Here is a 144,179-nt window from a genome sequence, read left to right as displayed (position 1 = left end):
GTCAATCCATTTTAGCCTTTTTTTCTTATCAAGAGATTGTCTGCCATCTTTTTAGACATTTTCATCCAATCTCTCGAAGGGGCATATCATTCCCATCTCAGGGCAACTTTGTATCAGTTCATATTATCTTCTTTGAAACAACGCGACAAGCTGCATTGTCTCAAAGAGGGGCAAAATGTAGACACCTAAAATTGTCATGTCTAATTAAATAAATATCTTTATTTATTTAATTATTTTAATCCTAATTCTTCTATTAATTAAATAAATCTTTATTTATTTAATTAATTCATTTATCCTCTTCTAGCCTTATTTCTCATTTAAATAAATATTTTTATTTATTTAAATTACCCTTTTTCTAAGTTAAATAAATACTTTTATTTATTTAATTGATCCCACTTCCTCTATTAATTAAATAAATCTTTATTTATTTAATTAATTCATTAACCTTTTCTACCCATGACACATGTCATTCATCTCTTAATCCTACACTACCTACCCCTTTCATTATTTTATTATTTTCTTTACCTACCCTCTAATCATAGCCGATCATTTATATTTTACACCTCTCAATCTTATCCCTCCATTTCATATAGTGTCTTCTATATAAGGAGATGTTTCCTTCATTATCAAACCCTGGACATATACATTTTGTAGTCACATAAATCTCTCCACTTAATTAAATGAGTATTTAATATTTATTTGATTATTTAACCATCAATTAATAATTAATTAAATTAATAAATTTAATTAATTCATCTTAACCCTCTTCTCCTATTAATTAAATAAATTATTCAATTTATTTGATTTAATTCACTTAACCAAATTCAAACCATTAATTAAATAAATAAATCATATTTATTTAATTAAATATTCTCTCACATTTAAATAAATTAATATTTATTTAAATTCCCCCAAAATCCCACCTCTCACATTTAAATAAATTAACATTTATTTAAATCACCTTTATCCTCCACCCACTTGTATTTTCCTACAAATGCAAGTTGCACAACTATTTTAAATAAATCATTTATTTAAATCACCTTTATCCTCTACCCACTTGTATTTTCCTACAAATGCAAGTTGCACAACTATTTTAAATAAATCATTTATTTAAATCACTTTTATCCTCCACCCATTTGCATTTTCCTACAAATGCAAGTTGCGCAACTATTTTAAATAAATTATTTATTTAAAATCCTATTTATCCTCACCCACTTGAAACCTTTAATGGTTTCCCTTAAAGTCTTCAAACTTAATGGCTTCCTTCTAGAGTCTTCTCAAACCTTTAATGGTTTCCCTTAAAGTTTTCAAAACTTAATGGCTTTAAAGTCTTCAAACTTGATGGCTTCCTTCTATAGTCTTCTGAAGCCTTTAATAGTTTCCCTTAAAGTTTTCAAACTTAATGGCTTCCCTTAAAGTCTTCTTAAGACTTTAATGGTTTTCCTCAAAGTCTTCAAGCATTTTAATGATTTATCTTTTTTTTTCTCATTTAAATAAATTCATATTTATTTGAATATTTATCCAAATGCAAATTACACCATTTAATTGAAATAAATGATTTTATTTTACTTGAAAATACCAAAATTTCTCCCACTTGCATTTTCCTACAAAATCCACTTGCATGCCTAAACCCCTTCTAGATTCTTTTAAACCCTTCCTAATTAACCTAATCCATCCCCTAAATATTGTCACATTCCTAAGCAAATTGAAGTCACTTCTCAAAGACTCCAAAGACTTTGAAAAGCAATTAATGCTTTGTGTGTTCAACAAATTAACCTCTAAAGTCTTCCAAACCACTTATGGCTCTTACATGACCATTAATGGTTAATTCCACTTGCACCCATACTTAAGGACTTTGACCCCTAACTTAACCCTCATGTAACCCATGTGTCTCTTCAAAGCATTTATTTCTTTGACTAGGGTAACCATCATGTCCCCTCAAGCATTTAATGCTCCTTATCACTCCTCTCAAGCCTCCTCATGGTGACACTTGTCAACATGGGATTGGGTTGAAAGTCTCACATGGATTGAATATCTTTCAATCCTAACCCTTGTTAAGATTACTCAATCTTAACCCTTCATTTCCCCATTTCTTCTATAAATAGAACCCTTCTCCTCAAGCAAAAAAGGAAGCATTTAGAGTATTGTTGTTATACTGGCATTAGCATAGAGCTTTCTCATAGCATCACTATCTACACTTGCATAGCATTTGCTTATCATATTCAACTATCTTGAATCTCCATACGGCATCCATGGCTAGTGCTAAAAGCTGAGAGCTACACTCATTTGGGACTTGGAGAGGAGAGAAACAAGGGAGGAGCAACTATGAGCATCTTGATTAACTATTTTATTCTATGTTTATATGCTTTCTATTTCATGCTTAATATCTCTCTTGATATGCCTGTTTAGGATAATCTTTTGTTGCTAACACTAACGTTTGTTTCTTGTGCTCTTATGTGTATTGCCATCAAACAGATTTTCTAATCCTTTTTGCAGAGCATCACATTCTAATCAAGCATCCTCGCATTTGAACTTTCATATGCGATCCTACTTGCAACCACATTTATGTTCTTTGTTGAGCTCTTGTGCACATATAAAATCTGAGAGCAAATATATCAAGCAAGATCAATGGAGATAAGAAGAATGGAGATCCAAACCCTATTGGACATGTGATGGTATAATCTTTGTGATTTCATTTGATTTGCATTGTCTTAGGTAATCTTCATATGTTATGGTGGATCTTTGTTGTTGTTAGGCTAGGGTTTTGTGGTTGAATTCATTTAGTCTTTCAATATTGTTGTATCCATTTTCACCATATACACTTGGCATTCCTTCTACTAGTGTATTTCTAGAAACTGCCCCTTACACACACCTTTATGGTTGTCCTTCTCACCCTTTCCTATCTACAGTGTGTTGTATTTTTTTTCTATATGATTGTATGTATTGTGCTTTATTTTGTACATGATGTTTTTTTAATTGGTTTATAATTTTGCTAATGTATTTTTTTTTAATATTTGTGTCTTGTGCAAGATATTTATGTTTTAATGAGTTGGTTTTGTAAGTCTCATTTTTGGGGCCATATTCACTTTATTTGAATACTTCATTCTCTACATATCCTTTTGTATATTTCATAATTATTGCATAAATACTTTAGCATGCACCCACTAAATTTTGGGTGGAGGGGACGTAATGTAAAAAATTACACACCCTTCTAATTTCGCATTATATCTTATGCTCACTTTGATGTGTTAACGAAATTATCCTAAATTCAAGATATTGACACCCTTTCTTTATATTCATTTGGTCCTTTTATTAGCATTTTAAACATTTCCCAAGTCTATTTTTTTTGGAATAGGAGTTCACCACCTAGACCTTCGCATGAAGCACTAGTGTCCCATTAAATTTTGTGATTCCAATGGTCATTCAAGTATTTCTTTCTCTTTGTCATCACTAGCACTTTAGAAGCTAACAATTTTGAGCGTTGTATAAGTAGATATTTGACCCTTTCTATTGTTTCCATTTTTAAAAAGGAATCTTTGTTCCTTCTACAAGTTTTATCTTTAGATTTTCTTCAAGCTTCTCTCAAAAAAGAATTGGCACTCATTATTATCATTCTATGAGGCTTTGGATCAATCTATATTGCATTTGATTACCATTGCACTACTAAAAACATTCCTAGAGTTGTGATAATAGTTTTGTATGAGCTAAAAATCTTCTTCTTAGTATCTTCAAGCTCCCAAGGCTTTCTTGGAGGAAGATAATCGACTTGAACCTGGTGACGTCTTTTCAATATTTTGCACTCAATTCTTGTCTTATCGACATCTTATCAATCATATAGTTTATAACTTTGACACATTTATCAATTTATTTTTCGTATTTTTCCTATTATTATCTCACATTTTTGTTTGCTATATATGCAAGCTATTTTTCTAGATGAAACTATGTTTTTTAATATTTTGGTCTTATGAGACAACATTTTTTTGTGTAAATATCCCTACATTATATTGGTGTTTAAGACAATGACTCTAAAATTTCTACTCCAAATTGTCTATTATCAATATTGCTCATTTTTGTGAATAGAAAAAGTAATCTCATTTTCTTTGTTCTTGATTATTTTCACCAATCTATTTCTTAAAAGCATTTAATTTGGTTTCATTACTATAATTTTTATTTTAGAACTCAAATGTTAAAAAAGGTTTTCATATTTTGAAAAATAAATTAAATCAAATATAAACGCTTTGTTGATAAACATTAACGTAATTGACTAAAATCAATGTCAAAGAAAGCTAGACTTACTTTGGTAGAATCAAATTTCATCTCTTTCAATATATTATTTAGAAAATACCTATATATCTATTGTTGCATAAGACTTATTTTGAAAATTTTAAAAACTTGAAATATATGGGAAAGAGAAACACCAAGGACATTTTGGAGATCTTTTTCTTTTGTGCTTAAACTCGTCTTGCTCTCTTTTAGAAAGATCTTATATTTTGAAAGGAAGTGTCTTTGGAGTTGCTTAGACTTGGATAAGCTTGGACATAAAACCAAGCATTATCTAGTCAAAGTCTATTCAAAATACAAGGAAAATTTGTAAGATATTTATTTATTTTTGTTATTACAAGTATTATTATTAAAATTTAGATTTCATTATAAGGGGAAAAAATATCCTAAATTCAAATTCCATAAATCTTGTAAGTTCGAAACTATTCTTTTCATGTTATATTTATATTCAAAATTGAAAATCTAAATAAATAATGTCATATTCATGTTTTTTGGAAATGAAGAACAACAAAGCAGGAAAGGTCTATAGCCCAACAAAGAACAAAGAATTAACCATTCCTATCCTCCCCAACTAATTTCTCTAACAAATAAGATAAATCTACCCACATATATCCCCTTTCTACAATATTCTAACCTTGCATTCCATCGGATGCCCATTTCACCAAGCAATCTAATACTCTATTCCATTATCTAGGAGTATGACAAAAAATAACCAATTCTAAAGACCTACTCAACCATAAAATATGTCGAATAACATAGCTAAATGCCAATTAGCATCATCGAAATGCTTCTCATTCAGCATATGCACAACCACTTGTGAATTAGATTCACAAATAATCTATTTCTAACCAAGAATACCTCTCCAATGCAACAAGATAGTGAGAGCTTCCATAAGATTATTCATATTTATTATTTAAAAATGAGACAAATAAATTGATAAGGATTGATTTCTAATGATTTTTTATGAAAAAAAAACATTGCCAATAACCTAAAAGCCACCCATGTAGAAAAAAGACCACCATTTGTATCCCAATAAGTAACTAATTTTTTGTGAAGATATATATCATCCAAATAGATGAATAAATAATATGTAGAAAATTACAATGGAGCATTTGAAAAAAGTCTGGTGTACAAAAGCTTTAAATATTAATAGCCTGAAAACAAACACTGCATGCAACAAGGGCCTATAGCTCAGTGGTAGAGCATTTGACTGCAGATCAAGAGGTCTCCGGTTCGAACCCGGATGGGCCCTGTGTATTATTTGTTTTGCTGAGTTGCTGAATAATTTATTTGACATGTCCAATAAATATCATTATTGTTTCAACTATTAGTTTTGGACTTTACAATAAAAATTATTGCTGTTTCAATTATTAGTTTGGACTTGACAATAAATATCATTACTGTTTCAATTATCAGTTTTGGACTTTACAAACTGCTAAATGGTCCTCTTATTTTTTGGTTATATAAACAAATCCCTTCATCAATCCAAGTATAATTTGAAAGATTCACTGATGACATTTTTAAACATCCCAGATCTCTCTTTTTACCTGTTGTAATTAATTTGCAATGAATAATATATCATTAAGATTTATTGCTGTAATTTTATATTTTAATGAGTTTTAAATGTATTATTTATGTTTATAAAATGATGGTTTTTGGGAATTGAGTTCATGAAGATTGATTCAAAATTAACATAATTAAATCTTAACTAAATATCATATAATTTAAACCACCTAAAATGTTAATCTATAACATGAAAATTCTATTCTTTCTTACAAGGATTAATTCTATAATAAAAGCTAGCAATATTTTCAGATCATTTATCTGAAACTTGTTATAGTAAATACAATGATTTATTTCTTTACTTTAGAAAATATTTAAAATCTAACTCTCAAATAGCTTACATAATAAATTTTATATATCATATAAAAAAATTTATGATGAATTTTATTTAATTTTCATAAAATATTCAATAGATAGTTTGACCATTTCTTCATGGAAATTCTTTATAATGAATCTTACTTAGAAGATTAAATAGATCTTTGACCATAAGATTAAAGTTAAATTTATGAATATTATTAATATTCATTCAATGCCTAAATACATGAACACATTTTTATTTTTTTCCCCTATTTATCTTTGATCATAATATTAAAGTTAAATTTATGAATATTATTAATATTCATTCAATGCCACCACCTCAATACATATTAACTCAAGATAGTTTAAAATAATCATATCTTTCCTAAATATATGAACACATTTTTATTTTTTTCCTTCTATTTTTTTTTTGATCGGTAAAAGGAGAGCATAGATTTATATTGATTTGAATTAATTACAGTAGCTTCTTGACTGAGAGACATAGCATAAAAAAACCTATTCTCAGCGATCCCAACAAAACATGGTTTCCAAAACAGACACGAAACCATTATTCTTATGATTTATCCGCTTTTTTAACAAAACCATCAAAATTATGCACTTTAAATAAAATGGAACTAAAACGTTTTAAAACGTTTATATGGCAGATTCCCAACTGCCTAGAAAACAAAGAGTTTAAACATAATAAGAAACCAAAATAAACTATATACGATTTTGGGTTAAGTATCTAGGAGGAAAATTTTCACAGCGACGAAAAGAAAGCCTAGCTTGCACTGGGAGGATCAGGTTGGGGCAGATCAATTCTTGCTCTTCCTCGGCCTCTGCCTGTTGGACGACCCTGGCCATGACCAGCGACCCGACGGCCTCTGCTTGAACCACCCCTACGACTCTATTCAACTTGGGGCTCTACGTCTGCAGCTTTCATAGACAAAATTCCATTAAGCCTTGCAAATTGGAAGAGGTCCTCCTCTTTTCCCTGAACCTCCGGATTTTCTCCTAAAAACCGCCATTTGAGATAGCTCAAACCAACTCCAACAAGAGATAGCTCAAACCAACTCCAACAAAGACTCTGTGTCTGTCCAAATCTTTCCCGTCCAAATCTTTCCCTTTCAAATCCAGTAGGAAAGGGTACTATTTGATGAGCTCTTGAAGAGAATCCGGTCGCTTGGCCGAGGTGCCCCAGAGTCGTGGAGGGCCTTATTCAATATTTCTTGGAATTCCTGAAGAGATGTAGGTTGTGTCTCGCGAGTACTCTTCCCTGTTCAGATGGGCGCTACCCAAAATCATCTTTACTGCAAGCAGAACTAGAGGGTCCGCATGGATGAGGAGACGCTTCAGTCTCAATTTTTCCGCGTGGATGAGGAGACGCTTCAGTCTCAATTTTTTCCCCCTATTTGAAACCCTCTATTATGAGCAAATAACAAATGTAACACAATGTTGCCCTCCTAATGACCCCCTATGCACTTATTATTGTAGATTTTATTGTAGATGGGAAATCTATATTTTGCATACCCAATTCCCTCTACCTATGATAACTTTTTTTGGTACTAAATCATAGATTTTAGTGAATATCATCATATGAGCAAATGAAAGATTATCAAGATCAATGATTACACAAGAACAATAGTCATAACTACTAGATTATCAAGATCAATGATTACACAAAGAACAATAGTCATAACTACTATATCATAGATTTTAGTGAATATTATCAAATGAACAAATCAAAGATCAATGGTTACACAAAGAACAATAGTCATAACTTTTTTATAATATTAAATCATAGATTTTAGTAAATATCATCATATGAACAAATCAAAGATTATCAAGATTAATGATTACACAAAGAATCATAGTCATAGATTTTAGTGAATATTATTATATGAACAAATGAAAGATTATCAAGATCAATGATTACACAAAGAACAATAGTCAGAGATAACTTTTTACTATCCAATATCTATATTATCTTCAATAGAATTGCAGTATTCATATTATACACATAGATAGTAGTAGTAATATGTATAACCATTAATAAATGAAACTATAATTCAAACTTTTGTTCTTTCAATGAACCAGGTAGAAAGAATTCCATATCTTGTACTGTAATACTTAATGTCACCCTGTAAATATTAATAGAACAGGAAAATATAAGCTGGTCTACATTTACACAACAAAACCATCTCTTCCTTCACAATATATAGTCTATTAGAATGTATAAAAGAGCCAATTGAAAACCAGGTTAACATTCATAACAGATGTACCCACAGTTAAAGAGGCACCTACAGATATCCCCTGCTATCAACCATGAAACTCTTGTAGATCACATAACTTGGATACTCAACCTTACTAATATCTACTCTCAACCTAACATCCAGAAAAAAATGTATCTCAAAACATATATACTCAAAATTGCTTATACTATACAGAGAGGTGAGAGAACACAGCAGCATTCAGATGTGTTACATGGTACAGAAAGTTTATGTTTGTGATGCTCTTAAAGTTGAGAGGGGAGACCCTGCTTTGAGTATCATGTCAATCTCTTTGGCTTCCACCACCCACCCTTTTCCATTCTTTTTCCAATGGTCAGCCAGGGGATCTATTTTCTCAGGCCCTTCAATCCCAACTCTGCTCTCTGCTTTCTCCAGTGTAGAAATCTTGTATTTTTCATCTCTTTTCAATATAAGCTCCTCCTTTATCTGACCCCAATTCTCACCTTGAGGTGACATCATTAAGGCAGGGACTCCCAAGGGTAGTCTGTCACCTAAAAATCAAAAAATGAAAAAAATTGCACTAAATTTTTCTAATGTGACAGACTTCATTTGAACAATCTAAAAGCCCACAAAACCTTTTTGTTTTTAAAGTTTTGTACATACCTCTGTCAAACTGCCATGTGCACCAAAATTTTCCATAGCTCTTTGCAAGTTTCTTCAGCTCTGGTTTCTGAATTAGCTCAGGTACCCCAGGATTAACCCACAAGCCTGATTTAATCTGTATATCACATTCCCAATCTCACCATCAATACTGAAACCACACACAATAAATAAAAGTAGGAATCTATTGTGGGTACTTCATTAGGCTTCTCTACCTCATGAAAATGGGAATGCCAAAGTTGCTTCTCCTCATTAGGCAGTGCCTCAAACAGCCTATCTGATACAATATATTCTACACCTGAAACCACAAGAAAAATAGATGCATCATAGATTTTTATCATTGAATCAAAATGGGCATCCATGATTGATTACAATTTAATCAATCTGATAGATTGATTAGATTTTTTTATTCACAGTGTTTTAAGGCATCCATGTTTTAATTTTACAATAATGGGCATTACCAAAAATCTATGAAAAATAATAATGATAATCTAAAATTGTGTAAAAAATAATTTTCCATTACACAGCCTACCAATGAGACGTGCATCACTGGACTCTGCATCATAGACAGCACATTGGAGAAAATCTTCATTGAGCCTTGTAACATAATGGTGTGTTTCAATCTGTCTGCTCATGTCATGGGAATATATTGCCCAACTGCACACATGCTACCACAAAATAAAAACTGTGTTTAAGTTAAGAATCCATAAGATTCTTCATTTGTCAGAAACAAATTATGATTAATACTTACATATCTTTCAACATCAATGAATAGATTTTCAAAAAAACAAATATATATACATATATACCTGCTGAAACTGCTTGATAGGAGCCATGGTCTGAAGCATTTTGGCACCCTTCTCAATAAGACTGGACCCCATGCTAAGAGGCTTCCCTGGAACATCCTCCTTTGTTGATGGCATATGACCATAAGGAGGCCTATCACTTGATGTCATTTTTCTCTGTTTTAAACTCTGTATAGACTTTATTACTTGCTATAAAACTTGAAATTGAGTATATTGGAAAAAATAAAGATGTCAAGCCAGATTGATCTGCAATAGACTGAGAAAAACCCCACTGAATTAAGCTCGCAGTGAATTCATATCTCTAATGGACTGGAATAGATCCCAATGAATTCTGTTATCCCTATCGATTTTCATTGAGTGTTATTGTAGGTGGAGTCTTAGCAAAAGGACAACTGTAAAACTGATGGCATGCAGTTAACACTTGGCTGGCCGCTATGCCACTCGAGCTCCAAATTGTAAATTAGATCTTTATCTTAAATACTGTAAGAGAGATAATGATTCCAATCTTTTATTTGTTTTCTTTGTTAACTCGATGAATTAGGACCTTTTCATACATTTGTACTTGTGTTTTCTGTATAGAAACGTAGCTGATGAACACACACATCTCCATGCATTTTAAGGGTTTGATATGCAGTTACTAAATATTGGACACGGTTATTTTATTTTATTTTATTTTTGTACACGGTTATTTTATTTTATTTAATTTTTGTATTGAGGTTTTATTTTATTTCAACTTCACGCTGTATATCATCGACAATCGGGAAACGGAAATCAGGGACATTTGTTGGCGTCTAATTCGTCATCGTCACATTTGTTCTCTAATCCGTTGTTTCCATTATGTCAGGGTATGCATACTATCAGTATATGACATGATTTCTTATGATGTGTTTAGCATTTAGCATGTCATTTTGTATGGAGAATAGCTTGAGCCCTAAATATTGCTCTAGATGGCATATGCACATTAAATCATAACCTAATGTTTCCATTATGTCAGGGTATGCATACTATTATATGACATGATGTCTTATGATGTGTTTATCATTTAGCATGTCATTTTGTTGGGATTTATTGATTATACAAGTATGATCTCTACACACCCTTCAATTTTCTTAATGTCACTCCAAATCATGCAAATAAAACATAACATAGTTCAATAGACTTCCTAAAAATAATGTCACAAATTGTAGCATTATCCACATCATTGTACCAAATTAACCATGATGAACCTATAATGGTGTAAAATTAGGGTTTCATCAATTAAGATAATAAGACCACTAATCTTACTTAAGAAACCAATACATTGATAGGGGTGAATCCAATAGATCTAGTCACAATCCAAATAGGAAAGGGTTGAAATTATGATTAGATTCGTTGGTTTTTAGTTTGCGCCCTCTTTCTAGTTGAATTTGGATGTGAATTGTGAAATTAGGGTAAGACAAGGGATAATTGAAGTAAATTGATGAAAACATAATGTTGTGGATATCCAAGAGAGCCACGGATAGGGATCTAGGCAAAAGAAGAGATTTGGAACTTGTTCGAAAAAGTTTGGGTTGATGTTTTAGGACCAATTAGTAGAGATTTGTCTTCGTCCTCCGATTTTCGATCTGTCAAAAGTTGAACTTGTTTGTCGTCATCAACTCTATCAAAATCTTTAAGTACAGTTCCTAAGTCAATTCACTATACATGGAAAGAGAGAACAAAGGATTGTAGATAGGTGTTTGCCTTAGGTCAAACCTCGATTTGAGAATTAGCCTTGAATTGAATAATGTAAATATTGAAGTAAATGCTAGGAGATATACCTCATATTTGCAATGGTTGATAGAAAGATTGATGATGTAATTCTCTTTGAATGTAATCACAAATGTTGGATGTAATGGAATGAAAAACACATGAACATGAAAAACCTAATCAAACACACATGCTTGCATGAAGATTGATGTAACTTTGCTCCATAATGCTTGAAGGATAAAATGTTGCCTTGAATTTTTTTAAATTCTTGATGATGAATGCTTGACGGATGCACGAATATTATGGATAGGAGTGAATGTTTGACAGATGTCTTTATATGATGATGAATGCTTGACGAATGTCTTTATATAAGGTTCCCTAGGTAAATTACCAATTAGGGTGACCTCCAACAATCAAGTGTGGCCACGGGGACCAAAATCCATCGAGGAGGAGTGTTTGTCCATATTCAAATTGGGTCATGTTTAAGGGGGACTAGGGCATTTTGGGGCGCCTTGGTCTAGGACCAAGGCACTCCATGCCCTTTTCCTCCAAAAAGAGGACCAACAAATAGGAAATGGGAGAAGGGAAACTCAAGATGGGGCTCACTTAGGGTGTGAACAGGTGACATCAAGGTTGGAGTAAAGAGGGCCAAAACAAACCTAGGGGGAATGGAGACAGGACACACTAAAGTAGGAGCACAAACATGAGGTGTAAATTGTACTGATTATAATTTATGACACTAAAATTAGCCCCCACTTTAATAGGAGTAAGAGATTTAATGGGAGTATGAGCCTATGCAAATACTCGTGGTAAAGTAGAAAGGTGAGAGAGAGGAGCAACTAGGAGCAAGATTATAAGGAGATAAGACATCACTAATTTGAGAAACCAAGCCCCCAATCTTAGGATCTTAAATCACACAATCACATGCAAAGACACACAAAACAAGACAAAGACAAAAATCAAAACAAAGACATAAGACACACAACACAAAGGGGGTTAATACTACAAACAAAAAAGGCTCCAAGTCAACTAGTTGAAGAGACCTCAATAATCAAATGTCTCAACTACTAATATCATTCTTGAAATGCTATCACAATAACACAAGTGGTCACATAAAAAGAGAAAGAGCATGCATCAAGTGATGAACCATGATCTACAAATAGCAAAGGTATGAGATCATGGGGAGAAGAAAAGAGAGAACATGGACGTAATAGACTAGCAAGTTGCGCTATGCTAGGTGATCCATGAAAACAAGAGCAAGAGAGGAGCAAGCTATGTTATGTTGGGTGACCCACGAGAACATGAATACTCACGGGATAATGTAAGTTATGTTATGTTGAGTGATTCATGTAAAGAAGGAGAGTGAGATTAGTCTAGGAAGCTATGTTATGCTAGTTCTACTCATCTTGAAAATGGAAGAGCTGAAAGGTCTAGCAAGTTGTGTTATTCTAGTCAACTCACTTTCTATATATGTTGTTGTTTGGTTTCAAGGGTTAAGCATCGTGTCTAAGAGTTAGGTCTGGTTTCGAGTGTGCAACAACCTGTATAAGATGTATGTAATAAAAACAAATATGTTTGGTTTCAGGAACATCTCATATAAGAGTTAGGTCTGGCATCAAGAATGTACACCCCATATAAGACATATAAAAAGGTTGTGTCTGGTTTCGGGAATGAAGCATCTTGTATAAGAGTTAGGTCTATTTTTGAGAATGTACACTTTGTATAAGAAATGTAAAATCAAAAAATACAGTACAAAGAGGGAAATATGTATGCCCCCTCCCCCCCTAATATGTCAAGATATAGGTATGTCAATGTCTTAAGGAAGCTAGAAACAAGGATATAGACCTTCAACACCAACTAGATATCCTTTAGGCAACAATGTGTACATAAATCCAAGCTAAAGAGGCATGACTCTTATAAGCAAGGAAAATATGGTTGTAAAAGACATATAATAAAAACAAATATGTCTGGTTTCATTAACATCTCGTAAAAGTGTTAGGTCTGGTATCGAGAATGTATACCCCATATAAGACATATAAAAAGGATGTGTCTAGTTTCTAGAATGAAACATCTCGTATAAGAGTTAGATCTAGTTTCGAGAATGTACACCTTGTATAAGAAATGCAAAATCAAAAAATATAGTACAAAGAGGGAAATATGTATGTTCCCCCCCCCCCCCCCCCCCGCCTCCTTAATATGTCAACATAGAGGTATGTTGATGTCTTAAGGAAGCTAGAAACAAGGATATAGACCTCAACACCAACTAGATATCCTTTAGGCAACAATGTTTACATAAATCCAAGCTAAAGAGGCGTGACTCTTATAAGCAAGAAAAATATAGTTGTAAAAGACATATCTTGTAACAAGTGTAAAGGGAATCTTTTGGAGGAGAAGGTGGAAGAGATCTTTGCTCAAAGACATCTACCTCCAAGAAGAGATTTTGAACAAAATTAACATCATTGACCAAAAGAATGAAAAGAGAACAAGAATTCATGTCTTCCTCCTATTACTAGGTAAAAGTGATTCTTGATGAAGGATAACACACTTTTGACCCAAAGTGAGGGGTTTGCTTATAATAGACATGCGTTGCCAAGTGAATAAGAGGTTGTACACAAGGATACACACCTCTTGCATAAGAGAGAATCCTTGAGAAATAAAACAACTTCACACAAGGAACTACATTGTATCATAAGCAAACACCACTCAACAAAGGAAAAGTAGAACCTTAGAAAGGATAGGAGAAATCAATTCCCCTCAAGCATAAGGACAAAGAGAAGGATTACACAACCTCCAAAGATATATTATACATAAAAGATGTGGCACATAAAGAAAATAAAAGGTCCTAAGCAAGGAACGTGCATGTACTCACATGAAGGAAGATTCAATGCAAGAAAATTCATCAAGATGTGCAAAATACAACTCAAAAGAGGAGGCAATTTTCAAAAGGAGAGAGGATTGAATATACCATCCTTACCCCCTAAGCAAGGAGGCAAGGAAGAATTATGTTGCTGTCGAAGTATGATTTGAAAATTAAGATGTATCACTACTCATGACAAAGAGCCCCCAATAAGGTTAAACTACTAGTTCCATAGGGTAAGGAGCAACATGATAAGGTGCATGGAGTTCTAAGGCACTACCTCTTCACCAAGAAAAACTACAAGATCAGTTGTAAGAGCTATGAGAAACCAATCATATTGGTTTTGAACAAATTCCTTAAAAGCTTTACAATTTCCAAGAGAATAAGATTAACAATGATGAACAAGACAATACTCATCACCTTCTTTGTTGTTATTGCTATATCTTATGAAAGGAAAAACAACATTCTTATCATAATTCAATCTCCAAAAGATTCTTGTAGTTAATTTGTCTTGATTGTCAATAGGGGTAGGTCTTGTCTCTTGAGATGTAGGACAAGATGTGCTAGAAGGACAGGGATTGTTTTCAATTATTTTGAGAGTTCTATTATCAATGAGTCCTTGTATTTCATTTTGAAAATCATAACATCCATTTGTATGATGATCATTAGTTTTATGATATGTTCATAAAGGATTATTTGAGGAAGAAGCACATTTAGATGGACAATAGAGTATTTTTTGCAAAATACACCTTAAGCCTTTGAACTTTAAGGAGATGATCCATACGTGAATGATGAGGATGTCCTATACCTTATGTACTGGCTTGTGAAGGAGGTTTTATAGGGACTTTAATTCCTTATTCATATTTTCCATGTTATTGTCCACTATAACCTTGTTTTGAAATTATATTATAACCACTCCTATAAGAATTTTTCAATTGTGAGGAAGAAGGACTATTATCATAGATTTATTTAAAATTTATAGTGTAAGGGCACTTAGAAGAATCAAAGGGATAAGTATATGATGAAGGGATATCCCTTGTGGGGAAATTTTCTTCTATCATCATGCATCTCTTTTTTGATGGGTTGGGAAGGAGGGTCCTTATCATCTAAAGCTTCATTTTTGCTTAATATTATGTGAGGAGAAACATCATGAATAAAATGCATAACATCACCTTACCTACAAATATGTTGATGATTATGATAAGCTCCAGGAGAATAAGGAGGATCTAGAGAGATTCATATACCAACATTTTTATCTTTTCCCCCCTTGGACTAGAGTATGTGTATGAGAAGAAGATGGTGTCATGTTTCTCTTCAACGCTTTCTCTCCACTAGAGAGTGTTGGCCAAAGACATTGTTTCGATGATGCTCTGATGGAGATTGATGGTGTTTGATGCATGAGATTACTAAGAGGTTGTCATTGATGGCAACTCAGCCTAGTAATCCTATCTAATATATGGAGATTGGGATTACCGGAAGTCTTCAGTAAGTTTGGTTATTCATGAAGCATAAGTTTGGTCGGTGGAACACAGTGTATAGGTCCGGTAATCATTATTCATTTCTAGTGATGCAATTTTGGTTGCGGTGATTGGATTAGTTGATTGGATGTGTGAGGTATCTTATCAGGCAATTCTAGCCTCTAGTGTTGATTCTAGAACAAGTTTCTTGGTCCAATATCTGGTATTGAAGGAAGAACAAAGTTATCATTATTTTTTATGGTGTAGCCTGTGGTCTAGATTCCTTGAGGTGATTCTAGTGGATATTGATGAGTTCGAGGTAATTGGGCCAACCTATGGGAAGCATGTGATCATATGCTTTAGGTCTGGAATAAGGATTTGTAGAAGGATTGAGCTGACATGAGACTATACATTTCATATTTTGCAGTTTTGTGAAGCCGACTTGATGAAGATCTATTTTGGTGGTGTGGATAGATAAGACCAACTTGAATGATGATTTTGAGGGAGTGAGAGTATGCAAAATTGTTTTGGAAGTGATTCAGCGTAGTTTCACGTGCACATCTTAATTTTTTATGATCTGGTACATGGTAGCAGAGCAAAACAGAGTAGTTTTTCAGAGCAACGACAGCAGATCATTCTTGAGCCTAACTGAAACAGATTCCTAGCATTTGTAGATGCTATACTCTAGTTCAGACATTGTGTTTGCTTCTATATCTCATTTGTAGGACAGTGAGTCCTCCGGGGTTGCAACCCTGTTTTGTAATTGAGTAGTGAGCTCTACGCAGTGTGGCTAAATGCAAGTGCATTCCACTTTTGTAAAATTGTTTTACTAGTGGCCATAGTATAATAATATTGTTGGTACTCAATCCCACCATGGTTTTTCCCTTTCCGGGTTTCCACGTACAAATTTTAGTGTTATGGTTGTGTGGTTATTTGCTTTGTGTTTCTGCATTATAGTTTATGTTCTTTGCATCTGGTGATTAAAGAATCAGTTTTATAAATTTGTAAATTCCAAAACATTGATTCACCCCCCCCCCCTCTCAGTGTTCATTGATTTCAACAATTGGTATCAGAGCCTTGTGCCTCGGAAGAAGCCTAACAGCTAGAGGAAGATCTGGAATATTTAATCAATGGACTTCGGTTTGTAGAGACAACTTAGTGTGGTACTTAAAGATCTTGATGCAGCAATGAAGGAAAAGAGTAGCCTAAAAAAGAAATCTGAATGCAGCCGAAGACTTCATTAAGACATTGAAGGATCAATTGAACGCTTCTAAAGAAAAGAGAAAGGAGCTGATAGATAAGATGAATGAGAAAGAAGAACAAAGTGTTGACAATCAAGTCTTAAAAGATAAGACTGATGAATGTGAGAAGTTGGTCAGGAAGAATGCATTTTTGAAGAATGAGATCCAATCTATTGTCATGAAGTTGACTAAGGAGATTGAAGACCGAAAGAAGAATGAAAAAACCCTGACTCAATCATTGAAGGACAGATCTGATGAATGTTGCAAATTGACATATGAGAATAATCAGTTGAAGCTTGAATTGGTGCAAACAAAGAATGATGGGCAAGAACTTGAAAGGCAGATCATAATTCTCAAAGATGAGTTGACTACTGCTAATGAGTACAAAGAAAAATTCAAAACTAGTTCAACCTGGTTAGATGAGATGCTGGAAAGTCAGAGACATGCAAAAGACATGTGAGGACTTGGATTTGAGAAAGGAGAATCCTCTGGTTCTAGTCAAAGCAATCATTAGCAAAAGAACAAGAAACCTCCGGTAAGACAACTTAATGCCTATAAATTCAATGGTAAATGTTTTGTTTGTGGTAAAATTGGTCATATGGAAAATCAATGCAGAAGTAGATGAATAATGGGATGATGAATAATATGAACAATGGTCCTACCTTTACTGGTCAATGTTTCATATGCAACAACTTTGGTCATAAGTCAAATATGTGCAGAAGAGTGATAAATAATTTTCCAAACAAGATATGATGTGCTTGTGGGATGTTTGGACATATATCTAACCAATGTAGGATGAGACCAAATCAAATGAACTTCAGGCCTATGCAAAGGAATGTTATTTGTCATGCATGCAACAAACTAGGTCATATTGTAAGATATTGCAAAATCAACAATGGTTCGTTGAACAAGAACAATCAAGATAAGAAAGGCAAAACAAAGGTAGATGAAATCAGAGATCAACATAAGAATATGTGGGTAAAAAAAGAAGATTCAAATGTGCAAAATGGCTCCACACCTAAATTTGGTGTTGGAACCTCATCCGATAACTAGGGTATTTTTGCCTTAGGGGGTAGATTATCATGTAGATCTTTAGAAACCCCCCCCCCCCTTGCAGAGATCTGTAACCGATCAAGGATGGTTGCAGATCAAAGAGATTAGTTATGCAGTTGATAACCGGTAGATTTATGGCGGTCTGATAATCCGGTGAACAAAATGATGAAAAACGGTGTAGCCAAAAGCCTTTAAGGTTGAGCATTTATTACAACTCAAAATGAGGTTAAAAAGGGAATTTCAGTCATTCATTTATCACATTGCGAATGAAGAGTAAGAGCAAAAGAGTAGGCGAACAAGTTTGAGTTGTGATAATCGATCTAGAAGCGATCATTCAGAGATTTCTAGCATCTCGTTGAGATCAAAAGAGGTATTTATCCATTTGCGAGCAATCTTTTCATACCCTAAATTTGACATGGCATTTGTATCTGGTGTTGCGACTCCTTTGGTGGTGGAAATTTTTGAGAGAGCAAAACCTATATTCAAGAGGCATCCATTTAAATCTATTGAAGATGATCTGGAAGGAGCATTTTCTTTAGTCCCATATGGTGTGCTTCATAACGAGGATATTAGGGCTTATATCCACTATAGCATCGAAGAATTGGGCAATGTCGATATGCTTTCATTCTACAACAAGCATCTGTCAGATACTGTGTGAAATCTGAAGCCTGAATTCAAGGCACTTCAGGATAAGGGTTTTGTACAACTTATTCATTTTTTGGTGCTCGATGAAGAAGAATGGGTCTGTTACATTCTAAGAAGAGTTCACAATGAATTCATGTGGTTGGATCAACCTTATAAGATCACCAAGCAAGCCATTGAAGCAGTTACCTATTTAAAAGCAACCAGTTAAGTCCCCGGATTAAGGAAAATATAGAATACAACGCTGACAAAGATTACCAAATATTAGTTTGACAACCGATCAATGACTATCAATGATATTATTGAGAACGATGTTAGATTTGCCTCAATGGTGATTGGATACAAGGTATATCAATCGAGCAGGCTGAATTCTATCTCTGGCACGGCCATATTTGTAGCCTATGAAATGTTAAAGGAAGACAAAAGGTATGATCTTTGTACAGTACTTCTCAATGATTTAATGAGAAACTTGAAGAAGATAAAGCAAGATATATGAAACATGTCTTCAAGTTTGGATCTCTAATTGTCTGTTTAGCACTCTATTTCATGAATGAGATCCTTGGAATTGGAAACTCCAATGGGCTTATGATAAACTGTTGGCTATGCAAATCAAGGAAGGATTGTTGGGTTTGGGTGACAATGTTATGCGAAAATCGGCTTTATGGGGCTATTTTAAAACTTTTCAAGCCACTATGAAAAGAAGAGAGAGAATTCTTGTAGTACCCCTACTAGTTTGAACTCATTAGACACATATTTTGTTATTGGTTGTTTTTTAGTGGATACATTACCATGACATATTATTCAGATTTTTATGACATTATGCTTTATTTGGAGATGAGATGTATAATTTATTTGCAATATTTTAGTACTTGTGATTTATGGCATTTTATGTATTATTGCTATGTACTGACATTTTACTTTATTTATGCAATGTGGAATTATATGTTGTGTGTTTGCGAGTGTATTGGATGCAAGGGGACGATTTTCCTTCACTCATTTCGGTGAGACATGGAATGTCGCGATTCTCCTTCATCGGTGTGTTTGTCGTGTTTTTCTATATTATATATATATGCATGTGTGGTTCGGTGATGCAAGATATTGCAGGTACAAGTACCAGGTAGGTACGGGGTATCGTCTCCACCTGGCTTCACAGGTCTGAGTGTGCCTTATATTTTTCGATGGAAGTGGAGGAGATAGTAGTTGACCCTATTTTTACTCAGTTACACTCGTATGAGTGTCGTCAGTTAGTCATTTTATCAATTAGTTCGGTCTTCGTATTTTGTCATTTTATCTTTTATGGGTAATTGCTTGAGATTTGTTTAATTTGAATGTTTTAGTGGATTTAATTAATTAATTAATTAAGTTTATGAAATTATCTCGTTATTGTATTGTTTATGCATTGAGATTATAAATTTAGTTAATTAAAGAAATTATTAAATTAAGCTGCATGGTATTAAAAATATATTTTTATTTTTAAAAAAATAAATTAGATTAATTATATTTATTATTTTCTAAAGTTATAATTAAATAAATGAATAAAAGGATTAATTAGAATTTAAATATTGTTTTAATTCTTTATTTAGAAAAGGAATTAATTGGAATTAAATTATTGTATTAATTCTTTATTTAGAAAATTAATTAATGTGCATGAGAAAAGTAAAGAAAGAATAATGTTTTTTAATTATTGCATGTGATAAATTTAGAAAATAAAATAAATAAATTATTATTATTCTAAATTTAGGTTTTTTGTGAAAAAGCTATTGAACCTAGAATTTTAGTTTAAATAGGGGTTAGGTCTTTATTTTAGAAACACAGACAGGAACACACAGGAACAGGTCAAGAATTTAGGTGTAGAAAATTTATTGGAAGTTATTGAAGGGATTAGGGCTCTTCTACAAAATTCTTCCAGGAAAGCTATACCAGGTTGGATGAATTCTTAGTTTTGTGTTTTATTAAAAATATTTCTATTTTTCTCTGCTTGATGTGTGTGTAAAATAATTGTCAAATCCAAAACTCTCTTCTAGTGAATTCAAGTTGTGTTTGAAAAATTCATGCCTGATGTGTATTTCTTGTTTGTGGAAAGAATGTAATTTTGTGAAAATTAGAAAAATTGTTATAGAAAATTTGTTGGATTTTAGGATGCATGGAAAATTTGCAAGATTTGTGTAAAAAGGGTATTTACCTGAGAAATGGTTTTAATTACCTTAAGGAAATAAATTTAATTATACATTAAATTTATTTAGGTTAATTAAATTTATTTTTTTTTAAATGAAGAAGGATTGAAATTTTGTTAAAATGGAATCATGGGAAAAATATTGTTTTTTGTTATTATTGTTGCTAAAAAAATTTTAAATGAAATTATTAAAAAAAAAATATTGATTAATTATTTTTCTGTTAAAAAATATATATATATAAAATAATTAAAAATATATATATAAATTAAAAATATATATATATATAAAAAAAAAATTATTACCTACGGTAGCAGCTACCTGCAGTAGTAGTGCTACCGGACGGTAGTACTAGCTACGGACGGTAGTACTAGCTACCGCGGTAGCATAGGCTACCGTGACAGACCTTTTTGCAATGATTAAAGTGGTTTTTATAATTTTAATTAATTTTTAAACCCTATCCACTGCTTCGGGTTTCGGACCCAGGGGATTAAATAAATTAAAAATTATTATTATATGTATGTATATAAATAAATATATGTATATTCATATATGAGTTTATATGTGTGTGTGTGTGTGTGTGTGTGTGTGTGTGTGTGTGTGTGTGTGTGTTTGTGTTTCTTTTGGTAGTTATTATAATATTTTAAATGTTATTTTAAATATTATTTAATTACAGTTTGGAATGTTAATTTAAACGAATATGTTGAAAATACATTAGGAGAATTATTTGTATTTTAAATCTTTTTGGACAAATGACAAAGTGAATTTTTTTTTTTTTAAAAGTTGTAAATTTTTGTTATCTGGAAATTTGTAAATTGCATGTCATTTATGCTTTGACTGTTTTTAAGGAAAGATTGCTTGTAATAGGATCTTGCGTATAATGTGTTCTCAGTCAAGTTTTATTGCAATTTTGATTAAATTGTCATTGTGTCCTATGATATTATTTCTCCTAGACCAGGTGTTGTTGTATAACCTATTTGATATGAGCCATTGTGTGTCTTTGTCCAAATGGTCATTCTTGGGTTGGTATTTGTGTATCCATCACCTGTGTTTGTCAAGATTGTTTATGGTTGCCTGTTTCGCCATAGAGTTCTCGTAGAGAGAAACATTTCCTATTAGTGTCCTAAGAGAGAGAGTGGCTTTCGAGTGGGGGCCGTGCCCAAAGTGGATGACAGGATAACCCGTCGAAAGTTAGTTAAAAAGTGATAACCTAATAATTGATTAGGGGGTGGGTAGATTTAAATATTAATTAAGATAAATGTGCCTCGTGCATAGATGAGTGCTTGTACACGGCTCATGATGTTATGAGAAGGCCTGGAATGGCAAACTTACCACCTTGTCTTCACAAAAGGATTGGTAGGGTCTGCATGAGACTTAGTTGGAACCGAAGGCTTGGGAGAGGTTACCAAGAGAAACCCGAGTATGGGGGTCGGGACCTATGGAGGTTGTACCATGGTAACCATCAAGCTATGCGATGACACTCTCTTCTTAGAGTCACTAGTGTTTTGTGAGTTGTGTTACATGGATGGTTGCAGAGTCTTGTATTCCTTTTGTACTTGTCTTGCTTTGCTTGCTTGAGGGTTTTCTACTATCTCCTAGCACGGTGGGGTGGTTCCATTTCGGGATCACATGGTCGGGTGGTAGTGCCACTTCCCATCGGATGTTCTGGATTGTATCTTCAGGCGAGGAAAGGCTTCGCTGGTGTTTCTTGGATCGTGGTTTATGTATCAGCTCTTGTTCGAGATCATTGTTCAGTGAGACCTTGTGATCATTGTATCAGACTTTTATGTAACCTTGATATTGTATCTTTGTAACCAGTGGTATTATTGGAAGCCATGTATTTATGGATATTGTAATATTGTTATGTCAGTGAAATGAATGTTATTGTTTTGATCTTATGTTTAAATGGTTTATGGAAATTGGATACATTGGAATACTTTTATTTCTTTATTATGAAATTTGGATGTATGTGTAGTTTTAAACTTAAGAGTTCAATTTGTTTAATTAAATGGATTAACTGTGGTGTTAATATAATCTATGAAAATTAATCTTCGTTGGTTACTCTTAGGAAAACTTATGATAGACTTCCATTGTGTTGTTAAACATGCAATGATTATAGTTAGTGTATATGGTGAAAATGGATAGCAATAAACAACAATATTGAAAGACTAAAATGGATTCAACCACCAAACCCTAGCCTAACAATGAACAAAGATCCACCATAACATATGAAGATAACCTAAGACAATGCAAATAACTCAAAATCACAAAGATTATACCATCACATGTCCACTAGGGTTTTGATCTCCATTCTTCCTATCTCCATTGATCTTGTTTGATATGCTTGCTCTCAGATTTTTATGTGCACAAGAGCTCAATAAAGAACGGAATGTGGTTGCAAGTAGAATTGTAGTGTAGCCAAGTCCTCCAAAATCAGTCATTCGGGTTTGTCAATGAAGAAAGCATCTCCTTAAATAGAAGACACAATGAGAAATGGAGGGTTAAGATTGAGAGGTGTAAAAAGGAGGTCGGCTAGGATTAAAGGGTAGGTATAAGAAATACCAAAATAATGAAAGAGGTAGGTAGTGTAGGAAATAAGAGATGAATGACATGTGTCATGTGTAGAAAAAGATAATGAATTAATTAAATAAATAAAGATTTATTTAATTAATAGAAGAAGTAGGATAATTAAATAAATAAAATATTTATTTAATATAGGAAAGGGATAATTTAAATAAATAAATGTATTTATTTAAATGAGAAATAAGGCTAGAAGAAGATAAATTAATTAATTAAATAAATAAAAATTTATTTAATTAATAGAAGAATTAGGCTTAGATAATTAAATAAATAAAATATTTATTTAATTAGACATGACAATTTTGGGTGTCTACATTTTGCCCCTCTTTGAGACAATGCGGCTTGTCGCGTTGTTTCAAAGAAGATAAGATGAACTGATACAGAGTTGCCCCAGAATAAGGAATTATATGCCCCCTCGAGAGATTGGATGAAAAAGTCTGGAAAGATTGCAGACAATCTCTCGATAAGAAAGAAAGGCCAGAATGGAATGGCAGGATAAAGTGACAAAGTCACGGGATTAGAAAGACTGACTCGGGAAATGAAGGGCAGGGCTAGGGTAGGCTATAAGATAGACCACGGGCAAAAGACATCCTCATTGTCATCCACACCCTTAGAAGATCACAGTGCAGAGCGAGAAAAGAGCAGCAGCAGTCAGCAGCGATGGCATTCATTCATAGATTCGACCGTGTCCGCCGATTCCAGAGGCCAGCAGATGCAGGAGAGCCGGTAAGTACCCGAAAACCTCCTCGTACTTTCACGCATTTCGAGTTTTGTCATAAATGCATGTTTAAGAGCAATAAATGCGCTAGGAATAGGATAGTTTAAAAGTGCAAAAATGCACAACCGCGTCTGTGTCAGCGCCAGGCGCGTCTGTGTCCAACAGGCGCGTCTGTGTCGGATCCAGGCGCGTCTGTGCCTGGAACCGCGTTTGTGTTGAATGCGGACGCGTTTGTGAAATGTAGCAGCGTCTGTGATTTTTAGTAGCGTTTATGTCATGTAGGGACGTCTGTGTTCCCTGGTCGCGTTTGTGTCTGGCATAGGCACGTTTGTGTTCAGAAAGCGCGTCTGTGTTGCATAGGCGCGTGTATGCAGTCTATAAGCGCGTTTATGAGTTAAAAGCGCGTGTGTGTTGAAACAGTGCGTTTGTGTGTTTAAATGCATGGTTTTAGTCCTTTAGGTCAAATCGGCAGTTCTGTGATGAACATACGCTGTCGATTGGATAAGCTGCTGAGAGGATACACTCAAGCAGGTCCTCTAGGAAGATGAGGATAGATCAAGGCACTTTGTGATGAACAGGGAGCACCAGGATAGACAGCACTTTGTGATGAACAGGGAGTGCGAATGTGAGTGACACTTTGTGATGAACAGGGAATGTCACACACGTAGTACTTTGTGATGAACAGGGAGCACTACTAGGATAAATAGCAACACTTTGTGATGAACAGTGAGTGTCACTAGGGTAGATAGCCATATGCATTTAGGTAGCGAGTAGCATTTTGTGATAAACAGTGAATGCCACGATAACTGACAAGATTGATTTGCTTGACTGCAGGAGTATTTGCCGATGTTGGAGTCACGGGAGAGATTCCCGTCGACTCAGAGACTGCGACCAGAGTTGTCTATCCAGGACATGATTTCCATTGAGGAGATGGGTCTCACACATATGCTCTATGTGCCCGAGTTTCGGGCAAACATGGGGTTGCTAACTGCGTTGGCCGAGAGATGGCACTCAGAGACATGCACGTTTCACCTGCCGATGGGTGAGATGACAGTGACATTAGAGGATGTATATAGGATTCTACATGTTCCTATTGATGGAGAGTTGATCCCCTACGACCGTGACGGTGACAGGGAGGCCTTGAGACGGGTTTTTCAGGATCCTGAGTTGGAGATGCGAGCAGGTCATGTAGCTTGGGACACCATGACTGCCACAGGATTAGCATTGCCGGCAGTTGTTGGGGGAGTCATCAGTGGATATTTGTGTCCAGACAGGGCCACACGAGGATTGGCAGTGGGCTAGGGAGGGGCCTTGGAGACGCTGATGGCAGAGCACACTAGGTATGCATGGGGGCCATGTGTCCTAGCACATTTGTATTATGAGCTGCATCAGTTTGTATATCATGGATCAGTGGGTTTGGGCTGCGGTGTGACTCTCTTGCAGGTGTGGGCCTATGAGCACCTTCCCATCACACGGCCGATTCACTTCAGAGGCAGAGGACAGGGACAGAGTTTTGTGCACCTATATGCCATGATTACATCCCAGCCTCGGATTGGGAGATTGGAGCACTGGAGGAGAGTCATTGATGGCATTGACATGGTGATCTGGAGGCCGTACCTGGGGTGCGAGGAGTGGGAGGACGACGCATTGGAGCTGCCCTACACCTTCCGGAGCAGGTACCTGATTGGGCGGACGCCCTATATATTAGAGAGACAGCTGGTGGACAGGGTATGCAGGCAGTATGGCAGGATTCAAAGGATGCCCCGAGGCTCGGGCATGTATGCCCGTACGGTCAGAGATCAGGTGTAGTTTGGCCCACTGCTATCATATGATCAGGCAGTGATGCAGCTAGCGGAGATGATGTCGATGCCATGGGACATGTGGCCAGAGGTAGATGATGCAGGGATGGATGCAGAGTACTCTGCGTACTGGGCAGAGCATCCATTTCCTAGATTGACAGATCCAGCAGAACCCGTGGATGGAGAGGGTGGAGGAGAGGATGATGATGGAGGAGGGGATGGAGGTAGGGGCCGGCGGAGGCGGAGGGGAGTGGTGGGAGAGAGACGGGTAGCACCTCGGAGGGAGGGAGGACAGGAGAGAGCAGCTCCAGTGGTGAGAGGACGGGGTGGACTGCCCCTACAGGTGCCAGCAGCACAGCGTCCCAGAGAGGGACAGAGACAGGTGCAGCCAGAGGGACAGAGACAGGTGCAGCCACAGGTACCTATACAGGCACAGGGACAGGCACCTGTAGAGGAGGAGCCACAGGCAGGGACGGAGAGCGGAGACTCTGAGGAGGATGAGGTGCTTAGGCTGCGGGAGATCTGCCAGGGCCAGGCAGATGAGATTGAGGATTTGGTTCGAGAGAGGAACCACCTCAGGATCAGGGTCCGAGATACAGAGCGGGAGAGGGATCAGGCCATCCAGAGATACACCGAGGCCGAGACAGCTCTGAGGGCAGGTAGGCGGGCAGCAGAGGATGCAGGGGCAGGCTACGCATATGTTTTGCGAGCCGGAGAGGAGATCGCCTACTGGAGGGATCTATACTATGCAGTCGTGCCAGCAGATCAGCGGGCTAGGAGCTTCCATAGATCGTCGCGCACAGCGACGGCTACGGGAGGGAGTCGCAGGAGACAGGCATCCAGTGGTGGGGTTATGGGGCCTCCACCACCACCAGAGAGACAGGGGGATCCTGGGGCAGGTCCATCTACAGCTCAGACTCCGTCGAGGCGAGGCGGCTCCGAGGGAGGGAGTTCCTCATAGCTATAGTGGGCTCCCATTGTATCAGTATATGTACCATTATTGTATTGTAGACACCTGCGGGTGATTCTTTTGTAGCCATATGATTCTTTTGACATCATTGTATTATGACACATTTGATTATATATGAGATGAGTCACCAGTTTTGCGGCAGCTATATGCATGTGTACCTTATGTGATGAGATGTTCTTATGTGATACATGTTTTATGATATAGATGTTTATATGATGCAATGCAATACATCTTTGTTCTTTTATGTTGTATATGTGATGCATGATGCAAATGTAAATGTATGTAATGCAAATGAATATGATACTGCAAATGATTATTTACATAATGAAAATGTGAGATGTGCTAACATGTGTTGTATGCAGAATGTGATGCAATTGTGATATCTATATGTATGTATGAAATGCTTATATGTGGTGATGTAGGTGCAACTACATGAAATGCAAATGTTTTTTTTGGTGTGTCATTATACTCAGTCATGTGATAGCGGGCTACGCAAACTCGAGAAGGACAATGGAAGTCAATCAAGAAAGGGGGATGGAAGACAGAAGATATGAACATGAAAGAGCTTCTTGTGCGTTATCATCATTGAGCTTTATTATGGCAGAATACGTTATGACAATCGAGGCATTTGTTCGGCCCAGAAAGTCATTGTACCTGTTTACATGGAGATAAGACAGTCACAAACAAGGAATGCCCCAGTTCATACTAGACTCACAGTGTCCTCATATCCTTGGACAAGTCATAGCATTACTAAAAGACAATCCACAGACAGCAAATGCAAATAAGTGACGATACCCCATCCTCGCCTTTCTAGTCAAAGACATCCTGGAGATAGAATCTCTAGTCAAAGACATCCTGGAAAAGCTAAAAGACATGTCACCAAAAAGATAAAATCAAAAGAAAACCAAGACTCGACACCAACATCTACTGTAGTCCTCAAGTTTAGTGTCTCTTGTCACTTGTTTAAGTCTTATTCGATTGTGGTCACAATGTTCACTTTCACAGAAAGGATAGATAGCACTGAACCATATGTTGTCTGAGTCTATTAAAAGATTTGATTTGTTGAAGCCTATTGTTGCTGTTGTGTCTCCTTGGAAACTGACTGAATCCATGAAACTGATACTTTATTGTGGAGAAGACGAAACTTTATTGCGGATTTGCGATGCAAATGTTGCTTTATTGCGGATTGTGCGTGGATAGACTGAAGAAAGCTGAAAGAAACTGTACTCCTCGAAACATGTGATGTTCTCAGTTCCACACCCATTACTAGACGTAGGAATTGGCCGTAGTCACAGATAGGATCTGATTTATTATGGATGGAAAAGGGAGTGAAAGGGGAGGGTTATGGATGGCTAACCAATCTTGGGTAGATCAATAACAAGCCATGATGGGAATGGGTAAGTTTATTGTGAGCGAATAAGTTGTGAGTGTGTGCAAAATGAAAGGATGAAAGTGAATCCTGAAGGAGGGAGGAGCAAAGTCCCTACGCATGGCGCTGGTGACCCAGTTTTCACCATGGTACTTGCCCAGGGCGCCACCGAAGTGGTTTTCACCGTTGGACGAAATTATTTCTCTTTACTTTTTTGGATTTTTCAATTTTTTTGTTGTCACAAGGCGCCTGTTTGCCAGGTTTTCACCAAGTAACGATTTTTTTGTTTTTATAATTTTTTTGTATTTTTGAATTTTTTTTGTTTTTTTTTTTTTTTGTATTTTTGCATTAGGATACTCAAAAAGAGCTTATGTGTAGAACCTGCGAAGGTGCATGCTGTTGATAGGATCCTCCAAGGGTTCACCTTCTATAGTTGAGAGCTGATATGCCCCAGATCCATATACTGCTGTGATGATGTAAGGACCCAGCCAGTTGGGTTCAAATTTGCCCTTCTTTTCTCTATCTTGCTGATTCTTGGGGTTCTCTCTGAGGACTAAGTCACCTACCTCAAATGTGCGAGGCTTGACCTTGTGATTGTAACTGCGACTCATTCGTTGTTGGTAAGCCTTGAGATGATTAAAAGCAGTGTGTCGTCGTTCCTCCAGCAGTTCTAGTTCTTGTAAGCGAGAGACCCTGTAGTCTTCATCGTTGATTATGTTTCTCAAGGAGACCCGTAAAAAAGGCAACTCGACCTCAATAGGCAAGATGGCTTCAGCACCGTAGACAAGTGAGTAAGGTGTAGCTCCTGTAGGTGTGCGGACACTAGTACGATAGGCCCAAAGTGCGGGATTGAGTTGGACATGTCAGTTACGGCCAGCGTCGTCGACTGTCTTTTTAAGTATTTTGAGAATTGTTTTGTTAGACGCCTCAGCTTGGCCATTACCTTGGGGGTAATATGGTGTGGAGAAACGATGAGAGATATGGAAGCGCTCACAGAGTTCACGAACATCCTGGTTCTTGAAAGGACGCCCGTTATCGGTGATAATGGAAGTAGGAATCCCGTATCAGCAAATGATGTAGTTCAGGATGAAAGTAGCGATTTGTTTCCCAGTAACTTGTGTGAGAGGCACGGCTTCAATCCACTTTGTGAAATACTCTGTGGCTGTGATAATGAATTTATGTCCGTTGGAAGAAGGAGGGTGAATCTTGCCTATGAGATCGAGTCCCCACTGACAAAAGGGCCAAGGAGATGCAAGTGGCTGTAGTTCCTGTGTTGGTGCATGTATAAGGTCTCCATGAATTTGACACTGCTTACACTTCTTGACAAACTGATATGCATCTTTTTCCATAGTAGGCCAGTAATATCCAGTCCTGATAAGTTTCTTGGCCAAGGTAGGACCACTAGTATGCGGACCACATATCCCTTCGTGCACTTCTCGTAACGCAATCTGAGCTTCGTCACTCTCTAAACATCTAAGGAGGGTGCCATCTAGACCTCGTCGGTATAGGATATCAGCTAGGATAACGTATCGGGAGGATTGGCGGATGAAAGTGCGGCGTTGGTTGTTCGATAAATCGGGAGGTAAGATGTTGTCGCGAAGGTATGTGAATATGGAACCATATAACTGGGATTCAGGACCAACCACACATATCATTTCCGTAGGAGTGATCTCATATGACGGAATCAGCAGGTTGTCCACCAGGAACTCATAGCAGGTCTCATTTTGCGGTAGGTCAATGAGCGAAGCAATTGTAGCCATGGCATCAGCAGCACGATTCTGTTCTCTTGGTATCTGCTCAAACTCTATCTTTGCAAAGTGTTGTTTCAGATCATCTACCAGTTGTTTGTAAGGCATTAGCTTTTCATCCTTTGTTTGATAATCATCAGTTGCTTGACGGATGACAAGTTGAGAATCCCCAAAAACACGAAGTTCTTGGATCTTCCACTGAACTGCAATCCTTAGCCCCGTTGTTAATGCCTCGTATTCCGCTATATTGTTGGTGCAAGGAAATGATAAGCGGTATGACTTTGGTATAGAATCGCCTTGGGGAGTTATAAAGAGTATACCCGCTCCTGCCCCATGCTGTATGTATGAGCCATCAAAGTATAGTTGCCATGGCTTTGCAGGTGATATTGTTAGAATGGACTCATCTGGAAATTCTGACTGTAGAGGAACATCATCTATCATGGGAGCATCTGCCAATTGATCTGCGATGGCTTGTCCTTTTATGGCTTTTCTGTCCACGTATTCAATGTCGAATTCACTCAAAATCATTACCCACTTGGCCAGTCGCCCAGTAAGTGTAGCTTTGTTGAGCAGATATTTTAGTGGATCAATTCTGGCAATCAACTTGGTCTTGTGAGTAAGCATGTAATGTCGTAATTTTTGTGAAGCGAAGACCACAGCGAGACATGCACGCTCAATTGGTGTGTAGTTCAGCTCATATCCCACCAATGTGCGACTTATATAGTAGACTGCTTTTTCCTTGCCGTCAGGTATTTGCTGTGCTAGGAGTGCCCCCAGTGCTGTCGGAGTAGCTGATATGTAAAGTAGCAATGGTTGATCTTGAATTGGTGGCATCAAAACTGGCGGGTTCAAAAGATAGTCTTTGAGCGCCTGAAAAGCCTGTTGACAGTTCTCATCCCATTTGAACTTAATGTTTTTGTGTAGCAGGTGCTGGAAAGGATTGCACTTATCTGCAAGTTGTGCTATGAATCTTCGTATGGACTGGACTCTCCCTTGTAAAGACCGAAGTTGACTGATATTCTTGGGTGGCGGCATGTCCAAGATAGCCTTGACTTTTGCTGGATCCACTTCTATTCCTCTTTTAGACACAATGAATCCTAGGAGCTTCCCGGAGGTTACTCCAAAGACACATTTCTTTGGATTTAATCTTACCTTGTATTTTTCCAGCCTATCAAAAGTAACTGAAAGTATATCCAAGTGTGTATTTCTGTCTATTGATTTAACCAAAAGGTCGTCAACATAATCTTCCACCGTTACATGCATGAGATCATGGAAGATAGTAGTCATGGCTCGTTGATACGTGGCACCTGCATTTTTCAGCCCAAAGGGCATGACATTCCAGCAGAAGGTTCCCCATGGACAAGTGAATGATGTTTTATGTTGATCTTCAGGTGCAATCTTGATCTGATTATATCCAGAAAATCCATCCATTAAAGATAACATCTCATGGCCTGCTGTGAGATCAACAATTAAATCAATGTTTGGTAGTGGAAAATCGTCCTTCGGACAAGCCTTGTTGATATCCCTGAAGTCTGTACATATTCGGATGCTGCGATCTGGTTTTCTAACAGGTACTAAGTTGGAAATCCATTCAGGATAATCAATTGGGCGTATGAATCCGACATCTAGTAATTTCTCCAGCTCTGCCTTGACTAGCAATGCCACCTGCGGATGCATTTTCCTCAATTTCTGTTTTACTGGTTTTGCCCCCGGTTTGACTGTTAAATGATGCATTACTAAGTCGGGGTCTAGTCCAGGCATATCAGCATAAGACCATGCGAAGTTGACTTGTCGTTCCTTAAAGAAGCTTATGAACCTTGCTTTCTCGGCCTCTGTCAATGATTGAGCCAAAAATATGTTGTGTGGAACCTCTGCTGTACCAATGTTTGTCTTTATAGTCTCCTCTACCAACATGGATGATTTTTCCTCGTATGATGCTGGGAGAATGTCAAGCCTTCCATCTTCGGGCGCCTCAGAGAGGTTTTCACCTTCAGATACGTCCTTTCTTTTTACTTTTTTAGAGTCGGAGAGCGCCACAGTGTGGTTTTCGCCATAAGACCCTTGTTTTGTTTTTATTTTCACATTTTTGCGACTAGAAGGCCCGACACCCTCACCAAAGTATGCCATGTTATTTAGCTCTATGGCGTATCCTGCTTTATGGTCTCCAAGAGGAAGATCATCGCGAATGCCAAGATAATCAACAATAGCTTCGTCATTTTGAAATGTATCAAACTGTGGTGGTCCATCCTGATCCCAGTCAATGAGTTGGGGGTGAACGAGGGGAAGGTCTTTAGTGTTTTTAGAGTCCGCAAGGCTAATAGTGAAGATGTGGTTATATTCAGGTATGTCAAGGTAGTCATCGAGGTCGTCAATGGCACTCTCCTCATCAGTGTCGATCGTGAGTGAGTCCAAATTATCATCACTAGTAGCACCCTCAGGGACAGGTGTCCTCATCCTATGTGATCCTGACCTAGGGCCTTGAAATGAAGCTTGTGCGGGATCCTTATGGGTCGGTTCTTGACCAACTCTGAATTTCTTGTAAAACTCCTCCTCCTCTGTAGGTTCATCTGGCTCTCTAAATGTCTCATTGAGTTCATAGTCGCTGGAGGATTTGTCTGAACCCCATTCCCACTCATTGGAGTCTGTGGAATAATTATCCTCTTGTTGAACTTCAGCCACTTTGACTCGCCATATCTGTTTTGTTCTTTTGTTTTGAATCTTGGGATTTAGAAAACCAAGCCCCTTAGAGCGTTCCCTTCTTGTAGTTAGCTCAGGTTGTAGAGGCTCCATGACACCTTCTTTGCGTAGTCCGAGAGGACTTTTTCCATCATACCCGAATCTCTGCAGAATTTTGAAACCTTTACCATAGTTTTCACAGGGTATTATAATTTGATCATGTGTATCATCTTCAGCGTCCTTATATAGCATTTTATATAAATTTTCTTCCTCTAGTTCGCCCCATTTTTGAAAGACGGTAGGATCCCATTTGAGTAGCATGATGGAGATTTGCTTATTAGGATGTGGCCTCCCATATTCCTTGGGGGAGTTCATGACTTGTCGTAAGAACATTGTTTGATTCAGAGTGTATTCTCCCATGCCTTTGTCTTGAAACTTGGCTCTAAGTTCACCTTGTTTGGATGTCGAGGGCTTTAATGACTCAGGATCAATATATGCTGAAGAAGGAGTAGCCTCATGATTGCTAGGAATGATAGTCTCAGTATGTGATCTCAAGTTATTGCAATATATGAATGGATTTGGATCACCATTGACCGTTACCTCGACTCCATTATGAGGAAATTTTATGCACTGATGGTATGTTGATGGGACCGCTCTCATTTCATGAATCCACGGACGTCCTAGCAATATGTTATATGTGAGGTCTAGATCCAGGACTTGACAAATCACGTCTTTTGTGACTGGCCCTATTCTTAGAGGTAAAATGATTGTGCCCTTGGATGAACGCTCTTCATCATCATATGCCTTGATGGTAATTTTGTTTGTAGAATTCACAGCTTTGTTAGAATATCCCAATTGTCTGATGGTGCTCAATGTACAAATATTAAGACCTGCTCCTCCATCTATCAGGACTCGTTTTATTCGGTGTTTATGTATGAAGGCTTCAATATGTAGAGGTGCATTATGAGGCTGACTTATGGAGGCGTCATCGGCTTCTGTGAATGTGAGGGAGTGTGGAACGGATAAATATCCCACCATGGCTTGAAACTGGTCCACGTTCAGATCAGTAGGGACAGCAGTATCTCTCAAGGTTTTGTCAAGGACAGCTTTATGTGCAGGAGACATACGTAAGAGCTCAAGAATAGAGATGAGTGCGGGTGTTTTCCCTAATTGCTCTACAAGGTCGTACTCAGGCTTAGTTGACGGAAGATTGGTATTCTTAGTAGAGGTACCTGGCAATGTGATCTTACCTCGACGGGTTGTAACATGACATTCGGAGGTAGATGTGGACGAAGATCCCACACCTTTTAGGACAATTTTAGGTCGCTGAGGAGGATTCTCAGGATTTTTATTTTTGATAGTAATGGTAGAAATATGATTGTCCATTGAGATGTGATTAATAGTGGAATCATAATTGTAAGATGTTCTGGTGTAATTGGCTTGATCATCTGTGACTTTGCCTTTTCCCTTGTCATGTTTTGGGAATGGTTCCTTAAACACCTCATGCTCTTGGTTAGATGAATGTCCCTCAATCTCAATATCTCCTCTGTCAATGAGATCTTGTACAATGTTTTTCAATCGATGGCAATTACTTGTCTTATGACCCTTGCTCTTATGAAACTCGCAATATTCATCATCATTCCACCAATTCGGTTTTACCTTTGGTTCATATGGAGGAAAATCTGGGACCGTGATCACTTTGTTTGCTACAAGCTTTTTGAATACTGATTCAAGTGGTTCTCCCAATGGAGTGTACTTCCTTCGTGGTTTAGCAGCCGTTTGATTGTTCACTTGATTGTTGGTAGAACTTGATCCAGAAAAGACGAACTTTGGTCTCACTGTGTTGGCATCAACAACACCATCATTAACTGTGTTCTTGTTCTTGTTCCAAAATTTTGGTTTTTCCTTTCCTTTGAAGTCCTCTTTGTTTTCTTTGAATAGTTTGATAACTCCTTGTTCAATCAAGACCTTTTCTGTTGCTAGGCCCTTTTCAATGACATCCTTGAATGTAGACAAACAAGCTTTTCTGAGATCATAACCAATAGCCTTGTTAACGTTTTGTGTGAACATTTCCACCATTTGTTTTTGCGGGATTTCACAAGAGCATCTGCTAGCTAAGTTTCTCCATCTTTGTAAAAATGATGCAAAAGATTCTCCTTCTTTTTGTTTCGTATTGCACAAGGTAGTAACTGAGACATCTGTTTCAATGTTGTAAGAAAAATGCTGAATGAATGCTTCTGCTAAGTCGCCCCATGACTTAATACCAGGAGGTAATTGAGAAAACCACTCCATCGCTTGATCTCCTAAGCTCTGTGGGAACAACCTCATCAAGTATGTTTCTTCTGCCGCTACCTCAATGCAAGCTGTGAAGAATTGTCTTATGTGTGCCTTGGGGTCTCCTCTCCCTCTATATTTATCGAATTTTGGTGTTACAAAGTGCAGAGGAAACGGAGGCATTGGAATGCTCTTATCAAATGGATAAGGGCATATATCTCTCATAGTATATGTGGGTTTTGATGTGCCCATGTCTTCCACTTTCTTTTGTAGATCTCTAATTTGTTGCTCCAAATTATTTTTGGGAGGAGATGGATTTCTTGTAGCATATCCCATGTTTGAAACACCCATTTGAGGAGGAGCTTGTTGCATGTATGGATGATACTGATCATAGACATGTCCATATGGAGGTCTATATTGTTGCGACATGTATGGAGCACTTGGCATAATTTCTTGTTGAGGGACCCCATATCTGTTTTGTGTATATAAACCATATTCAATAGGCCTTTCATTTTCCATTGTGTTGCCCCCAATTTTGGCATGAGGTCTCCTTGTGTCAAAATTTTGAGGAAGTCCTTGAGTATCCATTTGTCTTGGTTGACCCATATCTTGAGCATGTGTTTGAGCATAGGGCCTCCATGATGGTCTTTGAGTGTAAGTATCATGCATTTGAGCTTGTGTATGTGGGATTGCTGGTTTCTGAAGCAAAACTGATGGTGACTCCGGCATCATATTATTTGGTCCTCCACTATTAAGTTGAGTTTGTTGTGAAGGTCTACTTTCCATAAGTTGAGATAAGTCAAAATCCTGTGGTATTTTAGCTCCACTTTGTGCCATCATGTTTAGGAAATATTGACGATCTCTCCTCATTATCTCTTCAACCAATCTATTGAATTGAGGATCCATTATAGATTCTTGTATGTCTGCTGATAGTATTGAAGAATTGTCCACATTATCATTGTGTGTAGCGTTGTGTATAGCGTTTGCGCTTTCCATATTTGGATTGTGTCTATAAACATTCATGTCTGGTAATGTAGTGTGCTCAGGATTGTAGAAGACATCATTGTCATACTCATAAGAACTCATGTTTACGGACCCTTGAGCTTCTTTAGCTTTTCTCCTAGATTTTTGAAGACGGGTTTCAACCATGAACTAGGTGTTTAGCAATATGTGAGAGACTAGACGAAAATGACAAGAGTATGTAAGACTAAGAGTTGTATGGAATGTAAATGAATCTGAAGTTTACTTGCAATGTCCAAAGTGTAAGACCAAGTATGTATGTAGTAGAGTAGGTGTGACTTCCAAAGAGAGGATAGTTTCTCTTGATGAGGTAAGCTGACCTTGACTCTAAGTAAGACCAAATGAGACCCAAAGGTAAGAAACCTTGATGAGGGACCACTTAGCAAAGTGTTGTAGTGTGTTGACAAAGTATGATGAGGACAAGCAAGTGACCTTTTGACTCAAGTTTAGACAAGTCTGAATGTAAAATGAGGTATGAAGCAATGATGGACTGTGTAAGACCTTAGAACAGGCTGAATGCTAGATGAAATCTGAAGAGACAACCTAGGAAGCTCAAGTATGCCGAAACTGATTTCTTTGTTTGCTTGATTGTTAAACTTTTCAAATCCTGACACAGACGCCTCTGTATACTTCACAGACGCGGTTTTAATACACAGACGCTATTCTGTTTGACGCAGACGTGATTATGAGATTTTCTGTTGATGTTTGCTGGGACTGTAACAGTTTTTTTTGCAATTGTGAACACAGACGCGCCTGTATACTTCACAGGCGCGATTTTCTGACACAGACGTGTCTATGTTCGACACAGACGCTGATAAAAACACAGACGCTATTCTGTACTTCACAGATGCGTTTATCAGACACAGACGCGATTTTAACCGACACAGACGCGTTTCTGCAACCTTAGTGCAATCTTTCCTATCTGTGAATTTGTTTTGCTGTGACCAAATCTGATTTTTCGACTGTTTTTCGTGACAAGAGGACACAGTGTGTTTGCAGACTGTTTAGACTCCAAAAAGTGTGTTGTTTGATGTAAAAAGTTTTTGCATACACTTGAAGACATAAAAGACACAATGTTTTGCTGTTTTGTCTTGATTGTTTGAATGTTTATCATAAGTCAAGCACAATTCTTATGGCTGGCCAGGACAATAATTGTTGATCCCACATGGGGTTTTACCCCCGAGGCTACGCTATTCAGAGCGGATACTTAGATGCTTGACCTCACTGGCTCCACCCTCGGCACTCACTTCTCGGGTCAGCCAAGCATCAGTCCCCATGAAAACTCCCCATGGCGAACTTTGTATCTCTACTAAGAACCGTATGTGTGTGGGCCGCTACCAGAGGTCCGACCTCCTGCCTCAACAACTAGAAGGATTTGGGCATCTAAAACAATGAGGTGCTAGTAAGGGCATCCGCTCGTGTGGCCATACATGCGGCACTTTCAGCTCTGTAAATACAGAAGGCTCCCAGCCGGTAGGGGTTACGCCCTACAAATGATCAAATAAATTTGATCAAACGGGTTTATGGGGAGACATAGTGTCGGTATGAACTAATCAGCACACGTTATTCATAGTTTTCACCATGAATACATTTGATTATAGTGGCTTGGAAGAAGATGGCTTTTCTTTTGCTACCACTTGGGTCGTTCTCTTCTCACTAGTAGTCTTAATGACCACACGGGAAGACAGGCCCTCTAAAGAGTAAACAAAAAGAGCCTATTGCTCAAGACACAAAAGACAATGATTCAATTTTAGTGCACCAATTGAAGTGTTTGCTAAGCTATGAAACAAGGCACACAATAAAAATTACAAAACCCTAGCTAAGGCCCTGCAACAAAATTGTTAGTAGTTTGGGTTGTTTCAAATGATAACCCCTTCCTGCAAGCACACAAGTTAGGTAAATTTTTAGAAAACCCAAAAAGACTTTGTGAAAAGGGGCCTTCAACAAAAACGTATTTGCCTCCAAAGCAAGCTGCACAAACCAGGTTAGCTAGATCTGCAAAGGTTAGCCAAAAATAAACCAGATCTGGAACCCTAAGTACAAAAATCCGAAAAACCCGAATCGAAAAACTTGAAAAATTTGCAAAACAGAATGCACAGACGCTGTTATACCAGACACAGACGCGATTGTCCGACACAGACGCGGTTCTGTGATTCTCAGACGCGATCTAAGAACACAGACGCTTCTTTCTTCTACAGACGCGATAAGATGATGCACAGACGCGATTCGGAATCACAGACGCGACTTTCAGAAACCTGCAAAAATAGAAAATGACAGAAACACAGACACGATCCAAGATATCACAGACGCCTCTGAAATACAAAAACGCGATCCGAACACTCGCAGACGCGGAAAAAAACCTAAAATGTCGTCGAAATCGTCCGATCTGCAACTTCAAAAATGCAAAATCTGCAACAAAAATGTTAAATGCAAAGGGACAAGAGTCCCACCGAGCGTGCCAAAATGTATATGGTGAAAATGGATAGCAATAAACAACAATATTGAAAGACTAAAATGGATTCAACCACCAAACCCTAGCCTAACAATGAACAAAGATCCACCATAACATATGAAGATAACCTAAGACAATGCAAATAACTCAAAATCACAAAGATTATACCATCACATGTCCACTAGGGTTTTGATCTCCATTCTTCCTATCTCCATTGATCTTGTTTGATATGCTTGCTCTCAGATTTTTATGTGCACAAGAGCTCAATAAAGAACGGAATGTGGTTGCAAGTAGAATTGTAGTGTAGCCAAGTCCTCCAAAATCAGTCATTCGGGTTTGTCAATGAAGAAAGCATCTCCTTAAATAGAAGACACAATGAGAAATGGAGGGTTAAGATTGAGAGGTGTAAAAAGGAGGTCGGCTAGGATTAAAGGGTAGGTATAAGAAATACCAAAATAATGAAAGAGGTAGGTAGTGTAGGAAATAAGAGATGAATGACATGTGTCATGTGTAGAAAAAGATAATGAATTAATTAAATAAATAAAGATTTATTTAATTAATAGAAGAAGTAGGATAATTAAATAAATAAAATATTTATTTAATATAGGAAAGGGATAATTTAAATAAATAAATGTATTTATTTAAATGAGAAATAAGGCTAGAAGAAGATAAATGAATTAATTAAATAAATAAAAATTTATTTAATTAATAGAAGAATTAGGCTTAGATAATTAAATAAATAAAATATTTATTTAATTAGACATGACAATTTTGGATGTCTACAGTTAGTACACTTAGTCTTTAAAAAAAAAAAAATTCCACCCTTTAGTTGCCTAGTTGTGTTGTTTTCCTTTAGGGTTCCTGGCGGGGCATTACAATTCCTAAAGACATAGTGAAAAAATATGAGAAAAATATATGTTTCATGGTTGACAAGGATCAGTGTCGTATGGAGGCAGTTGAGCCAAGAACTGTCTAGATCATTCCCATGGGGTATGAGGTGGATGCAATCATGATTTATGCATATGATCAACACTTGTTGAGTCAACCGGTGGACAACAAAGAGGAGAGATTTGGCACTTTCAAGGAGAAGGATCTGGACCTATACAAGAAATTTACTAGGCCCGGGAGAAAAAGAAAAGTAAGAAAGGAAGTTGAAGAACTTGTTGAACAAATGGGCATAACTCGAGAAGCAGTGCAGAGATCCAGATAGAAAAATATACTGTAGGAGGAAGATATGGTGAAGCCACAATCTACACCGGTATCTTTTCCTCCCAAGCAAGCTAAGGCCAAGCAAAGCAAGTCTACACCTACCTCTGGTGTGCAGAAGTCGATCCCTCCACCTAAGCCACAATCAACATCAACCAATGGAGTAGAAAAGAGGAAGAAAGAGAAATCTACAAGGAAGTATGTAGCAACAAACAAGGAAACTGGATCAGATGAAGAGGTCAGAGAAGTGAAGAAAACTACTACATTTGCTACAGTAGTCAGAAAACCTTTATCCAGTGAAGCTCCACCTTTAAAGAAAGCTAAAACTCAAGGAGAACAATCTGGTAGAACAAGGACAGGCAAGAAGAAATCAGAGATAGATGAAGCTCTTAAGTCGTGTAAGATTGAAGGTTCCTACACTATTTTGCCTCCATTACAAAAGATTATAGACACAATAGTAAATGAAGGTAATTTGACAAACCTTTTTGTATATTATGAGAATTCTACTGAAAAAGTTTGAAGAGTTATTGAAGAAGAAGTTGTACATTATATGAATTATTTTAGTAAAGCATTGATTGAACTATCATCCATGATCCCAAAAGAGAGATATAACATTTTGGACGCCCGGATACACACAACTAGTCTAGAAGATGAGAGGTTAAAATAACTTACCTTAGTAAAGTTGTGTTCTGATATAACAAAAGATGAAATTCCAATAATTTTGGAACTTGCCAAGGAAAACTTCTGGAGCAAGCACAGAGTAAATGAAATAATGTTCGGAAGAGTCGATGAAGTAGTAAAAGACACATAGGCTATTCTAAGGAAAAATTTGAAAGAAAATAGCTATCAGGTTAATCCGAAGAAGGATGACTCCCAATCGAAAGGACAATCAAGAAAAGATACTTCTCCTCCGATGGTTCATGTTCAAACAGAAGTTTCTCAAGATCAGCCATCTATATAGATTGATATGATTGGACAGAAAGTTGCATATGATACCACTAATAATCAAGCAGTTGACAACTCTGGTGAAGCTATGCAGGATCCTCTAGAGATAGAAATCATTGCAAAGATGATAGTTGAGGAGATAGGTAATGCAGGATAGGGTGAAGGTGATGGTGAGAAAGAAGAAAAGGATGCAAATTTAGAAGAAGTTGTGAAGGAGAAGGGTGAAGAGAACACTGATAAGGCTCTAGTGACCATGGAAAAAGTCATTGTTCCTGATAAAGGAAAGTAGATTGCAGATGTTGAGGATGACTTTTCTCATGGTCCGGTAGATTTGAGTACCTTGTCCCCTCTTCAAGCAATGAAATTAGCCACCCTTGCACAAATCAAGGCAAGTGAGGACTTACTTAAGTCCACATCTGAAGAAAAAGTGGTTATAACACTGGCTACCACAGTTTTGGAGAAACGTTTGCCTAACCTTAAGCAGGATTCTAGTGACACGCCCTCTAGTAAGATTAAGGGTATGTTAAACCAAGTTGAATCAGATTTTGCATCATTAGAGAAAGCAGCAAATATAAAAGTTTTGAACAAATTTAATGAGATGATACTTCAAACCTTTTTGAAAACAATTGAGGTTGATAGGGCAGTTTTGAAATCTGCAGTAAAAAGTGTTGAAGATGCATTAGATAAAGGTGGTAAGATTTTTAATTCATGTCTCATTTTACCCAAATTTACAGTAGACATTGACAAGAAGATTAAGGAACATGAAGGGTAGTTAGCTGCAATTTCATAATCTTTTGCCCCTCTTTCAGTTTTTTCTAGCAGTTTAGAAGCCCAAATCATGAATCTAATAGATAAGATCAGGAGCTTGAGTGTTGAGAAGGAGTGGTAATTAGGAAGAGTGGGAGAATTGAGGAGTTTAATCACTCCTCAGATGGATACTTTGCTTGGTGCACAGCAGGATGCAGTGACTGCTTTGGGAAAAGATGTCCCGATAGATCTTAAGGGTGTAGAAGTACATGCATATATGTTTAGTGCCCCAATTAATGTTTTGGATTGTTTCCTGAGAGGATGGAATAAGTATTTGAAATCTTTGAAGGTAACTTATGCGGATATTTTCAAATTCTTATAAATTATTGCATACATTCTTTTGTACATAAGTTTTGGCAAATCCCTACCTTTGCCATTGATGTCAAAGGGGGAGAGAGAGAAGTGAAAAATGGTGCACATTCTTAGGGGGAGTCAGTTGAGATTTTTAGTTGAGTGGACAGATTTTTTGATTGATTGTAATTTTGGATTCTTATATCATTTGTCATTTTTCACAGTGTTGCCATCAATGCCAAAGGGGGAGATTTTTTGATAAAAGATATTGTTTTGGTGATGCTCCAGTGAATATTGATGATGTTTGATGCATGAGATTACTTAGGGATTGTCACTGATGGCAACTCAGCCTAGTAATCCTATCTGGTATATGGAGATTGGGATTATCGAAATTCTTAAGTAAGTTTGGTTATTCATGAAGCATAAGTTTGGTCGGCGAAACACGGTGTATAGATCCGATAAACATTATTCAGTTTTGGTGATGCGGTTTTGGTTGCGGTGATTAGAATAGCTGATTGGATGTGTGAGGTAGCTTATCAGACAATTTTGGCCTCCAGTGTTGATTCCAGAACAAATTTCTTGGTCTGGTATCCAGTATTGAAGGAAGAACAGAGTTATCATTATATTTGATGGTACAGCGTGTGGTTTGGATTCCTTGAGGTGATTTCGGTGGATATTGATGAGTTCGAGGTAATTGGGCCGACCAATGGAAAGCGTGTGATCAAAATGTGTTGAAGACTTTACCTTCTTCAACAAGTTAACTTGTATAGTCTTCCAAACTTGTAAGGCTCTTCCAAAAGCCTTGAAGGTTATCTACCTTCCAACAAGTTAACCTCCAAAGTCTTCAAAGGCATTTAATACCTATTAGAAGACATCACCCTAGCTCATGATGGTTGTCCCTTTGTCCTTCCCTCAACTTTGCACAAGAGTTTACCTCTTGGACAATAGCATGCTCCCTTGGATAATAGCATTATCCAATGATGTCATCTCTTGAGGTTATCCCTAATGCTTACTTAGTATATAATGCTTTCTTAGCATCCTCTCAAGCCTCCACAAGGTGACATTTGTCAACTTGAGATTGGATTGAATCCCCCTCATAGATTGATAACTTTCAATCCCAGCCCTTGTTAAGATTGCTCAATCTTGGTTATCCATTTCTCTATTTTCTCTATAAATAGAGCCCATTTCTTCAATATTAGGATCCATCGTCTTGTGCATCAAACTTATAGTCATTTTGCAGGTTATCAGGGAGCTCAATTTGTCACCTTCAAGCACTTAGATCGTCTTAGTTGCATGCTAGTTTAGCTTTCGTTATGTTGATAGTATCATGCTAATCCCATTTTTATGCTAGCTTAATTCATAGCCATTGTATATCAATTTCATAGCAACCTCCATGTTAGTTTAATTAGCACACCTAAGCTTTCAATTTGGAATCAATCTTAGTCTCATATCTTGCATTCCATCTTGTATTCCATCTTTTCATATCATTTGATCATCTAGCTAGGATCTTAGTTGCATTCATTTTGATCTTGGCATATCCTTCAATCTCGTTCTTTAGGTTGACATCTAAAAGATCAAGTTCTCTTCCAAGTGAGAGTCACCTTGAATCTTGAAGATCCTTGGAGATAGAGGAACATGAGACATGTTTGGGGTTCTTGATTTTGAAGCTAACTTAGTTTAGTTTCTATTTTGATTTCTAACTCTAACATAATGTTTCATGTGTGTTTTTGATGTTGTTTGATTCTCTTTTGCATATTCCACACTTTCCAGCACACAATTAGTGCTTAACAATGTGCAGAGAAAGTCAACCTTATTCCCAAGTTAACTTAATCTATATAAATACTCTCTAACCATTGTGTCTCATACATGAGTCAGAAATTTAACTTGAGATTTTGCAATCCTTGACATATCGTTACCCTTGAGGAACCTAGGATGGTCAAGTAATGAATGAAGACCATGTAAAGAAAACAGTAAGAACACATATACGATGTTACTATAATGTATTGGTTCAATGTGAGAATGGGCATTACTCTGATTAAGATCTCCAACTTCTTTATATTTTGTGATCACAATTGTAACATCTTATAATTAAATAAGTAGTGAACCATCACCCGTCTTCAATGACGCAACCTAGACAACGGGCACTTATAAGGACAACTTATCCAAATCAAATCCCTACACATAAACTAGCCATAATAGCATACTTAATATAAAATAAATCTAATTTAATTATAGCACCCATCCTCACTTCACATGATGATTCTTATATCGAGGTTCTCATCTTTAAGAGGTTGATAGACCTTTCAATCACATAAGGCCTTTACCATGGTATTAAAAAATTACCAAAGTACAAAGTTTTAGCATTGAAAATTTATATATTTAGTAAGGTGTGGTTATAGTGCCACTATACAAGTCACCCTCACAATAGTATATAACCAAGAGCCGAGACTCATACTAATTGTATCTTATGCTTGACTCATTATATAAGGTTATCTTATACCTAAGAATTCATCTATAGCTCTTTGTCAACTTGTTTCTCTTAAAATTCAAACATAAAGTTGTTCAAATCACTATCCTTTGGTTACAATAAGTTCTTAGTAAATATCCTAATTATATCCTAAAGGTTCATCTTCATTACACTGAGGTTGGGTTGATTGCTTAACAAGAATTCTCATAGTTTGTATGAACCATGTATAATCATCGGTCCATGACACCATGCCATATGGTGTATACATTAACACGAAGTTTCCTTATTGAATTCATAATTACCACATCCCAAAAGTTATATTGTAATGCATAGCCACGTAAGGTTTATTTGGACAACACACAAGAATAAACAACACCTCTTAGGCATCATATTATATGGTTAAGCCCCTTTACTACTCTAATCAAGCATGATGATAATACATTGGAAGGTATCATTACAACATGACACCCTTCCATCACAACCTGTTCCAAGGATTTATGATGAAGGTGATGTCATCAAGTTTGTATCAATGTTATGATCATGATTTGGCGTACTCTGTTACATTTTCTACATGTTAGATTATCAATATTCATAAGTATGAAATTCAACACTTGATCCAAGTTTTACAATGATGCATACCCATTTATCACTTCTACATTTATACATTAGTAATAGCAAACCCAAAATAAACATGCCCGATAAACTTGAATTACAACAATATTGTGCTACATGTATAATAATATATTCACCTCTCCAATAGGCCTTTAAATCAACCTCGACATATTAATGTTTCACTATTTTATGATGGTTATAACCTTACTTAAGAATCATCATAACTAATCTCTATTCTTTTTCCAAATTAACTAATCTCTATTGTTTATCCATAAAATAGTATTACAATTATTACTCCCTGCCTTAAGCAGGGAACTAATGTTTTCACCTCCAACATTAACATGCTTTGGTAACTGTGCAAATTGAAAAATTTAATCTTATATCAAAGTTTTTTTTTTGTTCTTATTAAACTATTTTAAAAATTATTAATTTTTTTATCAATCGTTGGTTGTTTCATTTTTTGCTGGGGTTTATTTAATTTTTGAAAATATTTGCTATTATTATTATACAAGGTATATTGCAACCCAGCTGTCAAATTGAAATTTAAAAATATTTGTTTACCCGTGCAGGTACATGACGGGTACAAGATTCATTATTTTTATATTGAAGAGTAAAACGACACACTAAGCTGACAGCTTAGGTGGTCGGGCCCACTTTATCTCAGGTTTCCGTTCCTTGTCCTTTCAACGATTCCATTTCTGTAACGTTTTTTTCCTCCGTTTTCATTTGTCGTTTGCCCCTCCTGTTCCCGTAGCAGTTTGCTTCTCGATTCAAGAGTCCTTCTCTTGATGCAAAGTGTCTATTAGGCTTGTTTTTTTAGTCCCACATTCAATGCGGGTTCATAAGGAAATTAAATGTCCTACATATATACCTTGACCAATGAAATAATATAACACGGATATAAAGACTTCGGTGATGAGGAAAGTACATAACATTGAACTCTAATATATAGTGTTGGCGGTTTCATGAAATTTTAAAAGAATAGTGTTGAAATAATATAAATTTTTAAATATCAATAATTAAGGATATTAATTTTTTTTTAATATTTATTTATTATTTTTTGGTTTTTATATATAATTATAATGTCTATTTTTTTTATACATTAGTTATAACATGTCAATTTGTGACTCACTGTTATTTTAAAATAGAGCATCTTTTTATGTCATTATTGTAAATTTTGACATATATATAAATATTAAAAATTTCAACATTAAATTCATAATTAAATGTTACTTAAAAAAATAGATGTTTATTATTTAGTATCTACATATAAGTTTAAAATATTTTGAAAAATATTTTGTCTTAGTAGCATTATATTGCATGGTGTACAATGTAAAATGATTCACAATTATAATCTAATGATTTACCAACAAATCTCCTTTCTAAGCTTTCCAATTTTTTTTATTAAAATTATAGTATATGTTTAATGATAGAGGCACATTCCATATTTATTTGGAATAAATATTAATATTCACTTAATAATGTAATGGTTTAAGAAAGGAATCATCACTATTACTTAATAATTTAACTTAATAGAATTTAAATTATAAACACCTAAGATCGACATATCAATTTCTCTATTTCCCCTAATCTCTCATTAAATTCCCTCCAATTTAATTTACTGTCCCATTAATTAAATAATATTTTATTATTTAATTACTATCCCTTCATCCATCATTTAATTAAATAATCTCTCATTATTTAATCAATATTCACTCCTCTACATTTATTAAATCTCATTTAATTAATATTTCATATCCTTCTCACCTAAATTAAATAAATGCCTCAATTTATTTAATTTGGGATTAAAATGCATATGAATATTAATTTATTTATTTATTTAAATCGTTAGAACTCTCCCAAACATGTCAAGTGGCACCTTGAGAGGTTTCCACTCCCCTTGCCACTCCATGTCCCATTTCCTCCCTCATAATCTCCTACCCTCTAATTGGTCCAACCTCCTAATCTCTTGGATGCATGTCCATTTCCTCATCCCAAGGAATCAAATTCAATCTCAACCCTTGATTCCTCCATGTAGTCCATGTCATCCATTTTCAACTTCCTAATGGCCTTTATATCCTTCATGATATTCCTTGTGGAAATTTGAATACTTACAACCTTATTAGTCTCGCCAATCTATAGGCGAAGACTAATGTTTCCATCTCCCTCATTTATCCAAGTAAATTTGCTTCGAAAACCGTGTCAAATTTTTATACTATAGTTTACATTATTTTATTTATTAACATGTTTTTCTTTCTCTTTTTACATTTTTCTGATTGGCTAGTGAACTTTTTCTTGGGCTTTTTATTGTTTTCCTTAAAATAAAAATAGATGGCCAATGAAATGTGAATAGAAAAAAATTTAGATAATTTTCTAATGTTTGATTAAGTCACACCATGACAAGAATACACGCTGCAAGAAACAAATAACGGGGCTTCATAATTACATTATAAAATGTAATTTTTTAATCTTTAACCAAATATAGCACCAAAAGGAAAGGCAAAGTGCTAATAAATATCTTCAAAAACCCTATGGAGAGGATTGAAGCTATTTTCCGAGCTCTTTTGGTTATATATATTTTTTAATTATTATGTTTTAAAAAATTCCTATAAAATATTAATTTAAAATTAATTTATAAAATAAAATAATATGATATAAACATGTTACATTTTTTTTAAAAACCTTCATATAATAATATTATATAGTTAAATGTCATATATTTAATTTTTATATAAAATTATTATTCAATTATAATTGTTTATTTTTTAAATATATAACATAATTTATACTTATTATTATATCAAATATTTTAAGATATTATATTAAATACTATTTCTTATATATTATCTTTCCCCCTTCTATCTCCTCTCTCCCTATCACAAACATAACATGTGCATATTGGCAATGAATACTTATTACTCTCTACACTCTATATTGTCATATACATCTATCTTTCCTTCTCCCTCTTCCTCTATATTTTTCTATCGCTTCTGCTTTATATCCCTCTCTCTATCTTTATCTCTCCCTCTACCTCTCTCTATATCTATATCTATTTGTCTCCCTCTATCTTCTTTCCTCCCCCTCTATCTCTAGACATTTGTCCCTTCATTCATTTATGTCTCTCCCTCTTTATCCCTCTCACTATTTTTAGGCCTCTATATATGTATCTCACTGTCTATTTATCTCTATCTCTCCACACTTCTTCTCTAAAACTCCCCTTTATCTTAATCTTGTTATCTTGTCCTCTCTCTTCACCCCTACATCTCTCCCTCACTCTATTTGTATCTATATATCACTTCCTATCTCTATATTTATCTTTCTATCTCTCCTTAGATCTCTACCTCTACCTCTACATATTTATCTCTTTCATCTCTATCTATCCCCATCTCATCTCTTTATCTCCCTCTCCTTCTCTCCTTCTCTCCATATCCCTTTCCTCCATCTCTATCTTTATCTATACCATTTTTATCTCTATCTCCTTATCCCCACTCTCTCTCACTCTTCCCCACTCAATCTCTCCCTCTCTCCCTATTATGAACATAACATGAGCCTAAATATCTTCTCAATTCATAGGTTTTATTTCACTCCTAATTGGATCTTCGTAAGTGGATGTATAATTGATTTCAAGATATCATCTCTTCACTAAGACCTTTGTTCTAGTAACAACATCACTTGCTAAATGGCCTAGCAATTGACCTTATTTAATACACAAGAGTATGCAACTAATAGACAAAAAAATTCCCTAATTGACCTTCCACACCTCTTTGGCATATCTATTGCACACCAAGGAGCAATTGCTAGTTTAAGGCTAATGTTAGATTGCTCCATCAATTGTCTTCTTTCACTTTCACTACCGAAATATTGGTATGTTTGTTTCAACATCAAAACAAAAATGGCGGCAAACAAAAAGACAGTTGTCCTAAGATACTAGACAAGCCAAAAACCACATAACATCAATCACTAAACTCCTTATGAAATCTAAACAACAAACAATCCTTTTAATATTATAACAACAAACAATAACTTATCAGTTTTTAGCAAATAGACAGGAACTCTACCTGTATCACAGCTCTTTGTTGATCATATAATCAGTTCAATACTTGCTATCTTAATAATAATGTCATTCATAAATGATCCTAAGCTTGTGTCCGTAATAAATTGTATAATCTTAAACAAAAAGTATAATTATATAATCTTAAACAAAAGTATAAATCTCTTATTCAACAACTCCTAATTGTTTGTATACTGCAATCATGGTATTCTGTGAAACCCCATTTCTGTTAGGCATTTCACACACAGGTCATGCATGTTGTCTATGCTCGCTCAGTTTGTTTATATTCACTAGAGCAGTTGCAACTACAACATTTCACCAGTTCTCTCTCTCGCACTATTCTTTTCCTTTCATCTCCCTTGCCCGTTACGTTTGCTTGAAAGTTTCTTAAGCCTTTTCATTAAATATAGTTTTGTGCATATAGATCGATATTGCATTCTATGGAACCACAATTCTTTTAGGCATTCTGTCAAACAATTCACGTGCTTTGACTGTGCTTGCACATTCTGCATACCAATCTACCAAAGCAATTACAACTACAACATTTTGTGAATTTCCTCTCTTCTTTATGCTCTTATGGAACTCCATTGTCTATCCCCAACCTGCAACTAATCTCCAACTCTTTTCAGTTGTTGCACAGAAGGCGTCAGAGTACAGGCTAACTTTCTTTAAATGAGAGGATCAACTCTTCTTCCACCGCCAATCTTTCTTCTCTGTACTCACCTTACCGTTTGTTACCGTTTGCATATGCCTTAATGTTTCTATAGCCTTCCCAACAGATCCATTTGGGCATATACTCCCCGTCCTCCTCTTTTGTCTATCTCTTTCTTCCCTGTCATCCCACCCTCTCTCATCCTCTTGGCCTTCAAAACCAACTCAGAAATTAATGACTCATTCCCAGGGATTCTGAGGAGGATATAATAATGACTATTGTGCAACAATTTGACCTTTGGGATTTTGTATTGGACAGCCAAAGGGCAGGGATGCCATGCTCTACTAACTATGCAACCATTCCTACAACACTTGCATCTTAATTATTATTTTTTCCAATAAAAGTAGATTATTCCACTAAATTTTTTTATTAATATTTTCTTTCTAATGGAGGCCCATATCTCTCATCAAATTGTCGATCCTGTACTAGACTGCATATCTTTTAGCTATTTAATTATTTATTTTCCTTGTGAACATCCTTCATTGTGGATGTGGGGATGTGACAGAAGAATGGCTACAATTAGAATGCTTGGAAAATCATAAGTATTGAACAACAATTTGAAGACAATAGATCATCAACTACCAATATTGTGTCACACATCCAACTAGATTTTCAAATATTCAAATTCAGTAATGAAAGTTATGAAGATCAAATGTGCCTAGAGGAGGTAAGTAGTCATCCAATTTCGGAATCTTTCCATTTTTGAAGACAATATCGTGCAAGCTATATCTCTTCCTTTTGCTCATTGTCCTAAGCTGTCACGTGAAATATATAAAGATGAGGAAAACACTGAAATGATGGAAGAGCCAATAATTAAAGTAAACTAATATAATGGTGCATATATTGCACGCCCATATTCAGATAATACAAATTCAAATGGAAATATCTCCACAATCGATCTTTAGAATACCCTTTGTCATCACAATTTCTATAAAGGGTGCCCAATTTGGGGTTTGATTTATTCTCTAGGAAATCTAGCACAAGATGATGGTATAATTTGTGCAGATTCTAATCGATATCTATAGCACAATACTAAAACATTTCACTTAGTTCCCAAAGTATATAATGCAAGATGGTTGTTTGGACTAAACATTACACTTAGTTCCCAAAGTATATAATGAAAGATGGTTGTTTGGACTAAACATTTCATTCAGAAAATTATTACAAGGTGATATTACTGGATCTTTTCTCATAGTCGTCGCAAGCTAGCAGTTGAGTTTACAAATGCTTTTTGCCCACCCGCCTTATGCCGCATTGGCATTTATTCACTCATCCCGTCAATAGTTTTATATGAGTATTTTTGGGCATCCTTGGAGGTAGGGTCCGCGTGCCTTGTACATACTTGAGAGTTTTTGTTGTGCTTTTAGTCTAGATCCTTTTGGTTTTTGTCCCATTTTTTACTTTGTTCTTGCTCTCGTCTCTATGCTCACTATCAAGCTATGTAATCATGCCCTATTGCACTCCCTGACTATGTAGTCCAATGAATTTTTAATACTGGTTTATATCAGAGATTCTGGATTCCTCAATTTGACGTTTGCAATCCTCCTCCCCAATCAAAGCCTATTGTTGGACCACTTTTAGTACGCCCAAATTTGAACTTTTATGCTTGTCAAAACTCATGGGTTATCATCTCAATCCTCATACTGGTCTGCATATCTGAGATGAACTTTCTCAGTCTTTTTAAATCAAACCCACGAGTGCAAAGTGCATCCTAAGCATGGGTGACATCCTAAGGGATTCTTAAAACCATAAAAAAAAGTTTGATACAATATTTATTTGTATAAACAAAGAGATTTTAAAATCCATCAGGATGTTATATGAGTTCTGAAACTATCAAGAATCCCGACATCATATTGGGTCTACAAAGAAACAAAGCAAAGAGATTTTGACATTTTGTGGTGGCAATGATCTATGTAGCTCATGAGGTCAGTCTTAAACCACACACTAAGCAACATATCAAGTCTAGAGAATGTTAGTCAACTCTTAGTGTTTAACACTTTTAAGCCTAGAAGTGTATTCTTAGTGTGACCACATACATTAAGCAACATATTAAGCCTAGAAAATGTCAGTCAACTCTGAGTATTTAACACTTTTAAGTATAGAAGTGTAAGCTTAGTGTGTGTGGTTTAAGTTGTTCCGGCTAGAGCAGATTATATGCATGACATAAAAGGTGGGACTGGACTGGATTGTAGGACATTTTGTGTTCGATCGTCGTTCAATCGCCCATTATAAACGCCAACTATAGTAGGGCCCTATAGTTCCCTCCCTAAGGGTTCAAGCTGGTATGAGTGGTTGGGAATTATAGCTTTTAATAGCTAAGATAGGATCCCGTAAGGACTTGAGCAACTACTTTATTTTAATTTTTAATTAATAAACAAACACAATCAACACTACAGTCTGGATGCTCCATAGACAATTTATTTTGTGGTATCTGAAATCAAAATTACTATTTAAAAAGGGATTCGAGCAACTACTTTATTTTATTTTTTAATTAATAAACAAACACAATCAACAGTACAGTCTGGATGCTGCATAGAAAATTTATTTTGTGGTATCTGAAATAAAATTTATTATTTATTTTTAAAATTGATTTTGGATCCGATGATTAGTTTTAAAAGTAATATCGGCACCCAAAATAGTTATCAAAACGAATTAAATGTCAAAACATTGTCAAAGCCCATAGAAGGCAGGCAAATTTTTGAAGTCACGGTACAGTCTTTTGTTGGAGTTATAAAACCACGCTTGGAACTCGATAATCATTCCAGAATGACTTATTATATCTTTGGATCCTCCGGAGAGTTCCAAAACTGAAGGCTGCCCGCGACTTGGTTTTGGTAACTCCTCTAAAGCCCGACACTCTTCACAGTTTGTGGCATGTACATAATGCATCTATTGAAAAGGCCTAGAAACTTTCAAACAAATGCATCTGGCGAAGGTAAGGCCGCAAGGAAACCCCGATACTTCGAATCAACCTTCTTCATGCACATATCACAGGCTCTAGATCCAAACGAGGATGCATTTAACGAACAAATCAAACTTAAAGAAATCTGCTTGAAAGACAAGAAAGTATAAGGCAAACTAGAATGTATGATAGAATGCCTTAAAAAGAGATCTCATCTCATCAAATACAATGATAATGTGGTGCGTAAATAATGAATTTGTTTATCAGAGGAGCCCAATTTCCATTCACTTGTTGTGTTGAAGCTGCAATAGAAGGATTCTACTTGCACATATCTAGATAGATTTGAAGAATTCGTCATTTCCATAAGCTTGAAGGAAGCACGTAGAGCTCAGGAATATCTTCATCGAAATGGGTATATTGATTGATATAAGTTGGAAACATTCTTGTTGATGGTAGTTGTGCAGTCAAGTAGGGCGACTTTGGTATATCAGTGGTGACAGGCAATGGTCAAGAAACAAACAAGCGATGAATATGATTCCAGAGATGACATATGCTCACTAGGAGTAACAGAATTAGAACTTGAAAAGAAGAAATTTCCAAGATGACTTTAAAAACTATAAACATCAACGGGGTAATAATATAAATGTAAGTGCTTAATCGCTCGGTGGGCTTTCTGTTGAGGCTCAAATAGATGAGAGGAACCTAAGCTATCCTTTTGCAGTGGACCAACTTGAAGAGGCCTCAAATGCTATAGCCAATGATGTCCCAATCGTTAAAAGTGCTATTGACTTTCCATCCTTGGTTGCACCAACAGGAGATGTTTTACCTGTAATGTCTTCTTCAAGCAGTGTGTCAACTACTGTAACTGTAGCTCCTGGCAAATCGAATCTATCTACTCCAAGTAGTACTACTGCAATTAGTACATTAATAGTCGTTACTGGACTGATGAGAACTTTTTATCAACATTCTACATAAGGATCAGGTGGAGGCACAAGCATTGTATCTCAGGTAAAAGGCAGTGATGACAAAGGGCAGAAGCTGGATCAGGGGAAATCAATGCTAGATAATGAAGAGAAATCGCCAAAAACGGATTGAAGGATAACTCAACCTTGATTAGAATGAACAAATCAACAAGATTTTGCAGTGAGAGCTGATGGATCTGAAATGGAAGCAAAGACTGTTGAGGAAGGGAAAAGTGGAATACCTATGGAAGTAGAATCCCAAGGAGCTCAGTTGTAGGATCAAAAAGTGCAAGTTTTTCCTTTGTGCTTGGCACATTATCAAGAGGTCCTAGTGTTCGAAAGTGCGTTCATGTTGCCTTTACATAACATGCTGATGAAGAAGTATCTGTTGAACCAAATACAAAATTGGATTTGGCAGCATTTCAAAAGAAGCCATGAGGAATTTGTATGCAAGAAGAACAAACTGATCAAGGTGATCCTTCATTTGAAAAGACAGAAAAGATTCCTCCGATAGAGACTGCACAGGAGATGAATGAAATGGACAACGTTTCAAACGAAGCAGAGTTCAACGATAATCTCAAGGAAGAGTTATCTGAGATGACTGGTAAGGGTAGTAAAAGGAATTTAGAACCAGAGGGAACTATGTCAAAAGACTCAAAATGGCCCCGAATAAATAGGTTTCACGACTCAAAGTTTCAGAAGCAAAAAGAAGCTCAGGATAAACTTGACACTGAGGAACATGGTGAAGTAGAGAAACCACAGTCTTCAGAAAAACCAAAGGAAATGGAAGAACCACTTGAGGAAGATGGGTGCCAGTTGGATAAGGCTGATTCTAGTTGGAAAAAAAGACTTGACAAATTTGACACTCTAGTACAGCAAAATGTAACTAAAGAGGTTAAGATGCACTTGATGAAAAGCAGGAATCTACAACCATAGTTCAATCATCAGTTGAGATCATGTATGGGGGCGATGGTGATGGGAAGCAGCAAGAAGGAGGTTTGTTAATTGTGGAGCTGGTTGATGGAGTTAATGCTAATGCTTCTGCTTCTAAAGAACTAGAGTCTAAAGGGATGCATTCTGATCTCGATGTTGAGAATGAAAAAATAGGGAGAGCTTTTATGTTGAAGCCATTGAAGGTAGTCAAATCTCTGATACACTAGATGTTGAAGAGGAAGAGGTTCATGTTGACTTCGATGATGTTGAGATTGCTTCACGTAATATGGATAGTTTCACATGATATCTTGAGCTTGTGTCTCATGATGAGGATAAGCGTGAAATGCAAGGTGAAGGTTCTACACAACCAGAATTTGTCTTGTCCTCTGAAAAGGTTACAGAAAATTTAATTCAAACTTTGATCAAAATTCTCAGCAGGCCTCTACTATGAATATTTTTGAAGCAACAATGCCAGAACAAAGTTCTCAGTAGGCTCGGAGAGTTAATATCCCCGACACACAATTGGATCACAATTCACAACAGTTATTAGCAACGACAACTTCAGATGTAATTGTTTAAGATAAAAAACAAGTTTGATTGATAAAGGCAAAAAGTTCTCAAATTATTTCAAGGAGATGATTTTAATATGCCTAGTGAAGGATCAAGCAAAATAACCCTTCTGCAAGAAAGTAAATCTCCAGAACATATAAGGAAGGGGAATGTAAGCACGCAAGTATTGTTTTCAAGAAAGTACAGGGAGATCATAAATCCATATCTTACAGCTGCATTTTACTATCAGTGACCTAATTCATTATAGGACATATTATTTTATTATAAAGTTTTGTATTTGTAATGTTCTAGTGAATTTTTTGAATTAAACATTATACCTGCAATTAATTAGAAAAGAATTTGCTTAATTTTGTAAAAAGTAACTTTTTATTAATGTAAAACTCTTGACTCTGCTTTTATCGATTAAAAAAAGAAAAATTAAAATTAAAAAAACGGTTACGAAAACTAAAAGGTGTCATGGAAAACCTTTAAATACACAATCAAAGAGCATTAAAGGGGTCCAAATTTCTGATCCCCATCACATTGTTGTGAGAGTGAAACTCTTTTAAAGAGATTTATTCAATTATGGAGGCAGAGGGGAACAGTAGTATTTTCTTTCAAACATAGTCTTTTGGAAACATAGTCTTTTGCACAAGAATATGAAGCCTATGAGATTGGATTTCGTCAAAGAAATGAAGGGGATATGAAGGGGATATTTATAATTATGTTTATCTATTTATATTTCCTTTTCATTGCAAATTCTCTTGTTTGATATTGTAATTATTCTTTGGTGTTCTCCCCGTGATATCATATTATGCATATGTTTATTTTGGAACCTATGAATTCTAATATATTCATCCATTTGAAAGGAATTACCGTCTACTTTCCTAATTATTGTTCGTGGGTGCTAAGTGGATGATATTTGTGTCATTTGCCCCCACCTTCTCTTTAATCTTATTTCACAATCGCATCTATGACATGGCTATGTGCAAATGTTAGTTTTGCCTTTCCTGCGATTGAAAACATATCCCTAGAACATCAAATGAGGGAGTTGGCCCTCTCAAACATAGAAGAATATCACCAATACAATGGTGATCTCTCCAGTTGTTAGTAATACTTTTCTTTACTGATTGAGAAAATAGAGTTGAAATTTAATTAATTTCATATAGACAAATTTGTTTACTAACAAACCTCCACAAACAGCTAGATATGATCAAATAAAAAGACTTGTAATAGAAATAATCTTTTTACAAAGAAAAACCCCTATTACTATAAATAAAGACAATAGATAAGATAAATAGACGTGCAAGAGAGTGTTACCAACAGTTGTGGCTTCCCTCTTGAGTCAATAGATGTTATGCACATCTTGAGAAGAGTCTTGGTTGTTGCTATGAGAATCCAAGAGCTAGAATGAATTTGATAGAGCTTCATTGTGAGATGAATACAAGATGAAAAGAAGTGATAGAGAGTAGCCAAAATGACAAGATGAGCAAGAAAAAGAGTTGTGTTGCTTAGAATGGGCGGGAGTAGTCATTATGGGTGTATTTGCATGCTAGGACATGTGTTAGAAATATCCTACATGGAATATGCTCATTTGAATCTCAAAATTTGTCAAGACATTCACCTATCACGTAGATGGTTGTGTGTCATATTGTCATGCAACTGATTTCTTTCCAAATTCAAACCACAAGATAATAACGCTTCATCTTTTCTATCAATGAAGTTGGAATTATGACATCCCAATCATAAAAAAATTTGTGAATGCACCAAGCATAAGTATAAGTGTGAAATTGGCACAAGGTGCAATTTTTTACACTCTATTTTGCCTCCACTTTATTGAGTTGATCATCTAGAAAGATCAACTACACTAGACTAGATAAAAATTACTAAAACATGAAGTACATAAAGTGCATTAATTACCTTGAAAAGGGATATTGTAGAGGTCATAGAGGTCATTAGGTGATTGCAAGTGATGCCCCTAGTACTCGGCAAAAAAATACAACATTGGAAGTGAATTTATGAGTAATTCAAAACCAAAATGTGTTAGTGTCCAAAAATTGGAGGAAGCTACTTCAATGAGAAGAATTTTTAAGAAGGCATTAGTGAGTTGGAAGGAAAAGCTAATAAAGTGTGAACATATTCCCCCTCATGTGTTTGCCCCCATCCTAGAGTATAAAAATAGGAAGGAGGATGAGCAAAACCACCACACGAAAAAAAATCAAAAATGGGGAAATTTTTGCTATATACTTGATAATTGGACACCAAAATAATCATTTTCACTATTCCTCTCAAGGATTTTTGCACCCATTTGTATAGAGCTAGAGAAAAAATCTCTTGTATATGAGAATTTTGGCCACCGTGCATAGAGGATTTGCACACCATCATGGAGCAAGACAAGCCACTAGACTAGGTAGGCCAAAAGACTCACATTTTTAGTTCATTTCATGCATTTTATTTGAGTAGGAAAATTTTGGGTTACACATTCGTCCAAGATGCGCACTAGCGTCCAAGACCTACACATTCATCCTAGGGTGAAAGCCTTGTTGTCTTCTTGCGTACAAGTTGTTGAACACTACTAGATGCGGGGAGAGGAGGGTGAATCAAAATACACTAAAAATTAATCTAATTTAACCTTTTACTTAACATTCATTTCATCTACTTCCTACTTCGATTCCTTCTGAGCCAACTGGTGGTTCTGATTTGTCTACTAGAGTTGCCCGTATTGTTGGATGTGATAAGATTTTTGTGGGTACATCTATTGGTGCTGCCCCTTTGTCTGCTTCTGTTGGAGTTGTCTCACTGTCTGTCTCGTCTTCCAGTGATGTGCCTGGCCCTGGCTCTGCTGGTCCTGGTGGTTTTTTGAGGTGTGTTGGTATCTCCTTGGATGCTGGGTTTCCTGGGTTGGACTCATTGGTTTGGCAAGCTGAGGCTGCTAAGGTTGAAGAAAGTTGGATTTCGGTTAAAAGCAAACATTATAAAAGGTCTTCACCTTCTTTTGATATGACCCTTAGATCCCAAAAGAAGGGATCCAAAGGGAAATCCTAATGCTAGTTGGTTGCTCTTGGTTGGGGGTACCTGTTGGTCAAATTGCTTCTAGACTTTCCATGCATATGTTCTTATTTGTCAGGCAATTTTTCTTTTTGGAGGGGTTCGTCTGCTTAGATGCCCTTTTCTTGGCTTTGATCCGTCTCGTCTTTGTTCCGCTTTGTTTTGTGGATAATCCTAAATATTTTTAGTTATGGGTTTCAGGTCCTCCCTATTAAACCTGCTTTGTACAGGGTTTCGGGTCCCTTAAAAACTTGTTTCTAAATTAATCAAAAACATTCATTTCATCTACCATATGCATGAAAGTAAATAACTAAAGCCACAAATGAAACCACACATAAACACTAAAAATTTTATGTGGAAAACCCAAACTAGGAAAAACCACGATGAGAACTATCTCACTATATGATAATCAAGTCACAATGTTTAGGTCAGAGCCCAAGGAGCTCACTGCTCCTAAGAAGACTTCCAAGACTAAGGCGCACAACCTTAGGGAAAGATGCAATAAGAACTGGCAAAAACTAAAGATCACTTCTTTAGGGTAAATACAAAACTTCTAATAGGTGCCTAGCACACTAGCCCCACCAAAATTCCTTGAAATTTGATCCAATGTTAGTGTCGGCCTTCCCATTTGCAAATTTGGTTCAGATTTTTGTAGGTGACCATTAAAATTTTTCTTAAATGTGAAAATACCATTAGAACCCTATATAAGGGCATCATTTCTAATCATTTTATCATCTTGCATAATCCACAAGTTTCATTCAACCATTCAATTGCTTCATTCAAGAGTAGATATGAGTACAAGAAGCATCAAACAACAACAAGTTATCTTCATGCTGGATTATGTTATGATTTATCATGTTTTTGATTAAAATGTAGTGTTAACTAGGGCATCGACCCTTTACATAGTCAGAGACCATCAATAACACTTTTACAACAACAAAAACCTTACAATTCAACAATAACCCACACCCAACTCAAGGAGGGATAGGGACACCCAAGCCAGGAGGGGTTTGGGGGGCCAGGGAAAATCTCCCCTTTTGCCTGCAACAAACAACAATCCATGCAATATTGTCATTGGGACCATCAAGAGAGTGATCAAGTGGTAAGGTCCCCACTTTGGTATCATCAGTAGATTGAGGGGAGTGCAACTGTGAGGCAGCAGCCGACTACTGCAAAGGAGTGGTTTCAGGAGCATAAGCAGATGTAGAGCGAAGCTGCAAGTCGGAGGCGACACGAGTTGAATCCAAAACAAGAGCCACAGAAGTTGGATCCTCACAGACAACAACAACGTCCTCCTAAGAGGATTCAATCGAAACAGAGTTAGAAGTATCGATTGTCAAGTGATCTTCAGTAGCATCCTTCCACCAAGTAGCAACACCTCTTCAACGAGAGATAGAATAGTCTGAAGCTAAGTGACCCGTTGAGAAGCACCTTCGGCAGTGAAAGGGGAGGCCCTCATAATCTAGTGGTTGAGTTCATGGCCTATACCTGACCATAAGAACCACATCCCTAGGGAGGAGCGGAGATATGTCGACATCAATTAATAGGCGAGCAAAGGTAGAATGACCCATGGAATACGTGGCATCATCAACCTTCAAGAAGCTGCCAATAGAGTTATTGATGGCCTCAAAACAAGAAGGCCCCCATAAATGGAGGAGAAGATTAGGGAGGTAGACCCAAACTAGATAAACAATCAAATATTCAGTAAGGGGGTTGAAGGAAGAAGTTCAGGGCTTAATAGAGAGAGAGTGATCCCCCAAAGCCCACAATGTTCCCAAAACCATATCACGATCAAGAGTTGAGGTAAAGGAAGCAATGAAAAATCCTTTAGCACAAGGAAAGAGCTCAATTCCATGAGCAACTAAAGGCTTCCAAGAATCACTCACCCAGCAATGAAGGTCTGTAAGAGAAGGCCAAAACCCAATAAATCTACACACCAAAGTGTTGTGATGATAGAACTCAACATTATCCCCAACCTCTTGGTCACAGACCACAACAGGGGAGGTCTTGGCACAAGGAAGAGGACGAATACCCTTGTGAGGAGCAGCAACGGATCTAGCCACACGAGCAAAGCTTCGCCCAGCAGCAAAGGGAGGAGGTTTGGGAGGACCAACCACCCCCTCGGTAGTGGGAAGACCCTCAAACCAGCGTTCACGGCAGCGAAAGAGTCAGCATCAACATCCAAAGAAGTCAAGCCAGCACCCAAACCCTTAGCAAACTGAACATAAGGCCCGGTGAAAGCCCCAACAGGAACAACCCCAAGCAAAGCAAAAACCCCAGCACCGGCACCGCCAGTGACACCTACAGCAACAACCACAATAGGGGGGCAACCACCGATGTAGGAGACAGTAGCATTGATAGGTAGAGTATCGCCACCACACCCAGACGGAGCTCGAGTTACAGAGACGCCACCAGCATTATGATTTATCATGTTATTACCTCAACACTTGGAGGAATTATTTAAAGAGCATTGCATCACTAGCATTATCAACTCTAAGGTATAATACTGTGAATTCAACATTTCCTTTTAGATTTAGCCTCTTTTTTACCATGGGAAAGCTCTCTTTTAATCATCATTTATTGTAGTGAAGGTTAATTCCTAACTGGGGCTTGACTTAGGAAAACACCTATACATCACAACATTTCTCTTCTTTTCTATGTGTGGATTATAGATAACCTACAAACATTCATAACCATAATATTAAAGTGATAGTAAGATGTATTGTTATATGGATTTCCATTGTTTCCCTTATTGTTGATCTTGAGGTGTCGACCTAGTTCTAAGGACTTATTTGGAGAGGCACGGGAAATGGTTTTTGGCTTTGGGCATATTCCCTTTGATGTGGGAATGGTTGGTTTGTTTAATTTAGGTTTGGTATGAGATTTATGCATCTATGATTTTAAAGAAAAGTCCCTTCATGTAAACAATGTATATATGCAAATAATCGTTGCATATTAGATTATCAAATCACTTATTGATGTAATGCTTCTTCTCCCTTTGTTTCAGTGTTTATTTATGATATCTTACAATTATAAACCTTATTAGTGTTTATATGTATAAACAAAAGAAAACTTATAAATATATCCTAGTCACACAACAATATATTAACGCCATAAGAAAATAACTTTAGAACAAAGAGTTGACAATAATTGATAATAACTCTCTTTTTAATTGAATGGATTACGATTTGATTTTGTATGCAATTTGATGATACTTGACTACATAGTGACCTCAAATTGTTTAGGAATTAGGTTCAAACTTGGAATTGTTCAATGTTATAAAAATAGTTAAGTAATCTATTGTATGTTATAGATCAAATTTGCATACATAAAAATATTTATTCTATGTTAATTAATGTGGATCCTATCCATGAATTCAACATTTGTGTCAAAAATGATTTGTAATGTTTTGATCAACTGAAACATATTTGTCTGACTTTCTAAAGCCCAATTTGTAAAACAAGTCGTGATGAATTTATTTTTTAAGGAATTTGTTGATAAGAATATTTTATTTTGCTAAAGCTTATAAGATAGAATAGAATACCTGGATGTCCTCATAGTTTGAAGACTACATACACAGACATTATTACGATTGTTATGTAAGTAGAAGTCACGTTAGAGATACATTGCCATACAAAGTCAAACATGGCCCATACTATAGTGATATTGACATAAATGTTGACTACTGAGCACAAATCCCTAAAACAAGAACAAACATTTCGACCATGCTTCACACCATTGAAACTAACGAAGAAACAATGATGTCAAATAATGAAATAGACATTTATGAAGACCAAGCTAAAAATGGCACTACATACACATCATCATTTGTGGCTAAATTGCCAAACAAATGTCGTGACCTATAACTTATTAAGCAAACACTAGAACTTGAGGACAACACAAATAACATTATTGACTAACCTAAAATAAACCCATCTCCAACAAATGAATACAATACTAAGAGCTTCTTTGATATGCATTTTACAAAGTCTTGCCAAATAGCATTGCACTATAAATGCAACCGCAATTTAGGGAAGTGCAAATGCATGAGTATACATTGCACTTGATGAGTTTTCATGACCAAAGATTCGAAAGGCATTTGAGGTTTCAATATTTTATCTCCAATCTTTGATGTGTCATCATAGCCATGGACTTGCAACAGTTTTCACTAAAAATAATGTAGAAGAAAACATACCAACCACTATTGAAAACCTACATGCATACCTAAAAACTCTTCCCAACACACAATTAGTTGAGTAGTTTATGCACTTCATATCTTCAATAATAGATACAAGAACATATTGTAGCAAGTGTTATGTTGAACTAAAATGAAAAACCGAATAGAGTCGCTCACTCTATTCTTCACATTAAGTGCAATAGACACAGTGGCTAGATCTACAACAACTACTCTCAAATGACATGACATTGGCAATGCAAACAAATAAACATCACCCAAATAATGTAATTAATAACCCCCATACCACATCCTTATACCTACGTCAACGATTCACAATCTTCAATGAACAAGTCATTGAGAAACTCCTTTGTGCAAAAGATTACTCGTATAGATATGAATGGCAACATCAAAGAATTGCACGTGTACATTGATTCCTTTGGCTCCAGAATGCACCCATCATGGACAAACTTGATTGAAAAACAACTTAGAAGTCAAAAAAGCAGGAATATTCCTCAACATTACAAATATGAACTTGTAAAAACATTTTGTACAATTTATATTTTTTAATTAATTTCACTCATAGTTAGATTTTTTTAACTTGAAAATCAATTCATTTACATTACAAATAATTCTCGCTAATAAATACAATTTTTACATTTAGTGATTTGTACCCTCCAATATATTACTCAAACTATATTTTACTATTGGTGTAACCATTACACCTCGATTTGGTGAAAGTGGTAGTATTTAAAAATGGCTAGAGATGGTATTTCATGATTAACTTTGACCAAGGCAAATTGTGATTCGTTTGTGTCAACACTAATATTAGAACCCTAAGCAAAGGCCTAGTGTCATGTGGGGTATCATTTGGGTCATTCATCAACACAAACTAAAATTATTTGCATCAACTTTCAAAATATCCTAATAAATTTAGAGCATTGCCATTATTTTTTAGGGATATTTACCCATTCAGGTTTAGAATGAGGTAAAATTTGACATTTGATTTTATCAAGAAATATCAAAACAATAATTTTGAAAAAAAAAATTATTAAATAAGAGCAAAACTAGAAACTTAGCGTCACTATGGTCATTTGTTGACAAGTTAAAACTATTTGTATCAACTTTCAAAAGGTCCTACCAAATTTGGAGCATTGTCACTATATTGGGTAGGGTATATTTTCTCTTTCTTTGATATCTCTAGTCCTTAAGTTTAGGAGAAAGGGATAAGAGTAATCTTCTTATGAAGACATAAAATTTGAAGTAACTATTTCTATCCTACTAAACAAGGATGGCCTCTAAATTTATATTATATTTTATTAACTATAATAACTTAATTAACAAATTTGTTGAAGAATATTCTTGCAAAGAAAAGGAAAACATTTCTTTTTCAAACAAAATAAACAAATTATTAAACACATCTTGACATAGAAAATATCACACATAATAAACTTCGGTCCTTAAGTTTAGGAGAAAGGGATAAGTCTTCAATTATCACCTCAACTTTGATCATTACTAATCTTCTTATGAAGAGATAAAATTTGAAATTTGAAGTAACTAATTCTATCTTACTAAACAAGGATTGCCTCTAAATTTATATTATATTTTATTAGCTATAATAACTTATTTAACAAATTTGTTGAAGAATACTCTGCCAAAGTAAAGGAAAACATTTCTTTTTGAAACCAAAAAAAAAATTAAGAGAAAATTTATCGAACACATCTTGACATAGAAAATATCACACATAATAAACTTGAAATTTACACATGAAAAATCTTTTATAAAGTCTTAACTCAAAAGAATACAATTCAGTTATTAAAAATGAGAACATTATTACCATTCTTATTAATTAATAAAATTTAATACATGCAAAATAAAAACTGTCCAGTTTTTTAAGAATTGGTGTAAAGGGTATCTTGAATTTTACTTGTCGGAGATGGATCGTATCATAGATTTAAGATCAAAAAATTCAAGCCATTTTATTTTATCTAATATCTTCAAATTCATATTAAACACCAAGAACGAGGACTTGGATAAAGGTATGTCACATATTCTTAAAATATTTTATTAATTTTTTAAAATATACAGCATTTTATGTTTTCCACTTTCAAGGAGAACAATATTCCACATTTAAGAATCACTATATATCATTTTGTTGCAATTTACAACTGTTATTTACAGCATAGTTTTGAAATGTAAAAATATAATATGTTATTTAATTTGTTATTATTCTTTTTGTAAAAATTGTATAGAAAATTCTAGGCTAAATGCAATTTCTTCCCCTTTCCGTTTCAAATTATTTAGTTAAAATGATTATACAATGAGTTTTGCTCAAGAATGCTGAAAATATATATTTTTATTCTTTTTGTAAAATTTGTATAGAACATTCTAGGCTAGTTGGAATGAATATACAATGACTTTTACTCAAAAATGCTGAAAATATCTTCTTTAGGTTATAGCTGGCCACATAAATAGCTGAGCATTACTTTCACCCATACTTGAAACTATTTATTTCCAATTATTTAGATATGACGTCTCTCCTAGGGGTCGCTTTATTTTTGTTGTAAAATCTTTGGATTTTGTTTCCTAAACCGGTCCACATATTTCGCTAGGAGTGCATCAAAAGAGGCATTTCAAATGGAAGCACCCATTTGGTTTCCTGACTAAAATGTGTACTTTGTATAAATTTGGCCACACAAGCAGCCTGCTTGAAATGCTCGCCAATAATTAGTGTTATAAAAATTAATTGAAATTGGATGGTGAGAACTTGTCGATGTTTCAAGCACGAAATAAGAGACAGTTCATATGCAAGGCATGCATATGTTCGGAATTAAGTAAAACTCATAATAAGAATAAACTTGTTGCCAAAATTTATAATTTATATAATTTTGACTCTACAGCATCTAAAGACTGTTGCCAAAATTTATAATTTTGACTCTGCAGCATCTAACGATTGTGTGGCCACACAAAAAGCCGGCTTGAAAGACTCATCTAATAATTAGTCTGATTAAAATCGATGGGAATGGACAGGGAGATTTGCCTTGGGCTTCAAGCACAAAAGATTTGTCGTAGGTAAGTTTTGCCTGATGTACAAATGATTTGCATTCTGTAGATCTCAGATCTCAAATCTTGAGTAGCTTCCTCAAAATTCTGAGCAACACATTAAGGCAAATATTTTGGCACTATGTTTCACTCGCTCCATTTGGAGAACCAAATATTCTAAGGTTTCTATCTCCCGTTCCAACAGCCAAATAGCTTGCATCAGGCCCAAATCGAACAGACATAATTTTCCCTGAAAGCAACAAAAGGATCAAGAAACGTGATTAGTGCAAATTTAGTTTGCATAATCAAGATTTTGAGCAACTCATGTTACATGACTCCAAAATATCTTGCTCATCCGCACCTGTGCCTGACAAGTCAGGAAACGTTTTAATCGAATTCCAATCTTGCTTCACACTGGCAACTTGATACACCCTATATAAAAGTCAAAATAAAACATAATGAGACTACGTCATAGGATCGATACAACCTAAATGAAAAGTCAAAATATAACATGAAAAGAATATTTATCATAGCACACCAACAGTGAGTTAAATAAATCCTGAAACATAACAGACCACGACCATTCCATCAAAATTGTTCATCCACCTCTTTACTATTTTCAGTTATCAATTTATTTAGTTCTCTTGCTGAAGTAGGAAAGCAAACCTTATGTCTGAACCCCCTATTGCAAGGTAGCTGCCACTATGATCAAATTGCACTACAGGGAAAAAAAAAAAGTCATTTGACACATCAAAATAATTCAACTAACTTTTGCCTTTCTTACATTCTACCACTGCATTGGATGTGAAAATAAGCTTATGCACAATCCTCAGCCAATCTTGAACGTAAACATCAGGCAATTATAAACCATTAGCTAGCAAACCTGAATTTGTTGGGGTATCTGAATCATATGGAGCAAAGGAACGAAAATTTTTCAGCTTTCGCAAATCCCATAGTTTTACACCATCATATCCTGCTGTCTGCATGCATTATTGACCAAATCATCATCTTAACAATGATAACCAAAAAAGTTAGCATCTTGATTACAAATAAAAAGCAAGACAATACATTTCTTGGAAGTCAGTAAATACCAGATTGGTTTATGTATTTCTTGACAGAAAGTAAATGCCAGATTGTTTTATGTATTTACATAGTCCTGTAGATTTAGCTATACAATGCTCAAGTTTTTTCTGCAGTTAGTAAATTTTCCTTTTATTGAGAAAACAAAAAAGAACATCAGTAAGTGCAACAAAGACTCACACTTATGAAACACCATCCAAACGAAGGCCTTGTGTTATTACTTTCAGAGGAAGTTTCTTAAGAAGAGAAATTCTCACGAAACAAGACAGTAAAGTCAAATATCTCAGATTTGCAAGAACACTAAGCTTATAAGCAAAGAAAAGGCAAATAATATCTCCCTTGCTTCTCTTATAGGTGCTGTTCTATGGCAACAAAAACTCTTGGTTTGTTATATAAATATCAGAAACAAAGTACAAGAATATGACAACTAAACAGAGAAACACTCCAATAGCAATGCAGGGAAAAAATTAGAAATCCTTTAAATTATTCAATCAATAAATGTAAATGATTAACAATGTATCACTAAGTGTACCAGTTCTTGTAATTTTTGCTTCAATGACACTTAATGTCAGATGCACCCACATATTTATGGCCCAGTTGGAGTATATACACCAGCTTCTGAATTGATTAGCTCTAATCATCCATGCGATGAAAGGAATCTTCTTAATCTCATGGAAACTATTAAAAGTGACCCGAGTTCACACACTATAAGAAAAAGCACTACATAAACAATCAAACAGTCTGCTTTTAACAAAAACTCACTGATCACGCAAACACACTTTGCATGAGAGACCACAAAAACAGTCAGTCCCATGAATTTTCATATGAAAAATGCACGACCAAACAAGCACTTCAAAATTTAGTCATGCACCATCCACTTACTGTAAAAAAAATTACTGTTCCAAAATGCAAATATCAACGCATGAATACTTTGAAAAATGCATACTTTGTTCTTATTTTAGTCGCAACTGATCATGAAATCAAAAATACATTATAAGAACTCAATTGTTAAACAGACTCTTCAGATCTCACATACCGCAAGGAAATACCCATTTTCTGAAAATGATATATCAGTCACGGGACCAGTATGCCCAGGAAACTTTGCAACATTGGCCTACATAAAAAGATTAAAGCTTAAGTAAACTTAGAGAAAAGCATGTTACCTGTATGATATCTATCAGAACAACTCTATTAATAGAGTATAACTCCATAGAAAACAAAAATATTGGACATATATATGCAATCCATGTACCTGGGTCTTCACATCCCAAATTCTCACTAGTGATTCTGCAGTCCCAGTTCCTAGGATGAGACCATCGGGATGGAAAGAAGCAGATGTATATCCATCATCTAAAGAAGCGTCACTAACCTGTGCACCATACATCCAGCCTAATCAATCTGATATCAAATAGAGTTTGTTACCTGCTTCTCGTTACATTTGCAATAGAATGCCCACTGAGCACTGATCAATTTGAGATAATATAGCTATGATAGAACATATACTATGTTTATCATAATGAAGACCATCGCATAAGTACAAGCCAAGGCTCTTAGGAAGGAAAGGGATACCTGTTGTAGGCATGAACCAGTTGCAAGATCATAAAAGCACCAGGTTTTGTCCATCGAAGCTGTCACAAAGTAATTATGTGTTGCATGAACAGTGACCGCATGAACCTGACACAAAAATATTCCCATTATTCATCTGACAGTGCTAAGAATAATATTTGAAAACCCATTTAGTATGATTCATCATAGAGGTAAGAAATACCCACAAAACATAAACAAGTGAAAGAAACCAAGATTTATAAGACAAACCAATAAGCATTTCTTTGTAAATTGTCATAGTACTGCAGTCTTTACTTTTCAGTTCAGTAATAGGTTTAATCGTGAAACTTTTAACTACACTTTACGAAAGTTTAAGTTCAAATAATTGATTGTTCAATGCAATCAACTATGATCACAGCCAATCATGATTAATTTTTCAAAGCAAGTAATTGTGATCAACTTTTAATCATTTGCAATAATGATCAAGGTGAAGGGGCTATAATAGTATACATGTGTATATAGATAAAAATACCATTTTATTACCCATGTTCAAGTGCACATAAGAATGGCAGAATGCATATTCTTTATCTATCTACCCATCTATATAAATCTCTACAGTAATGAGCCTATAGCAAATAACTACCATGATAAAATTGAGGAACACACAAAATGAGGAAAAAAATTAGATGCCAGTATCAAAAAGTGCGGACTGGACAGTGCATCATATACATAAATAAACCCAAACACAAGGTAAATGGTATGCTCATTCATGTGTGAGCATGCAGGAAAGGTGGATGGCCCATTCTCAAACTTTCTAGCTAACATGCAAACATCAAATCCAATTTAGGCCACCTTCTATAAACTGAAATGTACAATTTAGTTGAACTGTATACACAATGGATTCAACATACAGACATTATAGATGCATTTGCTAAAGTCAGGTGTGAGAACGGGAGAGAGGCTTTGTGATGATTGAATATGGGGAAAATATTATGAAATTGTAACTTTTTTCATGTAAGAGCTTGTAGGGCTCATGATGCTACACAATAATAATAAAGATACCACTAACTTTGCCTTGCAATCATTACCATTGTACGTGAGTTTAATTATCGTGGAAGAAATGATCACTCATAGAAAATATCATTGAAGTGATGATGCCTTGACTATTAAAAATGCTCCACATAGTTAAAAAACCCACAAAAAGAAATCATCTAAATGGATGTAAGAATGAATCCTAACAATGTGATTGCCCTGAAGATGAGTTAAGAAAAGGCATAAATGTCTTTTAAAAAAATCAAATGTTACGTATCATTAGAACCAAGAAATGGCAAACCTCAGATAAATGGTCTTTCAAAATATGCCGGCAATTGTAGTTTCCATCTTCATTTCCTTGCCATATCCGAACAGTCTGCAGCCAATCATCATTTCACATGTCCATACAAAAAAAAATTCAGAAGATGATTAACACTATGTTATTAAACCAAACTACCATCTCTACCTCAGGCATAATATTAAACAAAATCTCAGTCATGTCTATATAAACAACAAAATGTCCAATCCAAACATACATGGTGAATGCATGCCCAGTTTACAAGTATTTGTAACAGAAAAAATGGAAAATATAAATCAACATAAAAAAGAACTCTCATTAGCATGTATATGTAACAGAAAAAAAAAAAAAAATATACGTGAACATAAAAAAGAAACTCTCATGAGCATGGGAATGCAACAGTTTGTCACTTGGTTGTTTCACTGAAGAGCTTGGTTGTGTTGGATCAACTTGGATGTGTTGGTCCTTGGTGGATGTTCTAAGTGTTGGGTACGAGAGACCATTTATGTTGTCCTAACGGCTAGGCCTGGTCAAGCCCAGAATTCATCAATCGGAAGAAAAAATAACTCACACTAATAGTTTCCTAGAGATACAGTACACAAGTTTCACCATTATATCTATTGCGCTTATAGATCTTGGATTTTCTCTGCAATTGTTTACGAGGTAAAGTGAAAATGGGAAAGAATGAAGCTGCAACATATCAACTACAAAAAGACGTATAGCAAAACCTTTTTTACAAAAAATACTGGAACACAGATAAAAGTTAATTATGTCAGATCAGAGAAGAAACATTTAAATAATGAGAAAACAGACTTGATGGCAGGCAGATCACCCCTCTCAAGTAAACGAACACCTTTGCAAATATTTTCAGAATATTTAAAAAGGCTATAAGCTATATTATTAATATAAAAGTTAAAAAATAATAGTTCCTTATTAAAATCCCCTGAAAACTTCAGATGCACATATTATCAGAATAGTTAAATAGCAAAGCTATACTGTCAAAAATATATGGGCTTCTAATTTAGATACATTGAAAACTTAAGCATTTCTTATAAAAAACCCACTAACCTTATCTGCTGAAGCTGTAAGCAAGAGGTCATCGCGTGGAACAAATCTTACACTGGTAACCTGGATATGACAAAGCAAACCAAGAAAGCAATTCTTTATATATCATAATCTTTACTAGCATAAAATACCATACAAAAACATTGTTATAACAGAATTCTCATGAAGTGAAATTCTGAAAAAGTAAATACTATCTACAACTTGGTAAATACTAGGTGAAAAAAGTTAAAAACAAAAAAGGAGGATTTTAGCAAACCCGTTTGCTGTGCCCAGACAGTGTAGAAAGGATCTGGCCTGCTGAGGGGTCAAATACAACAGCATTAGCATCAGCACCACCAGTTACTATGAGATCCTGTAAACGTGAATATTAAACAGATTAGGACCATTAAAATGCATCACAATCTGAAAGAAAACTTGCAATTGAGAACTGTAATTTTGCACCAACATTGAATTGAAACCCCAAAGTATGAACCTATTGGAGATTAGACATCTGGGGATGCAACAGAGCCTGAAGAAAAAACTCTACAGTTGAGAAAATAAATCTTCTGAATGATGTTAACCAAATTTATTTTTAAAAATTCATTAACAGTATTCTTAAGATATTTCTTTGTAATGAACTGTTAGAATAGACTTTTACTTATATTACAGGAATCTGAAGAATGGCCCCTAGCAATAACCTTGTTTTGGACAACACATCTGTTATTTTGGGCAATACAGCAAAGGCCATGAAACTCAAAGGTAGTAACTGCAGTGGCATGCCCTTTAAACAATTGACAAGGCTGCAAATATTTTAATTAAACACCTGATATAATACCAAAACATCAAGAAAATATTTGATCGAGGATGATAAAGTAAATGTGAATAAACATGCAAATACATGTGTTTGATAAACATAAACATGCATGGAAAATGTGCACACACACATACAGTGCATGCGCAAGAATGGAAAGACTACCTGTATTCTACTTTGGCTTTAACAATCGAAGAAACCAAGTTTTAAATGTAGAAAAAGAAATAAGGTTAAGGCCTAATGTCTTCCGCTTCCTCATTGAAATGTAAAATACCATATAAATCATTTATTTTGATACAATTGAAACTAAGATTATACCAAATTCAATTCAAAACTATTATTATTTAGCTACACTGGTGAAGATTATTCACCAGTGTAGGAAGGAAAAAAAAACGCAGTTATCATTCATCAAAAAGCTATTTTTCATGTATTTTTCCAAATATCATTTCAGCTTTCTAAAAGAAAATTCTTATTTTGTTTAAAATTGACCATTTTTTGAATAAAAGTTATAACATAACGCATGAGTGTATGGTGCAACATTTACCCTATTTGCTGATGTGTAAACAATCCTGCCGTGGATGTTTGTCGTAATGGCTATGTTGATGTTGGTCCTTAGTGGACGAAAATGATTCTTAACAGAAAGTGTTATGTGACTGTATGGGGATGAGGCCCCCTATTTGGCTATTTCTGGTCTTACTAGCTGGGGTCAGTTATTGACCAGACTTATTAATCGAAAAAAAAAATGTACAAAACATATAAGATTTTAAAGAAAATGTAATAAAACTTTAGCTTTTTTACACCATTCAATGACTGAGAAATCAATATCCAGAATAGTTTGTTGTATTTTATAACTTCTAAAAGTGTAATAAATATGAGAAAAAGTTTTATATAAACTTAAAAGTAAAGACCTATGTTCCACGCCATTTCTTGGACCGGGATGTCAGGACATGAGGGCACGCATTTTGGGAATGGCAGCCCAAGGGCCATTTTTCGGTGTTGGCAAGGGAGGATAGCTATATATATATATATATATATATATATATATATATATATATAGAGAGAGAGAGAGAGAGAGAGAGAGAGAGAGAGAGAGTCAAATTTCTACAAGTTAATAGAAAGCAGCATTACACCAGCAATATACCACATTCCAAAAAAAATTGTTTGTCTACACACTCACAAATACCACTGTACAGACCATGGCCAATGCACATTCAATCTCTTTGCATCTGACAATGATAATTGACTCTAATTGTCATGTCCCCTTCTTGATCATTATATAAATAAAACCTAAATGAAAAAATTATTATTAATATAATATTTATTAATGAAAGATTAATTGAAATCATTAAATACTTGTTTATTATTAAAAATTATTATTTAATTAATATTCATTAATAATAATATTCTGAAAATATTCAAATAAGAATAAATCAATATTATTATAAACATCACAAATTGAGATAATGAATCAGATTATCATACATAAGAAAGTTGAATATTTTTTATAATCAGTACCATCAGCAAAGATTATCATGAATGGTGGATCGGTCATACAAGAAGCCAATCCAATCGATGAAAGCTATAAAGATAGCAACTGCAGATCGTGGTTGGAACTCAGTGTAATTAAGGCATTAAGGAAGGTAATAACCTCCATGAAATCTTCTTGTTAAGAATCTATTAATGATAAAGTGATTAACCAATCCAACGATTAGTCATGATATCGATAGAGGTTAAGAAAATGATTATGATAACAGCGATTTAGAGCATGTGTGATCAGGGAACAATTAGAAAATAAATAAACAAGTCACGGTTTGCAAACAAACTGATTCACATATATTCTGGGAGGTGTGATTAAGAGGCATCGTGTCTCTTAGGACTTCAAGAGATGCGAACCTTTAGTCTTGCAAGATATATATTGAGGATCCATCTCATTCTAGGATGGATGGGAATTCACCTCTGAAGATTAATCCATTTTTGGGATATGTTTAATAAGTATGTTTAATAAATGAAGCCCGATAATGTCTTTAAGCAGAATTTGAATAATAATATTAACAGACTGAAATATGTATTATGGTAATACATAATTTCATGACAGTTGCAGACCAGATCTGACATGCGTCAGTTCTGTCTGCCATTACCAGCCACTAAATATATTAATAACTAATAATGTTTTTAGCAGTGGTAGTATTAATAACTTATATAATAGGTTATTTGCAAATACATAGATAATTGGTAATATTATTTAATTCATTTATTTGTTTGTTTATACGTTCAGATCAGAATAAGGATCATATATATATAATCTTATTATATATATATATATATATATATACATAATGTTTTAAACAGACAAATAACGACATTAGATTGTAAATCAACAAGAGTTCATAAGATAATAAACAGTAAGAAGAATATGTTTATATTTAAATAATTCTTGTTACTACTGTCAGTGTTTAAGAAGTTGGGAATTGAGATGTTTCCAAAGAGGGATAGTCTAGATCCAAGCAATAGGTTAAGTCCCAAGATAGGGTGGGAATCAGCAACCTGTAAAACTTGAGGGAACCTATTGTATTGTGGTATCCAAGCGCTTTAGTAACAAAAACCATCCTCTTCGTCTTTAAAGCTGGAGCAGTAATAATGGTGGACATTCACAATTTGAATTATGAATGATAAAATTAATTACCTAGTATAGTGAATGAACAATTTAATAACTGATAAATCAATTGAACTATGGAATATCACTGATTTGATTCATTGCAAGATGGAATTGTTACCTAATCAATCTAGTTTAAGTCATAAGTATATTGAAATACATTAATTGTGGTTAAAACTGGCCTAAACCTAGTAGGGCACATTACACTATTGCCATGTCAAGAATTTGAAGTTTAACACTTTTTTCAACAATGAAACCGGAAAGCCAAATCATTGCAGTTAGTGTTAACTGTCATGTAACTTATATCACTAGCTATGAATCTGAATCATGATATATTTGCTGGTTATTATGCTACTCTTGTTGCTGTCATTTGTCACCATTAATTTTGTATCTGTTATACTACTGTTGAGATATTTGCTGCTGTTATAATGCTGCCATGTTATACTGCTTTTATAATGCTGTCATGATATATTTAACAGTCTTTATTTTATGTTATGAACTAAAAAATTAATTAACGATATAAAAAAATTGTTCTGCTATCAGGAATGTCTGGTCCTTCCTCAGTCAAGGGATGTCTCAGACGTCCACAGCCATCTTGGGGATAGCCAAATGTCCCTACAGAATTTCTTATTTCTGCAACACATTTCAGAAATGTTTTGAAGAGTCGAAGATTTTGGAGACAGCTAGAAGACATCCCCTGCTTTCCTACCATACCTGAAATGCCATTGGGGATGGGGATGATAATTTGAGGGCTGGGGACACATCCCCGTGGAACACAGGCAAAGACTCATTATTATGGTTTACCTTAATTAAAAAACTTTAAAAACTATTTATCCTCAAGAATATATTTGATGAGAATGAACAATGACATCTTTGATGACATATTTATAATGTGCATACCTTTGAAGGATGAATATCTGCTGATAAGATTCCTGGCTTGTTAGTTTTATGAAGTGGGTGGCTGGACAGCTGAGTATACCTCTCCAATGTCTCAACAGAAGCCAGAGTTGATGAAATCTACATAGGCATTTTAAAGTCAACTGAAATGAGAGCAGGCCAATATATAAATGACAAATTCAATAATCACCAATATCAAGCTACTTTACATTAACACAATCACTATTCAATAATGAACAGACATTACAATATATTGTTATATTCAAAATGGTTTTAAGCCATTGTCCATCACAACAAATCATTTTCTTAAGGGAGAAAAGATATTCAATAAACCTGTCGCTTTTTACGCTGGCTGGAAAGCATAGCATTGCAATCCGTGAGTTCTTTGATGATTTCAGGTGTGATGCCTTGCTTTTGTTTCTTAGCAGGGGGGACCAGGTTATCATCTCCTTCAGCAGCTGTGGATGGAAAACTCATTAATATTTGTAGACTTAACCAAGGAAAAAGGTACAACAGAGGAATAGTAGAAAAATAAATGCATTTAAACTTTGCAAATTTTATCAGACCTCGCTTTCCGTTGCTTACTGGTGGAGCACCAATTGCAGGCACAGTAGATGGAGCCATTGGAATTTGTCTATCTGCCTGTAATAGCAACGATCTCGCTTCATCCCTCTCTTTCTTAAGTCTTGCAATGACACGGCATGCAGCATCATGCTGGAGGCACGAAAATCATGTTTAAATCAGATAAGAAAGAAACTAACAGTATAGCTGCTCCATGACAGAAATCATGGATATATAACGTACCAGCATATCACAATAAACAGTTACGAATTTCAGAAGAGCAAGGTTGCAAACTGACTCAGTTTTTTAGTTTTCCAAACCCGTGTGCAACTCTGGATCATGTGACTTACAATATCAACTATAGCCTACAATGTTGAAGGTAGCCTAATCAAGCTTCCAGGAAATTTCATGTACCAAAAGTTTCCCTTAACATTGTCACACCATTGGCAGATTGTTTAAAGTGCCTGCGTAAATTGAGTTATTATTTGTGCCAATGCATCAATGCCAATGTACATTCTTGCATTATCGCAGAGCAACATAGAAATACATAATTGGAAAAAGGATTTTCAAGTAAGAGGATTTGATAATGAGTGGCATCCATCCTACTCAGATCATTTCCCATGGAATCTAAGAAAATTGAAACTTCAATCTTTATGTAAATTTAGTGAAAGATAAATAAGTCTTATAACTGACCTAAAGCAGAAATTAGCAATGTTCTATGTCCAGCTGTTTTAAATACGACTCTCAATATTTTTCTATATTTTTGCCAATTCACAGCTTTTCTTTAATTAATGGCACCTTGTCAAATTAACTCTTTAACATGAGATGCAAAAAAACAAATGAATCAAAAGCAGCTGAATACAACCATAATAACAATGTTTAATACTTAATATCCATGTTCCTATAAACATTGTAAAAATTAATGTCGTGTGTTCTTTTCACCATTTGGTCCATACAATGATATTTCCTTTTTATTAACCATGATTTGGGCCATGCATTATTCCTGCATGTACAAGCATCTCTGAATAGCAGCTTGTGTGCAAAATGGTTTTTGTATAATGAAACGAATAGAATTGTATGTCTATGGAACTATACAACAATATTTAGCATTTAGACGAAAACACATTTGCAAACTGAAAACTACCTGATACAATGCATGGCTAAGTTCTTGTCTTGCTGTATGCAACTGCTGCTCCAAAGAATAGTTTGACAACATTACTGCATCCCATTCCTGGATATTATAAACCAGGTAATAAATTAGTTTGTGTATACCCTGAAAAGAACTCACCAGATAGAACCAACAAATATATTTAGTATCTTGTATGTCAACAACAAATATCAGCTTTAGGAATTCTAAACTGTGACTCTTGACCTTCCATAGGATGGGGAAGGTCTTGGGGTAAATCTAAATAATAATTCAAAGATATGTAATGGGGATGGGGCCCCCTACTGTGTCCCCACTGGTTCATAGCTCCAGTCAAAAGCTATTCAGGCTTCGGCCAATTACCAATCAAAAAAAAAAAAAAAAATATCAGCTTTAGAAGGGCAAAATAATAATCCATCAAAGGTGAAAGGACAGTGTTATATAACCTTCCAATCATGTCATAAGAAATAGTGCCATCAATTGTTTTAAAAGTCTAAGCAAAAACTATTTGTATGTCAACAAAGAATATCAGATTTAGAAAGGCAAAATAATTATGCACCAAAGGTAGAAGGGCACTGATATATGAATCTCCAATCATAGTCATAAAGAGTAGTACCACTGTACCATCAATTGTCTTAAAAGCCTAAGCAAAATTTTGCAAAAATCATCTCATGCACCAAAGTTTATTGTAAGATCACAAATACACTATTAAAGTAATATTGTAATATTTAGCTCATAATGGTCATTTAAATCCTTTAATTAGTTTTTAGTAACTTTCTAATCTGTAAGTCAGACAGTAAGAACAAAAATAAACATTTATATTCAATAAATTGATACAGTTAGATATTCAATAAATATTCTTGAACGTTTTTTTTCAGAGCAACAATAATTAGTTTTTTTAGGGCGCAGAGCAAAAAATTTAGTAATAAGGACACAGAATGCTGACACGAAAACGCCTGCACTGAAAGAAATGAAGTCATTGATTGCTGACACAAAACGCCAGCACTAAGAATGTGCAGCACTGAGAATGTTCTGAACTCTGACACAAAACATATAAATCAGAGCTGAGAATGTTCTGTCATAAAAACACCAGTACTTACATAAAATTCGCAGAAGAATACTGTAAGCGAAGAGTACTGCAAATAAACTCCATTGTACATGTCCCAAACTGAACTGGACTGAACTGAACTAAAGGAAATGTCATAGACAGATAACAAACATATTGACATCAATGACAAAACTCAACACAGTCTGTAGAATCTATGACAAAAGTTTTTGATCAATTTTTCAAATAAAATCAAGGGTTTCTGTTTTTGGTGGCCAACTTACCTGAAAATTTCAAGGAGATATTCAGAAGTTTTTTTGATCGTTTTTTTTTTTAAATAAAAATCGTGGGTTTCTTCTTCTGTGGAAAATCACAGGCAAGGGTTTCATTCTGCAACTCATGGCCTCTTTTCTTCTGATAAAAATAGCGGGTTCGTTTCATGAAGATCACGCGCTGAGGGTTTGATCAAGTCATGCCCTTTTTTTCTCTATTTGCCATGTGGATTTTCTTCTAAATTGTGAAGTTTAATTTCCGAGTATTTGCCGGAACTGTCTACTGTTTCTTTGCACAATTTTTTTAAAACAAAAATCGTGGGATTCACTGCTCGCAATGGAGGGTTTTCTTTCTGCCACGACTAGTGCATTCTTCTGCACGCAACCTCTGGTCTTTTTCTTTCCACCACATAAAGTGCATTCATCTGAGGAAAATCGCAGATATTTTCAAGAGAAAAATTGCAGGCAAGGGTTTCATTCTGCAACTTGTGACCTCTTTCTTTCTGATAAAAATCACGGGACTCGTTTCATGAAGATCACGAGCTGAGGGTTTGATCAAATCGCACCCTTTTTTTCTCTGTTCACCGTGTGGATTTTCTTTTAAATTGCAAGGTTTATTTTCTGAGTTTTTGCCCACATTGTCTACTGTTTTTTTTTTCCTTCTAAATTGTGAAGTTTATTTTCTATGTTTTTGCCCACACTGTCTACTGGTTTTTGTTTTTGCATGATTTTTTCAAAACAAAAATTGTGGGTTTTTTTAAAGGTTTCACAGCTCGCAACAGGATTTTTCTGGTGACCTTGCTGCCGCAATTAAGGGTTTTCTTTCCACCGTGACTAATGCATTCTGCTGCACACAGGCTCTGGTCTTTTTCTGAAACGCCTAGGGTTCTTCTGTCGGAATTGTTTTTTCATGATTTTTTATTTAAAATCGTGAGTTTTCATTTTTTGCATGATTTTTTAACAAAAAAATTGTTATTTCTCTCTGATCTATGCACCCAGATTTTTATTGTGGATTTTTATGGGTTTTGACAATCTTTCCACAAAATTGTGAGTACTTTCAATTCCGGCCAGGGTTTGCAGGGAACTTTTCAGCCAAGAGTTTCTGCAAATCTTGCATCTAACGTTTGACAATTTTTCCACAAAATTGTGGTGCTGCTTTGCAAAAACTTTTTAACAATTTTTGAACTAAATCATGGCTTTTCGTCTATAACAAAACAATTTGAAATAGTGGTTTCTTGTTGTTCGTATTTGCAATTTTTCTGATTTTTTTATCAGCCCTGGGTTTGCTTCAGCAAGTGCTATTGCATAAACTTTTTTTTAAACAAATCGTAGGTTTCAGTTTTGTTTTGTTTTTTATTTCTTATCAACAAAAATCGAAGGTATTTGAGAAGCTGCATTTTATCTTGTTTTATGTGTCTCTGGATAGCAGGAGGAATGGCTTCGTTACCCATCATCATGTTGGAAGGCAGCCAAGAATTCACTGGCAAGAAGAAAACAAGTGCAGTTGGCATCAAAAAGATCATGAGTTGTATCGGTTGGTAGCAAAATTTTGGGACAAATGTTGTAGTTGGTAAAATGAACATTAAGGGAGGGTATTAAAGTAATATTATAATATTTAGCTTATAATGATCATTTAAGTTGTTTAGGTTTTTAGTAACTTTCTATTTTGTAAGTCAATTAGTTAGTATTTGGAATCTTTCTATTCTATCTTTAGTTCTTGATCATTTTTGTTATGGAACTATCTTCTATAATTGCTTATATAAGGAGTATTCATCTCCTTTGTTAATGAGAACAGTCAATTATTATTTCATATACTAACATGAGCAAGATTTTAAATAAACGCATCAAGGAGGATTTAAATGACAAAACTGAGTTCAATTTCACTACCGAGACTGTCTTGAATATAAAGCAAAACTAGGTTCCTTTTTTTTCCCAAACATCTTCTTGAATGTAAGGCTAATTAACTACACTATGAATTATAACCTAAGTCACCAGGTTCGGACGAATTTGAACCTTGAAGTTCGAAATTCGCCGAACTTGAAAAACTATGTAAAAATTCGATTAAATTTGATTAAATTCGAAAAAAAGTTTAGGGTTTGCGATAAAGTGTTTTTTTGGCTTGCGTTTTAGGGTTTCGCGCTGATTTTATAAATAGGGCGGCCGCAAGAGTTGCAGTCACGCCCACGCGAGTTGCTAACAGAGTCGCCCAGTCTGCCCGGCCGCCACCAGTCCACGACGCCACCACCAGTCCACGACGCCACCAGCCCCCACGACGCCAGTCCGCGACGCCACCTGCAGTCCACGACGCCACCACCAGCGACCTGTCCGCGACCTGCACAGGTAGGCCGCCATTTTTTTAAGGTTTATTATTTTTTTTTATTTATAATTTTTATAATGTTCATTGTTTATAATGTTTAAAAATTTATAATTTTATATTAATAGTTTGTAATATTATATTATATATTTTTATATTTTTTAAATTTTTTTTAGGTTTAATATTTTTATAAACAATTTAATAATGTTTATTATAAATTTTATTATTATTTATTTAATAATGTTGTTTATTTAATATTTTTTTAGGTTTATTATTTATTTATAATGTTTATAATGTTGTTTATTTAATGTTTATAATGTTGTTTATTTAATATTTTTTTAGGTTAATTAATAGTTTATACTTTATAATGTTTATTTATAAATTTATAATGTTTATTTTTTATATATTTATAGATATATTACATATATTTATTAAAAAAATTTAAAAATTACATATGGCGAATTTAATTCGAATTTTATACATTTCGAATTTCTTCCGCATCGAACTTCATTCGAATTTCAAAGCTGTCGAACTTCGAATTCGAATTCGAACCTGGTGACTTAGATTATAACTAGAGGGTGAATAATTTCCTCCTAATACTAGTAAAATTTAACATCTAACATAATATTAGAGCTAATAATAAGAAACATAAACATTGGTCATTTGATGAGAAAATAAAGACACAAACCAAGCAGAGCCATGAACTTGGAAAGTGATAAAAAAATTATCAACTATATCCAAATTCCACAGTCTAAAAGACAGGCAAACCAAAGAATCCATGGTACAGAAACCAAAATGGAAATATATATTATAGAAGACAATTTAAACACTGTATAATAAGCATTTCTCTTAATATAAACAAAATATTACTTAATTATGACCACAATGTTCCTCCAAAGGACCAAAACTAATACGGTAATTATAGGACTTATCCTCTGAGCCAAAAAAAAAATTGAGAAGTTCAGATCTGGAAGGATCCCCTGCTAGGAATTCTTGCAAGTGTGCTACAGGATGTTGTAGGCAAGAAAAGATGAAGCAAGATCTTAGTTGAGGCACAAGAAGATCATAGTTGTTGTGGAAGTGGATCTTAGTTGTGCAAGATCTCAGATCTCAGTTGTCATGCAAGTGATCTTAGTTGTTGCACAACAAGATCTTAGTTGCTGCACAGCAAGATCTTAGTTACTGTGCAAGAGGTCTCTATTGTTGCACATCTCTCTTGCTGCTTTGGTGTTGAAGGTCATTTTAGGGCAAGGGAATGCGAGGACTGTTTTGTTCCTTTGTGGCAGCCGTTTGACTTCATAAGTGGGTCATGTTTGTTGTCTTTCAATGATAAGAAGAGTTAGGACAGCAAACATCATCATTGGCAGGTTGCTCCTTCACCAAGACCGTGATACTTGTGATGATTGGCAATCAATTTAGATTCCACCTGGACTAATCTGAATTGGAGCATCCGTTTGCCTTTGTTTTTCTTGGCAAGGTAGACAAAAGATAAAGTTGACAAAAGTGAAGAGTAAACATTGAAGAAGTAGCAAGGAAAAGTCAGACAACCAGTGTTACCGGGAGATGCACATTCTAAATCAGTGATTCCTACCTATTATACTCCAGCACTAGTTCCAGTACGAGCTCTATCCAATATGGATACTCAATTTATATAAGCTGTTTGAGATGATTGAAATCCATGAGCTAAAAAGCTCATGTAAAGGCAGAAAATGGACTGCTGCCTTGGGTATTGGCAATAACAATGTCATTTCTTGTAAGGCCATTGTAAAAAAAATGAGTTCTTGGCAGTTGAAGAATTGATAAACGCATTTTACTGCCATCCACAACAAAGATCAACAAATTTCAAACCAGTCTGATGTCAGCCTACTCTTCAATTATGTGAAATTGTCCATAATCTAGTATTGACACATTTTGAATCCTTACCAGACATTCATGACTTTAATAGTGCAGGTCATCTAGTTTTGCCTCTTGAGGATATTAATTAATAGTTGTCCTTAAAAAGGTTGCCATGTTTTAAATCAAAATTCCCATTTCTATTGAAAAGATTAAAAACAGAAAAATACAGTGGCTGACCTCAAATAAAGGAGGCAAAATATCTATCCTATCTGAATTACTCAAAAGCCAAAACTAATCACAAAAGGTACCCTAGAGACAGATATTTGAACATTACGTCAAACTTACAAAACAGGTAAAATAAAATTATGACTTTAATAGAAAATATCAAATTCAATCATCTAAAATTCAACCTCTAGGGAAATCTCCCTTCTTTAGCTACAAGCATTCTCGAACTTCAAGAAAGTTAAAAATAAATAAAAGCTAGTATCTTTCCTCATCAATATATCACTCTCTTTCTTCTTTTCTTATTCTCCACTGTTTCATTCAAACATGAAAAGGCACTACTGAATGCACATAAAGACACTTTTTTATCCACAAAAGCATTTCCTCTTTCTGATCCCAAGTTTTACAACTTAAATGACAAGCAGCCTCCTCCATCTTAGCAGAATCTTTTGAACTTCAATGCAACAGTTGTAAAAAGATGAGTATTAACCATCTTGCCTATCTTTTCCACTCCCCAGTTAGCCACTCGGTCTGTCACACTATTTACTAACATCCTGATATGTTGCTACGAGATCTCAAAATTCTCAGTTTCCATCTCAATTTCCTGAATGATATTGTTTATTTACCTGTCATTGCATTTCCTATTGTTTCAATAATTAACATCGAATACCCTTCCACCTGATGTTTCAAACAACCCCCCCCCTGGCACGCACACCAGTGTACCCGATACAGATATGGGTATGAAATGGCACAGATACGGCCTTGAAACCATTCCCCTATGTACCCAAAATTAGGGTAATTTTAGAGCACTGCCAGATACGTTTAGATTCGGCATCTGAGTGTCTTTTGGAGAAAAAACATGAAAAATCCGTCGCATGGGTATCAATGATCACCATTGAGTTCGTGATCAGATTGGTAACTCAAAGACTACTCAGGAATGCACACCAGGGAAGCCGGGAATGCATACAAAAAACAAGTTCAATTTATTTCCCATGAGAAATATAGTTCTTAAACTATTCTGCTTTTAGTTTTTCATCATAAATATTTATAATTTTACTAATATGTAATAGATGTAACAGGATTTTAACATTAAAATTTATATAAATTTTAATACTTTTGAAATAGTTAAATAAAATCACACTTACATTTAAATTAAAAATTAAAATAAATAAAATATAATATAATTTAACTATCAACAATAAATAATAGTTAAATATTCCGACATTTAAATAGCCATATCCGTATTGGACACTGTATCCATATCCATGTCCATGCAACTTTGTGTTAAACACATTCGCATATATTAAAGACATCTTAGTACTACTTGTACATGTAATACCATGAAGCCAATAACATCACCATTAAAACTGAAGACTCATAAGTTGTAACAAAAATTTAAATTAAGTAAAATCGCCAGCCTCATCAAATACTCAAAAGCATTGCAAAATCACAAAAATTTTATGAAGCCAATAACATCACCATTAAAACTGAAGACTCATAAGTTGTAACAAAAATTTAAATTAAGTAAAATCGCCAGCCTCATCAAATACTCAAAAGCATTGCAAAATCACAAAGATTTTTGTATCTTACAGAAACAATCGTCATAATTATTGATGAAGCTACAGCAATAAGAATAAAAAACTCTTATCCCTCCTAATTGTAAGAGTCCAGATACTAAATTCCATTTATTTGAAGAGTGCTAATAAAAATCACATTCAAAGGTAGAGCAAAACATACATTCTGAAACAGACCAAGCATCCCAGGAATGCTTGCAGCTTGTAATGGTCTCGGTTTTACTGCCTGCAAATATTAAAAACAAGTTCACAACCAAAAACAAAAATTTACTTCAGCTTGTCCAAAAAGCTCTTGTTCCAAATTACATTAAAATACTTAGAAGGTACAATTTCAAACTTTGTATAAATCCTCATAAGCTGAAGGACTTTGTGTAAATCCTCATAAGCTGAAGGTTATTCTGCTCAAAAACATACCTTTGATGTCTTGATTGGAACCAAGTCGTCTGTTGACAGTGACTCTCCCGTGATAGGACATACGCCATATTCCTACAAAAGTGAGCACCATTAAAACCAGTTCTCGGTCCATCATGACTTAAACCAAACATATCTGTCTGGACGAAGGGAGACTTTAATTATGTCTACAGCTTAATTATCATGTATTTTACATAACAGGAAAGTTATTTCCCTATATTGTCACATTAAAAAATCCTGGGCTGGTTTGCACAGAACATTATACTTCTTATATCCAGTTTACACAATTAGATAAATCACAATCAGCTCTCAATTTAATTTTAAATATTTTCCAAAGCATTCTAAGACAGATTCATAAGTCCCAAGTTTGCAGAAAAAGTTTATATAAGATTACTTAACAAACCAATCTTAATTATCATGTAACTTGCAAAGAACTGTTTCTGTATACGGTGAATTCTCATGGACCTAATAATGGTAGTTAAAAGGATATAAGAAAAAGAAGTTGCAAACAAAGAGTTCTATAACTCTGCCAGTGCTATATACTCATATTCTAACTTTTGCTTAATTGTAGAAGTTACAATCCAATAATCCTTTGATTCAGACCACCTAAGACAACCGGATAAATAATGTCTTTCTATGATTTTTGTTCCAATTTATGCAGCATTCTGCTAAGCTGAACTTTTTATAATAAAACTACTAAGTATTTACTAATCCCTTAAATAAGTTCTAAGTATTTACACCCGAGTACAAACCCTAGGCATACCTAGAGTAAAACCAGATCCGAGGCACATACCAGACCAGTATAGTAGGTGACATACCCAGCACAAATCCAGTCCTGGGTATGAAACTTGGGCATACCCAGGAGGGACCAGACTCATGCCCTGTATCCAGTTTGGTTCGGTACGGATACACCCTCAGAAATAGGCGAACCTGATAACATAGCTTTGAATTATTTTAGTTTGATCTGTTAAAGCTGTCATATCCAACTTTTGGCTTATTTTATTTCAAAAATAAGATTCAAGTAGAAAATCAGGTAAGATCTTCTACAATACAAATCAGGTAAGCAGCCCTGACTTGAATGTCATGTTCCCTTTTTTGGACTAAAACTAGTATAGATTTCTTCAATACAGATAACTAAAAAAATGCTGAGAGATATCAATATGGATCTTTTTTATTTGCTTAAAGTTATTTTGTTTTATTCTTGAACTAGAGACCATTTGGTAATGTCTACTAATAATTTTTTAAAATTGTTGATAAATTTTAATTGTAAAATGGTAGATTAATTTTTATATTTTTATTTAATTGTTTAGAATCTAAAAAATAAATAGTATTTATATATCTATCTAAAAAATATAATTTTGAGGCCCGTTCATGGGCTTTCTATGGTTAATCTTACTCTTAGCGATGGAAGGGTCTCAGAGGGTGTGGGGTAAGCCGGAGCAAGGAAGGGTCAAGATAAATTTTGATGGGGCTTCGAGAGGTAACCCGGGAATTTCAGGTGCAAAGCTCAATACCAGAGTTCCATGACTCGCGGCGAGTCACGCGAGTCAGCGGGCCGAGTGACCTCCGCCGGGTCACGACGACCCTGACCCGGGCCTAGACTCGCCGAGTCCGAGGGTCGTGACCCGGCCGGCGCAGCTTGCAAAAAGTGGACGCTAAAACAAAAAAAACATAACACATTTTTATTATGTTTTGTGCCATTTGCCTTTGTTATAACCCTAAAAGGGATTGCCATTCAGTTTTATGAGTGGAAGAGAGGAAAAAAGAGAGGAAGAGTTTTGCAACCAGCTGAGAGGAAGAGGTGAAAAACTTGCACAAATCACATTGGGGCAGCACTACAGTTGCATTGAGCGCATCAAGGAGCTCATTTCAAACACTTGTCAACAAATTTGAAAGAGGTAAGTTTTAATTTTTATTGATTTTGTTGGTTTTTTTTCTATATTATGGATTTTTTCATTTTTTTTTAATTTTTTTTTGAACTTCAGCTTTCCAAATCTATATTGTTGCTTGCATACTTCAATGATTCAATCACAATGACATAAATAGAACAATAGCATAGCAAACCCTAGACTTTTTTTTTGAAAAAATTGTATACATGTATTTATAATTTTTTCTAAAAAAAATCTAGGGTTTGCTGATTTTTCTGAATTGTTAATTTCTTTCTTTGAAATTTGAAAATTTTCAAGAAAAAACACAATGCACAAATTAGTCTTTGCTGATTTTTTTTAATTAGTTTAAAATTTTAAATTTAAAACTTTGTCAAACACAATGCTCAAATGGTGATTTGTAAAATTGTCTTATTGCAGCAGCCCTCACGTTTTGAAAACAATTTTTTTTCCTAATGGCTCATCCTAATCCTCCACCTAGGAAACATGGTCAAAAAGATGAGGCATGGAAATACACTGAAGAATTCCCTGGTAGACAAAGAAATCAAACCAAGTGTATGTTTTGTAAGGAAATTAACCATGGGGGGATAAATAGATTAAAATATCATATTGCTGGCATACGTGGTCATGATACTGAGCCTTGTGACAAGGCAACTCCCGAAGCAATCCGTTTTTGTTACGTCCTATTAGAAAACTTTGAAATACATAAGCAAACCAAAAAAAGACAAAGAGAGGAGTTATGTCATATTGGTTCCCCTCCATCCACATCCGCATCCGGCTCCACATCCACAGCTGCATCCATAGTTTGTGTTGGAGAGGGTTCTTCTATGCCTCCCTTTCGTCCTAGTGCTTCTGCTAGTGCCAGTACTTCTATTCCTACTCCTAGTCACACTTTTGGTCCTAGAGTGCGAAAATCCAAGATAGACAATTTTTTTGTACCACGCACTACTCCTGGCGCACAACCCTCGCTTGAGAGCATGTCTTGGAACAAGGAGGTCCATGATGCAGGAAGAAAAGCAATTTGCAAGTTTTGGTACTTCTGCAACATTCCATTTATTGCAGCCAGGTACTTTTTTATTTGATTGTTTTAAATTAAAATTTAAAATTTTATGGTTTGAATTTGAAAGTTGAAATTGAAATTGAACTTTTCTTATTTAATCTATTTCAATTTGTGACAGATCTCCTTATTGGCAAGGCATGATTGATGCAGTAACCATTTGTGGGTCAGGGTTTAAAGCCCCTAGTGATACTGAGTTGAGTGGCCCTCTCTTGTTGGAAATGGTGGAAGATATGAAAGTTGACCTAGAGGACCACCGCCAATCTTGGAGCCAGAAGGGTTGCACCATCATGACAGATGGTTGGACTGATAGGAGGAATAGAACACTCCTAAATTTTCTTGTTTCCAGCGGAGGTGATTGATCATTTTACTTCTCTATATGCATTGTGATTGAAATTGAATAATTTACATTCTAATTTATTGATAATTAATTTGTTTTATTTTTAGGATCCACCATGTTTTTGAAGTCCATCGATGCTTCCTCACATGTCAAAAAAGTGGCATACTTATGTGAGGCTATTGAGGAAGTTATAGATGAGGTGGGGGAAGAAAATGTGGTGCAAGTGGTGACGGATAATGCAGCAAGTTATGTTGCTGCAGGTAAACTTTAAAAGTTTTCTTTTAAGTTTTAACTTTTAACTTTTTAACGTTTAAATATTATAGTTAAAATTTCACATCTAATTCTTTAACTAATTTAAAATTGTTGCAGGAAAACTTTTGATGGAGAGGCACCCAAAAATCTTTTGGTCTCCATGTGCGGCCCATTGCCTTGACCTCATGCTGGAGGATATAGGTAAGCTTGGATGGGTGAAAGAATGCGTTGAAAGGGCCAAGAATATATGCAAATTTATTTACAATCATGCATTGGTCCTTAGCATTATGAGGCAATACACGGGGGAAAGGGAGTTGGCTCGTCCTGGTATAACGAGATTTGCCTCAAATTTCCTCACATTGAAATCCTTGTTAAAATCAAAGGCATCTTTGAGGCGCATGTTTGTTGGTGAGGAGTGGACTTCCTCATCCTATGCTACGACCACTGCAGGGATGGATGTAGTAGATTGCATTTTTGATGAGCTAGGTTTTTGGATCCCTTGTGCAGAGATCGGCAGGTAATCTTATAAATTTATAATATTATATGCATATTTTTGTTTTGTTTGCATTGTGCAACTTTGCAATTTTTCTTATTTTCATGCACACTTGTGAGTTAACTATTTTTGTTTAACATTATTTGCAGGTCACTGAGCCCCTAGTAGTTCTCCTACGAGTTGTTGATGGGGAGAAGCCCGCTGTGGGCTACATATATGAGGGCATGGATAGGGCCAAGGAGGCCATTAGATCCATATATGCTGGAGTTGAGGATAAGTATAGGCCCATTTGGGACATAATTGATAGAAGATGGCATAACCAACTTCATAGGCCCATCCATGCAGCAGCTTATTACCTCAATCCATCATTTCGTTTCCGTGCTGATTTCAAAGCGGATGAGGAGGTTCTTAGTGGGCTATATTCAGTAGTACAACGGATGGTCACTGATACCACAGCTACACTTCTTGAGATGGATGCATTTAATAATGCATCAAGGGCAATCTTTGCCAACCAATTGTGCAAAGAGGGTCGGACAAAATTGCAGCCAGGTAGAAAATTCTAAAGTTTATGACATGCATTTTTATTTTTCATTTTATAATCTACGTTTAAAGTTGGAAATGAGACTAATGTTTTTTTCTTTTCCTTATCTCAGATAGATGGTGGCAAATGTTTGGGCCTTCAACCCCAAACCTTCAAAAAATTGCCATCCGCATATTGAGCCAGCCGTGCAGCGCTTCTGGATGTGAGCGCAACTGGAGCATGTTCGAGCACATCCACTCGAAGAGGCGAAATAGATTGTCTGTGGAGAGGTTGAATGATCTAGTCTTTGTTCATTACAACCTCCGTCTCAGGACCAGACAGATTTTGGACGATGACTCCTCTCCGATCACTCTAGAGGAAGTCGAACCCGAGTCCAATTGGCTCACTGAGTCCACCGATCCAGTCTTCACTGATGAGGACCTTGAGTGGGTTGACCAGGCAGACAGAGAGGCTGAGGCTGTGGCTATGGCAGAGGAGGAGGATAGAGCACGATCAGGCACAGCACCTATGGCTACTCAGACTGGCACATCACAGGCAGAGACTATGGCTACTCAGTCATCCAGGACCTACCTTAGACGCCTTTGTAGGAGGCGGATAGACGAGCCTGAGCCTGAGCCTGAGCCATAGACTTGTTTTTTTTTACACTTTACAGTTAGATATATGTTTGGGAACATTTGAAGTCATGGATTTTATATTATACATTGGACAACATTTATAACTCTATAGATCTATGTTTTCTAATTCCTTCAGCTACAATTTACATTTCTACGCATGTGATGGATGTATGTTTATGTATGTGATCAAATTAGCTTCTATTTGATGATGTTATAGTGTCTTTAAGCTTAATTCAATAATGGGTGTATGAAACAAGTTTTAAATCGTTAAAAATCTCTAAATTTCAAGGGTTTTCTTATTTTGCCGAGTCGTTGCCGAGTCATTGCCGAGTCCGAGCTGAGTCACGAGTCGAGTCAGCCTTGCCGAGTCAGAGCCGAGCCCAAGTCTAGGAACTTTGCTCAATACAAAGAGGAGGCACGGAGAGGGTGGAAAGCCCTAAAAGTTTTTGTGCAACTGATGGAAATTGAGGCAATGTTACGACAATCTAAGGAGGAGGAGGAAGCGTTGGTATGCAAGCGATTGAGGTCGAGGAAGCGAAAGGCAGGCGACGAACAGACCCTGGCAATTGCCCCAGGTAGTTCTTCCTAATTTGCTTTAACAACAGTGCTTTTTTAGCTTGGGAGATCTTTCCCTGTTTTTTGTGAATTCTAGTCTATGTCATACTCAATGTGTGCATTACTGCACATTACCGTCTGGTAGCGAATTTGTTTTGAGCAATTCTGCAAACATTTTTTTGGTTGGTGGTTTGTAAAGATGGTTTTGGGTGGGTGGTTTATGGCTGGGTGGGGTGGGTTGGATGGTTGGTTTTTTTTGCTGGGTGGTTTTATGCAGTAACTACTTTTTTCCGTTTGAAGTTGTAACTTTCCATTTTCTATATTAATAAAAACCTATATTATCAATCAAAATATATATATATATATAATTTTGATGAGGACATATATTAATTTTCATGTGGTATATATTTTGGAAATGTTGTGTTTACAATTATATATTAATATTTTGACATGTAAATGGATGTCAAATTTAAGGTAGATTAAGAGTTTTGTTAACACACTCACACATTACACTCCACCCCTTGCTGCCATTGTAAAATGCCTCTCGGCATTGATAAAATATATCCATTTAGGTTGGGCCCAATTATTTCTAATTAAAAAAGGCAATTTAATATAATATTATTATTAAAAAGAAGTTTTTAAATATTTAATTAGAATAAAAGTATTTCATTAAATGCTTGGGCCCAAAAACAAAAAAGATCGTTTGATCATCCACCTCAACCTATACAGTTTGAAAACTATTCTAAAATCGTTGTCGATGCATGTTCTAGTTCTAGAGGACAAAACCCCTTGTTTCCAATCCAGATTATTTCAGCAAAGACCTAATCTGACTGTTAGCAACTATCCTTCAATGGTGTCAAGGCAAGATTGGAAAATTTTTAAGATAGTTTTTCAAGGTTTTGTGGGCATTTTTCAGCAACTTCGAAGGCTGATCTAACTGGGCAGAAATTAATTTAGCAGGTCACCCTAGCGAAATAAGAGAACTTGATTATCTTGTAATTTTTCTAGGATTTCAGCACTACTAAACTGAGGTCAGACCTGAGCCAATTCTGCCAGCCATACACTATCCCAGATGCTGTACAACATACCAGACCAATCCGTTTAGTTTAGCTGAGCAAAACTTTAAAAAAAGCATTTTTAGAGTTTTAAGCAGCAGAAAATTAATTCATGATTTTTCCAATGCCCATACAGCAGCAGGAACATTTACAGCCAGTTGACTGTAAAGATCCGGCAGTGAGTGTTAAAAATTTGAAATTTTCTGAAAAGTGTATTTTGGCAATGTAAAAGGCTGTTCTTAAGTTTTTGGGAAGAGTTTTTAAGTTACATCTGCCACCTAGGGTTTATCATATCAAATTCTAAATTTCCAACAACATCTAGGGTTTGATTTCCAAATCATAAATTTAATCATTTGAATTTTATACTAGCTGTCATTTTTAAGTTTTATCAGTGTTCCACGGATGTTGGGAATGGGGAGACACAGGGACGGGCTTCGGGAACGAGGGGGCAAAGAGAAAAAGTTTTGGGGACGGATTTCGGGGACGGGGGGACTTGGGGCCTGAGAGGGAGAAATGTGTTTCCGTGAAACACTGAGTTTTATTGAAATATCAGAAAAAAAACCAATGTTTAACATAAATCTTGTTTGGTGACATTACAGTGGTATCAGAACAAAAGAGACTGCCAGCCTGTTTTATTAAAATAATATTATATCTATTTTATAATGGTCATCTTAGTTGTCAACTTAGTTGTCTTTTTTAATTCGTTTAGTGTAACTACTACTTCTTTTATTAGAAGGCGTAGTTAGCTTTTTAGCTTTTTTAAGTGTTTTAGCTTTTTAACTTCATGTTGAAGCTTCAGTTGAACAGTTTGTTCTTTCTAGAACACCGTCTTGTAATTCTCTTTATATAAGTTGTATATTCATGAATAAAGTATTCAATTATTTTTCATGGTATCAAAGTTGGTCAATGGGATTTTTCAGAATTTGGCGAATTTTTTAATAAAAAAATTTGTAAGCCTCTACTTGAAATTTATTTCCAGAAAAAAAAATTGAAGTGATAAAAAAATCATTAGTCTTTTTTTCTAAGGGCCTGCTGAAGGAGGGTTTTTGGGAATCATGAGCTAGGGTTTTTCTGATAACCAAAGTCTCTGGTTTTTGTTTTTCTGTTGGCGAGGGTTTCATTTTTACTGGTTGCGTGGAGAAATTTCGGCAATTTCTGGACGAGTTTTTCTTTGGGCAGATTATTTTTCATGTCTAAAAGTTCTAGTTTTTCACGCTTTTGTTATGCTCGTGGGCATCATTGATTTCAGTCTAAGCGCCTTTTTTCCGTCGCACATTTTCCTTTTCATGCCCCTCTCTCTCTATGTTGCGATTTTTTTTGCGACCCATGTTTTTTAGCACGCATTTTTCCTCTACATATTTCTACGACGTATTTTGGGTTTTTTCTCCAACAATTTCATTTTCACAGATGTGTCGGGTTTCATCTCACGCAACGGTTGTTCTACCTGCTTCCTGTGAGATGTTTTCCAAAAATTATGGATTTCTTCTACGTTTTTTTTCAAAACGCACCAAGAGTTTGGTTATTTTGGCGATCTCTTTCACGATTTTCTATTGGGGGACGCGATTCTGTGAAGGGTTTTCTTTCTGCAAACACGCATGCTAGGGTTTCATGCAGCGTTGTGTCTACAGATTCCATGTCTCTTTCTTTCAGTGACAATCCTGGACCTGACTTCAGCTCAACTTGTTTCTACAGATTTCGTGGGTTCCATCTGCAACTTAGTTAGAAATTTTTTTGGCTGAGTTTTTTTGGGTTTGTTGTTCGTGGCACTTTTTGCCTGACAAAAGGTTTTTTTCATGCGACGACGATGAGAGGGCTCACGATGGAAGTGTTTGGTTTTTCTAATTTTTTTTCCTTAAAGAAATTAGTGCTGGTTTTCTTCTAATTTTCTCCTAAAACTTATCCGGTGGTTTTTAAATAATTTTTTTCCCCTTTAAAATTTATTTTGAGTATTTATAATTTTGTCTTCAAAAAAATTATTTCTGGTTTTTTATTATTTTTTGAGGAAAAAAAAATTATTTGTATGGGTTTTCTGGTTTTTTTTTACCACAAAAAATCATGGGAGGGTTTTCATTATTTTTCCTCAAAATTATTTTAGGATTTTAATGATTTTTTCCTCAATAATTGTCTAAGGGTTTTCACAATTTTTTCCTCAAATTGTTTGTGGGTTTTCACATTTTTTCTTCAAAAATTGTTTGTTGGGTTTTGATCGATTTTTCTCCTCAAAGAAAAATCATGTATCTTCTATAATTCGATGTCCGCGTGGGATTTTGTTATTCTGAGATTTTATTGTTTTTTCCACAAAAACGATTATTTGAATTTTGAAACCTCAAATTTATGGGTTTCTCAATTTTGTCCTCAAAAATCGTGTTTGTTGCTCTTTGGAGGGTTTGTCGATTTTTTCTCAAAATTATGGTTTCAGGTTCAGTAATTCGTGTGTGAGGATTACATCAAGTTGGACAGCTTCCGATACTCTTGGTCATTAACATTCTGCAAATCCTGGGAGGGTATCTGTGGCAGCAGAGTGGTGTTCTTTGCATTTGTGATCAAAAGATCTTCAATGTCTTATGTAGGATATTGAGTACGATGAACATTAGGGATGTTGTTTGTAACTAGGTAAAAATGGGTTCGGATTGCCTAAGGCAACATCCGAACCCATATAGGACTGGATCCTATCCTAAAGGGGTAACGTGCCCCCAAGTTGAGCCCAGCCCTATACCTCCACGCCACAATAAATAAATTGGCGCCAAAAGAGGGAGGTCGGCTTGGATTTAAAAAAGGCTAAGGACTCATATAAATAAAGGTTAAATTGCAAATGCAAATACAATTCAGTTATCCATGAAATCAGCGAATTAGCTCTGCAAACAAGAGGTGCGAAATCACCAAAGAAGGTTGTGCGAATTTGTCCAAGGATTGGGCGAACTTATTCAAGAGGATATAGGGCATTTTGGTGCAGTCTTGAAGCATGCAAAAAGGGCAGATCTGATATATAAAGATCAAATTCAGAAAAGCAAGCTAAGTATTGTATTTGTGCAATAAGAGTGAATACATAATCTGACCTGTGGGTCTTTAATGCTGGGTTTTTCCACCTTGGAGGTTTTCCCAAGGTATTTGTGTTTGTCTCTTGGTTCCTTGTTTCATTCTTGAATTTACTTGATTATAGTTTACTAAATTACAAATCTGATTAATAAACTAGGGCATGATTAAATGTTACAAATCTGATTACTGATCTAGGGCACGAATTTAACAAGGGAGGGTATTAAAATAATATTATATCTATTCTATAATGGTCATCTTCATTGTCAACTTAGTTGTCTTTTTTAATTTTTTTAGTGTAACTACTACTTTTATTAGAAGGCATAGGTAGATTTTTAGTTTTTAGCTTTTTAGCTTTTTTAAGCATTTTAGCTTTTTAACTTCGTGTTGAAGCTTTAGTTGAACGTTTTATTCTTTTTAGAACACCGTCTTGTAATTCTCTTTATATACATTGTATATTTGTGAATAAAGTATTCAATTATTTCTCATGTTTGGGGTCTAACGAATTTTATGATGCAGATCTGAATAGATGCGAGCCAATGAAAAAAAGTGAGGTATCATCAAAAGGGTGATAGGAGAGAAGAAGCAAACATAGAAAAGATGACTAGAGAGATACAACACACTATAGGAGAATCAATGGCAGATATGAGTAGAGCTTTGGTGTGGGTTAAATGAGTAATTGAGAGCATCCAAGCCAAGCCAAAATAATTCAGCAAGAAAAGAGAGTAATTCAGCCAACGCGAGGATTTACATTACAGCAACCAACAATATGTTCCGAGCCAAGTTCCTACAAAGAGATAAAAAAAGATCAATTTGAGAAAAAGCCACAATTGCAGCCTCACACATTGGAAGGTATGGACAAGTATCATGATGCATACGATGTCTGAAGTCAAGAACACATAATGATTTGTCTTTCAAGGAGTTTTATGAGATGATGACAAACAATGGGAACAAATAGTAAAGAAGACATATTCAAAGTCATCAAGATCAGCCACAAAAAGACATACAACAATGATTGGGTAAAATCACCATACTTCTAATAGTTCAAACAAATGGTCAACTAAGGCTTGATTGCAAAAATTGGACACATAATTTCCATTGAAGCCCACGTATGAGAAAGAGGCAATCAAGTTTGCCATGTTACATTTGAAGGGCTTAGCTCATGAATGGTGGTACCACAGCATTATTACACAAGGACATAACTCCATCACTACGTTTAAGGAATTTAGCCACAGTTTGGAAGAAAGATTTGATAGAAATGATCCAAAAGTTCATTTCAGTGAGCTAGCATAGTTGAGGCAAGAAGACACAGTAGAGCAGAATGTGGCAAAAACTCCGAGGTTATCGATGATGGTACACAATGTGAGAGAGAAGAATTTTGCTATATGTGGAGGATCCAGCCAAACCCTCAAGTGTTTAGTTAAGGCCTTTGATCCACAATCACTTTCGGATGCTATCATAACAGCTCTAACTCTAGAGAGTTCAATTCCTAAGAGCAAGGCACCGCCTCTAGTACTGCAAAAGAAACCACTTCAGAAGGAGGTCCCCCCTCCGCAAAATATTTCAACAAAGAAGAAGCCACCAAAAATGAGCTTAGGAGGACAATATCAATTTTACTTGCAAAGAGCCACGAGGACCAAGTCATCAATGCCTTGGCCGTGGTCAAATACATTGCATAAAGGTACATCCGGATGAAGAGATTGAAAAAAGAAGCCAAAACCAAAGGTTGAACATAGAGAGATTTAGGAGGGCAACCTTACTTTACTTTCAGGCACACCTAAGTAACATCCATTTTAGGGCAACCTTACTTTACTTTCAAGCATATCTAAGTATCATCCATTCAAAATTTGTGGGATTTTGCATGGGCAAAAGACCATGGTGTTGATTTATAGTAAAGCCACCCACACCACCATAGATGTGAACTTGGTGTCTATGAGAGGATTGCACACAAAGGATTTCAAATGATTCAATGTAATAGTTGCAAACAGCTTCACCATTCCTTGACTAAAAGGATACAGCAACTTGACATCACATTGGGAGAACATAAGATACGTGACAATTTCTATGTTGTAGTGAAACGGCTTTAGCCGCAAAATATGTCTGGGGCTCATGGATGTTGACCATTAGTGCAAAGTTGACTGTATTATGTTGCTTTCTCTTTTGGCGAACTGATCTATCCTCAAGAAGCTCATCATCATGAAGATCTCCTATTGTCTTGGCCCACCATATAGGCCTGAGGCTAGAAGTACCAACATCTGGCATTGGAGGAACAACATCCCCTAGAGTTTCGGGAACAAATTCATCTGGATGTGAGTCCTGAGGAAAATTGGGTGGTGCTATATCATGACTAGTAGACTCCTCATCTTCAGAGTCAAAATGCTCTGAAGCCCTCCTATCATGGGAACCAAGAGGAAGACGAACACCAACATCAAAAGTCTTAACAGACAGAGTCGCAGAACTAGGAGTAGTAGAAGGCATAAATGGATCAGTAGTCTCATCAACCACAACATCACGATTGAAAATGAGACGATTTGTCTCCACATCAATCAACTTGTAGGCCTTGTGGTTATCGCTATAACCAGTAAACATAAGTGTTTGGCTCTTTGAATCCAGCTTAGCACGTTTGGCATCTGGAATCCATACATGAGCGGTAGAACCGAAGACTTTCAAATGGCCCACTTTAGGCTTGTGTCCTGACCAGGCTTCTTCAAGAATCATCTTCTTAACGGCATGTGTAGGTGACCGATTCAGGAGATAGACTGCAGTGTAAACTGCGTCAGCCCAGTATTTCTTAGGAACATTTCTATGCTCTATAGTAGAACAAGCCATTTCAGTAATGATGCGATTCCTACGTTCAACTACACCATTTTGTTGAGGGGTGTATGGTGTGGTGAGTTGGCGCTTAATGCCATGTGTAGCACAAAATGTAGAGAAGACATTGGAACAAAACTCCCCCCCATTATCTAACCTTAGAGTGACAATCTGAGAACCGGATTCTTTTTCAACTAAGGCCTTAAACTGCTGAAATGTACTGAACACATCTGATTTATTTTTCAGAAAAAATATACCCACATTTTACGACTGAAATAGTCAACAAATAACAAGAAGTACCTGCAACCAATAACGGATGGAGTGTTCATTGGCCCTTATACATCAGCGTGAATCAATTGAAGGACCTTGGAGGCTCACCAAGAATCACCATCCAAGAATGGTGTCTGGTGTTGTTTCCCAGCTTGACAAGCTCCACATACTCCATGATTTTGAGGTTGGATCTCAGGTAGACCAACAACCAAACCCTCCCGATATAACTGAGAGAGAGAGAGTGCACGTTTAAGTGCCCATAACGCTGATGCCAAAGTGTTCTCATGGATGTACTCCTAGCAACCAAAGCGTGCTCCTAAGAATCGTCGAAATCAACAAGTCTATACAAAGCATGATCCTCAAGTCCCATAGCAATTGTAGTACGAGTTTGCCTATCAACAATGATGCAAATGGACGAACTAAAGATAACATCTAATTGAGGATAATGCCTCATGATTTGACTAACGAAGAGGAGATTATGTTCCATGCCTGGAACATAGTAGACATCAAGAAAAAATAAATTTCTACCTCCTTAGTGAATCTGGACAGTGCCCTTACCAGCAACTGTGTACTCTTCTCCTCCTCCGAAGATTATTGAATCCAAGAATGGTTCAAATTTCGTGAACCAATCCCTACGATGAGTAAAATGTCGTGAAACCCCTAAATCAATATACCAAGCAAAAGAGTATACTGGATCTATTGTTCTCTTGGCCATAAAAGCATAGAATGTAGATTCTTTCTACTCTGAGTGCTCTGCGACAATTGCCTTTTGTTGAGACCCTCCCTGCTTCTTTTGTTCAGAAGCCAATCGAATTCAACACTCAGCCTTCATGTGACCAAACATATGACAATAATTGCACTTAATGTTCTTCTTCCTCTTGTTGTCTTGAGAAGAACCAGAGCCTTTCGGCTGAGAAGATTGAGCCTTCCCTTTGTTCTTAGCAGAAGATTTGGCAAAGAACACTTGCGAAATGGAGGGGGAACTGGTACTACTTCCAAACTACTGGCACCATCGATCTTGTTGTAAAAGCTTGTTACAAAGATCGGAAAACTTCAAATCATATTGAGCATTTCAATGAAATGCTCATAAGATTTGGGCAAACTCTTCAGAGTGATGACGACCATGTCCTCTTCCTCCATTGTGCGACCAATCGCCTCAAGTTGGTCACTAATGTCCTTGATCTTTGTCAAGTGATCCTGCAGAGGTGTCCTCTCATCCATCATAATCGAAAAGAGCATGTTCTTCAAAAAGAATGCTCTGCTCTTGTCAGAGGTTTCATGGAGACTCTTCAAATGATCCCATATCTCCTTCGCAATTTTGCCAGACGGTACCTAAGGTAGCTGCTCATCGTTGACAGAGAGTTTAATGAGCACGACTACTCCTCAGTTGCGCTCATCCCATTTGTTCTGATCTTTTCCGGAAGTGATTGGACGTTGAGACGTGCCCAAAACAACTGCATCAAGACATTGGTACTCAAAAATTGTCAACGTGTGCTGCTTCTGTTGATGTGTTTTTTATGCACATGCGAACATGGAATAAAATACCAAGGTATCTTATCCTCTCTTGAACAAAGTTATCCGAATGTTGAAGATTTGCCTAAGGATCAATCGAAATAACTCCAAGGTTCTTATATGTAGGGTCTCTACATGTGGATAAGCTCAATTTGGTCTGATATGATTATGCTGGAATCACAAGGGGACTTACGTTTGATGGCCTGAGTGTTTAATCTGCTGGAACTTGAATCCTATCTACTGGTTGGAAGATAAAGAAATATCAAAAGATACAGGGTTTGGAGAATCTAATCTAAGACCTAGAATGCAAGAAGATGGATGAAGAACTAGGTGGAGTCCTACTGGGCTAGGTCTCACCATCAGGCTGAACAATTCAACACCAACTTAGTGCGATCTTCTAAGGATGCTTCGAATATATTCAAATCGTACACCATCAGACACTAATCACCATTCAAGATAATGCATGAACAATAGACGTGTAACGACTCGAGATTAAGCTCATTCTATACCAGTTGACCACGCAGGACGCACTTACAGTCAACAAGAGGGTAGTGGTTTGGACTAGGCAGATTCCACGCGAGTGCATTCAATAACTTCCTTCATTCAATCTAATTAACCATCATCTAAAATGAAGATTCAACAAGAAACCATGCATATGGCAAAGAAACGACACATTTCACCATAACTTAAATGAAAATGGAGTTCATTTACAATTTAGGCAACAATTTCTTGCCTTCTCCTCCTAATCTACTCTAACTTCTATTCTATTTGCTAATCTATTTTACTGACTATTCACTAACTCTTATTACCTAACTCTTAACTATTAACCCTTACAAATGAAGAGCCAGAGCTTTATATAGAGAGCTCTTTACATCTCAATGGCTCAGATTGATTTACAATCAATGGCTAGGATTACAAGATAAAAAACCCTAATTTGGGTTTGTTACAACAAACTCCCTTAGCCAATGAGAAAATTACATTCAATGCATGAGAACCAATAGGAATTCAGGGTAGGTGCCTCGAAGTTTGTGCCATCAATGGTGAGTCAGGTACATTGAATCTGGACATGTTGATGTGGACCTATCTGACTGGAGGAACAATGACTGGGATGCCACCTTGTCTTGTGTTTGCTCATATCTCTTTTGATACTCAATTTGGAGATGTTGAGAAGCTAACTCTGATTAACTCTTCTGAAACTATCTACTTCTTCAACGTACCCTTGCACTAACCTCGGTTGATCTTCTTCTGTCCTTGATGTACTTGATGGATGACGTACCTCTCCTTGACCCTCCTATGTTTGATGAAGCCTCCTTCCCGATCAAGTCACTCCTTCTCTAGTATCCCATCTTGCCTTGAAATGTTTACAAGATCCTTCTTCTCTGTCATCCTGTGGTTTCTCCATGTGGTAGGATGAAGATCTTGAGGATAGCTTGCAACTCCTCGAACACTTGAAGTACTCCAATGCTTTAGAAGCACCTTGAGTCTTCCTCCATGCATTTGAAGTGTCCTTGATAATGATGGAACTTGAATAGGTCTTCCTTGTCCTGGCCTGATCCTCCTCCATCTTGATTTTGTTAATCTGCAAAACAAACAAAGGATGATTAAGTATACATGATATATTCGTTCTAACATGATATTTCTCACCTTAAATCATCAACAAGAAGGCATTAGAATGAAATTCGCTTAGGATCCTTTCCAGGGACAGGCCCTATAGTGAAATTCGCTCTGGACCCTTTGGAAGGGTCAGGAGTGAAAATTGATAAAGTTTCTCAATTAGACCTCATTCTCAACCTTACTTTACCAAGATCAAATCATTCGCCTCCAAAATTGTTTTAAGAATGGGTTTTGCTCAGGGACCTAGTCAAAACATTAGACCTCCTAGGAATTTCACTTTGGACCCTTTGGAAGGGTCAAGGGCGAAATTTGCATTTTAGGTCAATTTTCATCATTTCTTTGCCTCAAATCTCTTCTCAAGGCAAGAATACATCAATCTTACGCCATAGGGACAAAATCTTGGTTTCAAACAAGGAGAAAAATAGTGTTTTAAGAAAATTCGCTCTAGACCTTGGCCAAGGACAAGACCTATAAGGAATTTCGCTCTGGACCCTTTGGAAGGGTCAGGAGCGAAATTTGTGATTTAGCTTCAATTCTATCACTTCATTGCCTTAAATCACCTTTCAAAGGCGAGTACATATCAATTCTTTCCCAACCATGCCTTAGAAATCAAGATCTTGGTCTCAACAAGGAGCAAAAAGAGGTTTTTAGGAAATTTCGCTATGGACCCTTTGGAAGGGTCAGGAGCGAAATTTCCATTTTGACACCATTCTTCTTCTTTTGAAATCTTCCTCTATAATCATCAAGTGAATCCGCCCTCAATTTGGCCTAAAACAAGATCTTTTTGGGTGCATTAGATAAAATAAGAGTCCTAAGGATTTCGCTCTAGACCCTTTCGAAGGGTCAGGAGCTTGGAAAAATTTTGCTCTGGACCCTTTGGAAGAGTCAAGAGCGAAATTTGCATTTTAGCCTCAAATCCCTCCATCTTTTCACCCCTCAATTGATTCCAAGGCATGATGACATCCTAGCTAAGGCTCCAAGGCACAAAATTGGTCCAAATTTGAAGCAAAGGGAGGATTCTATGAAAATTCGCTCAAGACCCTCAGGAAGGGTCAGGAGCGAATTTTGTCTTTTGCTTGATTTTCCTTCATAAAACTTCATTTCTCATCCTTTTCTCATCAAAAACAAGTCTTTTGCCCTCTAAAATGCTTAGGAATAGGTTAGTTCAAAGGCTTAGGCAAGGAACGAAGCTTCCTAAAGAAATTCGCTTTGGACACTTTGGAAGGGTCACGAGCTTAGGTGAATTTCGCTCTGGACCCTTTGGAAGGGTCAAGAGCGAAATTTGGAAAATAGGGCTTGTCCTTGATAAAGTTTTCTCTTAGGTTGCTTGCTTAGACTTGTCTTTTTGAATCCCTTCCTTGCCATGTATGTCCACCATCTGATGTCCTTAGTGAAGAAATAAGTCATTTGGAGGATTTCGCTCTGGACCCTTTGGAAGGGTCAGGAGCTTAGAAAAATTTCGCTTTGGACCCTTTGGAAGGGTCAAGAGCGAAATTTGCAATTATGCTCAAATCCTTCACTTTGTTTCACAAATCAATACTCTCTCAACCACGCCATAGGGATAAGGTTTATGAGGCAAATTAGGACCAAGAAGGGAGATATAAGGAAATTCGCTCTAGACCCTTTGGAAGGGTCAGGAGCGAAATTTGGAAATTCGCTCTGGACCCTTCCAAAAATTGACATGTTAGTATCTCCGTCAGGATTCATATATGGAATATAACATTTAAGTATAAGTGACAATTTCACTTATACTTTAAGTTATATTCCATATATATTGTCAGGATGTTTGAGAGTGGTTTCGAACCTCCACGAGTTATAATGCAAAATCTAGTTTTTGGAGGATTCTTCAATTTACCAGACTTAGTCAAATTTCAAGATCAGGATGACATTCCAGACTTAGCCAAATTTCAAGACATTTGAGGATCAGGATGACATTCCAGACTCCTTAAGGCGAATTCGCTCTGTCCTTGATGTAAGGGATGGGACCTAGGAGGACATTATGCATTCAACCAAGGTTTGATTTAGCAACTTCAAGTGCGACCGAATAGTACACAAAAAACACCCTAGGAATGATTTAAATAACCCCTAATCACTCAATTGATCTGACCTCTTGAGGAGATCCACCTGACTCAATCCCTTCAATGCAAAGGCTAAGACACTAAAATGACTAACAACAAAACCAAAAGGGCTAACCCCATAAAGCAAAAAGTGGGGTCCCCATTTGCAATGGGGCGATGTGTGAATACGTCACAATAGCTTCTAGGTGTTATAGTTGCGGCCGTTGAATTTATGGCTACTTTCAAGCATAATGTTTGTCAGAGATGCCATCACGTACCCCGAGGTCGAACTGGTGAAGACACGAATTCCAAGGGACGAAAACCAGTAGATGAAAACATAGGGTTTTTTTTAATTTTGTAAGTCAGATTCTAAGGCAGAAACAAAAACCCTTGCACGGTATTCAAGGCATTAATTTTTCGAAAGACCCAAAAAAATCTGAAAGATACCCAAAAAATCTCTCGATAAAACCATCAAGAATCTGCAATCAAAATAATTTTTCGAATGGAAACGAAGGGTCAAAACCCTAGTCGAAGTTGTAGAAACCCTTGAAGAAAAAATGTACAAACCCAGAAAATATTAATGGTAGGCGCCGAAAATAGACGAAGGGTTTTTTACAAACCTGTTGTGACCATTTCACACATCGCCCCATTAAAATGGGGACCCCCTCTTTTTTGCTCGGTTTTGCCTGTTCTTCTCTCTGCTTTTAGGGTTTTGGGTAAGTGAGTGAGTCGTCTGGACTAGGGCTAAGCCTTAGGGTTTCCTTTTTTTGATATTTTCAAGCCGCAGTCCAGTCAATTTTGAAGATTATTGAGCATCCTCGTGTGGATTGCAATTTTGGAATGAGATGAGTCTGTCAGGGTGTCAGGTGTGTCTGTCTAGGTCTAGTCGGATTTTTGAAAGCAAGTTCAAATTTTGCCTAAGTATTAGTGATGGAATTGTGCAATCTTGTCCGGGTGAATTTTGACCAAATTTTGGAAAGTTTGATAATTGACCCCTGGCCTTGGAGATGACCTAATTATGCCTTGTGAAGTGACTGAAAGCCTAAATTCTTGATATTTTGGCCTATAGAGCCAAGATCGCTCCTGTCCCTCAGTCAAGGACCAGGGCGAAATTGGTATTTTATGCATCTTGGTTATTGACTTGTTTCATTTATCTTGTGCAGGGTCGCCAGGAGATGCAATCGAGCAGGAATTGAAGATTTGGAAGATTTTTGAGACTCAAAATGGCAAATTTTTAAAGTTTAAGGCCAAATCGCTCCTGTCCCTCTCCCAGGGACCAAAGCGAAATAGCTTACTTAGGGCATTTTTGGCCTTACTTGATCAAATTGAAGTGTCAAGGACGCAATAAGGGATGAAATCAACATGGTGGAGCACTAAGACTTAGTCGTTTGCAATGAAAAGTTGAGATTTTGACCTTAAGGACAAAAATCGCTCCTGTCCCTCACTGAAGGACCGGAGCTTGTTTCTCAAAGTTGCACTGTCCTTGCAGTGCCCAGACAATTTTTTTGACTAGAAGAGATCAAGGAAGACACGTTTTGTCTATTGAATATAATTTGAAGTAATTTGCAAGCAAGGAAATATGCTAAAATGACAAAATCGCTCCTGTCCCTCACTGAAGGACCGGAGCTTGAACACCAAGTTTGCCTTATTCTTGCAAGATTAAATGATTTTGCGATTTGGAAGAGATCAAATAGAGTACGTTTTGCCCGTTGAATATAACTTGAATGGACCACGAAGAGGAAAATCTACCCAAGAAGTCAAGTTCGCTCCTGTCCCTCAGTCAGGGACCTAGGCGAATTTTAAAGATAGCTCCTGTCTCCCTCCAAGGGACCAGAGCGATTTTCTCAAAGGACAAGTTTTGGACCAAGGAAAAGCGAATGACAAGTTTGGGATGAAAGAAAGGCGACCCAACCAATCCGTTGAAGATAATCTTGAAGGTTGGCAAAACACAAATGAGCTTACAAATGAAAGTTCGCTCCTGTCCCTCAGTCAAGGACCAGGGCGAAATATGCATTATCTAGCATTCCCTTCCGAATTTGGTCGAGTCCAAGCCAAAATATGAAGTCAAAATGATGTTTGGAATGCCTCAAAGAAGAACGAAGTTGCAAAGGACCGCAAAACTTGCTCAAATTGCCTAAGGCGCTCCTGTCCCTCTCCCAGGGACCAGAGCGAACTCTTCAAGTGTGCCTAATTTCGGAGTACTACTATCATTTGCAAGACTTAAGAAGGAATAAAAAACAACGTTTTTCGCTTTGAAGACAATTTGAAGTTGATATGATCAAGGGTTCGCACAAAAAACAAAAAGGCGCTCCTGTCCTTCAGTCAAGGACCAAAGCGATTTCAATAGAATCAACCATTTCCTTCAAAAGCTACGTCAAGGCAAGGTCATGCAGGATCCCAAATATCTTTAGGAAGATGATGAACAAGGAGTTAACGTCAAAAATCAACAATTTTGTGCCATAAATGCAAGTTCGCTCCTGTCCTTCAGTCAAGGACCGGAGCGATTTCTATGAAATCCAACATCTCCCTCCAAAATCACGCCAAGGCAAGAATTTTGCAAAGTAAGGAATGCCTCTCGATGATGATAAACAAGGAATTGACCCCAAGGCTCGGCGATTTTGAGCCCAAATATAAAGTTCGCTCCTGTCCCTCAGTCAAGGACTAGGGCGAAAATCTCCAAAAATCAAGTTTGCTTTGCAAAGGACAAGATTGGCATGCGTAGAACAAACAAGGATGATCATTGCCTACCTCGCAAGTTGATTTGGCAATCTAAAAGACAAGGACCAAGGAGTAAAAGCAAAAATCGCTCCTATCCCTCACCAAGGGACCAGGGCAAAAATGGTCTAGGAGGCATTCATTTCAAAAAATTGAATCGATCAAGCTCCAAGTTACGAATGAAGATCCCAGTTTGGACGTAAAGGAAGTGACTTTGAACGTGAAAATCAATCCAAAATGCATGATCGCTCCTGTCCCTCTCCCAGGGACCAGAGCGATGTGGTTAGTATCCCTTACATCTCTCATATTTTGGCGCCAATAAATTTTGAAATACATTAAATGCTAAAATTCGATAAAAACTTTGAATTATTTGATTAAAATGGCATTTAAAAAATAGCGCATAAGGCATTTAATAATTGATTGGGCCTTTTAAAAAATCGAAATTATTAAATACAAAGGCATTTAAATTAATTAATTATTAAATTGAATAAAAAAGGGAGAGCGCTTGGGGTTATATTTCCATATTTTTATAAAAGTCGGCCTCCATTTTATTTAAAATTTATTTATTATTTGCCTTATTTCCAAAAGTCGGCCTATGTGCAATTAAGGAGGTGAACGCCTATATAAGGAGGGTACTTTCAAGCATTTTAAACCATCATTCAATCATTGTTGCATGCGAATTTGGAAGAGCAATAGAGGGAGCGAATTTTGATCCAAGGAGAAGAGCGAAATTTCCATCCAAGGAGGAGTGCGAACTTTGTTTGTGGTTAGAGGTGGAGCGAATTTTCCCTTCAAGGCGTTGAAGACCCCAAAGGTGGTGAAGTTGATAAAGGAGGCGCATTGGCTAGGAGAAGCTCACGTTGAAGACTCCAATCTCCATTTTGCCTAGGCGAATTTCCTAATTTTGCATCTTTTTAGAGTTAGTTCTCAAGAAAGGTATGGCAAGATCTCCCTTGTCCAAATTTTGAATTTTGAAACGTCCTAGCCTCAATCTTGAATTTTGAATTTAAAGTCTTGAATTCCAAAATTGCATCGTTATATTTAGGAAATGATAATTCAAGGATTTATCATGAAGTTTCCTAAATTCAATCTTTAATCTAGTCTATATTTCTATATTGCAAAATCTATTTCTCATTATGAAATGTTGTGTAGGTGTCACGATGGCGACCCCGAAGGCAGGAGCATCCACCAGTCGTCCAACCCTCTTGAAGGAAGATCAAAAGAACGAAGAATTGGAGACCAAGATCGTGTCGAAGTGGAGCAACATTGGAGATACCAACTTGGGAAACTTCAGTACGAAGAAGTTTCGAGAGGTCCCTTACATTGGCAAGCCATCACCTGTCGCAAGGAGAATAATTGAAAGTGGCATTATCAAGGCGGCCGGCTTCCCTCCAACAATCCAGTGCCATGAGTTGATGATCGAGTGTGCTCGCCATTATGATCCACAGTCCAGATCGATCGTGTCCAAGGAAGGAAATACTTTGGCTTACCTTTCAGAGGAGGCTATCAGTGAAGCTCTTCATCTTCCGAAGCACAGAGATATGATTTATAAAAGCTTAGAAGGAGCCAGGTCCATGTACGAAGATGATCCAGACACTTGCTTAAGCATCATCAACAAGAATTGGTTACTCAAGAGTCGTCCTCGCCTGAGCAAGATTCCAAACACACCACATAGGATCGACTTCCAAGAGGAGTACAAAGATTTGATAACATTACTCAACCGAGTTACAGGAGCTCCTCAAGCCTTCTATTTTGAGAAGTGGATGTTCTACTTCATCCAAGTGATAGTTCAAGGAAAAGGAACAATTCATTGGGCTAGGATGATTAGCCATTGCTTGGACGTGCAGTTAAGAAGACTGAAGGCTACCAAGTCTTTCCACATGAGTTCATACATCATATACGCCTTGATAAGGAGTTTTGAATATGCAGGACTACCTCACAGGGGAGTGATCGCAAGAGGGCCCGGGGAAGTCAGAGTTTGTGATTCCTATGTTCATTTGCATCATCCTCCAGGAAGCAACTACAAATTAGTCAATGATACCTTCACGATGAACATCACCAGGACATTGCAAGGCGGGATTCACAATCGACTATCTCAAGATGCACAAGAGCTTGTAAAGAGGTACGGTGTATGGTTTATCCAATTCCAGAAATTTACATATATTAGAGTTCATGGATGTCCTTCACCTCCCTACATGTTGCCGAGGTATCCGACAGACAGAATAGTGTTACTTGAGGTAACTAGACAGTTGGCAGCTTATGCGAAGGCATTCAGACACAGGCATGGAAATGGAGTTCCTGTGCCTATCATACTAGTAAATTCAGTTGAGGTATGTCCTAATGCTCTAGCCATGGATGATACAGAAAAGGAGTTGGCCTTATATTCATTTTCATTCTTTGCTTTGAGAGAGAGTTTTGATCCTTATGGGTATATAGAGGAGACAGTCGGAAGAAAATACAAGCACGAGTTTCAGATAGAGGACTTTATGATGAATCTCTCAGATGATCTTGAAGTGAAAAGAAAAATGCATTCCAGATTGCCTTTAGACTTCATCAGGAAATGCAAAATTTACAGAGTGGCCGACCAAGCTCAGGACAGTGGCAGACATCTCCAATCATCTTATGACCGAGAAAGCAAAACAGTGAGGCTAGATTGGAATGAACTTGAAATTTTGGATCTAGATGTTTTGATGGCTCCAATTTTGTCTTGTACTCGCAGATGGGTTGATGTGCAACATCAAAAGTTGAGAGAGCAGGGCATATCTATGACTTTTACTTTGGAGGAAAGGCTAGGAGAAGGAGGAGCAAGTGTAAACGAAGGAAATCTTAATACCAGAAGCACAAGCGAAGGCAACCTTCGAAGCGCAAGTGAAGGCAATCCCCATCCTAGAGGCTCAAAGAGAAAAGAGAGACCTGAGAAAAGAGAATCCTCCAAGAAGAAGCAAGAGGCCAATCGAGACCGTTCATCCGGCACATCTTCTCGACAAGAGAAGAGGACACTTGAAATGGAGGAATCTATGGAATCAATGGTACAGAACGATAAACAAGAAGAAGGACAGGCACCTCAACGTTCATCAAGTCGATCTCTCCAAGTCAATGAGCTACATGAAGACAAGAATGATGACGAAGCTACATCTCCTCTCAAAGAAGAAGAAACATTGCCTAAGGAGATACAGGTTAGAGAAACAAGATCTGCCATTCCAGATTGGTTAAAGGAGAGACTGACTAGGGTGATTGTGATTGAGGACGAAGATAACATGATTGATTTAGAGAGCCTTGTCGGAAATTCTCAGGAAGTGACAGAAAAGAGGAAGGCCACTAAGATGTCTAAGATGGTCAGAGATGAGATAGGATCCAGGAAATTGCAGATAGCTACACCAGCAGTGGACAAGTATGAAGGTGAAATCCTCGCAAAGGAGTATGATGTAGAAACATTTGAGCTTGGTCCACTCACAGCCGAGCAGACATTGGATGAGGCCACTGATTCATTTGAGGCACTTAAAGACAAGCTTAGAGAAGAAATGGAAAAGAATAGAAAGCTTGAGCGAGAGGTCAGTGCTTGGAGAGGCTACTTTAGCCATCTCAATCAGCCTTTGAGGCGTCAGGATCCAGCAATATCTCCTACACAGGCACTTCCCCTTGAGTCAGTTGGTGAGGCAGAGAGAGTCAGGAGTTTGGTCCAGCTTATGAGCTCTTGGATTGACAAATCTCATACAGTTGCTATTGAATTTGCAACAAGAATGATGCAGACCATTCATCGAGCTATCCAGGTTCTTGAGATCATCCACAACCTAATGATAACGGTAGCCGCCTTTGCTCATACTAAAGATGTTATCATTCATGTCCTGCAAGTAATCAGACAAACATCAGGAAAGGTCCTAGCACAAGAAAAGATAGTAGATGGAGGACCTCATAGTTTACTCCAATGGTCAACTTTACTCCAGATGAAGGAAGTTCTTTTTGAGGACATCAGTAACAAATGCAATCAAGTTGAAGAGATTATCCATCCGATCCAGGACAAGGTGTTTGAAGTGTTATGTACTATTCTTGGCAGGAGGATTGCAGTTGAGACAGATGTGGATTTGCAGGAATTAGAAGAAAGAGTCAAGGTCATCTTTTGCAAAGATGAAAATGTTATTACAGATGAGCAACGGGATCAGATGTTTGCTACCATGGTCCTGATTGAGAAAATCAAAGAACTTGAACCTGGATGGGACACTGCTCTTCTCAAGGCTTTCGATCAGGTCATCCACTTGGAGGAACGAATGAGGAATCTTCCCGAGATTCCAATTGCTGAGATCGAGGGAATCGTGTCTAGATTCATTGCATATGCTAAGAAAGAGCATTGGAAGGGAAATAAGATTCTAGAAGAAAGGTTGTTATAGATGATGTGGCACCTTAATTGTCATTGGTCTATGTCTCCTAGATTTTTGTGCCAAAATTTTATATTTGGCTATGCATTTAATATTGTTCAATAAAAAGGGGACTATTTGTAATAAACCCTAATTAGGGTTTAGGTGTCATAATCTTGGCCATTGATCTTCTTTTGATCTAGACCGTTCATTGTAATTGAGGATGCTATATATACCCTCATTCATTTTCATTTTGATATATAGATAGAGATAGATAGATATAGAGATAGAGTTAAGAGAGAGCAATAAGAAATAGTTAGAGTTTTGAGAAGCAAGTTATTTGTAGCAAGATTGAGCTTTGAAGAAGGAATTTCAAACAATTGTTGTTCATGGTGGCTTTGAGATCAATAAAATATTGAAGTTATGGTGTTTTATTGCAATTCTTGTGGTTATCTTCATGGTTGTTTACTTTCTTGAATCATCCTCAGTCAAAGTAGTATTTAAATTTGAAGGACTAAGTGTTGGGCTTGATCTTTGGTGAGATTCATACTCCAAACCACTAGCTTCTTACTGATTGTAAGAACGCCTTGTGTGGTCGACTGGAAATATTTGGATTGCATAAACCTTCATTCATCATTCAGTCATTGATATGTACCTTCATGGTAGTACCTATGATTCTTGATGATTTGAAAAATCATTACTCACCTTAGAAGATCGCATCAGTTTCAGTAAAGTTGTAATTCCTTGGCGATACTGAAGTTGGTAGAACCTTGCCAAGTCTAGCCTACATTGAGTTGTTCTTAGGATTAGATTAGAATTTATCTCTTGCAAGCCCTACCCTTTTGATCTTTTTGAGAACTTGTTAGTTTAGAGAAATCTTGTTCCTGCAACTCGGATTGACGTAAGGCCCCTTGATGAAACAGCAATCACAACGACCACTGGTGCTTATCCACACGTAGAGACCCTACATAAAAGAACATTGGAGTCACCCTAATTGATCCTTTTTTTGCGACATCTTCAGCAATCAGAGACTTTATTCAAGAGAGGATAAGGTACCCTTGGGTATTTTATTCTGTGTATGATTGTGTACAAAATACACGTCAACAAAACCCTAGGCGACTAAGCAGGAACTGAAAAAAAATCGCAAAAAAAGCCTACAACAGTCGCCAAAAAAAAACCACAGATGTCACCAAAAAAACCCGAAGGATCTCGCGTGGGTGCAGATTGAGGACAAAAATGAACCCAAAAAGGCGTTGCCATGGAAAAAAAAAACACAGGTAAAAAAATGGCGTAGCGATTTTACTATGAAAATCGCGCAAAAAAACAAAGACTTGTCGCTCTGAACATTCAGGAAATGGCCGCCGCACAACACAAACACAGAATTGCGCGGTAAAGGATGCAGTTCATGCCTAAAGAAAAATCCCGACACCGCAAATTGAAAAATCCTGGAAGAAAATCCAAGAAACAAACACTGTCATCGCCAACAAAAATAAACCCTCGATCGTGCGACAGAAAAATCGTGATATTTGCAAAAAGATATTCGCAATTTATGCCGGAAAGAGGCGCATATTGTGTTAAAAACGCAAAAAATGAAAAACACGGGACAAAGAAATCGTGGCTCAAAAGAAACCCTCAATTTTTTCTTAAACAAATCCACGATTTTTAGGGTATTAAAAACAGAAAAAAAAAATGATCTTCAAAGGCTTTAAATTGGTGCCTGGGCTCTGATACCATGTGAATAATAGAGATTCACTGGTAAATTCTTCATACATTAACTAAGGAAAAAATTACAATATATAGAAGTTACAAAAACACTGTAGCTATTAAATAAGTTACCTACTTCTAACTACCTGCTACTGTAGACATTATTGACCATTAACAGTAAAGAAATATTATTCTAACAATAAGAAGCATGTTTCTCTCAGAATTCTTTCCACATATCACTTTCTCCCAATTTCTTAGGAGCCAAATTCAACAAACTTCCTCAGAAGAAAACCAGAACACTACAAATTTTAGAACCATATAGAGTAGCTGCCAATGCATATTTAAAAAGACTGATTTCTAACTGTTCCACTTAAGGCTTAGTTGCACTTGAAACTTTCATAAATTAGGGAACTAATCACAGAGAATCGTAAAATAATGTTCAATTAACATGACCAAAAGAACGCCTTATTTCACAACCACCTAAAACAATTCCTTGACTATTTTGTAATCTTCTAACACTGCTCTAAAATTCCATAAAAACTTAAATTATTACATTTTCCCCAGCTTTAACATTGTGATGTGCCCTTGGATATTTAGCTTTATTAATTTAAAATGTTTGTTAGGTGTACAGCAGCACATTCACATGGCAGCATACATCAGGTAGTGAATAATATAAAAAATTAAATGGAACATATTTTATGTGACATTTTAACTGTATGTTTTGAAGTTCCAAAATTAATGAGATGAATACCCCATATAGGACAGTGCATATCAGTTTGGGAAAACATAATGTAATATCCTTTTGAGGAAATCAATGGCACTTGTACAAATCAGGTTCAGAGCTCCCACTAAAAGAACTTAATATGCTATAAATATATATTTTATAGGATGAATGCAGCAGGGTAGCTGCTATCTCGTCTGCATTCCCAAACCTTATTAATCCTCTACATATCCAAAACTTAACAAAAAATACACATTTAGAATGACCCTTATAGCAATGTAGAGTCCTACGGCATAAGCCATCTCAATCAAAAGTTAACCTTCACAATTATTTAGAACCCTTAAAACACAAAAATGTGCAAAGCCAATATGCCAAGAACAAACTTTCAAAATGCAATCCATTCCACCACCATAGATGATAAAGATTAATTAAGCCTGTCAATGATCTAAAGGTGATATTACCAAAAACAAGCTCCAAGTAACAATATGTTTGGAAATGTCTGCTGGAAGGATCTTAAGTGGTAAAGAAAATGGGCTTTTAAGTGGAGTTCCAAGTTCAAACTGCAAATCTTGAGTAACTCTGACAAAAGAGAGAACCCTTGGTTAAGGCATTTCAGCCTATGGTTAGCCCCATATATGAGATATTTGCTATGTTCCACAGCGTTTCCCGGACAGGAACAACAGGACGGCAGAGGGTATGTTTTGGGGATGGCAGTCTGTGGGCCGTTTTTACATAACAAAAAGTGAAAGCGAGACAGACAGCTTTCTACAACTTATTGAACAGAAGTATAACAGCAGCAATATAACATGACAAATTGACAATGTTAAAATGATGCTGGATGATGTCTGCAGAAGTCTGCATGCAAACCATGTTCCAAAAAGAAATTGTTTGTTTGTACTTCTCACACAATACCACACTGTACCAGACCATACCAAATGCACCTTTAATCTCTTTTGCAACTGAAATAATAACTGACTCTAATATCATATCAAGAATTTTGAAGTTTGATGCTTTTTTGAACAATGAAATCAGAATAATAAATTTATTTGTCTTCGGATGTGTAGTGTCACAGTTGAAACACTTCTTTGGTGAAGCGACCACCAAGGTTCAAATCCCTGCTAGGTCACTGAGCTCGCATGCCTTGTGCCTTCGCTGGGCTATTGAGCTTGTGGGTTTGATCAAGTGAAGTATGGGGATGAGGTCCCCCGTTTGTGGCCTCTACAGTTCATAGCTCCAGGTCAAAAGAGTTTCACATGGAGCCAGAGAGCGTGTCATGCCAGCATCACCGGTCACATTAAAAAGTTTACCATGCATAGTTTTAAAAAAACAATGAAATCAGAAATCCAAATTATTGCTGTTATATTACAGTTGTTGCTGTCACTGCTGTCATGATTAATTTAATTGATGTTATAGTGCTATCATGATATATTTATTGCTGCTAGGGGGTTGACCGCGCAGCGTGACTGTTGTCACGGGCCCTGCTGATAGGGCGGTCCCATGTTCGAGTCTCGGCTGCTTTCGGTGGATGCAGGTCGCATTCCAGATGGAGGTGTGTTCTACGATGTTCAGTCAGCAGCATTCGTGTTCAAGCCCGATACCATACAATGGTGTTCATGCCCGATATAACATGGTGCTGACTCGGCGATTGACTCAGCGATTGACAATGCACAGAGCGAGGTACCTCGATACTGGTGTTGGACAGCGGAACGGTTGGCAGCAGGTGGACTCAGCATGGTTGATGGTGTGATAAGGCAGGAACAGTGGAGAGATAAGGAGGTAAGATGGAGAGATAAGGAGTGAGGAGCCACGGAGTTTGAATGGAGTGATAAGGAGTGGAGAGATAAGGAAGCGGAATGACAAGAAGAATGAATGGAGCGATAAGGAGTGGACAGATAAGGTGTGCATGGAGAGATAACGAAGATTGGAGTGATAAGGAGATGATTTCAAAGAGCTAAATATGGAGGTTTTAATACCTCATCATATAAGAATGTAATTGGGGATGAGGTCCCCCGATGTGGCCCTACTGGTTCATAGCTCAAGTCAAAAGCAATTACCGACCAAAAAAATAAGATATATTTATTGCTGCTGTTATACTGCTGTTATAATGCTGTCATGTTATACTGCTGTTATAATGGTGTCAAGATATATTTAACAGTCTTTTTTCATGTCATGAGCATTTTTTTTAAAAACATCATTAAAAATTGATTTTTGACAGTGGACGCTTGGCCATCCCTGGGACAGTCAACAGACGACTAAGATGTCCACGGCCACCTCAGGGAAGGCCAGGCATTCCCTATGTGTTTCCTGCTGTTCCCAATTTTAGGGACGAATTACCAGACGTTACTGCATTTTCTCAGTTGGGTGAAGACGGCCAGCGCATGTCCCCTAACATCCCACCATCCCTGAAACACCTCAGGGACAGTGACAAGCGTTTGAGGGATGGGGATGTATCCCTGTGTAGCACAGAAATTTGTAAAAAAAAATGTTCACAATTTTCCTCACATAGATCCGAATGGAAAAATGTGGATAGTCCTCACACTCAAACCCTATGAAAATCCTAACTAAGAAAAAGATGGAGTTGTACCATAAAGGATAGAAATATGTTCCTCTAAAACCTGACAACTAGCATATATCTCACTCGAATGAATTGCTTCAAGTATTGACATCCTATTTTTTGATAAAATTTACATTAGAATCACTAGGTTTTCACAGCATGATTGAAGCTTTCAGATAAAATTGTGTACTGCTTTTTAACATCAACATTTCAGGTCATGCTACATGATCAATCATAATAATGAAAAAAGCAAAAATGATAAAGCTTAAAAGGATATAAGCATGAATTTTTACATTGTTTTATGTGAAAAATGATAATGACTACAAATTGAACCATAAAAGCATATTGTATATAGTAATATACCATTATGTGCTTGTCAATGAACATTTTCTACGAATGCTGTAATCACTTAAACTGTGACATTTTCACTGACTATTTTAAGATTTCTCCAATACAATGGCATGAGAACACCCTACCACTTAATTCACCTCTGACAGAAGTCAAACTCTCATGATTTTGAAAAATCCTTAATCACAAGCTGTGCAGAGCCAATATCATAAAGATTTTCTACTTCACAAAAAATTAAAAAAATTCCATATGCCAAAAAAGTAAAGATGATCTTACAAAAACTAACCCAAAATGAACAATACTTTTGGGATTGCCGAAAGGAATGAGGTCCAGTGGTAAAACAAATAGATTTTCTAACTAGAGACCTACTTCAAATCCCAAAATGACACGACAAAGTGTTAGAATTGGCTAAAATATTGCGTCCAGTATGTTCTATAAAAAACACAAGTCGCGGATCACTATGACGAACGAAAGAGATAACTCTCGGTCGTACCATTTACCCAGAAGGTTACCATAAAACATTAAATAAAACGACTTGCTTAGATTATCCTAACATAAGCACCGAAATGAAAGTCAGTGCAAAGTTCTCGCACGTTCGTCAATTTTCCTCACATAAACCCTAGCAGAAAAATAGGTGTACAAATTCAGGCATATTCAGACTCGAACGACATCATGGACAACTAAATTACGAAGCCGGAGAATAAATGATAGTAATGTGTTCCTCCGAAATCTTCACTAAACATCTCGTTTAGCGCACATGTTTCAGTTTTCTACAAAATTTACATCATTTTGAGCAGGTAATAATGACAGCAAAAAATTGAATATAAGACTCAACGAATATTGCGAGTGCGTACCGCGATATGCTTTTCGATAAGCCTTTTTTCAAAGAGTAGTCCTGAACGCTTCGAAACCACAGGATCTTCCGGCGTTACACCGGAAACTAAATCATTCAGACAACATTACCATTAAAAAGGGCAAGGAGCTCCAGAATGAGAAAATATTGAAATGGTTTTCCAAATATGCCCAGAAAACCCTCATATTCAGCTCGCCATTGAGCTTGTAATGTCTACTCTGAAATTATCCACAGAGTTTAAAAACACACACAGAAAAAGAAGATGGACAATTTACTTACTCGCGCAAAACATGATCTGCTGTAATAAATTTACAAACTGATCGCAAAATTGTAGTCGCTTGCTTGCCTTTCCTCTGATGAAATCTGAGAGAAGGGCTTTTGCCAAACAAAAAGCCAAAATATATACACAAAAATACAAAAAACGGAAACACAAAAAATTATCAGTCCGACTACATTCGAAAATGGGCAAGACTAGTATTAGGTTTGATGTTTATTTTATTTTAAGTATAATTTATTATAATATATATTTCAATTTAATTATTAAATAGAGTTAAATAAATTTATTATAATTTTATTTTTATTTTTTTTGATAGATTGAGAGTCATTTATTATAATTTTTTCATTCATAATAATTTTATTCTATTAATTATTACAATTTTCTTTTTTATTATTTTTCAATTTTTACTAACATGTATTTTTAATGTAGTATTGTATTAATATAAATTTTTTAAGTGTTATTTTATTTATTATTATACTTTTATTCATAATTATTGTTATCGTAATCATTATAGTCATTAATAATTAATATAAATATTGTACTCCTGGTCAAAGCAGGCTTTCAAGATATAGATGCTAGTTATTGGGCTTTTTTGTTTACTCTATTTTGGTGCTCGAACTAACCCAGCAGTTTTTATGGAGGAAACGGTATATAGACACCTCTGGCGGATGTAAAAATCTCTTTTATTGATATAGGTGTTGGCCTATCCAACTATTTACTTACTAAAAAAAATAATTAATATAAATATTTACAGAATAAATATAATTTATAAGTTTTATTATTAAATGTTTATTAAATATTATTTTTTAAATAATTATAATCTATCATGTCTCATATTAGGAATGTCGCTTCTTATTGTCGTAACCACCTATCCTTCCCTATTGTCTGAGCCTTATGACTCCCTTTTTCTTTCAAGAATAAGGTATTGTGACCTCTCTCTTATGTTGATCATGTTGAGGTTTGTTAGTAGGGTGGATTCAATAAAGAGCGACCCAATGCAAGTGGCAACAAATCATCCAACAAATACAAGTAATAAAAGTACACACACCTCTTACTTGAGTATAAGTAAGGGTTCTCCAAATATAATATAGAAGAAGTGGGAACTTAAAAGAAATATAAAAATGTAAGAGAAAGAGAAAAGAAAAGAATAATGAAAAGGAAGAAAGAAGTATAAGAATATAAATTACGCGAATGTAATAAAATATCTTAATTTTATTAATTGAATCCAACCAGTTCAATATTCAGTTATGATGTGTTATGGTATATGTTTGAGTAATTGATATTTTAATTTTATTAATTGTGTATATGTTATTTCCTATCACAACCTTTTGTAATCCAACACACATATTTTGACCCTATTCTTATCCCCGACACTAGGGTATAAATGAAACATTTCAAGTACCCAAGCAAAAATATTTGGTTTGTGCTCGTGCTTGCAAACATCTTAGTTTTGTTTTTGGGACCTTCGTAAAAGGATAAAAGAGACGTCGAATTCATAGATAAATCAATTGTGGTAAGGAAAACTTCAAGAAAGGAGTAAAGTCAAGGATAAGGGAAGATTTCATGATCTATGGCCAAAGGTCCTAGACTCTAACATTGTGAAGGGGGTTTGGGCACCTAGGGAGTGGTAAATGAAAAAGGAGCAAATCCTAAAAGATACTTTCAAGAGATGTGACATTTAGAAAAAAATCATAAGAGTAAGCCATTGAGGGCGAATAAAATGATTAAAGGAATTTTAGATCAAAAACAACCATGGAAAAAAGAAACAACAAAATGAAAAGAGTTAAGTGAAATGTTGAGAAATGGTATTCTAGCCTAAAGACACAAACTAAGATCCTTAATCAATATCATTCATTCTAGGAATAAACCAACAAGATCCAACTTCAATCCTAGAAAATAACTAAATATTGTGTATTGTAGTTGTAGATGCATAAAAATGACCACTTTCCTAAATGAATATTTAATGTTCATTTTATTCTCATTCCTCTGTTTAATTAAATCATCCACATTCATCTATTTGATTAAATAAGTTATTTAATTTATTTAATCAAATTCACCTAGACCTTTCATATCGTTTAATTGAAATAATCATCTTATTTAATTAAATCCCCTTTCTACTCTTTTTAATTAAATTTACATTTAATTAAATGGTTCACTTCAAATAAATAAATCTAATTTATTTAAATCCTCCACTTGCATCTATTTTGTTGAAATAAAGCCATTTATTTTAAATGAAATTACCCTCCACCCACTTGCATTCTCCTACATCTCCCACTTGCCTCCCTAAACCCCCTTTCTAAATTCTTCTAATCCCTTCTAAATTAATCTAACCCATCTACTAAACATTGTCACATCCCTAAACAAAGGGAAGTCACTTCTTAAACCTTTAAAGTCTTCAATAACCATTAAAGGCTTTATGTCCTCAACAAGTTAACCTTGAAAGTCTTCCATAACCATTAATGGTTAACTCAACCTTCTTACATGGTTGGAGACTTTTTGCCTAACTCAACCCTCATCTAACCCTAGGGTCTCATCAAGCATTTATTGCTTTGACCATGGTTATTCCTTTAACCCTTGCACAAGAATTTATCCTTTGGGTAAAAGCTTTATCCAATGGGTTTTCTTAACCTAACCTTAACCTTTACCTTCTAAGGTAACCATGAGGTCTTCTCAAGCATTTAATGCTTCTTGGATCTCCTCTCAAGCAGTCTCTTGTTGACAATTATCACCATTTCATTGGTGAGAATTGAATGCATGGATTGATAACTTTCAATCCTAGCCCTTGACAAAATCATCCAATCTTGACCATCCATTGCCCTATTTTTCCTATAAATAGAGCCCTCATTCTCTCATTCCAAGAATCAAGTCTTTAGCATCACACTTATACTCATTTTTATCAAGCATTTCAATCCCTCTTTGAATAGAAATAATCTAATAAGCATTTTAGAAGTATTTCTCTTTATCATAATAATCATATTAAGCTAGTATATCATGTTAGGATAGTTCTTTTACTAATCTTTTCATCTTATCATCATATACATACTTGTTTAATTCATATTTGTTAATATCATACATATTTAAGATTGCATTCATGTTAGATTGATCAAAACATCCCTCATTCTTATGATTGTCATCCCTAAGTCACTTTGCTCAGTGATCTGAGAGCAAAGGCATTGGCTTAAGGGGTCTTGTGAGATAGAGAACAATGGAACACCCCTTGGGAAGTTGAGCTATTCCATACAGCTCCATAACTTGCACCTAGAGTCCCATTAGTGTGTGGACTAGTCATGTTTTCATAATTTTCGTTTCATCGAGCCACTTTTCCCGCATATAGTAGTACCCCTTCCTCGATCAGACTTTTTAGACTCATGTTTGACTTCAATTGACTTTTTTAGTGGATACATTATATTGTGATATTTTACTTAGACATTATGCGATGTTGTGATATGCTTCAATTTGAGTTGCAGTGTATGTTGTTCATGCAGTAGTTCCTTATTGATGTTTAAATGGGATTTTTTTGGATTGCTAACATGGACTGACACATTCATTTTATACGTACGATGAGTTATACATGTTTCATGTCTGTAAGTGTATGGGGTGCGAGGAGATGATTTTATTTCACTCACTTTGGTGAGACAGGGAACGTCGCAATTCTCCTTCACTGATGTGTTTACTGTGGTTGTATATATATGCATGTGTGGTTCGTTGATGCAGGGAATTGCAAGTACAAGTACCGTGTAGGTACGGGGTATCGTCTCCACCTGGCTTCACAGGTTTGAGCGTACCTTATTGATCCAATGGAAGTGGAGGAGATAGTTCTAAGACCTACGTTTTACCCTAGTCGTGCTCAAAGTGAGCATCATCAGTCGTTCGTCAATTTTCTTGTTGTTTGGTATGCGAGTCATGCATTTATTTGAGTTATTTTAGTTGCGTATTATGTGTTTGGTAAAATTTATTATTAAATCTTAAAGTACTTAATTAGATTAAATGTGTTTTATGCTTGGGATAGAAAAGATATTAAATTAAATATGACTCTTGTATGTGTTAAGTCGTTAAATCAATTGGTTCAATTATTATATTAGTAAGTTTGAGCATGTATTATTTTCAAATGAGAAATGAAATATGTGTTTTATTTTATGGGAAAAGTTTATTAAAATTTAGAAAATAAAATCTTTTCTTTCCTCATTGATTTTAAAAATGTAAATTGGAGTTTTTAAATAAATGAAGAAAATAAAATTTTGGAGAGAAAAGCTTTTTGCATTTAAACCTTATGGAAAGGATTTCATTGGTAGAAAGAATTTCAACCTAAAATAATTTTAGGCTAATTTTTTTTATAAAAACCAAACTCTTTCACGGGTTTGGGAGAGGAGAAGTTTTGGAAGAAATTTGTGCATCTTTGTTGAAGAAGTCTTCCAGATTGCAGGTTGGGCTCTTCTCAGATTTCTTCCTAGATTGCTATTAAGGTTGGATTCTAGTTTTAAATATCTTTGTTTTGTTTTAAAAAAATGATTTGGTTGAAGAAACCTCTGTGTGAAAAGAATTGATGTCAAAATTTGTTGAATCATTCATTTAGTTTTGAAATGTTAAATTAGCATGATTTTAAATCAATTTTAGTTTTTCCCCAATCTATTTTCTAATTGAAAAAATAATTAATTTAAAAATCAGATTTTTGTGTGTGTCTGTGTGTTGAAAAAAATAAAGAAATTTCATTTTTGAATATCTCCTTTTAGTTTGTTCAAAAAAAATAAGAAATTTCATTTTTGAATATCTCCTTTTAGTTTGTTCAAGTTAAATTTCTTATTTGTAATGTCCGGTAGTGGAAAATTAATTTCTAATTTCTTTTGGGCATGTTGTTATGCTGCCAAATTTAAAAAATAAAAATAAAAAATTGCATTCTCTATTATTGTTCCCAAACAAAAATTTCTAAGTTTTCTTAGTTTAGGGGTTTATTGTTTTAAAAAAATATATTATAAAGGATTCTGGAAAAATCATTTTCTCAAAAAAAATTTGAGTCTATGTATTTCAGAGAAGGGGATTGTTTTAATAAAAAAAAAATTTAAAAAAAATTATATATATATATATATATATATAATTTTTTTATTGGGGAGGGGTGTTTTTAGGGAAATGTAAACCCCACGACCCCATGGCTGGGAAGTTGTGGCTTCCCCAAGCCATGGGGGGAAACTTGGCTGTGAGGCCATGTCGTGACCTCCACACAGTCGTGGCTATGGGGAAACCACGACATGGTCCCCCAACAGCCCACCCCTCGTGGCTGTGAGAAAACCACACGGGGTGGGGTATATTAAAGTTTGTTTGTTTTTTTAATTTTTGTTTTAAGTTTTAAATTTATAATTTTTAAATCGTATTAAATAATTAGAAAATATATATATATATATATATATATATATATATATATATATATATATATATATAGAGAGAGAGAGAGAGAGAGAGAGAGAGAGAGAGAGAGAGAGAGAGAGAGAGAGAGTTTTGTTTATTTCAAAATGAAATTAGATAAATATATTTTATTTGAGGAAAAAAATAAGGATAGATATTTTATTTTTAAAAAATGGAAATGATTATTTTATTTTGGGAAAAATAACAATATTAGTTTAATTAATATATAGATTAATTTATATTTTTATGTGTATAGAATATATGTATGATTATATAAATGATAGTTTGGTTTAAATTTATTGCGAGATGGTGATTTTATATTTATTTATGATGCAATTTTGAAATATAGATGTTTTAGAAAACCTTGGTCAACATGTATTTTTGAAAAGATATGGAAAATTATTATCAAGTTAGATTCGTGAAGATGTGTGTTTATTTACTGTATTCGCCTTTATTTTTGAAACTGTAAGTCCTTTGTCGAATGTATCAAATGTTGTCATGTGGTGGTTATCATGGTTGTTCTTGTCTTAGGTCAAGGAATTTGTCAGTTGGTTACGTCGTGTAAGGGCTTGTTTGGCCGAGTGGGTTTTCTATCGTTTTGAACTCCATGTCCAATTTCATGTTGCACCTTGGGTTTGGGAGTTCGTCTAATTTTTGGTTAAGTGTCATATGGGAGAGTGGCTTTTGATTGGGGGTCGCACCCAAAGTGGTTGGAGGGTAACCCATCGAAAGTTTTCTTAAGTAAGTGATAACTAAATAAATTATTAGGGGTTTGGTAGATGAAAACACTAAATAAGATAATCATGCCTAGCTCATGGTTGAGTGCTAGTACAAATTCAGGATGCAACGAGAAGGCCTGGAATGGCAAACCAACAACCTTGTCTTCACGAAAGGATTGTTTCAGTCCACATGAGACCTGGATGGGGTCGGGGGTTCGGGAGAGGTTACCAAGATAACCCATGATGGGGGTCAGGACTTATGGAGGCTTGCGAGATAACCATACCAAGCTATGTGATGACATTATTCCCTTATGGTCACTAGTGTGTAGTCTTGTTGATTTCACCTGATTTAATGTGGAGTCATATTTTGCGAGTTTACTTCTTGTGAGTCATTCTGATGTTGTGAGTTCGACCATGTGTGTGTGCATACCTATAGGTTGCTAGTGGGTCTTATTCCTATCTCCTAGCACGGTGGGGTGGGGTGGTTCTTTTTGGAGCCACATGGTCGGATGGTAGTGCCACTTTCCATCGAGTGTGTGTTCATTCCATCTTGCAGAGTTGGCTTCACAGGTGTTCCAATTGCACTTGGATTCGAGCATTTTGTTATCCAGTTGGATCCCATTTGTTATGGATCATTCTTTGTATATCTTGGACCTTTCATGGTCAGTTGTATTTATTATATTGTATGCCTTCATGGCAAGATGTAAAAAATAATATAACTTTATCTGATTAGTTAAATGCAATGTAATTATTATCTTTGATGCAAGCAATGTATGTATGGAAAGTTATTGCAATGCATATGTTTTATTTGAATATTGGATATAATGAAATGGTTAGATTTCTAATAAATGAATTAAAACATGTTATCGATATTTTATTATATTGGATAAATTAACCATTGATTCAGTGTAACGATGTTATTAAGTTTAATTAATGTTAAGATATGTTAGTGGTAACCTAGTTAACCAAGTTGGGAAACCCTTTAGGTGTTAAGTCTTTTGTTGTGTAATCTAAACTTATGTTAACTCATTGTACATTAAACTTATTAAGTTTTGTTTGTTTTTTTTCATTATTTGCTCTCTATTCTAGTGTTTTAGTTTAATCCCTTCGGGGTTTCCTGGCGGGGCGTTACACGTATAACTATTTCCTCTTTATGATTTGATATAATTTGATGTGAATGTGTGATGAATAGGTAAAATGCTAAGAAATTGTCAATATTCAACACAAACAAATAGATGCAAACTCAATACAATACAATAATGATACATATCACTATAAAAATGATTTGATATTTCTCAATTTCATCTCATCGCAACAATACAATAATGATACATATCACTAGAGTGTATGAACACCACTAAGCCAATGATCATCTGCAAACAAAAAGACAAGAACATGGTTCAGACACTTTTCCACCCAACCACAAAGCTTATGCTTCCCTATAATTCTTACATGAAAGGTACCCAACCCTACATAAGATGGCTAGCAATGTAGGATTGATGGACAAGAGGAATTCAATGCAACCTAATATAACTACATGCATTTCACATAACGAACATGTTATGTCCCACTATCAAGAGATGACAGAGAAATTAAATAACAACATGTGTCAAATGGTCACATCCAATTTTAAATGTTTAAGTGTATGCAAGCAAAAATTGAGATGTGACAATGGTGAGATGGGACGGGCATTATTGTCATGATGGAGGTCAGCTACCCAGTTAACCCGATATCATCTTGATTGTCTCTCCCCAAGTAGCATTGCTTCATATGGGTGCAACAATGATGACTTCATCTTTGCTAGGTGTCAAATGGAGTGGTGTTCCCTCTTTCTTCATCATTTTATGCACATCCTAAATATTAGAATTGAAAGCTCCATCCAAGACCATGCCCTCGTTTATAGATTTGTGAAAATGTGGGATAGACGTTGTGTTACCTTCATGTTTGGATCACAACATTTTAGAAATATGACATGGGGGATGAGATTTCTATTTGCTCTTGCACCTTGAATCCTTAAGCAATAAAGAAAAAGTGGTTAAAATGGTCCATGAGTTTTCTATGGGGAATTTCCTAGCCCAAGTTCCATCTTTGGATCCTCGCATAAAGACTTTCATTTAGGATTGTTTACCCCACCTCCCTCTATAGTTCTAGGAACTAGAGAAACTGTAAGGTATTAGAAACAATCTAGGTAAGTACTATTGTGCTTTGAATGGAACAATCAATTATGAAAGCTCCATTAGTGCACATTCATGTGTGGCTATGGATCTGTCCAATGTTATTCCAACTAAGATATCTTTGAAAGTGGGTAACAAAAATTAGAGACAACTAATTGACTATGAAAAAAACACTTTCAAGTACAGAAATTGCTTCTCAATAGATCCATCTACTTTGTTGTGCCTAGAAATAAAATCCATGACAAAGGAAATTAGACCTTGCGACAAACACTTGACACCTATTGAATTGGTGTTGAGCTCTAACATTATGTTATTCCACTCGTTTCTTAGATGGAGCCAATTCCCTCCCCAGCTCCATGGCTAGATAACTAAAAACTGGTTGTAGGACATAATGACCCGACCAAAATAACCCTAGATAGAATAACCTGATCACAATAACCCAAGGACAAAATAACCCAAGGTCATAATAACCCAATCCAAAACAACCCTTGGTCAAAATAACCCATGGACATAATATCCCCATAAGAATATAGAGAAAGGAAAATAAAATTTATAAATTACATGTTGCTAAAAAAATTATTATTCAATTTTTCAATTAAAGGATCAAATTATGAGCGACGCCTCTTATATAATCTAAAATGCTATGGTTGTCATAACCATCAACCAGTCTTTTTAGTCTTTCTTTGAGTTCACGGTATTTTTTCCTGCTTGGTTGCCCAGTGTATCCAACCATGTATTTCTCTATTTCATTCTCTTGGAGACCATGTTCTTTTTTTACTGCTTTGATGAATTTCCAAACTAAGTTGTGCGATGCTTGAAGCAATTCACTAAATCCTTGGTGTCATCCATCGATCGTATTATTAATTTCGGGAAGACCATCTTGAATAGTTGAATAACAATTCCACATTGTGATTGGAAACTTGGGTGATCCTTTGTTGCCTCTTCTGGTTAGTCTACCAATCCACATGTCTTCGAAATAATCAATTATGGGTTGCAAAATCTCCTCATGTTATGTATAATAAGAAGATTGTAGAAGTGTTTGAAATGCATCAATTGCGTCTATCTGAGGCACAAAATCTAATGCAGCAAGTTTCTTGGTCTCAAATGCAAATACTTCATCGACACTATAATGTGTTTGTAGACCTTCTTCTTGAATTTTCCTCCACAAGCATTGAGAGAAATGGAAAAAACATCCTTGAATAATGACATTTGGAAAAAATTTCAGAAAGAGCTCCCATGAAACCTAATTCAAAATCAATAAGTATATTTTGGGGGTTTAGATCGGGTTGAAGTTGTTTTAATTCTGCAAGTACGTGTGTATAAGTGGTTATTGTTTTGTTGGTCATAAGAATATAAATGAGTGGAAATATTGCATCAATTTTCAAGCCATGAATCGTGTACAACTATTGAAAAATACTTGGCACTATTTTAAATGTACCATCAGTAAACCAATTTTTATACTCTTTCAGTAATTGTAAATTTTGTGTGGTGGTGAATATTAAAAAATAATTCTCATCATTACTATCATGAAAAAGAAACTTTTCCCCTCTATTGGTAATTGTATATTCAACTGGTAAGATAAGATTTGTCGATCTCTGAGGATTTGGTGGTGGTGCTTCAAATCTTAATATTTTTCTTCAAATTGTTTTGGATAATGCATTGGTTGATGGTATTGTTCATGCTATGGATAATGAAATATTATAACATGAAGCAGTAATGATATTTCTTGTAGAATCTTGAGTCGAGCATGCCATGTCTTTCATTTCATTCACTTTGTGTTTGACAATGATCATCTCAAGTTTTGGAACATGATTATGTTATGTACTGCTAATCACATCATTGGATTTTGTTTGTGTCATAGTATAGCATCGACTTGAACATTTATTTGTAAAATATTCCTAACAACGCCAAATCATTTTATTGATGCCTTGTCAATGAAACAAAAATGAGTAACCATTTAAAATAAGTAATTTCTTTTTTTCTACTTGTTAAAAACCGCAGAGGCATTCTATATATTAAAAATTATGAAGAATGTGTTGGTTCCCTACAAGTATATTGATTTTTGTACACTCTTTTAGAAAACCCTAGGAAAATTTTAAATAATGTTCAAAAAAATATATAACAAAAATATCTTCTTTTACGAATTTGGATTTCTCCTCTTCTTATCACTCTACACACTCTTACTTCTTTTCCCCTTATTCCTTTCTTTACTTCTCTTAATTCTACCACTTTATATATCTTCTTAATGCCTCTTCGTAATTCCTTTTCACTTATTTCTTTTCTTTTTAATTCTTAATTAGCTTATTCCCACAAAATTGCCTTTATTTTTGCATCTATTTACCATTTTATAGGTTATTTAAGCATATTAAAGGTGTTTTAAGGTTGTTTTAGGGGTATATAATGGATATATATGGTTTGTGTGACTATTTGTGGTCATTTGGGCACATGAAGAGATAGTAGTGCAAATTGGATAAAAAATCTAGCATAATAATTGGAAAAATATCCACACTTCAAACATTGGGGATGCAATCATTCACAGTACTCCATTCTAGATAGAACCATGTGCATGATATGCATGATGGCTTTTAATATTGTTTCACTTTTGCAGTTTACATGGCCTCCATTTAAATTTTTCTCTCAACTTGGTTTAATTCTAATGTCGTTTCTAGTTTACTAGCTTGATCTAAAATGACCATGGGTTATTATGTCCATGGGTTATTTTGACCACCGTGGGTTATTATGACCCTAGGTTATTTTGTCCTTGGTTTATTGTGATGGGGTTATTGTGTCCAAGGTTATTTTGGCCAAGTCGTTATGTCCGGATACCCTCAAAACTAAACAACTTTTCTTCAAAAAAGTTACAAGACACATTTTTCGGTTCTCCATAGAGGGTTTCTATTAACAATGCCACTTTAGAGGTCTCAAAATTTTCTTTAGAGCAAGTGGAATCCAAGTCTACATACAATTTAGTAGCATCTTTGGTGTCCTTGGCATTCCCATTGACGGATGGCCTTACTGTTGATTGATGACAACACAAAAACAAAATTAGGAAAAACACAAAGATGTCATCTCAATCAGATTAAGAATGGATAAAACTTAACAAGAAGAAGTTCCCTCCTCAAAAGCCACACATCAAACAATGCTAAGATGTTCGAAGAAAGAGGAATAATCCTATAATATACGAAAGCTCCCTTTCAAGAACGATTTTGACTTTTGATTAAAGGAATTTGTGCCCTAATATGAAGATGGGTCAACAAGAACCTTAGTGACAATAGCATTTAGGCCATTTAGGTGGTTTGTGCAAAATAGTTGTTATTGTGCACACCTATTTTTAAGGCGTGCATTTTATCATTTGTATTATTTTATAATTTTTTTTGAGTTATAACTCCCTATGCATAACTTATCCAACAATTTTTTTTAATTGTTTTCCCATATACAAATAAATAATCAAAATCCTAAAATCCACCTAACATATTCTCATTATTCATCAAATATTAAAATGAAATGAATTAATTCTACATCATTATCCATTAAATAAATAAATAAAAATCTTCAAATTTCTCCTCAATCAATTAGCTAATCAATCAAAATTAGTTGACTCATTAATCTAATCAACCAACTAATTTATTTAAGCACTTGTCTCATTTATGTGCTCACTTGAACTCCTTTATACATGTAGTCAACTCCTCCATGCACTCACATGGCTCGTTTATACACTTATCCAATAACTTTATGCACTAGCTTAACTCCTTTACACACTCAGTCAGCTCACACATCTATTATCCTTATGATCGGTTAAATCCTTATAACCTACCAATCAATCTAGTTTAATCATTCATCAAATTTAGTGGACTAAAAATTATTATTTTAATTTTTCGACTCCTCCACGTTTGCCACCTTTTCTCATTAGCTCCACTAACTTTGGGTCAAATTCTAAGATTAAATCTAAATCATCTTTTTATTCTTCAAAAGATCTATTAATTTGCCCTCAACTTCATCCTTTTCCTCGTCAATCTTCAATGAAATGCAATCTTTTTAAATTTATAATCCATATAATTCTATCTGTTTATGGTAAAAATGAAAACAACACTATTGAAAGACTAAAATAGATTCAACCACAAAACCCTAGCCTAACAACAACAAAGATCCACCATAACATATGGAGATTACCTAAAACAAATGCAAATCAATGAAATCACAAAGATTATACCATCACATGTCCAATAGGGTTTGGATCTCCATTCTTCCCATCTTCATTGATCTTGCTTGATATATTTTCTCTCAGATTTTATGTGTGCACAAGAGCTCAATAAAGAACCGAAAAGTGGTTGCAAGTAGGCTTGATCGCATATGAAAGTTCAAATGCTAGTCCAGGAGTTAGGGTTGATAACGAAGGAAGCATCACCTTATATAGAAGACACTATAAGAAATGGAGGGATAAGATTGAGAGGTGCAAAAGATAAATGGTCGGCTAGGATTAGAGAGTAGGTAGAAGAAATAAGAAAATAATGAGAGGGTAGGTAGTGTAGGAATTAAAAAGATAAATGACATGTTTCATAAGTAGAAAAGGCTAATGAATTAATATAATAAATAAAGATTCAATTAATTAATAGAAGAAATGAAATCAATTAAATATTTATTTAATTTAGAAAAAATGATAATTTAAATAAATAAGGCTAGAAAAGGATAAATGAATTAATTAAATAAATAAAAATATTTATTTAATTAGACATGACAATTTTAGGTGTCTACATTTTGCCCCTCTTTAAGACAATGCAACTCGTCGCATTGTTTCAAAGAAGATAAGATGAACTGAAACACAGTTGCCCCAAGATGGGAATGATATGCCCCCTCAAGAGATTGGATGAAAATGTCTGAAAAGATCGCAAACAAACTCTCGATAAGAAAGAAAGGCTAGAAAGGACTGACAAGATAGGATAGAGTGACAGAGTCATAGGATAAAGAAGACTGACTCGGGAGACCAGGGCTAGGGTAGTCTATAAGATAAACTATGAGGGAAAACACCCTCATTGTCATCCACACATCTAAGAGATCGGAGTGCAGAGAGAGCAAAGAGCAGTCAGCAACGATGGCATTGGTGCACAGATTCAATCACATTCGTCGGTATCAAAGGCTAGCAGATGCAAGAGAGCCGGTGAGTACCACAAAACCTCCTTGTATCTTGTTGCATTAATTGTTGTCATAAACGCATGTTAGGTAGGTCAATAAATGCATATTAGGTATATCACAAAAAATGTCAAGCAGGTGAAAAGACAGGAAGGCGCGTCTACGTTGGTGTCGGGCACGTCTAGGTAGGTTAGGCGTGTTTGTGTCGAGTGCAATCGTGTCTATGTGGAAAAGTGTCTTTGTCAAATGAGAGCGTGTTTGCGAAGTGCAAGCACGTTTATGCAGGGCAAGCACGTCTGTGCAAAACAAAGGCACGTCTGTGTAATCCAGGCGCGTCTGTGAAATGCAAAAACATATGTGAAGTATGTAAGCGTGTTTGTGTCATGAAAGTGCGTTTATGTCTTCAAGGTCGAATCAATGGTTCTATGATAAACATATGCTGTTAATTGGATAAGTTGTTGAGACGATACACTCAAACAGGTCCTCTAGGGAAGACTAGGATAGCAGATATGACTAAGATTGACAATTTTGTGATAGAACATATGTTGCTAATCAGGAAACTACTCAAGAGGATACACTCAAGAAGAGGCCTCAGGATAGGATAGAGCGAGGCACTTTGTGATGAACAAGGAGTACCATATAAATTGATAATTTTGTGATAGAACATACATTGTCAATTGGATTAGGCTGAAATTGATAATTTTGTGATAGAACATACGTTGTTAATTGGCTTAGGCTGAAATTGATAATTCTGTGATAGAACATACGTTGTGAATTAGATAAGCTACTCAAGAGGATACACTCAAGTAGGTGCCCTAAAAGATAAAAGCAGCACTTTGTGATGAACAAGGAGTACTACTAGGATAAAGTGCCATATGATAGATATAAACACTAGGATAAAACAATCAACACTTTGTGATGAACAAGGAGTACTACTACGATAGAGTGTCATATGATAAATATAAGCACTAGGATAAAAGAGTAGCACTTTGTGATGAACATGGAGTACTACTAGGATTGACACCATTGATTTGCTTGACTGCAGGAGAACTTACCTATGTTGGAGTCATGGGAGAGATTCCCTTCGACTCAGGGGTTACGAGTAGAGCTGAAATTTGAGGATAGAGCAACAGTTGAGGCTATGGGATTGTGATACATTATGTATGTGCCTAAGTTTCGGGTGAACATGGAATTGTTAATTGCATTAGCTAAGAGATGGCACTCAGAGACATGCACATTTCATTTGTCGATGGGTGATATGACAGTCACCTTAGAGGATGTATATAGGATACTGAGGATATCGATCATTGGGGAGTTAGTTCCTTACGATCGAGAGGGAGATAGGGATGCACTGAGATGAGTGTTTCAGGATCCAAGAGTACAAATGAGGGCAGGACATGTGGCTTGGGACACCATGACAGCTACAGGATTGGCACTACCGATGGTGCTGGCAAGAGTTATCAGTGAGTTCCTCTGTCCGGATAGGGCGACACGAGGGTTGGTTGTGGGATGGGGGAGGACTCTGGAGATATTGGTGACTGAGCACAACAGGTTTGCATAGGGACTATGTCTACTAGCACACATATATTATGAGTTGCATCAGTTTGTATATCATGGATCAGTAGGATTAGGGTGTGGATTGACCTTGTTGCAGGTACGAGCCTATGAGCATCTGTCGGTTACACGTCTGATACATTTTAGAGGCAAAGGACATGGGTGCAGTTTTGTACATCTGTATGATATGATTACTTCCCAGCCACGGATTAGGAGGCTAGAGTATTGGCGTTGAGTGATCGATGAGATAGACAGTGTAGTATGGAGGCCTTACCGAGATTGTGAGGAGTGAGAGGATGATGCAGTGGAGTTGCCACATGTGTTCTGAAGTAGGTATCTGATTGGTTGGACACCATATATTATTGAGCGACAATTGATAGATAGGGCATGCAGGTAGTTAGGTAGGATACAACGGATGCCACGAGGGTCGGGGATGTATGCATGGATAGTGAGGGATCAAGTGCATTTGGGGTCATTATTGTCTTATGATCAGGTAGTGACATAACTTCTAGAGACGGTTCCCATGCCTTGGGAAATATGGGTAGATATAGAGGATGCAGGGATGGATGCAGAGTACATTGCATATTGGGGAGAGCATCTGTTTCCATGGCTAACGGATCCAAGGGAGCCGATAGAGGGAGACGATGGAGGTGACGGAGATGATAGTGGGGATGGTGGAGGTAGAGACCGACAGTGGAGGCGGGGAGCAGTGGTAGAGAGGAGGGTGGCTCAGAGGAGAGACAGATACATGTAGTGAGGGGTAGAGGTGGATTGTTGTTACAGGTGCCAACAACACAGGTTCCCAGACAGGTACAGGGATGGGGACAGGGACAAGAGCAGCCACGGGGATAGGGTGAGGGGAGAGAGGAGGATGAGCTACTATCCTTGAGGGAGATTTGTCAAGGACAGGCATATGAGATCTAGGATCTGGAGAGGGATACGACTAGGCTCAGGAGACAGTTGAGGGACACTAAGCAGGAGAGAGATCAGGCTATTCAACACTATACAGAGGCTGATACAATGCTGAGGGAAGGCAGGCAGCGAGGACATAGGGGCCGAATATGCCTATGTTCTACAGGCAGAGGAGGAGATAGCTTACTGAAGAGACATGTACTATGGAGTGGTGCCACTAGATTAGCAGGCTAGGAGCTTCCGGAGACCGTCGCGGACTACGACAACCACTAGAGGGAGAGATAGGAGACAGGCATCTAGCAATGGGGTCATGGGTCCTCCACCACCACCAAATAGAGGGGGCACGAGAGATGATCCTGGGGTGGGTCCTTCTAGGGATCAGACTCCATCGACGCTACCTGGCTCCGAGGGAGGGAGTTCATCATAGCCTTAAAGGGCTCCCTATGTATCAGTGTTGTACCTTTTTTGTATGATGATGTAGACACCTTCAAGTGATTTTAGCCATATGATTTTGACATCATTGTATCATGACACTTATGGTTTTGATATATATATATATATATATATGAGAGATGATCCATCTTTGTGGCAACTATATGCATGTGTACCTATGTGATGTTGCTTTTATGTGATGCATGTTTCTATGTGATATTTATGATATGGATGCAAATATGTACATGATGGAATGCAATATTTTTGTTCTTTTATGCTTTTCATATGTTATGCATATGTGAATGTGAATGTATGAAATGCAGATGAATATGATAATGTACATAACTATTTACATGATGAGAATGTAAAATGTGCTAACATGTGTTGTGTGCAGGATGTGATGTAATTGTGATATCTATATGTACGTATGAAATGTTAATATGTGGTAATGCAAGTGCAAACTACATGAAATACAAATATTTTTGGCGTGTCATTATACTCGGTCATGTGACAGCGGGCTACGCAGACTCAAGAAGGACGATGGAGGTCAATCAATAAAGGGGGATGGAAGATAGAAGATATGGAAGTGAAAGAGATTATTGTGCTATTATCATCATTGAACTTTATTATGGCAAATAGGTTATGATAATCGAGGCATATGTTCGACCCAGAAAGTCATTGTACCTGTTTGCATGGAGATTAGATAGTTGCAAAAAAAGGAATTCCCCAATTCACACTAGACTCTTAGTGTCCTCATATCATTGGACAAGTCATAGCATTACTAAGAGATGATCCACAAACAACAAAACAATAGGTGAACATATCCCATCCTCGCCTTTCTAGTCAAAGACATCTTGGAGATAGAATCTCTAGTCAAAGACATCTCGGAAAAGCTAAAAGACATGTCACCAAAAAGATAAAATCAAAATAAAACCAAGATTCGACACCAACATCCACTGTAGTCCTCAATTTTGGTGTCTCTTGTCACTTGTATAAGTCAATTTGATTGTGGTCACAATTTTTACTTTCACAAAAGGATAGATAACACTAAACCATAATGTTATCCGAGTCTGTTGAAAGATTTGATTTGTTGAAGCCCATTGTTGTTGTTGTGTCTCATCTGAACTGACTGAATCCATGAAACCGATACTTTATTGTGGATTGGCGATGCAAGTGTTGCTTTATTGTGGATTGTGCGCGGGTAGACTGAAGAAAACTGGAAGAAATTGTACTCCTCAGAATGTGTGATGCTCTTAGTTCCACACCCATCACTAGACTTAGGATTTGTCTTAGCCAAAGATAGGAGTTGATTTATTATGGATGGAAAGGGGTGAAAAGGGAGGTTTATTATGAATGGCTAACCAATCTTAGGTAGATCAATAACAAGCCATGATGGGAATGGGTAAGTTTATTATGGATGGATAGGTTGTGAGTGTGTGCAAAGTGAAAGGATGAGATTGAATCCTAAAGGAGGGAGGAGCAATGTCTCTACACATGGTGCCAGTAACCTGGTTTTCACCATGGTACTTGCTCAGGGCACCACCAAAGTGGTTTTCACCATTGGATGAAATTATTTGTATTTACTTTTTTTATTTATTTTTTTATTTTTTTTGTATTTTTTAATATTTTGGGTATTTTTTAATTTTTTTGATTTTTTTGTAATTTTTTTTTTTTTTTTTTTTTTGTATTTTTGAATTAGGACATTCTGAAGAGTTATGTGTAAAACTTGCGAAGGTGCATGTTGTTGATAGGATCCTCCAAAGGTTCTCCATCTGGTTTTGAGAGCTGATATGCACCAGATCCATAAGTTGTTGTGATGATGTAAGGACCAAGCCAATTTGGTTCGAACTTGCCCTTCTTCTCTCTATCTTGTTGATTTTTAGGATTTTCTTTGAGAAATAAGTCACCTACCTCAAATATGTGAGGCTTTATCTTATGATTGTAACTGCATTGTTCCTTGACTGAATGATATGTAGCTCGAGTGATTGTCTTCCTTGATAAAGGAACTAAGATAGAATTACTAATGTGTGGACTACACAGGCCTATTTGCGTGTCACCTAAAGAAGTTTGGGCATCCTTGATAACAAAGTCCCTCGAGGAAGCTCCATTAAAGGTCCATGATGTCTCGCCAAAAGGGAATGGATGTGTGAAACAAGTGGATGAGTTATGAAGGCTTATGATTGTGAAAAGAAGTGAAAGTGGGAGTGACATGATGGAGACTTAGGATCAACAAGTATTCTTTTTGACTTGAAATTTTAGAACTTTTGCCCCCAATTATTTTGATATTAGGGGAGATCAAATCTTGCTCTTTTTCTTTCATAGGATTTTTATTCTTGACCTTGATTTTTGCCGAGTCCAATAGCTTTTGATTTTGATTTAGACTGAAAGACTTTTCTTTATTTTTGACTTTTAGATTTTTCTTTTCAAAGCTTGATTTTTGATCCCCAATTAGTAAGGGCTTTTGTGATTCTCATTGATCCAAGCCTAGGAGAGAAGTAGAAATGGAATGAGTGGATGATATGGTAAAGCTATGTGATTTCTCAAGAGGGTTGGCAATACACTCAATAGATTCTTCGCTGGAACCACTCTTAGGACCATTGATATCAAGAGTTGATTGCACCACTAGAGGAGATTTGCATTCAGACTTAGTAGCCACATCAAAAGGTGGTTCATACCCAGTTCCTTGGCATTGAAAATTGTTTGTAGGTTGTTCCTGTCGACTAAATGTCTTAGGAGATAGCGAGAGTTGATCAATATGAAAGATATACTCACCACATCCCATATCTTTAATCTTGAACTTTTCTTTGATATCCATTTGTTTTGATGTAGAAGCTTTCAAGGATTGTGGATCCACATATGCTAGCGAAGGAACAACCTCTCGATTGATTGGGATTGTTATTTCTGATCTAGGTCGCAGATTGTTGTGATATATGAATGGATTTGGATCAGCTTTGACGATCACTTCAACTCCATTGTGTGGGATCTTGATACATCGATGATATGTTGAGGGAACAACTCTCATTTCATGAATCCATGGGCATCCCAAGAGTATGTTGTATGTGAGATCTAGATCAAGGACTTGACAAACAACATCCTTTGTAACTGACCCTACTCTGAGAGGTAAGGTGACTGTGCCTTTGGATGAACGTTCTTCATCATCATATGCCTTGATGGTGATTTTATTTGTAGCATTCATAGCTTTATCTAAATATCCCAATTGTATTATTGTGTTCAAAGTACATATATTGAGACCAACTCCTCCATCTATCAGGACTTGTTTTATTCGATGTTTGTGCAGGAAGGCTTCAATGTGTAAAGATACATTATGTGGTTGGCTTACAAAGGCATCGTCAACTTCAGTGAATGTAAGAGAATGTGGAATGGAAAGGTATCCCACCATGGCTTGAAACTGGTCCACGTTCAGATTAGTGGGGACGAAAGTGTCTCTCAAATTTTTGTCAAGAATGGCTTTACGTGCGAGGGATATGAGTAAAAGCTCAAGGATGGGGATAAGCGCAAGCGTCCTCCCTAACTGTTCTACCAAACCATATTCAGGTTTAGTTGTTGAGGAAGCAGTGGTTTTAGCTGGAGCACCTTGTAAAGTGACCTTACCTCGACGAGTTGTGACATTACATTCAAAGGTAGATTCAAAAGAAGGTCCAATACCTTTCAAGATAACTTTGGGTCTTTGGGTAGAATTTTCAGGCATTTTTTCCTTTGTGATAATGGTAGAGACATAATTGTCCATCAAAATGGGATTAATAGTTGAATCATACTTATAGGATGCTCTAGTATAATTAGTTTGTTCATCTGTGGCTTTGGATTTTCCCTTGTCATGTTTAGGGAATGGTTCCTTAAACATCTCATGTTCTTGATTGGATGAATGTCCTTCGATCTCAATGTCAACTCTATCAATAAGATCTTGTATGATGTTCTTCAGATGATGATAATTTCTTGTTTTATGTCCCTTTCTCCTATGATACTCACAATACTCATCATCATTCCACCAATTTGGTTTGACCTTTGGTTCATATGGAGGATTGTTTGGAATTGTTATTATCTTGCTTTCCACTAGCTTCTTAAAAGTTGATTCAAGTGGTTCTCCCAATGGGGTGTATTTCCTTCATGGTTTGGAAGTTGTTTGAGTATTCACTTGGTTGTTTGTAGAACTTGAGCCAGAAAGAATGATTTTGGGTCTCACTGTGTTAGCATCGACAATGCCATCATTTATTGTGTTCTTGTTTTTGTTCCAAAATCGTGGCTTGTCTTTTCCTTTAAAGTCCTCTTTGTTTTCTTTGAAGATCTTAATGACTCCTTGCTCAATTAAGATGTTCTCTATTGCTAAGCCTTTTTCAATGATGTCCTTGAAAGTGGGCAAGCAAGCTTTCCTTAAATCATAACCAACTTGTCTGTGGACATTCTGTGTGAACATCTCTACCATTTGTTTTTGTGGAATTTCACAAGAGCATCCGCTGCCTAAATTCCTCCATCTTTGTAAAAATGATGAAAATGACTCCCCATCCTCTTGCTTGGTGTTGCACAAAGTGGTGACTAATATGTTTGTCTTTATGTTGTATGAGAAATGTTGTATGAAAGCTTCTGCTAGATCACCCCAAGACTTAATTCCAGGTGGAAGTTGGGAGAACCATTCCATAGCTTGATCACTTAAGCTTTGTGGGAATAATATTATCAAGTATGTTTCTTTTGATGCTACCTCAATGCAAGTTGTGAAAAATTGTCTTATATGTGCCTTAGGGTCTGCCTTGCCTATGTACTTATCAAAATTTGGTGTCAGGAAATGTGTAGGGAAAGGAGGCATTGGAATGCTTTTGTCAAATGGATAGGGACGTATGTTTCTAATTTTGTAAGCTGGATTTGGTGTATTTATGTCCTCCATTTTCTTTTGTAAGTCCTTTATTTGTTGTTCCAAATTGTTCTTAGGTGGAGACCGACTTCTTGGACCATATCCCATGCCTTAGCCACCGGGTGGAGGAGGAGCATACTACATGTATGGATGGTATTGATCATAAACATGTTCATATGGAGGAGGTCTATAATAATGTTGCGTATAGGAACCACCTGGTATAGAGTCATAATGAGGAATGAAATATCCGCTTTGTCCATGTACATCATATTCTACAGGCATGTCATGAGTTTGGTCTAGTGTGTTGCCCCCAAATTTGACACGGGGTTTACTTGTGTCCAAATTTTGAGCATGCCTTTGGACATCCAATTGCTTTTGAGGTTGGTCCTTATCATTGGTATGCAATTGAGTGTATTTATCTGCATAAGACTTCCATAATGGTCTACGTAGATAGAGTTATTCATGAGATGCTCTTTCACGAGTATCATAAGCTTGACCATGTGTATTTGGGACCTCAGGTTTTTGAAACAAAGATGATGGAGACTCAGGCACGAAACGTAGTCCTCTAGTACCTCCACTATTAGGTTTTCTTTGATCCATGTTGAGTTGAGTTTCTTGCATGGGTCAATTTTCCACTATTTGAGACATGTCAAAATCATGAGGTATTTTGGTTCCACTTTGTGCCATCACTTATAGGAAATATTGTCTATCTCTTCTCATGATTTCCTCAGCCAATCTATTAAAATAGGGATCCATGATGGAGTCTTCCACTTCTGCTGAATGTACAAAAAAAGTTGTTTGTATTGTCATTATGTGTATCATTGTTGTTTGTATTATCCATGTTCTCAACATTTTGAGTGTTTCTATAAGTGTCCATGTCAGGTAATGTGGTGTGATCAGAATTGAAGAAGATATCATTGTCATACTCATAGGCACTCATGTTTGCGGACTCTTGAGCCTCTTTAGCTTCTCTCATAGATTTTTGGGAACGGGTTTCAACCATGAACTAGGTCTTGACCAAGATGTGTGAGACTAGATGAAAATGGAAAGAGTATGTAAGACCAAGAGTTGGATGGAATGTAAATGAATCTAAGGTTTACTTGCAATGTCCAAAGTGTAAGACCAAATATGTATGTAGTAGAGTAGGTGTGGCTTCCAAAGAAATGATAGTTTCTCTTGATGAGGTAAGTTGACCTTGACTCTAAGTAAGACCAAATGAGACCTAAAGGTGATAGGCCTTGATGAGGGACCACTTAGCAAAATGTTGTTGTATGTATTGTGTTGACATAGCAAGATGAGGACAAGCAAGTGACCTTTTGACTCAAGTTTAGACAAATGTGAATGTAATGCAAGGTGTAAAGCAATGATGGACCTTGTGAGACCAAGAAATAGGCTAAATGCTAGATGAAAACCCAGAGAAATAACTTAGGAAGCTCAATAAGTCTGAAAATGACTACTCTTGTTTGCTGGAATGTAATATTTTTTCAATACTGAACACAAACATGCCTGTATACTTCACAGACACGGTTTCCTGACACAGGCGTTTTTGAACACTACATAGACTCGTTGCTGAGATTTTGTGAATGCAGTTTTGCTTAAGATGACACAGACGCATTTTTGTCTTGCACAGACGCGGTCAAATGACACAGACGTGTTTGAACACTGCACAGACGTATTTCCTAAAACTGAGTGCAATTTTTCCAATTTTGTAAAGTTGTTGTTGTGACCAAATTTGAATTTTTGACTATTTTTCATGACAAGAGGACACAATGTTGATGAGGAATCAATGTTTGAAAGTGTTTAGACTCAAAATGACTCCAAATAAAGTGTGTTGTTAGATGTAAAAATGTTTTGTATACACTTGAAGACACAAAAGATACAATGTTTTGATGTTTGATCTTGAATGTTTGAATGTTCAAAAGAAGACAAGCACAATTCTTATGGCTGTCCAGGACAATAGTTGTTGATCCCACATGGGGTTTCCCCTGAGGCTACGCTATTCGGAGCAGATACTTAGATGTTTGACCCCATTGGCTCCACCCTTGACACTCACTTCTCTGGGGCAACCAAGCATCAGTCCCTACGAAAAACTCCCCGTGGTGAACTTTGTATCTCTACTAAGAACCGTATGTGTGTGGGCCACTCCAGAGGTCCGACCTCCTGCCCCAACAACTAGAAGGATTTTGGATTTCTAAAACAAAAACGTGCTAGTAAGGGCATCCACTTGTGTGTCCATCCATGCTGCACTTTCAGCTCTGTAAATACAGAAGACTCCCAGCCGGTAGGGGTTACACCCTACAACTGATCAAATAAATTTGATCAAACGGGTTTATGGGGAGACATAGTGTCGGTATGAACTAATCAACACATGTTACCCATGGTTTTCACCATGGATATAGTTATTTATAGTGGTTCAGAAGAGGTGGGTTTTCCTCGCTACCACTTGGGTTGTTCTCTCCTCACTAGTAGTCCTAATGACCACACGGGGAGACAAACCCTCTAGAGATTAAACAAAAAGAGCCTATTGCTCAAGACACAAAAGACACTGGTTCAATTTTAGTGCACCAATTTAAGTGTTTGGTAATCTATGAAAACAAGGCACATAATAAAGATAAAAAACCCTTGCCAAAATTCTGCAACAAAGATTTGTTAGTAGTTTTGCAATAATACCCCTCCTGCAAGCACACATGTTAGGTAAATTTTAGATCCAAAAGACTTTGTGAAAAAGGGGTCTTCGACAAGACGTGTTGCTTCAAGGACAAGCTGCACCAATTTGTTAGCTAGATCACAAGATGTTAGCCCTAACAAACCAAATTTGAAACATTAGATGCAAGACAAAATGGCGAAAATCAAAACCCTAAATGAGGAATCTTTTTATTTTTATTTTTTGTTTGAAAACACAAATGCGATTTTACTAGTCATAGACGCAGCTTCGTAACACAAGCGTTTTAACACCTCACAAACGCGTTTCTGTTTAAAAAAAGCAAAAATAGAAAATCCTGCAGATTGCAGACGTGATTAAGATGATCACAAACACGATTAGATCTCACAGATACGATTAAATTGCCCACAGACGTGCCTATAATGAAAGCCTACAATCAGGAAAATGAAAATACTATCGAAAACACATAAGCGATTTAGAGGTTCACGGACGTGGTAGAAAAGCAAAAACGCTGTTCCAAAATGCGCAGACGCTAAAAGTCGAGATGTTGTTGAAAATGTCAGATCTGCAACTTCAAAAGCATAAAATCTGCAACCAAGATGTTCAATGCAAAAGGACAAGAGTCCCACCGGGCATGCCAAAATGTTTATGGTAAAAATGGAAACAACAATATTGAAGGACTAAAATATATTCAACCACAAAACCCTAGCCTAGCAACAACAAAGATCCACCATAACATATGAAGATTACCCAAGACAAATGCAAATAAATGAAATCACAAAGATTATACCATCACATGTCCAATAGGGTTTGCATCTCCATTCTTCCTATCTCCATTGATCTCGCTTGATATATTTTCTCTCAGATTTTATGTGTGCACAAGAGCTCAACAAAGAATGGAAATGTGGTCGCAAGTAGGCTTGATCGCATATGAAAGTTCGAATGCTAGTCCAGGAGTTAGGGTTGATAATGAAGGAAGCGTCTCCTTATATAGAAGACACTATAAGAAATGGAGGGATAAGATTGAGAGGTGTAAAAGATAAATGGCCGGCTAGGATTAAAGGGTAGGTAGAAGAAATAAGAAAATAATGAGAGGGTAGGTAGTGTAGGAATTAAAAGATAAATGACATGTGTCATAAGTAGAAAAGGCTAATGAATTAATTAAATAAATAAAGATTCATTTAATTAATATAAGAAATGAAAAAATAAATAAAAGTATTTATTTAAATGAGAAATAAGGCTAGAAAAGGATAAATGAATTAATTAAGTAAATAAAGATTTATTTAATTAATAGAAGAATTAGGCTAAAATATTTCAATAAATAAAAACATTTATTTAATTAGACATGACAATTTGAGGTGTCTACACTATCATTTTGTTGGCCAACTAAGAGCACCCAAATATCTTTGAGATCATAGGTGCGTCCTTTCAACACTCGAATGAAGGTTTGCACAAAGTTATAATGGTGGTTTAAATATTATTTTCATTTATTTATTTTGTCATAATTTTCATGCATGACATTTTGGTGAACTTGACATGAAAATATTATCTGAAGACAACTCTTCATTACACAATAGAATTTCTTATTTTTCTTTGCAGATTTTGAGTATTTTTAATGAACTACATGTTTCAAATGACTTATTTAACCCCTACGCGTCAAGGATAGTTGTTCTTTGTTTTAATTTTAACATGGACTTTTCGTGCTAACTTATCATCACTTGATAAGTTTTTTTGATGGGTTTATTTCAAGTTAACTCCTTATTTACGTGTAAATTTCATTTCTCTTGAATATAAGGTATTTCTCTATTAACTATATAATTTTAGGGCTTAGGTAAAAAACAAAAGCCTTCTCTTCCAAAATTAACTTATTAATAATGATTAAATTTCTTCAAGCCTCGGCCTTAATCTCTCGAGCCATACCACTACAAGACTTCTTAGCAAGAGAACATTATGATTGTTTGGTAGAATTCCACCATTAGTAATGCTATCTTAAGAACCTCAAATACAAGATATTCAAGAGTGAGTGCAAGGTGAACAAGGATGCACACTTCCACTCGGTTCAATAATTTCTTCTTAAGAAATTCTCATGAGAGATTGGTTCTTGTGAACCACTACTCATGAATCATGGGTTAGTGAGTTTGAATTGAAAACTACACAGTCAAATCTTGATAGCAATATCATAATTTCTTCTTCATTTATAAATTATGAGTGATAAATCACCTTTTTATGTTAATCTAATGCATGATTCAAAATTTCTAGATCAAAATTTAATGAGTAAAAGAGCGAAATTTCATGAGAATATTGGCATGATAAAATTTTGAGTCAATCTAGATAGAAATTTGACATTAATTAATACTCAAATATTTTACTCTACTCATGTTATCATTTTTCGTATGAAGATAAATTGTTATCCTTGTGTCATTCCTTGCCCTACAAATAAATTTCAACTCATAATCCATATTCTTCCTTAAAAGGCTTGATGCAATAATTGTAGGAGATTGATTTCCATATAAGTTTTAAAAATTACGCTAAATTATAACCCACAAAAAATATCTCATCTAAAAATTTACAAAATTTGGTCTCAAGATCGTGAATCTAGTAAATATAAAATATGATTTTCTTCTAGCAACAGTTGGAAGATTAATTGTCATTAAATTATTTTTTAAATTCAAATTTCATGTTGTTGTAAATTGTAAAGAGAATGAAATAGCAAGTGGGAGTCGAATGGTAACTTTGGATTACTAAAACATTCTTCTCTTTTGGAGCTTCTATTATCATGGTCTAAAAAGCTCATTGTGTCATTTTTATGAGTAGTGAGCAACAAAAACCCACATGATTAATTTAATTAGTCATTTTATCCTATTATTACCCTTAAATTAATTAAATCATATTTAATTAATGACCTCATGCCCATTCCTCCCAAAGTTTGAATTATTTTAATAAATCAAACTCAACCCTAAGAATATTCCAATTTTATCCCTAATCCCAATTAGCTAAATTAATCCATGATTAATTCGACTAATTTAGTGATTCCTACAAACCCATCTTCTAATCCCTCCATTAAACCAATTAACGCAAAGCCTAATCCCTGTTAGTATTTATTCAAATTTAAAATACTACACACCTACCCAACTCATCTCACCCACCCACATCATATTTGACCAAGGGCTGCTCACACATGTGTGAGAATTGCTCTTCCCCATAGAACCACCTTACACTTTCCCCTTTTGGCCCGTATGTCATAAACCCCCTTTACCTAGCCCTTACACCTTTGCCACAAGTGTTTCCATTTGTCAACTTCATGGACTTCCTTAGGTTTGCTCACACATGTGAGCACACCTTCCTCTTTTCCCTATGACAGTTGTTCATCCCAAGATGTGCTCACGCATGTGTGAGCACACCTTACTCTCTCCTTCAATCTCATTCATTGATCAACTTTTGATCTTGACCATTTGTTTCCAATCATCAAACTTTATAAATTGAGCCCTTCTCTCATCTCCAATCATCCACTTTTCATCATAATTTTATGCTACCCTTTTGGTTATATACTCACCATATTTAGTATCCTTATGTTGTCCTTATGAGAACATAAATCATATTTCCATTGCAACCTCATCATTCCAATATCCTTATCCACCCATCCTTATGTTGTCATGTGAATGTGATCAATCCACATTTCACCCCCACCTATTTCTCCCACTCTTCATTCGTTAACCTTGGATCACTCAAGGTTTGTGGAGACGAGGAGGACAAGGAAGAATACTAGCAATGTGAGTGTCTTAAGTACATTTCATTTGTGTTGTTTGTCTCTTATATGCTTCAGGTATTTAAATCTTTCATCGTATCATGTTTAAAATGGTTGATTTATATTTGGTTACTAACATCTCCATTTGATGAGTGACAATGTGATCATAGAGTTTCAAACATTTTATAATCAATATTTGGAGCATCTAATGTGTATTATTTGCAAATTTAATTAGTGATGTAGTCAAATGTTATAATTTCCATAGTGCAAATGCTAGAATGAACATAGTCTACGATATTTGGTTCAATATAGACAAGCTGTGTAAATTGCTTGATTTTGTGCCTCCATTCAAATAAACTCAACTATGTTCTTGACCATTATCATAAGCATTAAATCATATTTTATTTTTAAAAACTCATAATTTCTTTTTGCATTTTAGTTTGTTTTTTTTCTATATTTTGTACCAATTTTATTTGCAATAGGTTGCTTTAACCGAGTTTTTGCAAGGATTTGCTTGTTAGAGTTTTTCAAACTAAAAACTACTAATAATTTTTTTGTGGGAATTTTCTCACCAAAGTAATTTCATTTCATTTAAACTACTAACTAGTGTGTCATAGGTATCATTTGTATAAGACTCATTTTTTCCACTACTTTAAATAATATTTTATTTTCTTAAGGGAATCAAGTTGTTTAATGTGTTTGTGATTGGTGTGAAATGTATTCTCTTCTGTCATACACTTGTGTGATCTTGAGAATCAAAAACTTCACATCATTCCTTTTGTTTTTCTAAAATAGATCCTAAATAAATTAAGTGCACAAGCTCTCCTCTTGTGTTACAAAATAATCTTAAGTGAATTGTAAATACACTTAGTTATCATATTTTGCAAGGGCATACCTTGTGTTTAATCACTAAGGAGGTTACCCAAACCCCCATTTTTTAGTAGGG

General features: G+C 35.9%; 2 protein-coding genes and 1 non-coding gene across 3 annotated transcripts; 1 reads left to right on the top strand and 2 right to left on the bottom strand.

Annotated features, from left to right (window-relative positions):
• Positions 1-5,461: 5,461 nt before the first annotated feature.
• On the top strand, positions 5,462-5,533 carry TRNAC-GCA (transfer RNA cysteine (anticodon GCA)). The gene has a single exon. It is a non-coding gene; the product is annotated as a tRNA-Cys (tRNA).
• Positions 5,534-8,263: 2,730 nt separating this feature from the next.
• On the bottom strand, positions 8,264-10,244 carry LOC131030036 (oil body-associated protein 2A). Its single transcript, XM_057960717.2, has 5 exons — positions 9,842-10,244; positions 9,565-9,700; positions 9,248-9,330; positions 9,036-9,150; positions 8,264-8,923 (listed from the first exon to the last, which is right to left on the bottom strand). The coding sequence occupies exons 1-5, from the start codon at positions 9,986-9,988 to the stop codon at positions 8,640-8,642; spliced, it is 765 nt and encodes a 254-aa protein (XP_057816700.2). The 5' UTR covers positions 9,989-10,244; the 3' UTR covers positions 8,264-8,639.
• Positions 10,245-65,009: 54,765 nt separating this feature from the next.
• On the bottom strand, positions 65,010-115,838 carry LOC131030051 (pre-mRNA-processing factor 19). The gene is made up of 18 exons (XM_057960732.2): positions 115,650-115,838; positions 115,372-115,457; positions 84,037-84,108; positions 83,786-83,848; positions 76,360-76,446; positions 75,221-75,368; positions 74,988-75,112; positions 74,658-74,774; positions 70,571-70,666; positions 70,318-70,377; positions 69,253-69,327; positions 67,944-68,048; positions 67,627-67,743; positions 67,411-67,488; positions 66,178-66,274; positions 65,961-66,012; positions 65,656-65,726; positions 65,010-65,544 (listed from the first exon to the last, which is right to left on the bottom strand). Exons 1-18 carry the CDS (start codon positions 115,660-115,662, stop codon positions 65,435-65,437), a joined length of 1,572 nt encoding a protein of 523 aa, XP_057816715.2. The 5' UTR covers positions 115,663-115,838; the 3' UTR covers positions 65,010-65,434.
• Positions 115,839-144,179: the final 28,341 nt, after the last annotated feature.

Source organism: Cryptomeria japonica, chromosome 7, assembly GCF_030272615.1.
Source record: "Cryptomeria japonica chromosome 7, Sugi_1.0, whole genome shotgun sequence".
Lineage (NCBI taxonomy): Eukaryota > Viridiplantae > Streptophyta > Pinopsida > Cupressales > Cupressaceae > Cryptomeria > Cryptomeria japonica.
Note: the sequence above shows the minus strand (reverse complement) of the source record. Positions and strands in the feature narration are given on the sequence as shown.

What these genes read in the sequence shown, in the direction of transcription:
- LOC131030036 (XM_057960717.2), bottom strand. Translation starts at nt 9,988, where the DNA reads ATGACATCAAGTGATAGGCCTCCTTATGGTCATATGCCATCAACAAAG. An exon ending in CTATCAAGCAGTTTCAGCAG is followed by an intron (nt 9,701 to 9,841) that starts GTATATATGTAT and finishes ATTTTGTGGTAG; the next exon opens with CATGTGTGCAGTTGGGCAAT. An exon ending in CACATGGCAGTTTGACAGAG is followed by an intron (nt 8,924 to 9,035) that starts GTATGTACAAAA and finishes TTTGATTTTTAG; the next exon opens with GTGACAGACTACCCTTGGGA.
- LOC131030051 (XM_057960732.2), bottom strand. An exon ending in TGTCTGGGCACAGCAAACGG is followed by an intron (nt 70,378 to 70,570) that starts GTTTGCTAAAAT and finishes TGTCATATCCAG; the next exon opens with GTTACCAGTGTAAGATTTGT. An exon ending in AAAATGGGTATTTCCTTGCG is followed by an intron (nt 66,275 to 67,410) that starts GTATGTGAGATC and finishes TAATGCATGCAG; the next exon opens with ACAGCAGGATATGATGGTGT.